This window comes from Pteronotus mesoamericanus, unplaced genomic scaffold (assembly GCF_021234165.1).
Source record: "Pteronotus mesoamericanus isolate MK-2021 breed Mesoamerican mustached bat unplaced genomic scaffold, CSHL_Meso_final contig_116, whole genome shotgun sequence".
In the NCBI taxonomy this organism is placed as follows: domain Eukaryota; kingdom Metazoa; phylum Chordata; class Mammalia; order Chiroptera; family Mormoopidae; genus Pteronotus; species Pteronotus mesoamericanus.
The window spans coordinates 9,352,809-9,493,206 of NW_026555027.1; the positions used below are offsets into that span (position 1 = coordinate 9,352,809).

Below are 140,398 nucleotides of genomic sequence, written 5' to 3' on the forward strand. Positions count from 1 at the left end.
TTTGGCCTTTCTGAATAAACCTGCTGGGAACATTCGCTGGCTCAGTGGAAGGGCCTGAGCAGGGGGACAGCGCAAACCCTGTGGGGCCTCTGTGTAGACCAAGCGTAGGCAACATCCCAATACATAATTGAACAGGCTTTTTGCAGCCTGGACACAATGCAATGGGCTACCAGGAAAGGCCATTTGGGCTCAAGTTCCGGCAACATTTAAAAAACAACGAATGCTGTCTCAGGACAAAAGAATCTGAAAAAGGAATGGACATCGATTAATAATAATACCACCATTTTCACCATGATTAAAAGGAATTGCCGAGGCAGTGCTTGTGCTGAATCCAAGCATTTTCTAAATTTCCATGTGAAAAAAGAATATCTGATAGTTCCACTTGGAGAGCAAACAGCCCAGGAGCCCTCCTACTGCTCACGAGCCTGAGAATCGCCCAAAACCGAGCGGGAGAGCTTTGCCCTGTCTTTTGCTCCCTCCAGAGAATATGCTTCCTCCGCACCGGAGCTGGCCCGTGGGGCCAGGACACGGTGTCTGCCTTGTTACAAAGGAACAGTTGTGAGTGACTGTCTTTTCAGAGGCTCTGGATGGCGTCTCTGTGAAAACAGACCAATGACTGAGTGACGTGAGCTTGGAGCCTACATTTGGTATTGTCAGATTTAAAAAAAATTATCTTAGCTATGTGAGGAGATGGGAAGTGAGATGTTGCTGTCACTTTAATTTGCATTTCTTTGGTATCCACTGGTTGTTGAGCCTCTTTTCACGTGATGACTGGCCATTTCAGTGATCTGCTCCGCTTTTCATTTGTCTGTTGTTCCTTTCCCATCTTCTTTCGGATTAATCAGATGTTTTATATTTTTTTCCATTTTACATCTACTGGCATCTTAGCCAAACCCTTAAAATTTTATTTATTTTTTGTCGTTTTCCTCTAGGAATGGATATCTTTATATTAAATTGTATTTTGAGTCAGTATTGTATTACTTCAGTCTTCTCTGTACACAAGGCTTCTCATTGCTCGCTTCTCACTTTACACCCGAAAGTTCCCACTTCACAAGTACAGCAAACTCCCAAATGTGCGAGTCCTCTGCCCATGCCATCCTCTGTGCCATCGTTGTTATATCTCATACATACATTTTAGACCATCACACAAACTTATTAGGTATGTTTGTCTCTTGAGGAAATCAGGGGGACAAAAACGCCTAACAGCTACATGTACCGCCTTGCCGATGGCTTGCAGGGCCGTCCTCTCCTCCTTATGTGTCCAAGTTTCCATCCAGCACCGTTTCTTTCCACTCTGAAGAACATCCTTTAGCATTTCTTGTAGTACCTGCCTGCTGGCCACAGATTCTCCCAACTTTATCTGAAAATATCTTTATCTGCCCTTATTTTTTAGAGTATTTTTTCTGGACATAGAGTTTGGGTAAGTTTTTAAAATTCAGCACTTCACTGGTCGATACCACTGTTTTCTGGTTTACATTGAGTCTGATGAGAAGACAATGGAAATTCTTATCACCATTGTCTTGAAGGCAACGTGTCTTTCTCGGTAGGTGGCTTTCAAGATTGTCTCTTTACGGTCTTTAACACTTTGACTGTGAGGTGCCTGCGTGTGTTTTTATTTGTATGAATTCTGAGGTTTTGCTCAGTTTCTTGACCTATAAATCAATCTTTTTCATGAATTTGTGAACTTTGGCCATTATTTTTTCAAATAAAATCTCTGCACTATTTTAAATCTCTTCTCCTTCTGAGACTCTTGTGACATGATGCTAGGGCCCTTTATATTGTCCCATAGATCTCTAAGGCTCTGCTCATTTTTCTTCAATCCTCTTTCTCTTTCTCAGATTGAATAACTTGTATCGATCTGTCTCTAAAATCACCACTCCTCCTACTTCCAATGGACTATTAAGCCAATGCAATAACATTTTCATCTCAGTTGTATTTTTCAGCTCTAGAATTTCCATTCTTTTTCATGCTTGCTATCAACTCTGCAGTGAGTCCCTTTCTCTTTACTGATTAAAACCATATTTTAATTTAATTCTTTGGAGATATATATTATATATATATTATATATATATACTGCTTTATAGTTTATCTGTAAATACAACATCTGGGCTATCTGGGAGTTGGTTTCTATTGACTACTTTTTTTTTCTTGACTATGGTTTATACTTCCTGGTTTTTGCATGTCTAGTACATTTTTTCGTGTATATTGGACATTGGTAAATTATAAGTTGTAGAGACTCTGGATCATCTTCTGCCGGAGAGTCCTGACATTTGTAGTATCTGGCAGTTCAATTACTGTCATTATGACCTTGACATTGTATAGGCTTGGTTTTACCCTTTGTTAGGCTGGACCTGAGAAATGTCCTAGGTGTCCCCTACTTGGCAGGATTCAATGTTCAAATCTCTCTTGCTGCACTTGTCAAGGCTTTGCTTCACATTTTGTTAAGGTAGGTCTAGCATAGGCCTTCTTTTAGGGCAGGGGATAGAAATGGTTCACAGGCCACTCTTGGCCATGGCCTGTTTTTGTATGGCCTTTGAGCTAAGATAGTTTATATAAAAATACATATTTAATATTCACCTGAGGATATGTTTTTATTGGTTTTTGGAGAGAGTAAGAGGGGAGAGGGAGACACACACAACACCCCCACCCCCACCATGTGAGAAACATCACCTGGTTGCCTCCTGTACATGCTTAGACTGGGGATCGAACCCATAACCTACGTATGTGCCCTGACCAGGAACTGAACCCACAAACTTTTGGTGTACAGGACAACACTTCAATCAACTGAGCCAGCTGGCTAGGGTAGTTTTTATATTTTTAAATAACTATTTTTAAAAAACACACACAAAAAAAATGTGTGATAGAAACTGTACATAGCCTTACAGCCTAAAATACTTATCTGGGCCTTGAAGGATAAAGTTGGCTGGCCTCTGGGCATGTGGTACTCAGTGGAGTGTCCCTATTGAACTGGGTGTTCATGAGGTATCAGTGAGGTCTTTTCTGCAGCTCTGCATGACCTCTGGTCTTTGTGCCATTATCAGCTGTGTAACAGCCTCTTCCTGGTAAGCCACATGGAGGCTCATCCTATACATGCGGAGCCCAGCAGAAGCCAAGGGCTTACAGGGACCCCCCCACAGACGCTGGCTCTTCACTCCTGCCGAGCCCCTTCTTCCCGAGGCTTGGCCTGCCGCCCGGGTTCCAGCCACCCTACCTCTGATCTTTGCCTCCCCGCCTGGCTACGGTGCACTGTGCTGCACTATCCTCACACACTTAGTGGCTGCATTCACACTCAGACTATTTCACAGGTACATTTACTTTATTTCATTTGCAAAAGTTACCCTAAGCGTACTTTCCTTACAGAAGAAACTTATATGCAGTTAAAAGTAAGGTTCCGCTTTGTGGCATTCCCCGAATATGTACCACTGCCTACGCCATGAAGGCCCTGTGGAACTGGGTTGGCATGGGGGTGGGGTGGGGTGGGGTGGGCTGGAGACACATGTAAAAGGCATAGTCCCCAAAGTCAGAATTTTCAGTGTCAGGGACACAGGAAGGGAGGGCCAACAGGAGTTTCCAATGTGCTGTGGAAACTCAGAGGCGGTTCATTCCAGTGATGGAAGGATTTGTGGCAAGTTGGCCTTGGAGGTGAGCTTGGAGGGATCACTGGGGTGCTGTAGAGTTTGTGGTTGGAACGAGAAGATAGTAATCTTGTTGTACTTTATGGCAGTATTACTTCATAAGACCAGTGTAACAAGAAAACACAAGACAGAGGGTTTTGCAAGGGCTAACTGCCATTCAGCCCAGTGGAGGGAATTAATCCAGTGTCTTAACTGATTCGGCCTGAGGCCTCCAGTATAGGGTGAAAATAACAAGGCTAGTTTACCCGCAAGCCCACACGATGAGAAATTGCCTGTGTCTACAAGTCATTGTCAGTGACCCCCAGGGTCACCCCTGTTCACGTGCCATCAGTGACTCCAGGGTCATGCCTGTGTTCACACGTCATGACCAGTGACATCTTCTCCCAGCCAGGGTCGTCCCCGAGTCCACGGGCCCTTGTCCTTGGCCCCTGAGGTTGTGTCCCTGTCCACATGCTGTCAGTGACCCCCACCTCCCGTAGCTGCCGCCTGTGGAAACTCCGTGGTGGGTCGGGGACAGCACCAGGTACGGGGCGTGGCGGTGGAGAAGGCCCTCGAGGCCACATGCACCCACCCTGGGCGTCGTACACTCCGGGAGGAACGATGTCGTGGGAGCCCCGCGGTGCACCCTCCGCTCCGGGAGGCCAGGTGCCCGGTCTGCCGAAGGGAGACGCCGGTCCGGGGGACGGCTGCCAGCCGTGCACCCAGTACAGCTCCGCACAATTGCCGACAGCCCGCCTTCCCACTCAGCACGCCGAGCCGCCGGGCCACCTTTCGGTCGGAGGACAACGCTCGCTCGGGCGGGAAGCCCTCCCCTTTAAGACGGGCGTCCCGGAAGCGGTACCGCGGCAGTGCCGGTACCGGAAGTGGATGCGGCCGGCAGCTGCAGGCGGCCGGCTGGGGAGCTTCCTCCCGCGGCCGGGCAGGCGTCGCTGTTGCGGCCGGGGGTGCCGCTCAGGCTGGGGCTGGCCGGGTGCGGCCTCGGGGCTGCCCATGGGGCGCGGGGGGCCGGGCCGGTGACGCCGGACGCCCATGGACGCCCCTGAGGAGCCGCTGCCGCCGGTGATCTACACCATGGAGAACAAGCCCATCGTCACCTGTGAGTGCCCGTCGGCGCGGGAGGGGGCGGCGGCCGTTGCTGGCAGCCCGGCCCATGCTCGCCGGCCCCTTGACCCCCGCGCTAAGGCCTGGGCCGCTTCCTGGACGGAGGTGTGGCTGGGGCGGCGGCGGGGTCCCCGCGGACGACCTCCGACCCCGCAGGAGACGTCGTCCCGGACCGTTTCCTTGCACTTTGACAGCGCCCGGGGCAGGGCGTGCTCCGAACGGAGGGCGAGGTTGGGGGCCCTGCCGTGCCCCCGTCCAGTTCCTGGGCTCGGGCGCCGGCCCTCCGACCGGAGGGCACCGTCCCTCCCTGCTGGGGGTCGTGTTGTCCTCCCGGTCACTCCGCTCCCCGACCCCGGGGAGGGCCCTCGTGGCTCGCAGGCTGGGGAGCGTGGATGAAGTTTGCGGGCGTTTATCATGTTAGGAGACGCGAGTTTGTACTTCAGCAAAGTGTTAAATGGTGAACGGCGCGGGTAGTCGGTCAGAGCCGGGGCAGTCTGCGCTTGCACGGGCGGTCCGGCACCGGGCGCGGCAGGCCCGCGCCTGCCCTCCTGCTGTGCAGGGGAGAAACCCATTTCACAGCTGCGACCGCAGAGGTTGGGTGAGCCCGGCTCTTGGACGCGCACTCCAGGCAAGTAGACCGGCGCCTTTACGGCCGTAACTGTAGACTTGAATACTTTAAAAAACGCCGGTAGGTTGAACTGTTGGCTGACGTTTAGGTGATTTGCAGAGTGTCTCGGAAGGCCTTCCATGTGGGGAAAGGGAGCGCTGCCTACAGCAAAATCTGGGCGGTCGGGCCGTGGAAGACTATGGGTGTCTCTCTCTCTCTTTCTCCCTTTTTAATTTTTTTTCTGATTAGTGGACTCCTTGTGTGCCCCTTCTTGTCAGATCCCCGAGAAACTGTGTATTTAAAGTTTGTTGGCTGCTTCATCTTTAGATGGTAAACTTTCTTATGGGAATGGATGGTTTCATCTAAATTTGGAGACCGGCATGGTTCAGCAGTAGCTGTCGTCTGTGTCCTCCCCCGCTGCCCCGCCCCTGCCCAATACCTGTAACTCCAAGTCTAACTCAGGACTGCACCAGGAGTCGGAGAGGACAGGTGTGTGCCCTTGACCTTCAGGCCCTCCCATTCCCAGGTGCTGTCTGAGTCCTCAGGGGCAGGGCGTGCCTTGCTGTCTCCTTGGGGGGAGGTCCCCTAAGACTTCTCTCCAGAGGTATCACGTGTAGGGGCACCCACGCATCTAATGACAGCTCATGTCCCCTAACTTACCTTTTTAGAGCAATGTGCTTCTGTATGTGTTGTGTCAGTCTGGTTTCCCAGATGTTCCTAGAGCTCTGGTGTGTCCCGTGTGACCAGGAGTCTGAGAGCTGCGTTAATGCGTGGATTCGTGCACACGTGCGAGCCAGGGAGCTGCGGGACTGTTCCCTTTCCCACAGATTTGTTGTCTTGGTGGAGGTTTCCCCCTAAGCCCTGTCTGCAGGGACGGGATCTGTGTGCATAGGCTGCAGTGAAGTTTCAGGGGAAGTTGGTGAAAAGTGAGAAAGATCCCTTTAAAAGTTAAAAGATTTTTAAACTTTTTGAAAGGCTGCCTTCATAGTTCAGCCTTGAAAGGACATTTTAGTGTCTCTGGGGCTGAAGCTCTTGGTGGCGCTTGCCCTGCTTTCATTTCATACTTCACCTTGTTCCATTCTTTCCGCCCCACACTCTTGGAGGGAGGAGCTAGTCTAGGCAGTGCAAAGGTAGCAGGAAAACTGCTTTGAAAAATCCATCCAGAGCCTTCACATTTTTTGATATTACATATATTGTTTTCTTAGTATGCAGCATTTTTGCTCTCAAAAGTCCAGTTGTGTCTTCTCCTTGAATACTTGCCTAGCCGTTGGCCTTATGAGGCTGTGTTCATTTTAAAATGAAAGGAGAGTGTATGCTTGTTTTCAATTTTTTTCAAAGAATTTAGAACATTTTACTTAAGTGAAAATGAATATTGCGTAGATCTTTTTGAGAAGAATGTAGAATGTAACTGGTTTAGGGAAATTCAGGAAATGTTTATATGTGACCATGAGAAGAATGGGAAGTCCCCTGAGACTAGGGGTGCATAGAATTCATTATTGCTTGAAAACCTTGCTGGATTACTTTAATATTCTGAGGCTGCCTACAAGTTTTAATGACCTTCGGTCTGTTATTATAAGTTTTGGAAGCTGCTGCCTGCTGGCCTCTGCTGCAGCGACAGCCTCCGCGGGGGGCCTGCTGAGGCCCAAGGACAGGTAAGCTTGAGAATACTGGAGTTGGCATCTGAAAGGTACCTGACAGGGGTGCTGGATGAACAGCAGTGGTACTAACAACCTGAGGGCATGGAGTGATGAATTACCTAATCGTAGCAGTTTGAATACCTATTATATAATTTATTAATCATGAAAAATGCACAGTAAAACTGAAACAAATCCAGCAGATCCATTTGATCCAAATTTAAGTTTTAGCTTAGTTTTTTTTTTTTTTTTTCCAACCACTGGGTCAATTTTCTGCTTTAGAATAAAGACTTAGGTTTCTGGTCCAAGGTTGTGTTAGGAGAGAGGTGTTCCTTTCCCAGCTCTCTCATTTGTAGACAGAGTTATTTTCATCCCACTGATCTGTGCTGTTGCTTTGTTCACTGCTGGTATCATTCCTCGAATGGCACATACTATCAATATGGGATTGTATAGTATCTGAAAAATAACGACACCCTATCCAAAGGATCTGTTTTCACCTGTCACATTTTAATATTGCCTATTTCATTTTTCGGAATCTCTGTTTTTGGGGTTCTAGATCTGATATTACAAATTTTGAAAGGGGGGAAAAAGGCAACAAAAATGAGCAGATCTGTAATGCTTCGTACCTGGTTGGAGTTTGTATTTTTCCCCCTTGTAGGTTAAAGTTTTAAAATTTGCATATTGCAGTTTTCCACCAATCCTGAAAGTATGGTGCTTGTGACTTAACCACTATCTCCGTTTCATTACCAGAAAAATAACTGATAATATCTTTTTAAAAAAATCGATATACGTAAATGCAAATCTTGGTCCATATTGGATTCTTAGGTCAATAGCAGATCAGCCGCTGAGAAGTGGGAGAAGCCATTCCCCTTAGGAAAGCTCAGTTCCAGGGAGCGTGCTTGGGGGGCAGGGGCTGAGGGCACTGCCAAACGTGCTTGCCTTGCTTTATATGTCATTTCTACATGTGTGGTTAGAAACAGTTAGGTCTTAAATGTGTGACCTAGAGAGTTCTGTAATCTCGTCCTCACCTGTGAACTTGGGACAGTGATAGTACCAATCCAATAGGGGGATGTGGATTTAAAAGTATGAATATTGTGAAGCACTCAGAGGAGGGATCAATATGCAAAAACAGCGGCTAAGGAGAGATTCCTAAACTTTCTCCGTTCACGATGGCTTTAGTGTCCCAGTAACTTTTCCCTGGCACCTGTAGGCCAAAAAGAATACCTAATAATTCCATTTATTAAGTAGTTAGGTCCAAATAATTTTATGAAATGTTATGTCCTTACAGTAGCTATTTGAAAAAAAAATACACGTAATTGGAAGAAAGATGTTTGTTTCATTCTTAGGTACCCACATTAACATATTAGTGGGGCGGTTTCCCCTCTCGGGCACTGCACAACTCCCCTCTCCCGCGAGTCAGAGTGGGCACTGCTGCCCTCTTTGAGATATATATTTTTTGTGGTACTTTTATCACAGCAACTACCCTGTTTTGTGATGATCATGACGTCATTGACAGGACTGTGCCGTGATCTAATTTTGAAACTGAATACCTGAAGTAGGGTTTGCTGCATCTCCGTGCAACTCCCCTGCATGAGTGGGGTTTCCTCATGTACGTGGGGCCTCTGGCGGGGCTGGCTGGTGCCCTGCGGCACTGGATACGGAGCCTGGAACCCGTGTTTTGCATGCATTACCCTGACTCTAGGGTGGATCTGAGCTGATAATTTAGAAGTGAAGAGCTTCCTTGTCTATTTGAACTTCAGTTCACACACCTGATTTGCAGGATGTGTTTCTGAAGAGTTTCTAGTAGAGAAAAATCTGGTGTATGCAAATGAAACTCAAAGGTCTGATTTTTTAAAGAGCTCATGGCTCTCTAAAGTAATCCAGCATGGCAGACCCCACACCGAAGCCAGTCGTTGCTAGAAAGGAGCCGATGTGCCGGTGTGGTCTGCTCAGTGAGACAGGAAAGGCTGCGTTGGTCATCTTTCATTGGAGATGCAAGTGACTTGCTAAAGAATTTTTTTGTCTAAAAAATGTTTTTGCCTCTTGACAGAGTGCCTTTTCGTATGAATTGCACAGTTTCGTGTGTGTGGCCTCACGAGGGATCACTTGCAGATTTTCTGTTCCCTCTGCTCTCACCTGGTGACGTCAGATCCAGATGACAGACCAAGGGTGGCGGAAAGACTGCATAGCTTTAAGTACTCTTGGAGAGGAGGAACTTTATCTCTACCCTTATAGGTTCTTCTGGCTGGTCTAAAAATCAGTAGATGTGAGACAGAATAACTAGAGAAAACAGCCAAATTTAATTACAAATGTTTGTATGGGAACCCCACATATATGAGAGCGCCGTAGACCCCACATGCGTGAGAGGGTCAGGGACAGATGTGGGAAACGGGGGCTGTGTGACATTCTCAGCTAAGGATGAGGCAAGGCACCTGCGGCTGCCGAGGGGGAGAGGGCCACGGCAGGACGGCAGGAGAGCAGGTGTCTAGTGATTAGAAGTGCGCCCTGCTCCGTGGGGAGGGCACAGAATGTTATTTCTGGTGATCACTCTTATTGTGGGCAAGGCCCCTAATTTAAATAAAAGGAGGAGTAAAAGTTTCTCTCGAACCCACAGGGTCTCTATTGCCTTCATGTCAGAATAATCCACGCGCCAAAGCAGCATGTCCTGCGGAGGCCTGTTTTGACCCCGTAAGTTACAGACACTCCTCTTTCTGAGCAGCCTCCTGCTGGACTAGCCTCACAGTCTTCGTGGCCTTCTCTCCTCCTTACCTTACCTGTCCTCCTGTCTTTTCTTTCTTCTTTCCTAATAAAATCCTTCTTTTGTAACCACTCTTAATGTAAATTTTCAATGTATTCACAGTATTTCAGGCTTAGAGACTATTTGGTTTTTAAATTAGAAATTGATGAGCTTGGAGTCATTCCTGACTCCTCTTTTTCTCTCACGGCTGACGTTCAGTCTATCAGCAAATACAGTTTTTATCTTTGACATTTGCTTAGAATTCACCACTTCTCCCCCCGCCTTTGCTGCTGCTCCTCCAAACCCAAGCCAGTCTTCATCTCTCCCGGGACCGGTGGCCAACCAGCCAGCCTCCTGGCTTCTATTTTAGCCCCTTGAAGCTAATTCTCTGTGGGGTTAAGGGAGATCCCTCCAAAAAGAGAAGTCACAGCATGTCATTCCTCTGCTCAGACCCCTCCAGTGACTGACCACCTTCCCGGCAGAACATTCACAGGCCTCCCTGTGGGCAGCAAGACCCTCCCTGACGTGCAACCCCTGGCTCCCAGCACAGGCTCCCTGGCCGCAGCCTGCCCCCACAGCTGCCTTTGGGGTCCTGTTCCAGCAGGGCCGCGTGGCTCTGCGGGTCCTCATTGGGTCCCTTCCTTCCTCTTGTGGCTGCCTAGGTGCTACCCCTTTGCCCCACGTACTGTTTCGCCTTGCTGCGACTTTATCCAGTCTTCGTGGCTTGGCGCCTCCTGACAGACTTGTTTTCTTTTGGTTTATTGTTTTTCTACTCCTAACTCAGGTGGCCTACAAACCAGAATGTGAGGTTCAGAATTGCAGGAACTTCATCTGTTTTGTTGATGGCTATATTTCCAGGACCTGGAACAGTGCTTGCATATAGTAGCTGCTCAGTTAATAAAAAAATGCTGTGTGTCATTTGATACTTCTATAAGTTAGAAGCTTGTGACGGCATATAGTTATTTAAATACATACTTTTATTGCAGACAAGATAGCTTTGCAGAAAATGTTTGGAGAGTTTGAATTCTTATCACGCAGACTTGTTTTTAGGCAAATTGCTATATGCTTAGTTTTTTGTTTGTTTGTTTTTGATACTGGAACATTTTCTGATTAGAGTTTTTGACCAAGGAAATATGTGTTAATCCAGTAAAAGAAATAAAGTTAACTAGTGTGCTAGGGACTCTGTTCTCTGAAATGGACCTCTGAGTTGTGTTCAGATACACTTTCTTTACTACAGGTCAATAGCAACTTAACTACGACCAAACCAAAACATCTCAGGCCGCTGACTCAGCCCCTGAGGTGGACATTTTGGTTGGGGGACTGTCACCCCTGGCATTTGGATGAAGCCTTGAAAGAAAATGTCTGTAACTTTTCAAAACTAAACTCTAAACCTTAAAAAATTCATCAGTAAAACAGGAATACAATTTTTACGATAAAGAGTGGGATCCAGGAGTGCCATTGCTGGGTCAGAAGGTGAGAGCAGTTTAAATTTTGAAAACCACATCCAAACCACGCTGTGAAAAAGCACTACTCCAAGTTATATATTTACTGCACCGGAATGGAGTCATTTAAATTTTTTTTTGCCAGTCTGACGGATTGGGAAAAAAACCTCAGATTTTAAAAACAGGTTTATTGAACTTTAAACCTTATACTATAAAATGTATCCATTCTAAGTGTACAATTCTTTGACTATTAGTTTATTTTTAGAGTTGTACTCTAAACAGCTATCACCGTAATTCAGTTTTAGAACATCTCCATCACCCCAAGACGTTCCCTTGTACTTCTTAGCAGTTAATCCCTGCTTTCACCTCCAGGCGTACGTAGCCACCAGTCAGCTTTCTGTCTCTATAAACTTGTGTTTTCTAGACATTTTGTAGAAATAAAATCATGTAATGTACAGTCTTGGTGTTTGGATTCTTTCACAATGCACTGTTTTTGAGGTTCATCCATGTTGCATCATTTAATATTATTTTTTCCTTTTTTATTGCTGAATAGTATTTCATTGCATGGATGAACCACATCTTATTTATTAGCCTTTCACGAGTTGATAGACATTCTAATTGTTTCCAGTTTTTGACTAATGAATATTTGCATGTGTGGACTTGTATTTTCATTTTTCATGGAAAGGTTCTTTGGAGCAGAATTGTTATGTTGTATGATAGGCTAACTTTTTAAGAAACTGTCAGATTATTTTCCAAAGTGGGCCTACTGCTTACCGCTTGCATCAGCAGTGCGTGAGGGTTCGGTTTACCCAGATCCGCGCTGGTGCTTGGCTGTCTTTTTTATTGTAGTCATCATAGTGGACATGACGAGGTCTCTGATACTGGTTTTAATCTGCATTTCCCTAATGATTAATGATGTTGAGCATCTTTGCTTGTTCTTATTAGCCATTTGTATATTCTTCAGTGAAATGTTCATTCAAATTTTTTGTCCATTTTTAAATTAGATTATCATTGTATAAATGATAGTAAAGAGTTCATTCTATTTTCTGGATACATTTTCTTTATTCAGATAGATGATTTGCAAATATTTTTTCTTAATCTTTGGTGGTTCTTTAAACTTAATGTTATCTTTTGACGTGTAAATGTTTTTAATTTTGATGAAGTCTAGTTATCAATTTTCTTCCCTTATGGATTGCGTTTTTGATATCATATCTCAGAACTCTTTCTAGCCGAAGGTTATCGTAATTGTTTTGGTGTGCACACACCTGATGATTAGTGAGATTCTTTTTGTGTTTATTGGTGATAGGACCTCTTCAGAATTACCTCTCCATCTGTGTTTACTTTGACACTTAAGAGATACAGGCAAAAAACATGTCTAGAAGATGAACTGGAATAGCACTAGGAAAAAAAATTGTGCATTCCATTTTTGTATTTTATACCATATGTATTAGTTTTTTCCAGGGCTGCTGTAACAAATGATCTGAAACTGGATGGCTTAAAACAACAGAAATATATTTTCTCACACTTGCCGAGGCCAGAAGTTGAAAATCAAGGTGTCAGCAGGGCCGCACGCCCTCCCAAGGCCCCACGAGAGAACCCTTCCTGCCTCTTCCAGCGCCCAGAAACCCTTGGTGTCCCTGGGCTCTCAGCTGCACCCTGCTGACCTCTGCTGCCTCTTCGCAAGGCCTTCTGTTCTTCTGTGTTTTCTCTTCCGTCTTAGGCATTGAGAGCCCATCCAGATGATCTGGAATGATGTCATTTGAGATCCGGAACTTCATTACATCCACTGAGGCCCTTTTTGCAAAGTCCCATTCACAGGTTCTGGGTGTTAGGTCGTGCACAAATCTTTTGGGGGCCCCCTTATCCCTAAAGCACAGTATCTGCACTGGCAGCCAGGTGACTAGGCCAGCACCCAATGAGTACCTTGGGTTCTTCTTCCACTCCTTCTGTCTCTGGAGGCTTTTCCTCACTCTCCTCCTGACCAAGGGAATTCTTCCTTGGCATCTGGAAATGGGGCTCCAGAAGCTGACACAAGATGGGATGATCTCCTAGAAAGAGATGAGCCTTTTCTGCAACCTCTGTTTTCCCCCTACGGAAATAAATGCCTTCATTGGGCTTCTTGCACATTGTTGTACATGCTGATTCCTTCCTCAGTGTTGTTTTAGGTCTTTGTTTGATACATTTTTAGAAAAGTGAGGAGAGAAATTTCAGAGACACTGACAGCAGGTTTGGAGTTTGGCTCCACAAGGTGTATTTATAGTTGGACATTTTTCTTATTTTTGACAGATCTGTTTAGCATTTAGAAGTGACGGCATCAATTTCAGAGCTGAAATTTTAGGTAGAACCTTGGACCTAATGATTACCCCTTTGGGTAGTAATTTTTACTAAATCTGTAGCTCGCCAGTTATGGCGCATTTTGGCTGGGTCCATTAGAAAATTTCTACGCATCAAGCGGAATAGCAGGAAGGGCTGTCAGAGGTCATTTTGAGGTGAAGACTGGGTCTGACCAGGTCCCTCGGTGTTGGGTAGTGTAGCGCGCAGCTGCATCTGGGCAGCTGATTCCCCTCCATCATGACTCTACCAAGTAGTTTGGGAGTCAGACACCCTTTGCTCACATGGAAGGGGTGCTTTCCCTAAAATTAGCCCTCAGAGAAAGCATTTCCTATGGAGTTAAGAAAAATAAAAATATCACTTCCTTTAGTTTAGCAATCTAAGCACTAAGTTAGCCACATTAGAAATTTTTAGTATGCTCTAAAATTAAGTTTGTATTTTGACGCCCAGTCCCACCACTTCTGCTATAGGATATCCTGTGTTTGGGGGACCCTGGGTTGTCTGGTGTAGAATATGAAGGAGTCAGGCTAGATTTACCAGTCAGCGAATGTGTGCTCAGCATCTGTTACCTGCCAGGCACTGTTGGAGGTGCTTGGGTTACACTTGTGAACAAGGACACCAGCCCTCATAGAGCTTGCATTCTAGCGAGAGGAAATACACAATATTCATAAATAGTAAATTATATAATATGTGATAAGTGCTGTGGAATAAAGAAGGAAAAGGGTGAGAGAAATGGGAGAATTGTATCATTTCAAACTTTTTATCATGGAAACTTGCGACTATGTACAAAAATAGACAATAGTATAAAGAAACCTTACAAACCTATCTCCCAACCTCAGCAATGGGGTAAATTTGCCAATCTTGCTTCTATATATTCCTTGTTCCCTTAATCCTTTATTATTTTAAAGAAAATCTTAGGCAGCATGTAATTCATTCATAAATGTATGTGTTATGGACTGAATGTCTCCAACCCCCACTCACATGTCAAAGCCCTAACCCCCAGTGTGATGACATTTGGAGGTGGAGCCTTTTGGAGGTAACCAGAATCAGATTAGGTCATGAGGGCGGGGCCCTCACAATAGGATCAGTGGCCTTAGGCACCTTGAACACACCTGGGAAAGGCCCTGTGAGCACTGAGTGAGAGGCCAGGTCTGTAAACAAGCCAAGAAGAAAGGCCTCACCAGCAACCGAATGGCTGGGGGAGGAGGTAGATTTGTGTTGTTTAAGCTACTCGTCTGCCATGGCAGCCTGAGCTAAGATGGTATGCATCTCCAAAAGACAGGGACTTCAAAAAAATATAACTACAAAACCTTTGTAACACTTAAAAAATTTCCTAATTTCAAATATTTCAGTGTTTACATTTACAGTGTGTCTTAAATATCTTTTTAATTCTTTGAATTAATTAGTATCCAAATAAAGTTTTTAGGTAAGTGTTTTCAGTTTCTCTTAAAATCTTGGTTTCCCCTCTATTTCTTTTACATTCCTTGCAGATTTTTCAAGAGCCCACGTTATTAATTCTGTGACTCTGTCCACCCCCTCCCTGCTCACCAGACTTTGCCAACTGTGGCTTGTGTTGTCCTTGACCTCTGCCCTCTGCGTTTCCTGTAAAGTGGTGGTTGGGGCAAGAGGCAGGGTCACATTTGGGATGGATCATTTTTGGTAAGACCTGTCCATAGGTGTTGGTGTGTTCTCCCATTAGCTGGTGCGTAATGTCTGGTGGTCTCTCTTTTGTGATCTTAGCTGCTGTTCCCTCTCATATCATTAATTCCTGAAGGGTTGCAAAATGGTGATGTTTTAATTTCACTGTTTCTTTTTCATTAGCTGAAATATTTCTGTACAGGAGTGTATATATGTATGTACGTACATGCACACATACATGCATATGTTTATATTATTGGTTTCCCAGTGGGTAGTGTGTACAGGAAAGTCAGACTAAGTGCTTGATTCATTTCCTTTATGAAACTGTTTTCAAAACAAGCTGGTTCATCAGTTCCTTCAGTGGTGATCAATTAGATTTTTTCTAGATATTATTAAGAACTTAAGGATTTAAACACCCTTAATTTGTTTCTGCCCATTTCAGTTGTCATCCTTATTGATGAACAGGTTGTTCCATCTTTTAACAACTGGCTTCTGGGATGTAGGAATCTTTAGTTTCTTTGCTATCTGAGATGACAAGATGTCCCCCCCCGACTCATTCTGTACATTTCCTGTCCTAGATGTGGAGTCAGCCATTTCTCCAAGGATCCCTGATTCCCTGTGGTGAGAACTGGTATTTTGAGAGCCTAAATTGCGTGTTTGGCCTTCTGGTTGCTGTTGGGCCTTTTCAGGGGATAGAGGTAGGAATATAAAGTTACAGCACATCCTAAGCTCACACTGATCAAATCCGGGGAATTTTAATGAACTGATCAAATCCAGGGGAGTTTTAATGAACTGTCTGCATTCTGTATTTTTTTCCTGTTTTCATGGATACTTGGGGATGACAGAGTTAGAGCAAGGTTCCCAAAAAAGTGACATCGGGCCCTCTGAGGGCTTTTTAGAGCCCCAGACCATCCCCTCGCTTCTGATTCAGCGGGTCTGGGGTGGGCCTGGGACTTTGCCTTTCTGAGAAATCCCTGTGTGACGCCTATTGCAGGTCCACCCTACGGTCTCTGCATAACAGCTTTTACCTGCTATCAACAGTGGGACCAGCGAACACAGATTTCAGACTTTGTTAGTAGTTCTTCGTGGCATTTGGGTATATGCTGCCATGAACAAACAATTGACTCTAGGTTTAAAAATTCAAAGTCCCTGGTCATGGTTTCTCTCTCTCTGGCTATACTACCAACTACATATATACCAACTTCATTTGTTTTATTTTTTCCTGATATTTTTAGGGAAAGCTTTTTAAAAATTTAGTTTTGTTTTATAATGATGTAAAATATTTACAATCTTCCAAAATCAAATCTATCAAACAAGGTATATGTAAAAGCAACCCAGCATATACCCCGTCCTTTCTACCCATTCCATTCCTTACCTAAGTAGTCCCCGTTCATAAAAAACTCACACATACTTGTATTTCTCTGAGATAAGAGACTGCAAGCTGTGCACGCTTTTCCCACCTTGCTTCTCTCCACAGCATTACCTGGAGCACACCGTACCTTAGCATCTGGATCTTTTCCGGGCCTGCTTACAGCTTGGTGGAACTCGGTCAGTCAGGGAGCTGCTCCCTGGTTCCTTCTGCTAGACCCCCACAGTACAATTTGAGCGGTATCCTCTTTCCCTATTTCAGATAGTCCTGCATGGAATAATAGGCTTATTGTGTCTGTCTTACCATTTTGCTTGCTGTATCTATCTATTGGGAATTGCCAGGGAGGGCTGTGGGGAACTCCATGTAATTTTGCCACATGTCGCCCAATTCCCCCCCATGTTGGTGTACCTTTGCACCTTCTGAAAGCTGTAGTTGGCCCCAGTGAGAAAGTGATTTTGAACAATGTCTTTAAGGAGGTGATAGGGAATCTGGAGAAAGTCCCCTTTATCCAAACCCCCAGGCAAGGGGCTGTCTGGAGACACAGGATCTTTTCTTGAATTTGCAAGAGCTATAATTCAAACTGCTTCAATCATCCTTTTTTTTTTTTTTTTTTTAATTTTAAAATACACAAACTGTTGAAGGCCGTTTCTTCAGTATTCTTATGTTTACACGCAGTTATCCAATCTTTCTTTTTCTGTTTAGGCTCTCTGGTTTTCTGTCTGGTCTCTGAGTGCTAGAGGTGACTGTTTCCCCCTGGTTGCGGGGGTTCCCTCAGACCTTGTTAACACGCGTCACGTGTGTGAATTATCTGTCCCATTGAAAAAGAAAAAGACTTTGGGTCTTTATATTTTATGACTGGTCTCCCTTTATCGGTCATAGTTCCTTTTCTACAGATTTCCACAGTATAAAACTCCATTAATGCTAACATACTTTGTACTTTTTTCCCCTTGATTACACCTATCGGGGAAGTAACCATTATATGGACTTCGTACTGGGAAGGCGGGAAAAGCGGAGTGGAAGAGAGTCTGTGTGTGTGTATATGGCAGGAAGGCTCGGGGGAGGGCGGATGGAGTAGGCGTACCATGAAAGGCAGTGATGGCATGGCCGCATTGTGCTGAGCTGTGATTTAAAGTCACCCTCACTTTGCAAGCCAGAATGTAACAAGTGACAACCAAATGAAGGTGATTCCCAGCATGCCACAGGAGGAATTGCTTTTCTTTAAACTTGGCCGCTGGTACAGAGCTGTGGGAAGGTACATTGCTTTCTTCTCAAATATGTGCCTTCCAATATAGGGAAGGTAATTTTTTTTAAATGATATTACTTTAGCTCTGGCTGGTGTGGCTCATTGGTTGGAGTGTCGTCCTGTGACCAAAAGGTTGCTGGTTTGATTCCTGGTACAGGTTTGATCCCCTGTCTGGGCAGGTATGATCCCGGGTCCAGGTATGTACAGGAGGCAACCGATTGATGTTTCTCTCACATCGATATTTCTCCTGAGGTAAGGATGAAAAAAAAATTTTTTTAAAGATATTAATTTAATTTATTTATTTGTGTGTGTGTGTGTGTGTGTGTGTGAGAGAGAGAGAGAGAGAGAGAGAGAGAGATTGAGAGAGATTTGTTGTTCCACTTATTTATGAACTCATTGGTTGATTCTTTTATGTACCCTGACCAGGGATTGAACCTGCAACCTTAGGGTATCAGGACGACACTCTAACTGAACTACCCAGACAGGTCCAGAAGAGCAATGTTTATGTGTAGAAAGGGGATCAGTTGCCTAGTCATTTTAGGGGACAGGCTAGCCTGGCTTTCTACTTACAGAATCTGGATAACATCTGGATCTTTCTAGCTTTTTTTCTCAGGAACCATCGCTCTCCGTTCCCATTCCCAGTGTAAGAGCCTTTCACGTGCAGACGCTCTGGCAGGACCGCTGGGGGGTTTCCATAGTCCATGAATGTGCATGAGGTAATAGTTCCCCATGAGAGAGCTGCCAATTTGAAGCATCAATTAATTTTTATTACTACATTTACGTTACACATAAATTTTAGCAAATTTGCTTCACGCATTATTGAACAGGCCAAAATGACTTCCCAGTTTGTGACCTTGGACATTTTTATCGTCCATTTGAAAGCCTGTTCTGCCAGAAGCTGTTGAGAAATTATGTTTGGTCCGTGGGCAGGCACATGCGTTTTTAGGGTTAGAGACAGTGGCCTCTCCACGTGTTTTCTGATGGCACTGAACTGCTGAATCATGAATTTTTGCCTTCTTTTGTTAGCATGCTTAAGGAATGGCTGTGTCTGTAAAATTTTCTATTAAGCAAATACTAGAAAGATTACGTATTTCCTTTGACTTTTTTTATTCGGAAGTTGAATCATAGAATCTTTTGCTTGCCCGGCCTCTGCAGTGGGTCACCTGGCCCTGGGCAGCCACTCCACTGTCGTTCAGTCTTGAGAGTCCCAATAGGAAGTGCTCTGGTGTTTGATTAATTCTTATCTGCCCTTAACATAAAAAATCTTAATTACATTATTAATACATGAATATATGCTTGCAGAAATCTCGGAGTATGCAGAAATAACTCAGGAAATAGCGAAGGTCTTTATCAGTCATCCGATCGCATATAACAGAAAAATCCAGTCACCACTGGCATAAGTAAGAAAACAGGTTCATATAATCAGAAACTCAGGGCTCCGCCTGCCTTCCTTGGGGGGCTTCCCTCAGCTTGTGGGCCCTTCCTCAGCCTGGGGGCAGGTGCCCAGCAGGTCGGGGCAGCACCCACACAGGGTGCTCACGTCGATCTCTTCAGAGCAAGGTGACTGTGCCCTGACATTTCCCGTCCCAGCTGAGTGTCTCCTGTGCCCACTCCTCAGTCTTCGCCCTGCCCGGGTGCTACCCTGCACCGATGGGCGAGGAGCTGAGGATGGCGTGCTGGTCTGTGCAGGCCCCTGGAGCCGCCCGCGGGTGCAGGGACTGAGCGTGCTCAGATCCACGTGTCCCTGAGGGTTAGTGATGAGAACTGGTAGCAGAGGTGTAGGCACACATGCAGATTTATGTTCATGGTTGTGCTTTGCATAACTTACTAATTATTTTTATGTCTCCGCCCTCACCAAAAAAAAAAAAAAATCTTAGTTGTTGAAATAGTCTGAATTGACTCGTTTAATAGGCCTCTTGAGTCAGAAAAGTGAACACAGCAAGTTTCTGAACAGGGCTCTCTGAATGTGGGAACATCAATCTTAAGCCTCATATTTGCTCTTAGTAGCTGTTTTCTCATAACTGAATCCTAGGTTTTTCTCTGTTGCCCATGGGATTAAAAATGAAAACAGCCTGGAAGTTGTTGCTCTTACAGTTCAGACCTCAAAGCTCTAGTGGCTATCTACTTAGTGGCTGGGCTATTTTGGGAAGCTACAACGTATATATGGTTAATTTAATTACCTGTCATATAAGCTGAGATTTAATTCTTTTGGGGCTTTACACCTAAGCCCTTTCCTATCTTTCTGTTTCCTGCTCTGGTTCTCTGTAGCTCATTTTCAAAGGCATCTCTAATTTTCCTGATAATAAAGATTTAAGAGTATTATAATGAATAATAGCTGTGTATTCAGGGAAAATCATGGTGGCTTTTCTTCCTTTTTGTTCAATGTAGGGCTTTGATGAGCTAGAAGAATTTGACCTTCACATTTGAATCAGGGTACTGTATCAGTTTGCCGGGGCTGCCATAACAGAATGCCACACACTGGGCTGCTTCGACAACAGAAACTCGTTTTGTAGCAGTTCTGCTGGCTGGAAGTCCGGGCTCAAAGTGCCAGCCGGCTAGGCTCCTGCAGCCTCTTCCCTTGGCTTGTGGATGGCGACTTACTTGCTGTGTCCTCACATGGCCATTTCACATCCCATTTGTTCCCATTCACATCCATCTGTATCCACGTTTTCTCTTCTTGTAAGGACCCAGTCAGATTGGATCAGGGCCCACCCTGTGCAACTCCAAATAGTTTCAGTGGATGAATTTGGGTGGGGGCTGGGGTGGGGACACAGTTCAAAACAGGCACTGAGGTCAGATGGTCACATGTTAAGTCCCTAGTTATTGTCAGTGACATCTTTGCTCATGACAGATATGCTAATTAACCTATAATATTATAAAATTAAAATTTGGACACATATTAAATGTCCCATGATAGAACGTAAAAAAAATTGTTACTTTAGTGTCCATTTATACAGATTTTATTGTATAATAGGATTTTCTGTGGGAAATTAGTTTACAGGGGAGTGTAAGAGGCACTTCATTTTTCTTTTTTTACTCTGTGTACATATGTTAATTAGGCACTTACATGAGACTTCATAGAAAACCGAATAAGAGAGGAGAAAGCTTTCCTATAATCGCCCTAACTTCTACATAACAAAGAATAGTGATTTTTTTTTGTGTGTTAGTCTTGGGACCTCTTAAAGAGGCAACAGAAATTGGCAATCGAAGATAAGAGGTCTAAATGAAGATTTTCTTACTTTAATGATTTCTAGGATGACTATCAAATAAATGAAGATGATGAAAAATGAAAGTTAAAACAAGTTGTTTCTATCTTAACAAAAGCTGTACTAATAGTAACCCTTATGAGGTATTTACTGGATGTCAGGTCTTGTTCAAGGTTATTTATTGGTGTCGCCTCGTTTACACCCCACCTCCGCCCTGGTGGGGAGGTGTTCTACTCTCCCGTTTCACAGGTGGGTCCCTTGAGGCACAGGGTGGGTAAATGGTCTCAGCAATGGTCTGCTGTTCAGCTAGTAGAGGTGGAGCTGATGGGGGGGATTCAGGGGTACGGGCCGGCAGCGGCCGTCGTCACCAGGTCCCGCCGCGTTCGGGTGCTTACACCGCAGCCGCCCAGATGTCCTCCCTCTCAGCAGCGACTTCATGTTGTTAATGTGGTTTGGGGGAGGTTTAATTTTTTGTTTCTTTAGGTTTGTGATAGCAAAACAAGCAAAGATATTAATGGCTCCCATCAATTCCCCATGATTTCTTTAAGATCAATATAAAAGCAATTTGGAAAATGGTTTTGCTCAAAGTTAGAGGATCCTCTGAGTATAAGAATTTGAGTAATCTATATTAAAAAGCTCCTTTTCTAGCCTAAGTGTCACAGTGTGGTTATACTCTCATTTTATGAGAGTAAGTGGGCTCTTCCTCTCTGTTAAAGCTGCTGTGGAAGAGCTGAATAAGAAACCGAGTGCATAGGCAGCAGAAAGTCAGATGCGCGGGACGGGGCGGGGCGGGGCGGGGCGGGGCGGGGCTCCTGACCGGTGTCCGCCTGTGCGGGGTGCTCTGACCGCCCTGACTCCCGGGCCGCACTTCCCTTCTCTGCGAGTGGCTGGAGTTTGTCCTTGCCTCCTAGGAGCTCGTGTGGGACTAAGTGAGGGACTGCATGGCAGGCGTTCTGCATAGTACCTGCGCGGGGAGCGTGTCCTGTCTGTTTTTGCTCCTGATGTCATTTTGATGTATATGGAGTTTATTTTGATGGAGTTCATGTGCACCTCTCTGGGTTTCCTGTTTTGCCTGGAATGTTCTGGCTGTTTGTTCTCTTGAAGTTGAAGAAAGCAGTGGCTGCAGGGCAGGCTCAGGAGTGAAACGGGGTGGAGTTGCTGGGGCCCCGTCTTCCCTGAGCTCTGTGGCTGTGGGCAAGTTAGACAACTTTCCTGACCCTCACACTCCTGGTGGGGAAATTCACACCTACCTCATGGAGATGTCATGAGGGTTACGTTAGATCATAAGTGTCAGGTGCTGGGCTTTCTAGAGACTAGTTATTTAACGATAGGGGACAGTCTTGTTTTGTGATGTCATTTTACTGAATATGAAATAGTATAAAGTTACCAATTTAATAAAGTTTAGAGCCCATTTTTCCTATATTTACCTAAAAGTGTCTTAACCAGATTTCTCTTTATTCCTGTTTTAGGTGCTGGAGATCAGAATTTATTTACCTCTATATACCCAACGCTTTCCCAGCAGCTGCCGAGAGAACCGATGGAATGGAGAAGGTATAGTGTGTTTGTTGTTTGGCTGTATGTCCTTCTTCATTTTTTAGACATTTATGTGAGCAAGGGAGGCAGTGGAAGTTGAAGCCCGAGTCCTGAAGTGCACTGGGAGGAACCGGGGGAGTCGCAGTCCCCGGGCCTTCTTCCTTAAGGAAGATGTTGATTTTCTTAACGCGGCACAGGATGGCAGGAACAAGACAATTCTTTTGAGTTATAGGCCCGCTTTTACAAGAATGACTTCTGATCCTTTAAGGGTCATCAGAGTGTCTTAAAGGCACAGGCGTTTTGGAACGGAGACACACTCAGGCCCCGCATTAAGGCAGGAGATGGGCCTTTATCCGCACTCTCATTAACAGGCTGTCCCCCTGGAGCTCCTCCCTACGCCCTTCCTTACGGATACAGAAGGATGCTTTGTAAAGGTTAGGAGAGAAACCATATCAGCCACCCCAGCTGCCCTGTTGTGTGTAGTTGTTTATTTAATGACTTGCTCAGAGGCAATAAGTGACTTTGGATTATCTTGTTGGAAAACTAATTGCTGGTGAGGCATTATTTTTAGAAAGCATTTGGATTTTGTCTGCCCCTGCACGAACCTGGGGCAGGGGTACCTTCCTATGGACAGAGAAGCCCTAGGCCCTGGCTATGAGGCCCTGCAGAAGGCGGGGAGAAGTGCCCTTCTGGAGCTGGCGGGTCTAAATCCGGGCAGGGCACAGCTGAGGCCCAAGGACTGTGCCACAGCTGTGTTCCCCAGGCACGAGAGTTGAGAACTCACCTCAGCAGACTCTGGATGGCCCCGGAGACGGGACCACCCCCTCCCGGTTTTAGGAAACATAGTGGGGAGGCACGTCAGCAAATGTGGGACCTGGACGCAGGCCTGATCAGAGCAGCAGGACTGTGGGCTCCTGGGGCAAGTCACCAGGGAAAAGGAGCTGGTAGGATACCTGATGTCTGACTGTGGGCAGCCCGCAGTCTTCAGTTCTGTTGGAGAGCTTCGGAAGATTTAAAAATGGCGGCGCTGGTAGCTAAGAAAATGAAAATGCAGGGAAGAAGAAAAGTTAGGGTCTAAAGCTACTGTAAGCTCAGGGTGTTACTTGGCCTGTTAGTGAACAGTGCTTCTGCATTTAATAATATAGGCAATAAACACTTGTGGTAGAGCTATTGGAGGGGGAGGGAGAGGGAAAGGCTGGACAGACAGCTGAATCTGCATCTCCCATCACAGACGGTCGACGATCAGGTCTAAAATTAGAGTGCCTGGGGAGATGTAGGGGGTTGAATTGTGGCCCCCAGGAGGCATGTCTCTCTGGAGCCAGTGGATGTGGGCCTTATTTGGAATAGGAGTCTTTGCAGATACAGTCGAGTTAAGGATCATAGTATGAGCTCATCCTGGATTCAGTTGGGCCTTAAAGCCAGTGACAGATATCCTTAGAAGACACAGAAAAGGAAAAGACGTGTGAAGATGGAGGCAGTGATTGGAGTGATGTGTCCACAAGCCAAGAACACCAAGGCTGGTCAGAAGGCAGGAGAGAGGCAAGGAACAAATTTTCCCTCAGAGGTCCCAGAGGATACTAACCCTGCCAACACCTTGATTTCAAATGCCTAGCCTCCTGAACTGTGAGAAAATGAATGTCGTTTTAAACCTCTTGGTTAGTGGTATGTTTTTTATTAGCAGCTCTAGGAAACTAGTACACAGGTGAGGTAGAGAGGATGGGGTAGTGTGTGTGTGTGTGTGTATGAGAAAAGCTAATTCATGCTCTTTGACATGTTAGAGTTTGTACAAATTACTTTGATAAAAAATCAAAATTAACTGATTAGATCTTGTACAGCTGAAGAGCAAATTAGTGAGTTGAAAGATTGAGCTTAGAAGTGCTAGAGTTTAATGCTCAGAGCGGGAGTTGGAAAACATGGAAGAAAAGCTGAGATGTGGAGGATAAATCCCGAGGTTTCAATATCCTTCTACTAGATGTGTCAGAGAAGAGAACAGAGAATGGGGGACAGGCAATATTTGAAGAACTGGAGTGATAGAGATTATAGGAGCCTGCAGAAAGTCAAGCGGAATGAAAGCAAACAGAAAACCATGCCAAGAAAACGGAGAAAAGGGAAACCAAATTTGCATCTCTTCTCAACATGTAAAATATAGCATAAAATAGAACAGTTAAGAACAGTCTTCTCAAAGTATTGAGGGAAAATACCTTTGAACCTAGAACTCGTGCAAGAGGGAAAACTGCATCCGTGCCTTCCACTCTGGGCCCCGGATGAGGCGGGGCTGAGAGACTTCATTCCTCTTAGGCCTCGAGGGGCCGCTGGGGCCCAGGATGGCCAGGGGCCCTGCTCTGTCACATCATGCTGCTCACAGCCACATGTGTTACTCTGGCGTGCCTTTCAAATAGTCTGTTCACTGCTTGCCATGGCATGGGGATAGTTGGGAAACAGTGGAATAAATGACAACATTTTTAGACATGTGTGATCAGAACCCTTACCACCCCATCTGAAATAATTAAAGGGTGTTCCTCAGCAAGAAGAAAAACAAACTCAGAATTCACAAGAAGAAAGAAGCAGCTGCCAGCAAACAAGTCATAAGATATTTTGCTGAACTTTAGGTATCAATCCTTTTAGAAATGAAACTAAAATTCCAGATGTGTGGAAGAAAGCAGAGAGAAGGTGTACCATCTTTCTTGTCTCATTCAAGGAGGATACATGTTTACTTTAGTCTTTGAAAGAAAGTGTAAGGTTATTAAAATAAAAATGCGACCAACAGCAGAATACGGGTAGATGGTTAAGATGGAAAAGAAAAACTTGATTAATCTCACAAAGGACAGAAGAAAAATAGCCTGCAAGTAGGATATAGACAAGTCCGTGTGTGAGCCTGGTCACACTGAACATGGCCAGTGCCAGCTTGTTAAACACGATGCTCCTGAGATTGGAGACACGGCCTCCAGAGGTGGAAAATAAGGCTTGGAAAAGGACACAGGTGACATAATTTATTTTTAGAAATATAACCACATAGCACCCGTATCCTCTGATAGCCTTTGGTTAGTTCGTGGTAGCGGGCGGGGTTTCTGTGTCTGTCCTCTTGGACTAGGAAAAGGAAAGAGGGTGGTTACCATGGTTTTATTTGTGTTCTGCAAACAAAACCTGTTCTCTTCCACCGGACAATTCTCTCTTCTGGATAATGCAGGAGACAAAAGTGCTAGTTTAAGGCTTTCATAGTTTCAAGTTGCACTTTCGACATTTGGGAAACTTTTCTTCTTTTATAGTGACTTAAAGGTGAAGTTAAACCCCCAGTAAGGTCCATGTCCCCAGAAGTCTGTGTTGTTGCACGTAGCCCTGATTAGATAGCATATTCCTCTGCGTGCATGTGTCATTGAGTAACTGAAAGATTTTATGGATGGATAGCTTTGACATGTAGTTGTGAACTGTGTTTAAAATAATTTATAGAATTTTGGGGAAGACTCATATAGGGTTAGTAGTCTATATGTACTTCTGAACTCAGGGAAATGATCAAATTCTTGCTGCGTTTTTCTCTTTCTGCTGAACATTCTTCAGTTGCTTTTCTCATTGACTTTAAAAATCATTTATAGGTCCTATGGCCGGGCTCCCAAGATGATTCACCTAGAATCCAACTTTGTGCAGTTCAAGGAAGAGTTGCTGCCCAAAGAAGGAAACAAAGCTCTACTTACTTTCCCCTTTCTTCACATTTATTGGACAGAATGCTGTGTAAGTGTTCACTTGGGGGGGAAATGTCTTGGAACAGGCTTAAGAATTCACGGGTCTAGGTTTTTCTGAGACAACTGCACTTTTTCATATGTTCTTGCCGTGTGCCCTTTCCTCTGGCGTCCTCTTGTCTCCGTTCCTCAGCTGGATGCATGGCTTAGGTGCATCTTTCTGCTCTGGTCCAGTGCGTTGCCCTTGTGGTAATCACCCCGTGCCGTCTTACTTCCTGTGTTCAAGTTCTGTGAGCCATCTCTCTGTGCCCCAGTGACCACCAGGTATTTTTAATACTTACTTTCAGCTTCGTTTTCTCAAACTCCTGTGCTCACTGTTGTGGCAGATAACCCTTGTTTGTCCCTTGCTGGTGCGTAGACTTTCTGCGGGCCAGGGCACTGTGTCCTTCCGCACCACCCGGGCCTGTTGCAGGAGGCCCTCGGGGCCTGCCCATCCAGGAAGTGATGCGGCTGCTGCAGGTCTTTACTTGCCCTTGGCAGTTGTGTATTCCTAATCCAGGAAGAAACTTTTCATTCTTGACAGAATTCTTCTGTCGTGAATTAATAGGAAATTCTATGGGTCATTTCTTACTGTCATTTTGGACTCTGATAAACCATTTAGCAATATACAAAATACGTAAATCACTGCATGGCATTTTTACCTGCACCTGAGGAGGCAGAGGCAGTTTGTGTAATTTTAATGAGGAAGAACTCAAAGCTCATGCCTGGTTTCCCTGGACTATGCCCCATGCATCTTTTGCTTTTGCTCAGCCACATGTGTGAGATGTTGTCTATCAGGGGCATTCATCATAGACTCAGCACCCCGGGTTCTCATTGGGGTTGGTCACTTGGCAGCTCTGCCTGGCGTGTACGAAAACTCTGGACTCCCCGAGGGAGAGCAGGTGTTAGCGCAGCCATTGTGTCTGCACAGCGGTTTAGCCCAGCGAGGCACTTGCATCACATGTGCCGGGAGCCCTCCTGAAATCCACATTCCCGGGTGTTTGCCAAAGGCAGCCTTGCAAACGGGCCCAGAGCTGGCCACAGGCCTGGTAACTCCTCCCTCTCCAGCCCCTCAATGGTAAGGCTGGATTTGATTCGTCAGCAAGGAACCTCCTGGCTTCTCCATGCTGCGCTTCTGTTTTTCCGTCCAGTGCGTAAGCTGCCTCTGCGAGCCGCTGCAGGGCAGCTGAGCGTCCTTCCTGGTCTCAGCGTTCGTTCGCACTGAGGCTTTGCCCCCGGGAGCCGTTCTTCCTGAGTCAGTTGGTACTCAGGGTTGCAGACACCACTCCCCAGAGCTTACCAGCCAGGGCTCTTCCCTAGGAAAGAGCCTGTGTTGGTTTTTGTTTAATTCGATGCTTTATAGTCAATTAGCTGTACTTATTTGATGTTCAAATTGTCCCAGATTTGGCCAGCGAGGGTCACTTCAAACTGTCTCCTATGTCGCCTTGAGCATTGTCTAACCTTCTGGGACACTGAAGATGTTCTAGGTTCTTAGCAGTTTGCTACCCTTGTCCTGGAATCAGCCATGTCTTCACAGAACACTGTGTCCTTTGCCTCCACAGAGCGCCACTGCTTTCCACCCTTTTTGTAGACAGAGCCAGTGAAGGACATCTCTAGAGGTTAGAGTTGATTCTGATGCCTGGGCATTAGCTGACCCCACAGGGCTCTTTCTGGCCTCACCTACTTGGTGTTTATATTCACCCTGGCTCTCAACACCACCAACACGCGTGCTACGGGCTCAGTCCTATAATAAGCGAAACCTAGTTTCACAATTGCTAACCTGCACTACAGCTAGAAACAGACCTTCTAAGAAGAGTTCAACAGTTCTTTGCCAAATGACAGGGACGCGCGTCATTTCTGTCCGTGTGGGCTAGGCCTCCTTGGCATTCGTCCAGTTAGTGTTTTCCTTGTTGCTCTTCCCTATTTGTTTTAAATGGGGTTTTCTCTCCTGTGATATATTCCAGTGGGCTATTTTTTGTGTGTATATGAAGGCTCTTGATTTTTTCCATGCCAGAATTCTTCTATTGTTTGAGTTAGCGTTGGCATTGACTCTCTAGGCCCCAGTAGGGTTTTCCAGATATTCTGTCATGTCACCTGCAGACAGAGAGAGTTTTACCCATTCTCTTTCAATGCCTCAGATTGTTTTCTTTGTTCTACGATATGGTCAGTACCAGCGGAGGTCACGGGTACCTTGCCTCGGACCTGGCCTGGCGGGATGCGCGCCGTGGCTCCCTGGGCAACAGGGCGTGGGCTGTGGGACCGGGGCGGGGTGGGGGGTGTCATGTGAGCGTGTAAGGGAGCTCCCTCCATTCCTGTTTTTCCAGGGTTTTTATTAGGGATGAATTGTTGAATTTTGTAAAGGAATTTTCAGACTCAGGGGAGATAATCATATGATTTTTCCCCACTTAGATCTGTTAATATGTTGGGTTATATTAATGAGTTTCTTATTATTGAGCCATACTTGCATTCCTGGGACAAATCCCTCTTGGGCAAAGTATTGTTTTCTCAATGTGGCTTAGGTGTTTGTTCGCTTCATATAGGATTTTTGCATCTGTATCCACAAGTGATTGGTCTATACCTTTATCTGTGTTCTCTTTCTCAGGTTTAGGTATTAATGTTATACTTGGTTCATGAAAAGAATTTTGAAGTTGTTTTTCCCTTGTGTTTCTGAAACAATTTATGTAACGGTGGGGCTCTCTGGTCTCTGAGGTTTGGTGAAATGTCCTGTGAAGCCATCTGGGCCTGGTACTCCTGTGGGATAGCCCTTGACCACTTCCAGAATCCCTTCTGTGAAAATTGGTCTGTTTTAGCCATTTGTCCATTTTGATAAACTATTTTATTTTTTAGAAATTATATATTTATTTAAGTTTAAAAATTTACTTTCATTGAGGTATGTGGTCTTTTTGACTTTTCAAATATGCTGTGTCCATAGCTATTTCCTATGACTGCTTCTCATTTTGTGTGTTTGTGTTTTCTCCCACTCTTCCTTGGTTACGTCAGCTAGCGGTTGATTCTTCCTCCCAGAGAACCAGGGTTTTTATTTATTAATCTGCTATTCTAGTCATCTGTTTTCTACTTTAGTAATTTTTTCTTTCATTTTTCTTATTTTCTTTCTTTTGTTATGTTTTACTTTGTTCTTTTAGTTTTTTTTTTTTGAGTTGGGAATGCATTTATTTTTATTATTAAATTTTTATTGCTATGGGTCTTTGAAGATATGAACTTAAATATATTCCAGTGTTCTGTTATTATTTTTTGGATATTCTCTATTTTCTGTTTGTGTTGCCTCTTTCAGCCAGTAGTTTAACAGAAAGTTTTTTAATTTCCAGAAAGAAAGTTTAAAATTCTTTTTAGAATTTCTAATTTTACTGCATTGTGATCAGAGTTTGGCTTTATATCTGCTTTATGGAACTTATTTTTTCTCTGTGACCTAATAAATGATCAGTCTTTGTGGATGGACCATGCTCGTTTTGAGAATTTTCTCTATTTTCAGATATTTATGTTAAATATGTGTTCATAAGGAATTATCTTACTGATTATGATGTTTAGATCATTTATATCTTCATGTTTTGTCCACTTGACCTCTCTTTAACTGATGGTAGTATGTTAAAGCCTTCTCTTTCTGATCCATATGTTTCTGTTTCTCTTGCATCTTCTTCAGTTTCTGTTTTGTGAAGGTGGTTGATGCATTATTTAGTGCATAGGTATTTGTAACTAGTATAATTTTTATGAAGTGAAATGTGTCATTTAAAAAATTGTTTCTGAGTCATATATCTTGTTTAGGAAGGCCTTGTCTATCTGAAGATATCTGATTTTCTCCTATATTTTCTTTTAATTATTTTATAACTTGTGTTATAATTTGGTCTGTGTAGCTTCAGGTGATTTTTCTTTTTCTTTTTTTTTGGAGGGGGGGAGGTATAAGGTTTGGGGCCTAATTTACAGTCTAAATTTGTAGCAAATTGTCCTAGCATTATTTTATAATTGTTTGTCTTTTTCCCACAAGTTGAAAAATATCTCCTTTAAGCCAATGTCCTGTATGCACAATATTCTGGACACTTCAGTTTTATTGATCATTGTGTAACCTTTGTCAGGATTAGACTTCTAATTATTACATTTTTATAATGTATATCAGTATCTGTTCTTTTAAAATAAACCCCTTAGTTACTATACATGTTCTCTCCCACGTAAACTTTAAAATCAGATTGCTCAGTGTGCAAGGCCTCGTTCCTGAAAACGCCTGCGCTGGGGCACCCCATGTTGGCGCGTCCGCCCATGGCAGGGACAGCCCTCCGCCCAGAGACCAGGGCAGTGCTTCCGCTCCTGGAATCTGGGTGCGCCTCGGGCTGGCAGGAGGGACACTGTGACTTTTGAGACTGAGTCATAAAAAGCATCATACCTTCCTCTGGGTCCTCTTAGGGCGCTTGCTCTTAGAGCCCAGCTGCCATTCTGGAGGAAGTCAAGTTCCCCCACGGGAAGGCTGTCAGGAGGTGCAGTCCCAGCAGGTCCTGGTACTGTCCCCCCCCAACCCCGCCCCCTCCTCCCCGCCACTAACACCCACCAGTGGACAGGTGATGCCTTCTTGCTCCAGCCTCAAACCCCGCAGCTGACACCAGGGGGCACAGATGAGCCGTCCACCCAGTCTCTAGGTTGTGGGTTCGGGAGCAGGGTGAATGTTCTGGACCCTTACAAATGGTATGTTTTGTTCCTATGCAGCAGGTAACTGGAACAGCACAGCAGGTAACTGGAACAGCAGTTGAAAAGAAAAAAGGAAAGGCTGGAGGGGTTTTAATTCTGATCACCTTGAATAAGTTATAGGTTAGTTTGAGAGGAATTAGTAATCATGAATTTTCTTGTCTGCGAATGTGCTTTGTTCTTGCCTTCTGTTTATCTTTTTTATGTCCTTTAATAATGTGTCACAATGTTTTTCACAAAAGCCTTGTATTATTATTGTTGGGTATGGTTTTGTGGACATTATGAAAGAGGTAGGGTTTCCCCCGCCCCCCCCCTTAAATTGCATTTTCTAATAGGGAGCCTGTGTTTTTTGTTGTTGTTGTTTTAGGGTTTTTGTTTGTTTGTTTCATTTTGTTACCTATTAAGAAAAAGTTTCCTGGAGCAAGTTGATAATATTTAGGATTTTAAATTTAAAAGTAAAACTCTTTGTTGTGTTATTTCGGTACAGTAAGCCCTTGCTTCACATCATCAATGGGTCCTTGGAACTGCAGCTGAATTACGCATAAGGAAACCAGTTTTACCATAGGCTAACTGATATACACAAGAGTTAAGTTCCTACAGCGTCCTCTCAAACAAATGTTGAACGAAACGACATTATTGGTGGACTTGCTGTAGTTGCTTTAGGGTTCGTACATGTCTGTAACTTCTCACCTCCTTCCTGCTAGTCATACTATGCTATGCGATATGTAGCTAGAGAACCTCACAGCAGTGTGCCCCTACCTCCCCTCCTGGCCTCTTTGTTGCTGGGGTATAGACCCCACAGTACACCGGTCCTATGTTACGCTTTTACAGTCAGTCATATCTTTATACTTGTCTGCAGAGTTACCATTTCCAGGGCTCCCCTTTCTGTCCATCCAGGTTTTCAAGCAGTGTTAATTTCCTCTGCCTGAAGGACGTCTGTCCCTCCCGATACGGCAGGCTCATTGGTGCTGCATCATTTCAGCTTTTGTATATCTGAGAAAGTATTTCGCCTTTATTTTTGGAAAATATTTCACTGGCTATAGAGTTCTAGTTTGAAAGTCTTTTTTTTCTTTTAACACTAAAAGATGTTGTTCTGTTGCCTTTTGGTTTCCATTGTTACCCATGAGAAATTTTTTTTTTTTTTTTTTGGTTTTTGTTTCTTTGAACATAAAGTGTCTTTTTTTTATTTTGGCGGTTTAAGATTTTTTTCTTTATCCATAGTTTTAGGCAGTTTGTGATATGCGTTGGTGTAGTTTTTGTGTTTCTGTGCTTGGATTTTTGGGGGCTTTTGGATTTATAATTTTGATAAAATTTGGAACATTTTTGCTCGTTATTTCTTCAAATATTTTTTTCTGTATCTCCCTTTTTCTCCTCTCCTTTGGGGGCCCTAGTTACTTACATATTAGGCCACTTGATGTCTCATAGCTCATTGATGCTGTGTTGATGCTTTATTAGTGTTTTCCTGTGTTTAATTTGGATAATTTTTGTTTCTATGTCTTCAAGATGTCTAATCTGCTCTTGATACTACCTAGTGTATTTTTCAGTTTAGCATTGTGGTTTTCGTCTTTAGAAATTCTATGTGGGTTTTTCCCTCCTTTTAAAAATATCTTTCATGTCTCTGCTTAACATCTTGAACATATGAAATATGGTTACCAAAAACTTTTCACTTATTAATTAAACCAAAAGTGGGACTGGATACAGAATTTGAAATTTAACTCATTCATGAATCAATCACATTAGTATAGATCTGCAGGGGTGTTATTCAAGAAAGGCTGAAAAAAATCTAGTGGCAATATGAGCAGGATAATAAGGACTCTTCCATTAAAAGAGGGGAAAGCAGCTACTAAGTATAGTTTTTAAATGTCTAATTTTGAAATGAATTAGGTATCTTGGTTTTCAGATTTTCACTCTGAATTTTCTGAGTGCACTTACGGAGCTTTCAGACAACTATAAACAGAGATCCAAATAGCAAGGACAGTTTCTGTGTCCCTGCTTCTGTCTGGAAGCCGAGGCTGGACTCACTGGCTTCGGTACAGGCTGGATGCTCTCTTTGGCAGGCTGACATGTAGAACTCTGAGTCGGAAGCAGCATTGATTTCTAGGACCAGGACAGCTCTCCTGTCCATCTGTGTGAATGAGCAGATGGTCCTCTTTCCTTGAGTTCCGAAGGTTCCCATCTGATGTTGCCTTGCCCCAAGTGTGGCCTGCGAGTGACATCGAGTTTGGAGTGGTTCTGGGGGTTGGCAGAGAGCAGAGGGGATGTGGAGGGAACTGCTGGGGGCCTGGCCTTGGCCCCGCCGTGACACCCAGCCTACAGGGATGACAGGCAGGCTGCAGCGGAGGGTCCGCTCGCCTCCCCATGCAGGCAGGGCACACATCAGTGCTTGGGCACAGGGCCTTTGGCCATGCAGACCTGGCTTTTAAAGTCCCAACTTGCCTAGCTGACTGTGTCACTGTGGGCAACGTCCTGAGCTGTCTGACTCCCAGTCTCTTCCTCGGTGACATTAGAGGACCTTCCCTCAGCATTCCAAGCATTTGGGGATAACATAAAGAGCTTGCCCAGAGGCCCGCAGGGTGGCTCCCTGCTGGGCGTCTCCTGGAGCATTGCAGCCTGGAGCTGTAAAGTGCTGTGGCTGCTGTATTCCCTATTGTTAGACCCATTTTGCTGTATAGATGGAAGGGGTTGATTAACTTGCTTTCACAGTGACTTATTTATTTTTAGGATACTGAAGTGTATAAAGCTACAGTAAAAGACGACCTTACCAAGTGGCAGAATGTTCTGAAAGCTCATAGCTCCGTGGACTGGTTAATAGTGGTGGTTGAAAATGATGCCAAGAAAAAAAACAAAACCAACATCCTTCCTCGCACTTCTATTGTGGACAAAATAAGAAATGATTTTTGTAATAAACAGAGTGACAGGTAAGTGTATCTTTAATTTTACCTCCTTGGGCTGGTACCCGGATGAAACAGGCGACTGGCTTCAGACCCTGGGAAGCGTTTCCCGGAGTGGCTGTGGCGCGCCTGACCCGGGAGCCTGCGATGGGGGGCGCTGAAAAGAGGGCCCGGTGGAGTTCCTGGTCCGGCAGGGGAAACTGTGCCCAGAGTCCCTGGGGACAGGCCGCACGCTGGGCCCCCTTTCTGAAGAGGGATGGTCATGGGTGTCAGCGTAGCAGGGATTCCTACAAGCAGGAGTTAAAAAGTGCTGGCTTCACCTCCTTCAGAAACTGTCAGCGGGGCCGCTGAAGCCTTGGTGGTGACCGTTGGATGGACTGACTCCCCTCTTACTTTCCCCTGCCTGGGCTCTGTTCTCTCTTCTGGGGGTGGCGCACTTCCTGTCTTTTCAGCGATGCTGTTCCTGGCCTGTAAATGTGGTCTGTGTCGCGTAGTTTGGTACTTTAATTCACCCAGGTCCTGTGGGTGCAGTGTGGAACCTGGTCCCCGCTCTTTCACAGTGTGGTGTAATGGTAGGGACGGGCATTGCCTCACGCCCAGGTCCCCACCGCTGCAGTCACCACCATCCCAAGTGCTCTGGGCAAGGGTTCTGGGCACAGCAAGAGCCTGGGCGAGGCGCCCGCCTGCTCTGGGGCTGGGGGTGGGGGGCGCTGCCCTGGGGGCGCGGCGGCACGGGGGCTACGGAGGGAAGGACATGGGCTAAGGGGTGAAGGACAGGAAGGAAGAGCCCCTGAGGGTTGGCTGGGAATCCCTACCAGACTGCCGCGTGGCACACTTACTCCGTGACTGCGTCCTGTGTCAGCGCCACCCAGTGAATTGACAGTTCTTTAGGGGAGGGAGCCATATGAGGGCTTCGTTTTCAGTAATGTTCAAACTTGCTTTACTTATAGCTTGAATAAAATGTTAGATTGTTGAGCTTATGGTTTACCTTTGAGAAATTTCATGCAATCTGGACTTGTGGTAGTTTTCCCTAAGGTCTTTTATTCACAAATTAATTATCCCAAAGGAGTCAGCGTAATATCTAAGCAAGATGCTCCCTAACTGAGTGTCTTCTCCCTCTCTGTGCCTCGGGGACGCTAATGCTTTTTTTCCTAAAGAAGGAAGAGCTGCTGTGGAATGAGGAAAACCCAACCCAGTGGCCTTGGAGTGGTTTAGTAAAACAAAAGAAATATTTGTTTGGGATTTTATTTGTTAAATAAACTGCTGTTAATGGAGTATATTAGTCTATATTTGTGAAAAATTCAAATTTATATAATTTTTTTGAAGCGCCTGTTGATTACTTTTCATATAATTTTTATCTAATTGCCAAGAGTATGTTTCTGCTGAGCCCATGTAAAGCTAACTTGCTTTTAATGACTATTCTTTATACGTAAAATTTAACTTACCGAAATTTTTAACATTTTATCTCCAATATTTAAATATGTCTTCTAACACTTTGATTTTCATTGATTTGCAAAGCTACCTTTGACAAATCTGTAATTTTTAATATAAAAAGCTGGGTTAGATTTTCATAAATTTGAATTTAGTAACATCTTTATTTACAACTATTTTATTAGACAATGTAATTTCTGCCTTTGGAAATATTTGAACCCCTGGTCCTAAAATGGCTTACTATTTTTTAAATTTCTGATTATAAATATTTACAGGTTTATTATAGAATTGTTAGAAAAAGGCAATGAGCAGAAAGAAAATAGATATTAACTCAGTATTTGGTATGTATCTTTGAGATGTTTTCTCTTCATACATATATACATGTATGCATGTGATACTATGGATGCATGGTTTGTACTTGGCTTGTTCACTGAATACCACTGTACATTGTAATACTTTTTTCTTTCACAGTAAATGTTTTTCTGCACCATTATTGTTAGTGAGTTTATGATATTCTGTAGTATCAATGTACTGTAAGTTTTCTGTACAGCTCTCTGCTGGGCTTATAAGTTATTGCTTACTTATTATAAGCAACAATATTATAAGTAATATTCTAGCTTCATTGTTGTGTATATCCTTATTATTTCCTTAGAATAAATCCCTGAAAGGAAAATTGCTAAGTAAGGGTTTTATGCTTTTTTGGGCTCTTGGTGAGTGCTGCTTGTTGACTGTCTGTGCAGCTGGCTGTCCAGCGCCAGGCAGAGGTCCCGGCCTGGAGCTCCTCGGTGCGCCGCGCCTCTGGGCAGCTGCCTAGGACACTGTGCCCCAGGACTCTGTGGGTGCGGCTCCTCCCCAGCTGGGCCCCACCTCCGCTGATTTGAACTGTTTTGGGTTCTCTCTTTCTGAGTTAACCATCTGGGCTTAATGTGAATTTCTTCTGCATAGTGCTTTTTTATTATAAAAAGATCTAGAAACATTGAAAGTTGAAAGGCATAATAAGCGGTAGAGAAAGTAATGAATACATTGTCTGGTAAGCACCAGGACACTGAAAAAAATATTATTCGGTGGTTGACATCTGTTCCGGTTTTCTTTTCCCTCCCCACCATAGGTGTAGGGTCTCTGTCTCGTCCTGTGTCTCATTGGGAATAATGCTGATCATTACAATCCTGGAGAGGCCCTTAAGGGTAAACTGCTGCCCTGGTAGATTCTAGCAGCTCACATGGTGAATAAAGACGTGTTAGTCCTCTGGGGGAGGCTTAGGAGTGAGCTGGCTGGGTCCCTCCGTCTTTGAGGGAAGAAACAGTGTCTAGGACAGGGCGGAGGGTGGGTGGAGTGATGGGAATTAAAGCCAGCTACCGGTTTTTCTACTTTCTTTTTAGTGCTGATTGCTCACCACGGACTTCCTCTCCGCTTTTGTCCAGTGACTGAGCATTCTGTGGAGATAGCCCTCTCTGCAAAGGGTGTGAAGGGTATAGGGAAGTGAAACTTAGGATCTGCTCCTTTTGCTACTCTTTGGTAATTCAGGTAAAATATTTATGGAGGAGAAATGTTGAAATTCATAACATCAATATTTTAAAATTATTTCTGAGTTCAGACTCACTCATCTTTTTCCTAAATTATTATCAAGGAAGGATAAAGAAAGTGCCTTTTCTAACCCTTTGGATGGCTATGTAGCCATTTCCAAATCTACTGGTAACTCTTGTAATGTTATGCCTTTGATGTTTTTAATGAATACAAAGTCTTTTTATAGTGAAACTGTATTGTATATACACGTTAAGCCGCCATTCCTCTAAGCGTTTATTTATTATTTGTTTATTCACCTCGCCCTTGAGGAGCTCACAGTCTGGTGGGAGAGGGACCTGCAGAGAGAGAGTGGCCACAGCGGGGCACTTTAGTGCAGAAGGGGCTGAGGGGGTGGAGCGGGCAGACCGGTTGCAGGGAGCGGTTCAGCGAGGACATGTCAGCCAAGCTGGGTTTTGAAGGGTGAATAGGAGTATCCTTGATAAAAAGAGGGGAGAGCATGAGAAGGTCAGTGGGCTCCAGCTGGAAACAGTAAGAATTAAAGCTAAAGAACTGGGTTGGATCCAATTGTAATGGTCCTCATGCACCCTGTTAAGTAATTTAAATTTTATCTTGTCGATTACAAGGGACCAGAAGAGGTTTTTGAAGGAGGCAGGGGAAATGAAGTTTGGGAGCTGAGTGTGACATGATCACTTTATTTCACAGAGAACCTGGAGGCAGAGTCTAAGACTCAGGATTCTTCCTCAGCCCCTCCCCTCCTTTCCAGTCTGTTCTACAGCGATTCTCCTTGAACAGCACTTCCTGCTTGTGTGGCATGAAACCTTTTCCTAACCTGATTTCTCACCACCTACCTAATGTTTTTCACCACTAAAGAAGGAAGAAAAGAAGCAGAGAGGGAGGGAAGGGAAGGAGGGGAGGAAGGAAATCGTTGGGAGGAAAGGTGGGGCACGATGCTGTGCTTGGAGAGTATTTTCCAGATAGTCCGTTCATGTCTCTGCAGGTGTGTTGTGCTCACCGACCCCCTGAAGGACTCTTCTCGAACTCAGGAATCCTGGAATACCTTCCTGACCAAACTCAGGACATTGCTTCTTATGTCTTTTACCAAAAACCTAGGCAAGTTTGAGGATGACATGAGAACCTTGAGGGAGAAGAGGACTGAGCCAGGCTGGAGCTTTTGTGACTATTTCATGGTTCAGGTACTGGACTGATGATAGAACTGGACAGTTTCCTCCTCCTCTCCCTCTGTCCCTCTTTCTTTCTAAATAAGGCTGCTCTCTTGTGGTAAGTCTTATTGGCATAGTTTTTAAAACCAAGAGATTATATGGTAGCTAACAGACATTTCTGTCCTTTGGCTTATCAAGCAGGAGAGCAGAGATTACCATTCCTGAGTAATTGTATCATCAGCTCCCTGGAGCTTCAGAGCTTGGCATGTAGTCTTTTATGAAATGGCCTTGCACTTAGACTGACATCAGCGTCTCAGACCTGCCGAGGTACCTACCGTGGGAATGCCTGGGAATGCCGTAGCGGAGGAGCCCAGCAGCGGCGATGATCATGGTGGGAAGGTGCCCACTGCCTGCCCGCCACTGCCACTGCCTTATGGCTTCCTGGCAACAGTTCCTCTCTAGTTTTGCTTTATAATCAATCTGGGGTTCCAATGGAAGATAGCCTTAGGCTAGTTTCTTTACAACAGTTTAAAAAAAACTTTAGATTCTAAAAACTGTAGTCTGTAACAGCTCTTTTCTGTTGTAAGAAGAAAAGTCTTGGCGAACAAAGGGATGTTTGTTTGTTCGCTAAGGTGACCAAACTATAATAGTATAGTTTGAGGGAGTGGGGGCCTTTCCTGACACTGCAAAGAGGGGCAAGAATGTTGCTCTTAGGGCTCCTTGTTTGTATTTACCATAGTTTGAAAGCTTATTTTTTATATTTAAATATTACTTGTGAATTAATAACTCAAGAAATAATGAACACTGAACAAATAAGTGACCAATTCTGACTAGAAACTTTGATATTTATCACTTACTCTGATGTTTATGTCATAGTGGCATTTGGATGATATGGTGCACGTACGGGAATTTGAATGTTCATAATTCCCTATATGGGTGGCCTACTTACAGACCTTTCAGATTGCCCTGTCTCTTCACCCTTCAAGCGCGTTAAACTTAATTGCTAAGAGTTACAAACAAGGAAAGGGGGATTCTCAATGAACCCAGTGTGTTGGATTGGAATCTGAGGTATCAGTGTGAACCCACAGTGTGGTGGGTGGGTGGGTGGATGGATGGATGGATGACTTGATTCAGAAATAGAGGTAGGGGTGTGTATGTGTGTGTGTATACATATATGCTCTGTCTTCTGACAGGGTCTAGGAAGAGTGACACCTCAGTAGCAGTGAGCACACGTAGTGCCATATCTTGGTTTCTAAACTCCATTTTCCACTAAAAGGTGCTGGAGCTCCTTGCAGAAGTGGTTGATTCGGGGTTGAGGCAGGGAAAATACAAGATGGACCTGGAATATCTGTAGACTGAGCAAGGAAAGAAGTGCACAGGAAGGTAGAGGTCCTCCAGAAGAACCTAAGCACTGCCTACAGGAGCCTCACCATGGCCAAGGCTGAACCATTTATGCAACAAAATAAATAATGACTGAATTGGAATTTAAACCGTGAATGAAGTTAATACCCATGGAGCCTGCATAGATATAAACAGATAGCTGGTTAAATGAGTAAATGGAGAATAAAGTGCAGCTCTTCCAGGTGGAAGAACCCAGTTAAGAACGTGTATCTGGGTTGGCAGGGGGAATGCTAAGGACAAGAGGTGACTGGCGTCCTGTGCTGCTGCTAAGTCACGGAGGGTCCGAGCTCATCTTGGCCCTCCCCTGTTTCATTCCAGTCCCCTCTCTGTGCCTGCAGAAACGTTGATGTGTCATTAAACTGTTTACGTAGTGTAGTATAAACATTCATTAAGCTGCCTGCTTCTCTGTTACAATCTTTAATAGCTATATAGTCTTTCAAAATACCGATTTATGGTTTTGCTTTTTTAAAATTTTGTTTGGATAAACAGGAGGAACTTGCCTTTGTGTTTGAGATGCTGCAACAGTTTGAAGATGCCCTGGTGCAGTATGATGAGCTGGACGCCCTGTTTTCTCAGTACGTGGTCAACTTCGGGGCTGGCGGTGAGTAGAGACATCTTAGGCGCACACTCTTTTCTCCCCACTCTTAAATAGGCTGGAAGCAGCCATTTATTCACAAAACGATTAAATCATCCTATGTTATTGTTTTAAAATAAATTATATGGTTCCAGTAGGAATGAAATGAGAATTAAGGTTTAGCCCCTTTCACTTTTAGAAGAATCCTAAGTAATAAAAAGCATTTTTCAGATATGAGTTGTCATATTTACAGCTTAGAGCTGGCTAGTGAAGCTTGTGATTCTAGGCCTCCTTGCTAGTGTAGGGGTGGGACTCTTCTGTTGAGAGGTCGTCTCTGTGATATTTGAGAGCTCATTGCAGTGAGTTTTGTAGGACACCATTGTAATGGGCGTTCATCTCTTAAACTTTCAGATAATGTCTTAAATTCTTTTGAAAGTACAAAATTAGCACAGCGAAACTGTATGCAAAGTTTATAATCGTCCTCACTGTTTTTTAGTTGATAATTTATTTTTATAGAAATGGCATTAAATACATAGCTGTTTGTCTGTAGCTTGTTGTTGTTATTAACAGCCTATTGCAGGCATTTCTCCAAGTTAACAGCTGAAATTCTCAGTCATTTTTGTTCATAGCCACGTAGTGCTTCATAGTGTGGATCTGTTAGCTTATTCAGCCATCCCCTGGTGTTAGACATTTGGGTTGTTTCCATTCTTGCCACCACAAGCAGGGCTGTAATGGACATCTTTGTTGGTTTTTTTTGTTTTTGTTTTTGAGAGAACCTTTGTCACAGTGTCCAAAGAAAAGAGTGATTTTAGGGAGCCATAGTGTCTGCTAGAAAGCCCTTGGGAAGAGAGTCCTGGGACAGTCCACTTGGACCATGGCGCCGCCCTTGCTCTGCAAATGATGATGAAACATCACTGGTGATTCCCCCTCCAAGCCCGTTTTTATCAAGTTCAGGTTTGGATCTCTTGCTTTGCCAAGACACAAATTTAAACATACAAACAAAGCAAGTATTTACTAATTAAATTTAAAAAATTTAGAAAAGGCGCAATTTCATTTCTTATATTTACATATACCCTTCATATATATCTTTCAATCTCTTACATATTTCTTACATTATATTTTATATAATTTCTTCATTCTCTCAGTTTTCAAATGAACCTGGGACAATTTAAAGTCCTAAAGTAAGCCTGGTCCAAGTTTTGCAGCTGACTGATAAGATTGTTCACTTTTGTTCCTTCATATCATAGAGACTTGTTGGGCATCCACTATGTCCCAGGCACTGTTCTTAATGCAGTGGGGAGCAGAATGAAATCAGGCACAGAAAGATCAATATTTAACTTAGAGTCAGGTAGTAGTAAGTGCAGGCTGCAGAAAAGAACACAGGGAGGGAGGGGATAGGGTGGCGGTAAGCACTTTTCAGATTCAGACAGGGCAGTCCGGGAAGGCTCTCTGAGCAGGTGGCATTAGCACAGTGGTCTGAAGGGAAGGCAGGCAGGAGCCAGGGGAATCCTGGGAGTGGGGAGACGGGCAGAGGGACCTGCTGATGTCGGGACTTCGAGGACCTGGCTGGGCACTGCACTTCGCGTGCTTGCTGACAGCTCCGAGTGCAGGTTCCGGTCAGTAAGGGATGCAGTGGGTTGTAGCTGGCACTTTGGTGTTCCGTAACATCGGATGCCATCACAAAGTCTCTTCCTGACATGCACAGACAGTGAAATCGTCATAACACCTCTGTTTTGGAGTGAGAAAAATAGGTGAAGAATTTTTTCCATGAAGACTGAATGACTTGTTATTGTAGATTCTTATGTTTATTTTAAGATCCTGTTTGAGTCTTGGGGTTATAAGTTTAAATGGAGAGCATTGTTGGACATTTTTGATAGTCAGGAATTTCCCCTTCTGCTTCCTGCTGCTCCAGCCTTTTTTTGCCTGCTGTCCTTTTCTCTGGGTGCAGGACTCAGGTAGTGGGCATGGTTGAGTTAGAGACAGCAGAGTAAGGAGAAGAGTGGAGACCAAAAGACCTGCGTGAGCAGACTGCCCTCCAGCCCCAGAGCAGCCCAGCCCAGGCCTCGCGGCTTCCCTCGGAGCTGACTGACCGCATCGCCCCGGGCTCTCTGACCCCTCTCCCGCCCACCTCTGACTGCTTCCCCGCCTGTTCTCCACTCCACTTGGTGGCACTAGGTCGTGTTACCCTGTGCTTATTGTCAAGTGACAAGTACCGAGTGAGGTGCTTGTGGTAATGACCCCATTTCCATCTCCCAAGACTGGTTCTATGCCAACTGGAAGGGGGCGGGACAGTGCTTAGGGAGTAAGTGGGTGGAGAGCTGCCCGTTGGTACCTGCGTCCCACAGTCCCTCGAGTCTCAGTGAGGTGAAGGGATCTGTAGTCAGCCTTTCATGATGTGTGTTTGTTTAGATGGTGCCAACTGGCTGACTTTTTTCTGCCAGCCGGTGAAGAGCTGGAATGGATTGATCCTCCGAAAGCCCATAGATATGGAGAAGCGTGAATTGATACAGAGGCAAGAAGCTACCCTGTTAGATCTGCGCAGTTACCTGTTTGCTCGCCAGTGCACCCTGCTCCTCTTCCTGCAGAGGCCGTGGGAGGTGGCTCAGCGCGCCCTAGAGCTGCTGCACAGCTGTGTGCAGGAGCTGAAGCTCTTGGAAGTGAGTCGTCTGTTTTCCCCATTTACCCTTTTCTTGACTATTCCAACAGGAATCCCAGGCATTGAACTGTCTGTGCTCAGGAAAGAGTTCTCTCCTTCTAAATGTCCTTAATTTTTACTATGTGATTTGTATAATTACTCTTTACATTGATTAATTAATTGCCGGAAAATGTAATTTCTGCTCTCAACGTGGTGGAGTTCATGTTGGACTGAAGCAAGCCTCTTAGGTCAGTTTCTTAAGCTGCCTTTAGCTTGACCTGTGGAAGTGGGTCTCTGCTGATAAAGATCACGCCCCTGACGGACCTGGGACATGCAGAGTTAGGGTTTGCGGGTAGATGTTTGTTTTCTTTCAGAACCGTCCTCGTTTTGCATGTGAACATGCAGATAGCAATGTGACACACAGACAGCTGTGCCATATTCATTAGTAGCACAAAGATGAACGGAAGGTATGAATACGTGTGTGCATATGTGTCTGAAAGAAACCACCTAAGGGGGCCAAACATTGTTGATCTGTAGTGAAATACGGCCTTTAAAAATGAATTTACAGGGCCCTTGAACTCTTTTTCTGCCTGTAGAATCATACACATTGTCGTGAGGAAACCTAGTTAGGGGGGTCCTGCCATTTAATTTCAGCAGCCTCTTTACCCAGAAAAATGCACATGCGCATTACAGAATTCGAGACAACATTCCAGAGGATTGCTAGACGCCCTGCCCCCTTCCTCAGTGAAGAACTGAGGGCTCTGGCAGTAGTTGGGTGACTTACGCAGTAACAACACTGGTTGCAGAATGAGATCTTCCGAGCCAGCCTAGCGGCCCTCCTGTCGTGGTGCACACCAGCGCTCCCAGGGGCCTCAGTTAGGGAAGGTCTTGGGGTGTAGTGTCACTATGTTAGCTGAGCCGTTGAGGGGTAGTCTTTCCCAATATAGAAACTTTTATTTTGTGCGCCCAGAACACTAAATACAGGCTCAGCACTTAGTTTGAAATAACCTCAGGAGATTTAAACTTCTCTTTATCCAAATGAAGAGAAATTATTTTAATTTCAAAACAAATGCCTAGCCCAGTTGCCGTAAACTCGAGAATTGAGGAATTTTATCAGATTTCTTTTTTGCCTTAGACATCTAATCAAGCAAATGAGGAAAAATAACACTTTCCACCTTGAAATGATATTCTTTGGCTTTCTGTAACCGAGCCAATTGAGATCATCTGCCCTGGCTGTAGAGACCTGGGGGCACTGTGCGGTAACTGTTCACAAACAGGACAGGCTCTCTGTCCTTGTGTGTGCCTGGAGAGTTTAACTGGTTGAGTGGTTTTTGTCTTACTAGTGTACTGGGGGTATTAGTGTAGTGCGGAGGTGTGTATTAGGGTCTTGGCAGACACACTTGGCATTTCATGTTGGGACAGCCTGAGAGGATTAACGAGGCAGTGCTGTGCGGCTGGGGCTGGCCTGGGAGCCAGGGAGGTGGTGCAGGGTCCGCCTCTGCAGTGCTCGCCCCGCCGGTCCCTAACTCAAGGATTTAAGGCTCTTTCTTAAATTCTTTTTCTGGCCTTAGAAAGCTGACCAGCCAGAGCACGGCTGCCAGCCTGTCGTGAGGAGAGGAGGTGCTGCCAGAGCCAGCTGAGCAGGCGGCCTCGAGCCTGGGCCCTCTGGTGGGGACCGCGCCCTAGGGAGGGAGCCGGCACTCCAGCCACTTGCTTCTCCTCCTGCCTTCCTGTCTCCTTCAGACATTCTGGAGGCTGGAAGGCAAGGGACCCCACTGATGTGTTACACACGACAGCAGGGGAGCACAGTGTGGCCGGGGACAGCCAGCATAGTGTTGTCGCACGCCAGTGTCTTTGTCCCCCCATGGATCCCTTATCATCCCGGGGTGTCCAGACGCGCAGGCCGGCTGCGGGGGACGAGCGGTGTGCCGCTCGCCCACTGTACCGCGGCTCCTGGTCTCCCATCGGCTTTCCCAGCGCACAGCAGGCTCTGCTCCCCTGACTCGTCCTCTGCACCCTGGGAGGCCCCTGCCCGTTGCGGAAGTGAATGGAAACAGCCCAGTTATGACTCTTTGCCTGAAAAAAGAACCACGCGGCTCACAGGTGGAGTGGGCTCCCGAGTCCCTCGGCAGAGCTGCGTCAAGGGCCGCACGTCTGCAGATGTGACTGGGGTCGCCGGGCTCTTCCCCTCTGCTGTGCGGTGCTCTGGGGCCTTTCTCAGTGCCTTGGGTTGTTTTCTGCATGTCACGTTTAGTGTGGTATTTTATTCCTGGCTCTTTGCTTTTCTGGATGAAAAAGTGGTCACTGTCATCTTGATCTTTCTCCGAATGGAGGCTGTCCCCCCTTGTAATCATCTTTATTGCACTCCTTTGCACCTTTCTGGTTCTGCAATGTGCCTGTTACGGACTGGACCAAAGCTGAAAGCCAAGTGCAAGGTGAGGACACCACCTATTGTCAGCCGTCTCAGCCTCTCTCCTTCCTAATGACGCCACTGCCTGTTCCCTGTCCTCACATCACACGCAGCCAGATGCTGCTGACTGTGCCATCACTTGGCGTCCCCCTTACCTCGGTGTGTGTACCAGGTCCCCAGGCCTCTTGAGCACGTTGCGCCTATGAACGTCCCTGGGACTCGGCCCATGCCAGGGGTATCCTGCCCCGTCCGCACTGGGCACCTGCTCTCCTGTGCGCTCACGGACAAGGTGCTGTCCTCCCGCAGAGCTTCACGGGACTGCATCTTCACTTCAGAAGCGCTTTCCTGTCTCGTACCAGCAGTTTGACTCTGGTGTGGCCAGGTGTCCCTTGTGAGGTTTTAGGAAGACAGGAGGGCGGGCGCTGGAGCCAGGCTGTCTGCACTTGGATCCCACCGCTCCCCTTCCCACTGGGACCTCACGCATTTACTTCCCTTTGGAGCTCCGCGTTTCCAGCCACGAGATGGAAGCAGACCAGTAGTTGCCATTTGGGCTGTGAGGACTCACAGGGGACCACCTGTACAGGGAGCGTCGCACGGGGTCTGGCCCATCATCAGCCTTTCATCCAAGTCAGGTCTGGGCGTGACCTTGCTTGTCAGTGTCTTCTCGAGTGTTTTCTTTCAAACGATATGGCCCACGCACACTTCTGTGTTAACGTTCCCGTGAGGCTGCAGAGGTTATGTGACACTTGAAGCACAAAATTATTCTGTCAACTTTCTTATCTAAGATTCTGTCTACAGTCTGGGAGGACTGTTAGAGTTCACATATTTTGCAGTTGGCAGTTAACTTGAAAAGTTTATTCTTAGAGTTCTCTTTTAAAATTTTCTAGAAACATTCAAAAGTCAAAAGACTCAAAATTATTTACTTATTTTATACATTTGCTTCTACTCTCAAGATCAGACTCATTTCCCTCGGTCTGGGCTGGCTTGCTGGTGGATGGTTTTTCATGTTCACGTCAATGGCCAGAGGCCAGGGTGGAGCTCTGGCTCTGACACACGGGGCTGTGGGCGCTCAGAGTGGTGCCGTCCCCGGCCAGGGGCGAAGCTGTGGAGATGGGGGCCAGGGGGGCAGCCAGCTTGCGGGGTTAGGCTTGTGTTTGTTAATTATTTTTAAGCCCAAAGCCGAAGAAGTGCAACCAGTGGGCATTTCTGACTGTGACATCTCTTTAGCAGGAAAAGCTATATGTGTTTGCTTCTGTGGTCTGTAAGACAGTGGGGTAGATTTTAAATAAATGGAAATCAACTTCCAGTCGATTTCTCAGTTGATTCAAAGTATCTTCTTTGCAAGGAAGGGGCAGTGTGGTGGCCATACGCCCTGGGAACAGGCCCCACTTCTGTAGTTGGGTCTGGAGTCCCGCCCAGGGGTGCCAGGTTAGGGGCTTGGGCCAGCTCCCCTGATTGAAAATTTGGAGAAATGGTAATCATACTTCCTCTGTGCAGCTGGTAGGGATCAAGAAGTAACATCCATAAAGTTAAACCACTTTATGTGGATTCACATGATTCCATTACAGAGTACTTTTTTTTTTCTGCAACATTTAAAAAATTTTCCCTCCATTTACCAAAACTTGATTATATTCTCTATATAAGTTTGGCAGGTACAGACAAATACACAGAAGAAATGCCATGCTTATTCTGACAGCAGGAGGTTCCCTTTCTGGCCCTGACCTTTCTGTTGATAGAGGGGCTGCAGTCCATTCAGTGAGTCCTGACCTGAACAGGGCTGTTTGGGATTCTTCGCAGTGTGTGTGTCATCGTGTGCATCACCTTGGTGTCATGTAGTCATGCAAGTAGGAATGCTAGTTCAAGGATACGCTTTCTTAAAGCATTTGGTATAAACCGTCAGACTGCCTTCTGGAAAGATCTCCCTATTTTCAGTTACACTAGCAATGCCTGTTTTTTAATCTTTACTGAACTGGTAAGTGAGAATAATAGAAGGAAGGTGTTTTATAGAAGGCCGTTATGTGTGTGTTACAGTGCCTACCCAAGTGATTTTTTTTTTAAATGTGTTTGCCTCGGCACTGGTTTGGTTTTATCAGCTTAGGATGTGATAATGTTCACAGGCAGGGTACGCCAGGAAGGATCCCTCAGGGTCCCAGAAGAGCCGCCCACCCTAGAGGCTATCACAGCCTGTTGGCCAGATCGTGAGCAGGGGCTGTGTGTGGTACGAGTTCCCAGGTGAAACTGGAGAAAGCAGATAAGGTGGGCCACTCAGGCTGGCCAGCTGGGATCGGTGTCCCCAGGTTGGGCTCCAGCAGAGGGCAGAAGCAGAGGTGTGGCTGAAGACTGGAGCTCAGGGTCACCGAGTATTGCTGCGCTCCAGACACCCTGCTGGGCTCCTCCGTGGGTGCGTGGAGGCCGATGTGGCCTTGAGCCCTGAGGAGTTGAGCTGGAAGAGCAGTGCGGACAGACAGGAGGGGGGGTCAGTGCGAAGGAAGGGTGTTGCTGAGCAGGAACCAGTAGGAGTTGGCGCCTCTAGGAAAAGAGAAGAAGGCTGCCAAGCACCCTTTGAGAAACAGGCGGCTGCCTACCAGACACTGTGGTAAACACGGGGTGGGGGGTGAGGGGCACGTGTGAGGGAGAAACCCACGGCTGAGTGTGCGGAGCAGCCATGAACGCAGGTCATCAGAGCACAGCGTCAGGGTCAGTGGTAAGACAAGAATGTTTAGGTGCAGGAGGGGACAGGGACGGAGGGGCAGCTCTGCATGGGTGCTTCGGTTTCATTTGGTGTTTGTGCAGTGCCTGACGTGTGCTTGGGAAGGGTTCTAGAGGGTCTTTTGTGAGCTGGGTTTTAAAAGGTTCATTCAGACAACATAGATTCATTGAGCACCTATTTTGTAGCAAGCAAGCATTTCTTCTAGGCACTGTGCTTTCAGCAGAGAGCAAGGCAGGCCAGACCCCTACCCTGCGGAGCTGCGTTCAGTGGAATGAGTAGTCTGAGTAAGGATTCAGCAGGTCAACGTGGCTCATGGTGGCAAGTGCAAGAGTGCACTTCTGGTGGAGAAGACCATGTTTTATTTAAGGAACTATAAAGGATCTTAGTCTTGTTAGATGCTAAGGGGTGAGACAGGGCTTGGAGGTGAAGGCTGCAGAGGTGCTGGAAGCAGACTGTGAAGGGAGGTTAGGAAAGTGCCTGCCTGCCACTGTGAGGGGTGGATTGTATTGTAGAGCCGGGCGGGAGCCATTGTTGGGTTTTAGGCGGAGCTGCCACGTCAGGTGTTGGGATCTGGTGGGCTCGGGGGCGGAGAGGGTGAAGAATTAGGTGGAGGCAGGGAGAAGACTTAGAGGCGTCTGCCATAATCTGAGGAAGAAAGGATGAAGTTCTGACCTAAGGCAGAGGGGTGGGTTTTAAATAAACGGACACAAGTAAAATTTATTCCATGAATAAGTGGTTTGGAGTCATCTGAATACATGTAAAAAGAAGTCTTGATCTCACACCACACACAATTAATTCCAGGTGGAGATTTGACCTAAACATGAAATGTAAACAAGAAAACTTCTAGAAAATAATATGGGAGAATGCCTTCTTGACCTTGAGAGTAGCAAATATTTTTAAAATAGGACCAAAGGACGCTAACCACAAAGGAAGAGAGTAATAAACTAGACGACATGGAGATCAGACCTTCTCTCCATCTGCAGGTACCACGGAGTGAGTGGGAGGCCAGCACAGAGTGGAGCAGTGTCTGGGAAATGTGTGGTTAGCACCGACTCTCACCCGGGACACACAGCTCCCACAGATCGCCCATAAAACACTGACAAAAGCACGTGCATCGGTTAATCATCATGCAATTTAAACAAAAGCCACAACGAAGCCCCCTCCTCCGCCCCAGGGTGGCTAAAACGGCCTGACAGGTCGCTGAGAGGGCGGAGACACCGGGCCACACTCCTGGAGGAGGAGCGGGGTCGGTGCCACTGCCTTGGAAAATTGCTTGGCACCATCTGATGCAGCTGAACACAACATACCCTGGTGTAGATAGAAACACATATGTGTGTGTTCCCAAAGGCACATGCAGAGGGCTCGTGGCAGCATTATCCCTAACTGCTGGGAACTGGAAATAACGCCCGTGTTCGTCACTCTGAGGGGCACAGCCGCTGCAGTGTGTCCAGGCCGTGGGAGGCAGCCAGCGGTGCAAACCAACAGACTTGCGGGGGGCGAGTATCGCCAACGCAAAGCAGGGCTCAAGGAGTCAGGCACAAGAATACATACTTAGTTCCTTGTGTGCAAAGTTCAAGGGGCAGCAGAGACCGTCTGTCATGAGGGTTTGGCCAGTGAGGGCCTGTGAAGGGGCGGTGACTGGCCAGGGGCCTGACGGGGGCGCTGCGGCTGATTCCCCGGGCTGGCGGGCAGGCGGCGGTGCGTGCAGGGTGCCGTTCTTCGGTATTTGGGTTACAGAAAAAATGAGTACGGCTTGAACAGAAAAAAGAAAACACTTTTACGCTTTGAAAGCGGTAAAATGGCTCTTGTGGTAGGGGGAGAGGAGGAGGCCTTGAAGCAAACTAAAGAACACATATTAAGAAATCAGTTTAACACGTCTGCTTTTCACAAAAGAGGTCTTCCAAACCTCTCAAAAGTCTGGAAGAGGCTCAGCATCCTTCTTGTTAGGGAATGTGAATTGTCAAGAGTCACTGAGCCCACCTCCTGGTTTCAAACGAGACAGCAGAGCCCAGAGCTCTGCTGGGTGGGCAGCATTGCAGTCGTTTTGTCTGTAGCAGCCAAACCCTGGAAACAACCCAAATGCCTGTCAGCAGGGGGATGGATGGGGAAACCGTGGCATGTCGGAGAAAGGCCGATGCCCCCCATTAAAGTGGAGCGAGCTGCCGATGGACGCTGCAGGGGTGAGCTGTGCTGACGTCCTGTCCCTTGAGAGACGGCACGTGCAGAGGAGCTCGGGCCGAGTAACTCGGGCTGTGTGAAGGTCAGCAGTCAGGCAGAAGGCATTGCTGGTGACAGAGTCAGAGTAGAGGGTGGCTGTTGACTGCGAAGGGGGCTCAAGGGAACCTTCTAGGATAAAGGAGATGGTTTCTTTCTTGGTTTGAGTGGTAGTGACAGATGTATCTCCACTGAGCTCTAAATTTAGGATTTGTGCCCTTTACATACCTCGCTGTATGTATTTTGTAACTTATTTTTTTTTAAAGCAATGGAAAAAGTGTCACTGCCGTCATTTTAAATAAGTTTCACTAAAATTTCCCAAAGTCTTATGTGACCGTGACTAAAGTTCCGGCTGTCCTGGAGCCCATCTTTGCCAGGCCTTTGAAATGTGTGGAGAAGAAACAGGATCGCTGGTCCCTTTGGGGTGTTTAGTTGGAGTCTGGTTGGGACCCCAGATGGACACACACAAGTGAGTGACAATGTAAGAGGCAAATGGCACCAATCACAGGTGTCTTAAGATGCCATGTGACATACCAATTCATGTGCCTTTGTCTTTCAGTGAAAATTTAAACAGCTGTGTGATAGGAAATGTAGGAAGCTGCTAAAGACTCTGACAATAGGGGCAATTACAGCCCTGCAGTTACTGAACAATAGGAGCAGTTAGAGCACTGCAGTTACGGAATAGGCCTGGTGGCAGGAGCGAGTGTGTGCCCTGGATGGGATGCGGGGGACCACAGGGAGTGTGTGACTCCCCCTGGGCAGGACCGCCAGGAGGCGCCAGGTTTCAGTCCATAAAACCAGCACTGTGTCTGGACAGCAGGGCCGGGCACCCCATCAGCGTGCCGGGGTCAGCGTGCCGTCTGCTGGCGTTGGCCTCCTCCGGCTTGCAAGGGGAATTTCCCGTCGTGGACACTAGGTGTGTTTTTGCACCTAGAAAACCTGCTGCTGACTGATGGTATTATTTTCACATGCCATTCTTCATACCTACCAACTGGTGCTTGCTCTTTGCAGAAAACAAAGTGACCCACTGTTCCCATCATGGCGTGTGACTCTTGATTCTTCCCACGCACAGAGATGTGTGCCACGGGCCCATCGCTCTCTCTCTGCTGTTTTCACTCATACAGGCTTTGGAGACTGACCCAGGGCTCAGGGGTAGGGGCAACCTGGTCCCAGGAGCCAGCCAGCCGGCCTCCGCCGCTGGCTGCTGGTGCCTGCTGTGACTAGCGCTCCCCTCTCAGAGTGCCCCGCTGTGACGCCTGTGTTTCCTCGGAGTCCTCTGAGCCACAGGACTCAACCTAAAGCACTGTGTAGAGCCCGTTCGGTCCCTGTCTTTTATCCTCTCTGGTGAATAACTGGTGTATGCCTGAGGACCAGTGGCCTGTGTCACAGATTGGTACCTGTGTGGTGGTGTCTTGTAAGGGGAAAGTACCCAGCTCGCCTGGCACCTTGGAACCAGGAGGCCCGTGAGGCAAGGGCCGCCCGATCAGACCCCGCCCTGGTTTGACCGGGGAGGGAGGGGCGCACCCTGTCCAAGGACCCAGAGCCGGTTCTGCCGCCGCTTGTCTGCGCATCCCTTTGGGCATGGATCGTTGTCTGGGCGAGAAAGTTGTGCCATTTTAGGAAAGTAGCTTCTGATCATGTAATTTTTTTCTATGCTGATTTTTCTTTTAAAAGGCTCTAAGTAATTAATCTCATTTTTCAGAGACCAGACAATTTAGCTTTCCTTGGACCATTTAATGGGGCTCTCCGGTTCCTTCTCGTTGGTTCCAAGCCCTTTTATTTGTGCTCAGGGTTGCTGAGGGAGTCCTTACACAAGAAGGAGTCGTGTCAGCATCGTGCAGCCGGTCGCTCGTCCCCTGACAGAGAATTACCTTGTAGGCTCCCACTTTGAATGGCACCCATGACCATCTCACCTGAAGAGCGTGCCAGTTGTGAGATAGGCCACAATGTTAGTGCCACCAAGAAAGCAGTCAGCACTGCCACCTGTGAGTGCTATGATGCCATTGATTGAGACACATTCTGATTTCAGAGATGCAAAACTGTCAAGAAGAGGACCTTGTGTATAATAATTGATCATGTACAGTAGATGTTTTTGCATAACATCACATTGGTTTTTGTTGTTTTTTAATGTAACACTTCAAATAGATGCAGAAGTAGAGAGGATAATAAAAGGAACTTCTGGGTACCCATCACCAGCTACAGCTGCCCGCAGCCAGCATGTGCCAACCTCCTGTGCCGTCTGCGCCCCTTCGCCTCCCCTGGAATGATTTTTTTAGGCAGACCCTAGATACCATGCCTTGTTTGTCTGTAAATGGTTCAGTGTGTATCTCTAAGCAACAGGAGCTCATCTTTAGAGATGTAATCACACCTAAAAAATTAACAGTGATTTCTAAATGCCATCTACTATCTATGTAATGCTTAGATTTCTGGTACTTGATATGTCTGAAATTTGACTCAGTGGTCATCTGAGGCCTTAGCTTCCTTTCTTTGTAATATGTGTTCTTCAAACTGAGATGTGACCAGGTCGCAAACTTAGAGTAAGCGATGCTAGTTGGCCTTCTTGTAGGCTTCTTTTCTTTATAAGCATACAAAAAAAAATCTGTTATTGAAAGTTATATTCCAGCCAAGTCATTCACATCATCCAAGGCATGTGTTTGGACATAGATCACTCCTACCTTTTGGTACATGAACTGGTGTAATTATTGTTATTGCCCCCTTATTCTTTTCTACAGCTTGGCAGGTGAGAGCACTATTAGACTGGGTATCGGCTTGAAAGGGCAGATGAGAAAGTGTGGGCCTGGGTGCTTTCCCCGAGCGCCCTCTTCACGCTCCCACTCTTGTGCCCCCCAGGTCTCTGTCCCGCCCGGCGCCCTGGACTGCTGGGTGTTTCTGAGCTGCCTGGAGGTGTTGCAGAGGATAGAAGGCTGCTGTGACCGGGCGCAGATAGACTCGAACATTGCCCACACTGTGGGTTTATGGAGCTATGCCACAGAGAAGGTGACTGCCCCGAATGCACACGCAGGCATTGCCTGGGGGCTGTGCCGCTCGGGGGTGGGCTCCATATGCTGCTTGCTAGAGTGCTCTGCACTTAGGCACCCTGCGGGCAGTTCTCGTTGCCTTCGGCCGTGCCTAGTAACAGCCATGGCCTAAGTGGCTCCTACTCATAGCCCCTTGTTCAGCACAGGTGAAACACTGGCTGTGCTGGTGCTGAAGGTGTGGTTCTCCGAACGCTGCTGGGGTGGGGCCGGTCTACAAACAAGGATGCAGTGTGAGAGGGATGGAGATGTGGCGTGGTCCCATGTGGGCAGTGGGTGGCGTGCAGATGGAGTGGGAGACCTCGAAAGCCTGAGAGCAGGTGGGCAGGTGAATGGCATAAGCTGAGAATTACCAACCTCAGAGCCACTCTGAGAATTACTGTGTGGAAGATAGGAATTTGAACTGATCCCAGTAAGATATATTTTTATATCCAGATAAGAATCACTTAGATGGGAAAACTAAATTTCTTCTAAAATTTAGTTGGATTTTAACTTTTATGTTTAAATTTATAAATTCTCTGCTGACCTTTATGGCAAATTAATTGAAATTATGGATTTATCTCAACAGCTAAAGTCCTTGGGCTACCTGTGTGGGCTTGTGTCTGAAAGAGGACCTAACTCAGAAGACCTCAATAGAACAGTTGATCTTTTGGCAGGTTTGGGAGCTGAGCGACCCGAAACAGGTACTTTCTGTGTTGTACCTGTGCAGGTGGTACAGTAGAAAGTCATGAAATGTTGGTTGTATCTTGGCACATGCAATTCAAATTCTAACAATATAATAGCTAACTGTTCGGGACTTGCAGTCACTATTAGCTGGCTAGATTAATATGGAGAATATTTTACCTTTTAGTAACGTAGAGAAATGTTAGAACTCATTTAAGAAATTGCTGCAAGGTTCCTTAAAATGGGGTCTGACTTTCTCATAAGCTTCCATGAGCTGACTATGACTTTTTACAGCTCATGTGACCTTTAAATGCACCAGCCTCTCTGCGAATTAACAGATGATTTAGTGTTCTAACAATATGGCCAGACAAATCCTTTCCCTCAATAGATTACTCCGAGGTAATAAAGCACTTTGAAAGGAGCATTACTAGTTCCTTTGGGTACGAGAGGAGTGATGAGTATGACTTAGCAGAACTGTTGCTACACCAGGAGTACCTAGAGAACTGAGAGGGGTCCTGCTCAACTATGTACGTCTGGGAGGGAGAATGTGTAACGTTGGCATCGCACTGTTTCACCCGGAGATCGCCTCAGGTCATTTTGGCAGGAATTTGATTCATTGGAGGATTTGGAATACATACTTTTAAAAATTCTAATCTCAGTCAGAGATAAGAGTCTTATGTGAAGGGTCTAGACTATTTCATGCATTTATTTATCGGACAAGAATGTAGGTAATGCTGCCGTTTCGGTCTGCGTGGCTGTGTTTGTGGTTTCCCCAAGTGTCAGATGAAGTCACCTCCCTGCGGCAGGTGAGGGGCAGTGTGAACTTGTGTGTCTGGAAATAACAAAGATGAATAAGAACTCTTTTTTTTTTTTTGTTTAAGCCAACACAGCTCAGAGTCCTTATAAGAAACTCAAAGAGGCATTGTCATCAGTAGAAGCTTTTGAGAAACACTACTTAGTAAGTATTTGATGTGTTGTCTCCTGTCTATCCGTAGCAGAAAACCCAACTATAGAAGACTTTTTGGTGCTGTGTGACCTTTTGAATTGGGGATGGGATTTGGGACTGCTGCCTTCTTTTTTTTTTAAGATTTTATTTATTTGTTTTAGAAAGAGGGGAAAGGAGGGAGAAAGAGAGGGAGAGAAACATGTGTGAGAGAAACATAGATTGGTTGCCCCGGCGACCTTTCAGTCCACAGGCCAACACTGGATCCACTGAGCCACACCGGCCAGGGATGGAACCTCCTTCTTGTTGCCCTTTCTGTTTCCTCGGTGCCCTAGGGAGTTGTCGGTAAAACCTGGAAGGGTTGTTGTTCATCAGATGTTTATTAGCACTTGTGGGGCCATACTTAGGCACAGGCTCATCTTCACATATTTATCATTTTGTTCAAATGGCATTGTTCATGCGATAGAATAGAAATTGTAACAGAGGACAGTGAATGGTTTTCCATGGACAAGGAATAATTTGGACTTGAACAGTTATTGTGCTTGATTTTAAAAGATTTAAATTTGGGACTTTAGAAAGCAGTACAGGTAGAAATTCGGTAAGTCAACTGCATACTCGAGTCATGGTTAACTCACGAACTTAGACACAGCCTTTAATAGTTTGTCCTTGTTGTCCAAAGACTGAGGAAAATACTTGAAGTGCTACCCACATACGGAAAGTGCTTTGACAAGTTGAATATTTTATGTCTACTGATAAAAAATTTATAGTTTTTTATTATGCTTCATAATTTTATGTACAAGTTAATGACTTTGTATAAATTATAGTACAAAATAACAACACGAAAGTAAATGCAAAGTAAAAAAAGTTATATTAATAAATCTTCTGCTTCAGTGTTGGGTACATAAATGTCAGATTTGTATAGCATTAAAATTAAAGTACAATTATGTGTTGGTTTTTTTTTTTTTTATCTTTCCACAGGATCTGTCCCACGCTACCATTGAAATGTATACAAGTATTGGGAGGATTCGGTCTGCTAAGTTTGTTGGAAAGGATCTGGCAGAGTTTTACATGTAATTGATTTTGAACTTTTCTTTGAATTTCAATCATTTCACACATGTAGCAAGAGAAGATTTGTTATGTATGGAGTTTATATGAAGTGTACATACATTTATAGAATGAAAAATCTAGAATCTGTTAACCAGTTGTCATCATTTTTTTTTTCAGTTTCTTCTGAAAACCAAACGGAGAAATTTTCAGCTTGTTACTCTTAATAGCTGTTACTGATCTTTGCATTTTATTGAATTAAATTAACATAATGAACTTATATGTAATATATAATATTATAATTAAATTTACTTAAAGGATTATGAGGAAATATTTAAGAACCTACATCTAATGGCAGCTAAGTTGGGTGCAGATTCTTAAGTATTTTGTTCTATAGCATTTCCTCTAGTTTATATCCAGTGCCCCCAGGAGCCTGAAAGCCTGGAGATCAGGGAAGTACAGGAACTGCACGTGCAGTGTTGTAGGAGAAGGTGACCGTGACTGAGAGACTGTGTGTACAAAGGCAGGGACATCCCCAGCCTTGCTCCAGCTTTGGAGTCGGATTTCACAGCAAAGACTCAAGATAGCGTACTTCTCATGCGTTTGATAAAATCGGCCTGCCAAAGAGGAGAAACCCTGGCTGGCAGAGTCATTGCTATTTCAAAGCATTGGAAAGAAATACACAGTATAAAGGAAAAGATATTTAAGATTTTCTAAAAGAAATGTGTGTTTGAAATGATATCGTAAAATCTGTAGTAGTTCTATTAGCCAAAACAAGGAGGAATAATTTAACAGACCGACATGGCTGCAGAAGGGATTCAGAGACCCTCTAGGTGGGCGTCTAGCTCTCCGGCTGTGCCTCCAGCAGCTGCCCAGGCACACCACTGATGAACAGCAAGCACTCAGGGCTGGAATCGGCTCCCTGGAGCCTCCGTCTAGTGTATGTCAGCAGTGAGTTATTTGTGGAGCAGAGGGGTCCTATCTGCAGATGCCGTGAGTGGTGCCCACCCGGCCGGGAGCCACAGTGGCTAATCAATCCACAGTTGGGTCCTTCTTTCAGCTTGGCCACAGGCTAGCTGGGTGCCCACTGGCCTCTGTCTCCAGGGTGATGAAGGGTCTATTGGCTCCCTTCCAGCTGTGGAATGGAAGAATCTTTGGCTAGAGATAGTAACTGAAGAAGTGTTGAAGGTTTGGGCCTCTTTAAAAAGGGTTGGGGTGGAACAGGACCATAAGAGTGTAGGAAAATGGATACATATAATTTGATAGTTTTAAAATTTATTTGATTTGCAAATTTGAGAAATGTCATTGCTTCCAGAGTAGAGTAGTAAAAATGGGGTGTCTTCCAAGGATGCCTATTTAGTGTTAGCCTTTGTCCCTCAGTTCCATGGTCCCAGTCCTTTGGGGAGGGTCAGGGGACCCATGTTGTCATAGAGGCTTTGGCAGGTTCTTGCTAATTGTGCTTTCAACTGTGCTTTGTTTTATTCTGAACATCTTGAAGGTTTAAATTGGGAAGAGCTTCTCTTGGGTGATAAGTGGTGCTATTTAAAGTCTTCGTAGTGCTCTGAAAGTCTTGGAAACCTGCTCAGTGTCGTGTGCATAAGCTTGGTTATATAGACTGCTTCTGAGTTCCCTTATCTGCAGTAGGTAGGTGGCACCAAGCCCTGCTTTTGTAGCCTCCTCCCTAATTAACTGTGTACCTGTGGACAAACCTTCCACCTTCCCTTCCTTGGTGTTCTTATATGTCAGGTTGAAACAGTGAATGGTGCCCTCACTTTCTTCTTGTGAGATTCATCTCACAAGTTCTATGAAAGTTCTTTGACTAGGGCACGATGCTGGGCAAGCAGTGCAGGGGTCCCCACCCTGAGCCCCTCGCTCAGGTCCCGTGATGCACTCCCGACTGGCGCTCTTTCTCAGACTGGGCAGCGCTCAGAGAAGGGCTGTCTGAGATGGTACAGAGGTCACAGTGCAGGGTCTGGAAGCGGGGTGGAGGGCAGCTCATGAAGATTATGACTTGAGTTTATGGATCATCATGAACCGTAACGAAAGCTTCTGGTTGTTGATTTGCCAGGAGGAAAAAGTCTCCACAGAAGGCCGAGAGCTATCTTCAAGGGGCACTGAAGAATTACTTGGCCGAGGGCTGGGCGCTCCCTATCACACACACAAGGAAGCAGCTGGCCGAATGCCAGAAACACCTTGGACAGATTGAGAAGTATCCTTTAAGTGCAGCATTTTCATGAAAGAGGAAAATGTTTTTTTTGTTTAAACAGCAACACTGCCCACAATTGAATGTTAATAAACACCTAATAATTAGAGAAAAAGCCAGCCTGTGCAGAGTTACCATGTTGAATATAAGTTAAATGCTCAGTCCACGTATTTGGTCTCTTTTAAATAAGAGTTTCTAGTAATTACACACACACACAATGGCTATCCGTTGGACTGCACTGTCAAAGCTCTGGGCCTGGAGAAGCTGTTCGCACGCAGCACCCGCTGGTGTAAGGCCCTCTCCGCAGGCCCCTTGACTCTGCACCCCAGCTACCTGCAGACCAGTAGCCTTTTAGCCAGCGACCATCACTTAACTGAAGAGGAACGGAAGTATTTCTGCCAAGAGATACTCAACTTTGCCAGCCGACAGGCAGATAGCCCAGGTAAGACTGTTAAAATTTTATTATGACAATTTTCAAATGTTATCAGAAAGTCAAGAGAATATACAGTGTGCAATGTATACTAACCACCTGGAGTCAACAATCAGTAACATTTTGCTGTAGCAAACATGTATCTATACCTTTCTTTTAAGTCTTTTCTTTTTGCTGAACTTCAGAGTGACAGCCATACCACATGTAACACTTTCCTCTGCAACAGTGTAGCGTGTGTCTTGGAGAACAAGGGCAGTCTCCTAACCAGGCCCAAATTGACAAGGTTCTAACTTTCTGGTACTCTGTACCCAAATTCACATCACCTTATTTTTAGTAGAGCCTAATCAGGGATCATATATTTGATTGTTGTATCTCAGTTTTAACCCAGAATGGCATTTTCCATCTTTTTCTTTCTTTCAAGACACTGACCAAAATTTTGTAACGTAACGGCTGTGTTGAGACAGAATTTCCGAGCCATGTCATTCACCAGTTTGCAGCGCGTGGTGCAGCGGCTTTCAGTGTGTTCACAGGCCGTGCTCCTTCTCTGTGAACGCCTGTTCTGGGTACTCCATATGGATGGAGTCATGCAGTATTTTTTGTGTTTTACTGTGACTGGCTTCTTTCATTCAGCATAATGTTTTCAAGATTCCCCAATGTTGTAGCATGTTAATATTTCATTCTTTCTTTATGGCTGAATAATACCTCGTTGTATGGATGGACCACTTCGTGTGTATCCCTTCATTGGTAGTGTGACATTTTGGTTGTAAGACACTGCCTTTTTACAGACCTCAAGCCAGTTGTTTCATGGACTGTCCCAACTTCTAGAACTTGTTTAGTGTGTCCTCATGGGAGCGTCCAACAGGAAGGTTGATCTAAAAGGCTTAGATTCAAGCTAAACATTTTGGCAAATATATTTTATAGATAATGCTGTGTGGTAAGATAATTGTAACATTTAGCTCCTTGGGTTTAGTTTATGAAGAAGAGTGCTTATTTAAGATACTTCTGGGTCAACTCTGGCAGCCATAACAAAATGCCACAGATGGACGGATGCTTAGATGACAGGCATTTATTGTCTCACAGCTCTGGAGGCCGCATGTCTGAGACCAAGCTGCCAGAAGGCGTGCTTTCTCATGAGGCTTCTCGTCCTGGCTTGTCCTTACATGGCAAGAAGAGAGGGGGTTTTGAGGCTTCAACTTAGGAATTTGGGGGGAACACAGTTCAGTCCACAGCAGTTACTAACTACTCGAAAGGTAGTGTTTCACAGGTTTTGGCTTCAGGACGACATGGTCTTTGACTGCTGGCATGTGTTTCACTCTCATTGAGCCATTTGGATGGATTTCTCAGGAACAACACGGCATTGGTTTGTTGGTTTGTTTAGATCCTTCAGTGTGCTCAACTGGTCGTTTTTGGCGGTGCCGTGTGCGTGTCTGCTGTGCGTGGCGTGTGTGAGACCGCCGGTGCGCTTTTCCTGCCGCCGTTCTTTGGTATCTCTGAGTGAGGCACGCTCTGATTGTCCGCTGTTTTTCTGTGATCATATAGCAGCAATGTCAGCAAGGCTTGTAGTTGATTCGTGTTTAATAAACACTGCTGCTCAGTTAGGCCGCCCTGTGGATTTTCTAGACAAACCAGGTCTCATAGAAAGGAGGTTGAGGGAGCAGTGGGTTCTTCTCATCCAGTGACTGGGGCTCGGGAGGCAGGGCTCCCTGCCCCGTGGGCTGGCGGCACGGGCTGGCAGACACCTGGCTTTGCTTCCAGGTGTTCAGGGCTCACTGAGGGTGGCTGGGCACTTTCATGAGGGAATTTTGTGATGCAGGTCGGATTCCTTGAAACAGCTCTAGGAATTGGACTGTTTTAACATGATGTATTGAAATTGCGGAGTTGACCTGTAGTTACCCTCAGTTTGTCAAAACAAAACTTAGAAACCTTAATTCCTTCAGGTTTTATGATTTCCAGGAGGTATCTAGGCATGTGTTTATGTTCTGCTTTTGACAAAATATCTCTTTGGAGTGTGAAGATGGTATGAGGTTGGGTAGTTTTAAACCGTCTCATTTGGACTTCACTGCTTCTTGCTTCTCACGTTGAGTGCACTCCAGCCTGCCCAATGGTAACCAAGGTCCTGCTGCCTCTGCACCTTCTAGAAGTGTGACTTGGGAAGAAAAACATGGTGATGTGTATTTGCAGGTCACAAAATCGTACTCCCTATGCATTCTTTTGCACACCTGAGAGACCTCCGCTTTGCCCCCTCCAATGCCGTGGTCCACGTGGGCGGCGTTTTGTCTGTGGAGATAACCGTGTGCAGTCTGATGCCCATCCCTGTCCACGTGGAACAGATCACCATCAGTGTCCACTTCAGCATTGAGAAAAACAGCTACCGGAAGACGGCTGAGTGGCTTACCAAGCACAAGACGTCTAATGGGATTATTAACTTTCCGGTGGAGACCTTGCCTTTCCCGGCCTCTCAGAACAGTTTGCCGGCTCTGGAGTTGTATGAGATGTTTGAGAGAAGCCCTTCTGACAACTCCTTGAACACCACAGGGATTATATGCAAAAACGTTCACATGCTCCTGAGAAGGCAGGAAAGCAGCGCTGCTCTGGACTCGCCCTCAGGGGTGGCTCTGGAGGAGGGGGCCCATGTGCTGAAGTGTGGCGGTGTGACTCTGGAACCAGGGGCCAACACGATAACGTTCAGGACGCAGGTATGTGTTGAGACGGCGAGTTGACTTCAAGGGTGCGTAGCAAGGGGCGTCGGCTTGCAAGAATTGTCTGAAGTGCGACCAGAGGCAAGCGGAGGCCTCTGCCCTTTTAACCCTGGTTGTGTTTTCATCCTTAAAGAAAAATTGAGAGTTAAATTCTTTTTTATAATTACACAGTTACAGTTTTAAGGCAGTTGATAAGTTTTGAAGGAAGTTCTTAACATAATCATTTTTGTTCTCACTAGGTTTAGATTTATTTTGCCTCTATACAATATTAAAATACACCCTCACTTGTTAAAGGGACATTTCAAAGACGGTGACAGCCTTTATGGGGAATTGCGTTTTCCTGTGGCAGGGCGCGGATGTCAGAGCAGTCGCTCCCGTGCGCGCCGGCACGAGTCCTTCCCCAGTGCGGTGTGTCCTTCTCCAGCGCGGCAGGTGGCTGGTGGAAGGGACAGCTGTTTGTCACATGTGTTAGTCTAGTCTGAGCACAGATCGTAAGTCTCATGCTGAATGGCTCCATTCAGAAGAGAATGCCACAAATAAAGTTTATTAAATTGAAAATATGTTTTTAGAAGCATAAAGTCAAGTTCAAGCCCCAGTCACTCAGGCATCGATTGAGATGCTTAGGGCCCTTTGAACAGCCCGTGTGCAAGACGTGTGAGCACAGAGCAGCGGGATAAGGAGGGCGAGAAAGACGATCATTTCAGAGATTATGGCACAGCCTGCTCTTAGGGCGCTCACAGGTACGAGAGTAGGTGATGATGACTTTCTGACGTTCAATTCGACCCTAGGCCAAGGAGCCTGGGACGTACACGCTGCGGCAGCTGTGCGCCTCGGCGGGCCCCGTGTGCTTCGTCCTCCCGCACCTCTACCCGCTGGCACAGTATGACGTGTACTCCCAGGAGCCACAGTTGCACGTGGAGCCGCTGGCCGGTGAGTGGGCCGTGCAAAGCTGGGATCGCGGTTGTTCCGGGTTGCATTTCACTCCTTTACAAAGGAGCCACATGAAGAAGGGCTTTCTGCACCATCAGGCTTCCAGTATGTTGTGTACAACACCTTTTGGGTAGCATCATGGAAATCCTGTCTGGGGATCAGCTGACTGATTGTTCTGTTCATCAAATATATGCTTTTCTATTATTGCTGACTTTCATGTTTAATAAAACATGCATATCAGAACATAAGAAAAATTAGCTATCAGTTACTGTCTAATGCAGAGAACTTAATAAGTAAATGTAAGTTCCTGCTAAGAGCTTTATTTGAAAGGCTAAATGCTAGATTTATTTACATTCTATACTCTGATCAAAAGTCTTCTTCTTTGAAAGCATTGATTAAATTTGATCCCCTGGCATGACATTTGAGAAGTTCAAAGCTGCTATTTTGTTAAGTTCTAAAATTAGAAGAAATTAGAACAAATGACTTAAAACCACACATCACTTAATTGAATAGTAATAGTAATAGTGAATGTGTCAGTTGTTTAGGCCAAAATAATATATTTATTGACTTATTTCTTCCATTTGAAAAAAAATCAAGGAAAACATTTTTTCTATGTAACCTCCCCACACTCTCTATTTTTCTGCTTTGAAACTTCTCCCATGGCCCCCAGGAGAGGCCCTCAGATGCTGAACGCAAAACAGTCTCAAATGACTCTATAGTCAGAGAACCTTTTGTGGAAGAGGCTAAGCTTTGTTGCTATCAGGGCCTGGAAAATGCCCCGTGAGACCCACCGGCTGTGCTCACGCCTCCGCCCTGCGGCCCTCCCTCCCTCTCCTGCTCCATGCCCGCCATCCCTCTGTCTTGCCTCTTTATTTCTCCTTTTTGTTTCTTATCTCTTGCCTTTTTCCTTCTGCCTTCCTTGGAGAGTCTCCGAAACCTCGGCTTATGTCCATGTAGGACAAACCAGAAGCTATACCTTTAACTGTGCTGTTTTAAAACCAAAGATCTTGAAGGCCTAACTTGAAACCACCAAAGACAATTCAGAATAGCAATCACACATGCAGTGTCATTGGTCGGTTCGTTAGTGTCATTATCCGATTCTTTCGTACTTACTGGCAGATGAAATTTGAGCCCCGTGTCAGCACCACCGTGGTCCCTGACTCCCTGCCCGAGGTGGTGATAAGGCCCCTCGTGCTCACAGATGCTCTTGGCCCCAGCGAGGGCCCCGCAGCCCTGTAGTCCCTGTCATTGAGATGAAAAGTGAGGGTGGGGGGATAAGAACCAGGGAATTTGAGAAGTAGCTGAAGTGAACAGATCTTTTCTAGCAGAGGAAACGATGCTGTCTAGCCCCGTAATAGGTTCTCCATTGGTATTTTTGGTTGAGAGTGATGCTAATCACAGTCTTTTTCCCTTTAGATAGTCTTTTGGCTGGTATTCCTCAGAAGGTCAAGTTCACTGTCACTACTGGCCATTACACAGTAAAAAACGGGGACAGCCTCCAGCTCAGCAATGTGGAAGCCATGCTCATCCTGTGCCATGCAGACAACAGAGCAGTGATCTATTCTAACACGAGAGGTACGGCGGCGGTCACCTGGCACAGGTGGACCCTCGGCATTGTCATGCACCGTGAGGATGTAAGGAGCTGTCTGTCAGCCGCTTCATCCTCAGTTAGCATCTGAAGCCTGCTTCTACCGATGACCCTTTCATGGCAACTGCCCTCCTGTGGGTGGACAGCGGCCCTGCCCCTGGATGGGGCCTTACATGTGGGGGGATATACTGAGAGCTGTGCATGTGCTCAGTAGCGGGCGGTGCCTTGCTGGGACTTCTGATGCAGTGTGGTTTCATGATTGATAGTGACGCCCTATGGGCCTTCAGCCCTCCCCAATTCCCTCATCAAAAACCAAAAGTAAGCTTTTTTAGGCACTGGTCGGAAGCCCTAAAAACGTCCTGGCTCTTGCCCTGGCCGATGTGGCTCGGTGGTAGGAGCGTTGTCCCGTAACTGAAGGGGCGTGGGTCTGATTCCCCATCAGGGCACGTACACGGGTTGCAGGGGCGCTCCCTGGTCTGGGCGGGCATGGTTCCTGGTCTGGGTGCAACCAGTTGGTGCTCCTCTCTCACGTTAGTATTTCTCTCTTCCTGTCTCCCTTCATCTCTCTCTCTCTCTCCAAAAGTAATGAAAAAATGTCGTTGGGTGAGGATTTTTTAAAAAGCCCCGTGTCCCCTGACCTCCAGCCATGAGGCATGCGGGGTAGGATGCTGCTCCCTTCCTGGGAGGGAGCTGGTCTGGCAGTGTGACAGCGCGGGAGCACGTTGTGCAGGGACACACGCAGTACTTGGGTGGGCCACATGGGGAGGGTCCCCTTTTTCTGTATCCAGACGGAGCACAATGACCGTTCTCGGGCCTGGACCCGCTGGCTTTCATGCAGTGTCACTGTGTCTTCGGGGGTTAGTTCCCGATTTTCCTGCCTCTTCCGTCCTGCCCTAATCCACATGCTTTTATGTGCACAGGAGCAGCAGGAGTAGATACTGGGCCCATCTCCTGCTGGAAGAAAAAGGAGCAAGGAAACAGATGGAATGTGTTAGAAGTGAATTTTTCTATCTTTCCTAGAAAAGGCTTCTGAGGCGTCACTCCGCGTTCAGTCGTCCGACAAAGTCACAAGTATCAGTCTGCCGGCTGCGCCTGCATACCACATGATCGAATTTGAACTGGAAGTCCTGTCCTTACCTTCAGCTCCAGCAGCTGGAGGGGAGAGCAACACGCTGGGGGTGACAGAGGCCCAAAGGAAGCATAAGGACACGCAGAAAGCTGGCTGCTGCATGGCTACCACGGACCACAAAGTAAGGAGGGGCTGGAACTGCTCGGCCTGTGGCGGCGGCCTCCGCGTGTCCTGCTTGCTCTGAAAGACGGTACATAAGCAATGAATCCCGTTGCAGTGGCAGATTTCCAGTTCTGATGCCATGAGCTCTCGTTGGGTTTAGCACTTATATCTGTGAATCACACCTTATATAAGGAGCACATCTTGGAAGGACAAAGACAAACAGGCTCTAGCTTTTCTATTCCAACTAAAGAGGGAAGGACAGTTTATTATGAGAGAGAGAGAGTTTTCTTAGGAGAGGTACCTTTGGGTCTGTAATCCATTTGTCCTGGTAATTAGACTAAAGGGAATTCTTTGTCTTGCTGTACTTCAGTGTCTGAAATGAGAAATGTCACATCAAATGTAGCAAGGAACAAGTTCTACTCTGGTGCTGGTGTTTATTGACAGTTACCTGAGAGACCTACGACTCTGTTCCCTGCTCCGCAGTCCGTCAGCTCACAAAGTGAATCGCTAGCATTGTGCTCATTCCAGTCGTGCTTGTGTCTTGTCACACAGATAGTGGTTCTGAGGGCTTCCAGCCAGCCCAGGTGTAGAAGTGTGTTCTTGTGGTTCCATGGGACTGTATATTTTGCATACTTTTGAAAGACGCTGCCTGAGGGTCTGGCTTCTAGACGACCTGAATCTAGGGAGTGAGATCCTTCTCTTTGGGACACTGACAGTTCTTGGCACACAGTGACTGGGAGCCATCAGGGATAAAGTAGGCTGCTGCACAGGCACAGGTGTCTGAGAGCCAGCCAGCGGCTGAGACAGGGTTGAAAAACAAGCTTCACTTCCTGCACGAGGCCACTCCACGATGGGAGAGGCGGTTGTTTCACCTACTCTATGGAAACCAACACAGAGTCGAGCAAAGTGAAGAAACATGGGGATACTTTCCGAATGAAAGAACAAGAGAAACCTCAGGGGAAAACACTTCAGTGGAAGGAAGTTAAGTAATTTACCTGATAAAGAGTTAAAAGTGATGTTTAGAAAGATGCTCACCAAAATGGAAAGAACAGATGAAATGAACACAGTAAGATCTTCAACAAAGAGATGGGAAATATAAGAAACTACCAAGTGGAAGGCACAGAGAACACAGTAACTGAACTGAAAAATTCCACTAGAGAGGGTTCAACAGCGGACGAGATGAAGCAGGAGAAAGGGCCCTGACAGCTGGAAGACAAGGCAGTGGAAAGTATCCAGTGAGAGCAGCCAAAAGAAAAAAAGAACGAAAGAAAGTGAAGCTAGCTTAAGGGACTTATGGGACAACATCAAACAGACTAACATTTGCATTATAAGGCCCCCAGAAGGAGGAGGGAGAGAAAGGGGTGAAAATCTTGTTTGAAGAAATAGTGGCTGAAAAGTTTCCTAAGCTGGGAAACAGACATTCAGATCCAGGAAGCCCAAAGAGTTCCATCAAGACACATGATAATTAAAATGTTAACAGTTAAAGGCAAGGAGAGAATCTGGAAAGCACCAGGAGAAAATCAACTTGTTATGTACAGGGAACCCTCATAAGACTCAGATTTTTCATCAGAGACTTCGCAGGCAGAAGGGAATATCAATATATTCAATGGGCTGAAAGAAATCAAACTTCCAGTTATGAATACTTTGCCTGACCAAGTTATCTGTCATTCAGGATCGAAAGAGAGATAAAAGAGCTTTACAGACAAGCAAAAGCTAAGGGAGTTTTTCACCACTAAACCTGCCTTGCAAGATATTAAATGGACTTCTTTAAGATGAGAAGAATGGGCGCTAATCACTAACAACACATGAAAGAAGAAATCTTACTGGAAGGGTAGACGTATAGAAAAGGTAGTGGAATAATTGATTATGTAGCTACTATGAAAGTTAAAAAGACAAAAGTAGTAAAGATAACAATGATTACAATAATTAGGGAATACACAAGATAAAAAAATGTAAAATTTGACATAAAAATATAAAGTGTGGTGGGGCAGAAAGTAAAAATATTGAGCTTTAGAATGTAATCAAACTTATCAACTTAAAGTAGATTGTTATATATAAACATAGAGCAAAAACTTACAGTAAATATGCAAAAGGTAAAGAGAAAGGAATCTAAGGATACCAGTAAAAAAAGTCATCAAACCACAAAGGAAGAGAGCAAAAGAAAAAGAAATGAAGGAAGAGAGGAACTAACCCCCTCCCCAAAAAACAGCTAGAAAACCACAAAACAGCAATAAGAACATACCTATCAGTAATTACTTTAAATGTAAATTGACTAAATTTTCTCAGCAAAAGACAGAGTGAATAAAATCAAGACACATCTATATGCCTACAGCAGACTTAGTTTTTTTAAAATTATATTTTATTGATTATGCTATTACAGTTGTCCCAATTTTTCCACCTTTACCCCTCTCCACTCAGCACCTCCCACTCCCTCAGGCAACCCCCACGCCATTGTTCATGTCCATGGGTCGTACATATAAGTTCTTTGGCTGCGTTATTTCCTGTACTGTACTTTACATCCCCGTGGCTATTAACAGACTCGCTTTAGGTGTAAGGACACACACAGACTGAAAGTAAAGGATGGAAAAAGCGTTCCATGCAAATGGAAACGAGAAGAAAGCTGGAGTAGTTCTACTTATTTCAGACAAAATAAGACTTTAAAGCAAAGACTGTACTAAGAATCAAAGATGGGCATTACATAATGATAAAAGGGACAAATACAACAAGAAGATATGACATTTGTAAACATTTATGTATCCAACATAGGAGTAACTAAATATATAAATCCAATATTAACGGACCTAAAGGGTTCGTTATACAGGGTCCACAATTATAGTAGGAAACTTTAATACCCCACTTACATTAATAGATACACCATTCAGATAGAAAATCAATAAGGAAACATTGCTCTTAAACATGTTAGAGCAGATCAACTTAACATACATATCCAGAATATTCCATCCAGAAGTAAAGGAATACATGTTCGTATCACGTGCACATGGAACATTTCCAAGATAGATCACATTAGGCCATGAGTCTTAATACATGGGTTGAGCACTGGCCTGCGAACCAAAGGGTCGCTGGATCGATTCCCAGTGCAGGGCACATGCCTGGGTTGCAGGCCAAGTCCCCAGCAGGGGGTGCACAAAATGAAACCACACATTGATTTTTCTCTCCTTTTTCTCCCTCCCTTCCCCTCTCTTAAATAAAATCTTTTTTTAAAAAAAAGTATTAAAATCATATCAGACATCTTTTTTTAGCCACTGTGGTATGAAACTAGAAATTAATTACATGGAGAAAAATGGAAAATTCACAAATATGTGCAGATTAAACAACACACTACTGAATAACCAGTTGGTAAAAAGAAATCAAGAGAAACCAAAATATACCTTGAGACAAAACAGAAATGTAACATACCAAAACTTAAGGGTTGCAGCACAAGCAGTTCCAAGAGGGAAGTCCATAGTGACAGTTGCCTACCTTAAGAAACAAGGAAAGTCTCAAATAAACAAGCTACCTTTACACCTCAAGGAACCAGAAAGAGAATAAACAAAGCCCAAAGTTAGTAGAAGGAAGGAAATAACAAATACTAGAGCAGAGATAAATGAGAGAGACTAAAAAGACAATAACAAAAATAAATGAAATTAAGAGTAAGTTGGTTCTTTGAAAAGATTAAATTGACAAGCCTTTAGCTAGATTCACCTAGAAAAAAAAGGGAGGACTCAATAAAACCAGAAATGAAAGAGAACATGTTACAACTGATACCACAGAAATACAAAGGATCGTAAGAGACTACTGTGAACAATTAATATGACAACGAGTTGGACAATCTAAAAGAAATGGTTAAATTCCTAGAAATACACAGCTTTCCAAGACTGAATCATATGCAATAGAAAATCTGAACCTATTGGTTACTAGTAAGGAGATTAAATTGGTAATCAAAAACCTTCCAAGAAAAGTTCAGGACCAGGTGGTCCCACTGGTGAATCCTATCAAACAAGCATTCACAGAAGAATTAATGCAATCCTTCCAAAACTTTTTCAGAAAATAGAAGAGGAGGAAGCACTTCCAAACTCATTTTAGGAGGCCAGCAATACCCTGATAGATGCCAAAGCCAGAAAAAGGATGCCATAGGAAAAAAAATTACAGGCTAATGTTCCTGAATATCATAGGTGCAAAACTCCTCAACAGAATGCTAGCAAGCCAGATTCAACAATCATATATCATGATCAAGAGGGACTTATTCCAGGGATGCAAGGTTGGTTCAAATCCACAAATCAGTCAGTGTGATAACACATAATCAAAACGAATGACAAAATTACATGATCATCTCAATAGGTGCAGGAAAATCATGTGACAAAATTTAGTATCCGTGTATGATAAAAACTCTCAACAAAGTGGGTATAGAAGGAGAGTACCTCAGCATAAGAAAGAGCATATATGAAAACCCTACAGCGCACATCACACTCAGCAGTGGAAAGCTGAAGGCTTTTTCTCTAAGCTCAGGAATGAGAAAAGGATGCCCACTCTCACCACTCTTTTTGAACATAGTGTGGGATATCTTAGAGCAATTAGTCAAGAAAAATAAAATGTGTACAAATTCAAAAAGGAGAAAGGAAACTGTAGCTGTGTGCAGATGACATGATCTTATATATAGAAAACCCTAAAGACTTCATCAAAAGACTGTAGAACTAATAAAATAATTCAGTAAAGTTGCAGGATACAAATTCAATACACAAAACTGTTGTATTTCTATGTACTAATGAACTGTGAGAGAGAAGTTAAGAAAACACTTCCATTTACAGTTGCATCCAAAAGAATAAGGAGGTAAAAGACCTGATGTTGAAAACTAGAAGAAATAATAATAGAAAATTTAGAAGACAAATAAATGGGAAGGTAGTCCATGCTCATGGAATAGAAGATTTAATGTTGTGAGAATGTCCCTATCACCCAAAGCAATATACAGATTCACTGCAATCCCTATAAAATTCCAATAGCATTTTTTACAGAAATAGAATAATCCTAAAATTTGTATGGAAGCACAAAAGACCCTGAATAACCAAAGCAAATTTGAGAAAGAACAAAGCTGGAGGCCTCATGCTTGCCTGATTTCCAACAGTGTTACAAATCGATAGTAATTAAAACAGCATAGTATTGGCATAGATGATTGGGAAAAATAGGAAACCCAGAAATAAATCCATACTTACATGATCAATTAATTTATGACAAAGCATCCAAGAATATACAAGGGGAAAAGGCATCTCTTCAATAAATGGTGTTGGGAAAACTTGGACAGTCACATGCAAAGAAATGAAACTGGATCACTGTCTTACCCCTTACACCAAAAAAACCCTGAAAATGTATTAAAGATTTGAATGCAAGACCTGAAACCACAGAACTCCTAAAAGAAAATATAGGCAGTAAGCTCCTTGACATAGATAGGCCTTGGTGTGATTTTTTAAATCTGACACCATAAGCAAAAGCAACGAAACTAAAAATAAAAGTGGGACTGCATCAAACTAAAAAGCTTCTCTGCAGCAAAGGAAACCATCAACTAAATGAAAAGACAATCTATTGGGTGAGAGAAGATATTTACGAATGATATATCTGATAAGAGGCTAAAATCCAAAATATATAATGAACTCATATAACTTAATAGCAAAAGCAAAACAAACAAACCAAAAAACCCCCAAGCAATCCAATTAAAGAATGGCAGAAGATCTGAATAGATATTTTTCCAAAGAAGATGTACAGATAGCCGACTGACCACGAAAAGATGCTCAACATCACTAATCATCAGGGAAATGCAATCCAAACCACAGTGAGGTATCATCTAACACCTGTCAGAATGGCTGTTACTAAACAGTCAAGAAACAGGTGTTGGCAAGGACGTGGAGAACAGGGAACGCTCATGCACCGTTGGTGGGATTGTAGACTGGTGCAGCCACTATGAAAAACAGTATCGAGGTTCCTCAAGGAATTTAAACTAGAACTACTATATGATCTAAGAATCCTATTTCTTTATCTAAAGAAAAGAAAAATACTATTTTAAAGAGATATATGCACCCCCATGTTCATTGCAGCATTATTTGCAATAGCCAAGATGTGGAAGTAACCTAAGTGTCCACCTGTGGATGAATGGATAAAGAAGTGACACACACGCACACACATGCATGCACAGGGGAGTATTATTCAGCCATCAGAATGAATGGAATCCTACTATTTGCAACAACATAGATGGACCTCAGTGGTATTATGCTAAGTGAAATAAGTCAGAGAGAGAAAGGCAAATACTGTATCACTTCTCTTAAGTGTGGAATCAAAAACAAAACAAAACTAACCTCGTAGGTACCGAGAAGATTGGTGGTTGCTGGTGGGATATATGGGTGGACTGTTTTTTGCTTTTTGTTTTAGTTTAAATAACTGATTTTTTAAAAATGCATGTACAGAAGGCTAAGAAATGCAGTCCTTTCAGAGATTATAGCATAGAATATCAGACCAGTCAGTGCCTAAAGAATAATGTTCGTATTTTTCAGTCCTTGAAATTTTTCCCCTTACTGGATATAGAGTTCAGGAGACAAAGGTGATATTTATTTCAATGACTGCATAGAGTCATGCTGAAAGAGTGAGTCTCCCGTACTGAGTGTATTTGTTTGTATAAATTGAAGCTTGAGGCCTGGTTTCTGCTCTTACTAGAATTAATAGCATGGTCCACTGTGTCCCCAAATTGATTTGGTTTCAGTTAGGCATTCAGCATCACGTGGATTGTTTGGATAATTCACTAAATGTTGTTACAGTTAGTGACTCATTAGTGTCACCTGGACATAGTGATTAAAAGCGCTTTGTCATAACCGCCTGCGCTGTATAAAACACATTAGGCATCATGGCCACGTGCATGAGGAGAGGGAGGTAGGGTTTGTGCTGCTTGCCTTGGCCTCTGCTCCGCAGCCTCCGAGGCCATCTGGTGGCTTCTGGACATTCTGCCAGTTCCACATCCATTTTTCTTGACTGTATATGTAGCTTTGTGTCTCTCGTATGTGTGTGCAAAGGTTTAATGGGGTTTCTCTTCTGAATAAGGAATTGTAAAGCCATCAAGCCTGTAGGACCTTGGCAGCCACCACAGACTTGGATGGATGGTGGTAGGGGCTGAGCTGTTAGTGGGTGGTCTGAATGGGTGTCCCTCTGTCTCTCTTCAGGTGTCCATCGAATGCCCGTGGTCCATCTACTCCACCGTCATCGTGCTGACATTCAGCATGCCCTTCAGGACCACACACGCTCTGCTGTCCTCAGGGACACGGTAAGGGAGGCTCTGCTGCTGTCCCAGGCTCTTTGACACAGAGCCCCATGCTGTTCAGAGCTTGGCCTCAGTGACCTTGGGCATGTTTTCTTGGATGACCATGACGCCATTGTCCCCTACAGCACCAAATCTATACTCAGAGCTCCCCAGCTGTCTCAGTAGTGACTCTGTGCAGTTCGTTTGTGGGATGTGGGACCCAACCAAGCTCCATGTGATTATCAGTGCCTTTTATTCTTCCTTCCCTTGTTCTTCAAGCCAGTGACCCATTGACAAACGTGGGTCAGTTGTCCTCTACAAGGTCCGCCATTCTGTATTTGCCTGGCCACACCCTCCTGGGTGTGTTAGACTGGTTCCCCGTGACCTGCCGGTTACCTCTGCAGCCAGGCTCTTCAGCTTCAGCGCTGCCGGCGCTTGGGTCAGATGGCCTTTGCTGTGGGCGCTGCCCTGGGCACTGTAGGTGTTAGCAGCTCGCCCACGTTATGCTGGTGGCACCCCCCCATCCTGATCACCCCCAGTGCAACGAGCAGAAATGTCTCCAGATGTTGCCTGATGTCCCCTGGCGGGGGTGGGGGGGGGCAGTTGCCACCAGTTGAGAACCACTGCCGTAGAGGCTTGATTAGATTCAAGTCAGCTTTTGGAAAGGCTGGAGTCCTCAAGGGGGTGTCCTGTGCCTCACATGTCACTGCATCAAGAGACACAGGATCCATTTGTCCCCGGAAGTGATGATGCTCACATCGACCACTGGGCTTGGGTGAACCTGACCTGTCATTGTAACATCCCCTTCTGCTTCATCCATTCATTATTTGGGTAATTTGGAAACAAAAATGACAGGACCATACTGAGAGTGAAACATTATTCTAGCAGCATTTTGTCCCTTTAAATTTCAGTGAGAGAACTGTAGATATTAATGGTTTAAAAGCATTAATAAGTAATAAACAGACTTGAGTTCCTCTAAGATGAGCTTTTCACAACTCCTCACATGCAACAGACACTAAAGCGAACCCTGTATTTGGTTTCTCAGTGAGTTACCATTACTTGTGGTCGCTACTCGTTCCTCTGTAACCCGCTGTGATCTATTATTGCGTGTTTGGAGAACTCGGTTATAACTGTGTGTCAGAATCCTCTGTCAGAATCAGAATGTTTGATCAGTTTTTCCTCAGAACCGGCTCACTCACAGAGATCTGTATTTTCAGACCCTTTTACACGTGAATCAAGAGTAGGAATATAGGTAACAACTGGGTCTTAGTAATTTTACTGTCACTTTTTTGATGCCCAGCGAAGTTCTTCTTAACAAAGCAAAAATATATTTCATAAAGTTCTTAAATGTCAAAGTCCTTTTTTTTGTTTTTCTGCTTTAGGAAATATATTCAAGTTTGTATCCAGAATCTGTCGGAACTTGACTTCCACCTGTCAGATAGTGATCTTGTAGACATCGGGGACAGCACTGACCTGCAGCTCCTGCCGCTGAACGTGGAATCGCAGCAGGTAACCACCCTCTAGAACTGAGCATAAACTCAACAGAGCGTGGGAGAGCACACATGTGATGCCCAAGCCACCAGAATGCTGATGCTGTGCGTTAGGTCACGGGAGCGGGATAATGCGCGTTAGGCGAGCCTTTCCACATGGAGAACAGCGCGCTGGTGATGCAGGTGATCCGTAAACAGCGTGGACATGCGAGACTGCTTGGAAGCTCAGCTGTGGGCAGTGGCTGCGTGTCCACCCCCCACTCTGAGGGCTGAGTGGTGCAGTGGAGAGATTAGGAAGTGGATTTGGTGTTGTCTCATCAGAAGAATGGATTCTTACACTTGTCCTGTCCTGCATACAGCTTACTGGAACTGCAGGCTTACGCTTAGTCACATGTGGACAGGGGATGGTGGCTGTGAGAGCCGGCCCATCATTAAAGCCTGCCTGTGCCCCAGGAAGCAGCCAGAGGTGTTGGCGTAAAGGGGTCATGTTCACGTTCACACTGCCAGGTGGAATCCTGGCCGTGCTTTTCCTGTTCATATGTGCATGTGGTTTTAGACAGTAAGTGCTGAGTGTTTAGAAGAGCAAGAGTTTTCCTAATGGGTGTCTGATCTTTAGCATTTTCAAAGGATTTTTCCCAGATTATACTTGGCAAGTTTCAAATACCACCCAAGCCTGTGGCTGTGCTGCAGGGGCAAACGCCAGGCACGGGCTGGCTCCAGTTCCTCATGTGACTTCCTGTTAAACACGAAGGAATGGGCATGGGTGTAGATGTCCTTTGAATTGATTGGCGCATTTCTCATTCTGGAAATGTATGGCATGCTATATACTAATAAATGTTCTTTAAGCTTTTTAATCTCCTATGCGGTGGAGCATATGAGATCTTACAAAGTTAAAGTTTGTCTACCAACCTTGTGCAGACTGCCGCGGGGCGGGGGCAGGCAGGAGGAGCGGGGGGGGGGGGGGGCGGCGCAGGGCTTGGGGCAACACTCGCTGGGCTTTCAGGACCGGGGCGCTGTGGGGTCGCTTCTTCATCTCACCCACATTCCCTTCGTGAAGTGCACCTTTGACGGAGTGTGGCTTTGTCCCTGTGTGTGTGCTTTGTTGGCGGAGTGTCGCTTTGTCCCCGTGCAATGACAACCGGCTCTCTTGCAGCACATCTGCAGCCAGCAGTCGGTGTTCTTCGTCTGGGAGCTGGCATGGACACGGGAGCCGCCCCCTTCGCTGCGTGCCCGCTTCTCCGTGGGGTTCCGCCCAGCCTCTGAGGAACGACTGTCCATCTCCCTAAAGCCCTATACTTATGAATTTCAAATGGAAAATTTTTTTGTATGTATTGAATTATTTTTTTGGGGGGGAGTGCAGAGTGGGAACATAAAAGGTTTGCATCATACTCTTTATAACCTAAAAAGTCAGACAAAATCCTTCAGTATAATGAAGCAACAGATAAGGAAAATAGTTAACACTTGGAGTAGGTAAATCACTGACTGGCTGTATTTGAACCCCGGTCCTTCTCAGGTGACATGTTGGTACCCATGCACTATTTCTGGCAGCTCTAAGATGAGTGTTGATAACTATAAAGACCAAAGACTTCTTGCCCTGGCCGGGTGGCTCAGTTGGTTGGAGTGTCATCCTGTATACCAAAGGATTGTGGGTTTGATTCCCAGTCAGGGCATGTGCCTAGGTTGTGGGTTTAATTCCTGGTTGGGGCGTATACAGAGGGTGGCTGATCAATGTTTCTCTCTCACATTGATGTTTCTCTCTTTCTCTTTCTCCCCCTCTCACTTCCCTTCCTCTCTGAAATTGGTGAATGTATCCTTGGGTGAGGATTAAAAACAATTTTTTTTTTTTAAGAAAAGGACCAAAGACCTCTTATTGCATCTCCCTTCTCTTCCTTAGTTGACATAATAATGTTCTGGAACTATTTCTTAGAGTACTTTGATCTTGATCATTAACTACTACACTGGGGGTTTGCATTATAAAGACGTATCTAGTTTTCTAAAGGAAAAACAAAATGTTATAGAAGTTTACTTAATATTGGGAAGATTTTCTTAAGACCTATGCATGGAGCTAAAAGAAGCCTTGAGCTAGGGGCGTAGATTGTTGCTTTTGTTTCTTTAGTGAGATTATTGGATTTTGTGTTAGGTATATGAAAATGAAAATACAGTTGACCTTGAACAATTTGGGAGATTACGGGTACCCACCCCCACACAGTTGAAAATCCATATATAACTTTTGATTCTGCCAAAACTTAACTTCCAATAGCCCACTGTTGACTAGAAGTCTGATAACATAAACAGACGATTAACACATATTTTGTATGTTATGTATTATACAATATATTGTGTTCTTATGATAAAGTAAGCTAGAGAAAAGAAATGTTATTAAGAAAATCATAAAGAAGAAACATTCACAGTATTTATGGGGGAAAAAACCCATGTATAAGTGGACCCGCATAGTCCAAACTTGTATTTTTCAAGGGTCAATTATCCACAATTTTGTGGTGTTTCCTTTTCTCCTCTTTACTGCTGAAATTGTCGAACAACGCTTTGTTGGAAAAGGTATTTGTGTTGAACAATCTTCAATACCTCCTTACAACCGAAAGACTATTTGTTTTGAGTCTTCTGTTTTATTTAACTCTCTGTATGATTAGCTTTAGTGTTAAACATGATCATTGGCATGATTTTCTTTTTGTAGTATTGTACAAACAGGTACCTTTTTGATGTGTTAATAGTAGCTGAATATTAAATTGTTCATATGGGAGAATCTGCAGAAATTTCATCAGCTTTGCTTACTACAGATGATTATTTGATTACTACAGATGAGTTGGCAGTTTTCACTGGTACTTTTATCTTTTTTGCTTCCTCTTCTCATAAAGAATATAGAAAAATTTTCCTTTATAATTGTACAAGCTGAGTAATAGGCCATTGAAAAATGGTGAATTATTTTTTTCAAAACATAATCTGAGGACCAGATATGTGGATACCACTTTTTTAAAAACTTTATTGAGCTATAATCGATATACCATGAAGTTCACCTGTTTAAAGGGTACAGTTTGATTGTCGTATGTTGACAAGCGGCGCAGCCATTACCATAATCTTATTCTAGAACACTTTCATTCTCCCAAAAAGAAACCATGTGCCCCGTTAAAAGTCACTCCCCATTTTGTCCTCTTCTCAACCGCAGGCTGTCCCAGCCTGGAGGCAAATCTGTCTGTGGGTTTGCCTGTTCCGAACAGTTCATGTAAGTAGGACGTACTATGTGTGATCTTTCTGTGCCTGACTTTCTTCACTTGGAATAGTGTTTCCAAGGTTTATTCATTTTGTAGCAGGATCAGAACTTCATTCCTTTTAATGGCTGAATAATATTCCATTGTGTAGGTAGACCACGTTTTGTTTTTCAGTTATTAGTGGCTAGATATCTGGGTTGTTTCCACTTTGGGGATACTGTGAGTAACAATGCCAAGGAAACCCTTGTGCAAGTTTTTCTGTGTATTTATGTGTTCAGTTTTCTTGGGTAAATCCCTAGTTGGAGTTGCTGGGTCATCTGGTAACTCTGTTGTTTTTTGGGGGGGCGCGGGGAATGCAGAGCTGCTAAACTGTCCTTCAAAGAGACATCCCTTTATGGTGCCACCAGCAACGTGTGAGGGTTCCAGTTTCCACCTCCTCACCAGCACTTGTTTTTGTTGTCTTTTTTATTATGACCATCCCAGTGGATGTGAAGAGGTATCTCGTGATTTTGATTTGCATTCCCCTGCTGGCTAATGATGTTGAGCAACTTTCATGTGCTTTTTGGCAGTTTATATATCTTCTTTGGAGAAATGTCTATTCAGGTTCTTTGCCCATTTTTTATAAGGCTGTCTTTTTATTACTGAGTTGTAAGAGCTCTTTACATATTCTAGATATCAGTCCTTTATCAGAGAGATGACTTGCAAATATTTTCTCCCATTCTGTGGGTTGTATTTTCACTTTCCTGATGGTGTCCTGAAACACAAAGTTTTAATTTTGAGGAAGTCCAACGAACCAAACTCTCTTATTTCTCTTGCTTTTGGTGTAGGATCTAAGAAATCATTGCTTATCCCAAGGTCAAAATGATTTCCTTTGAGTTCTCGTCTAAGAGTTGACAGTTTTAGCTCTTACATGGAGGTCTGCGATCTATTTTGAGTTAATTTGTGTGCGTGGTGACAGATGGGGGTCCAAGTTCATTCTTTCCATGCGGTTATTCAGGTGTCTCTATACCATTTGCTGAAAACACTCTTCTCTCCCCATAGGATGGTCTTGGCACCCTTACTGATAATCAGTGGGCCATAAATGTTAGAATTTATTTCTGAGGAGGCTTATTTAGAAGTAAACTCTAGCACTGTCCTAAAGCCTCAGCAGCCGCTGTCAGGTGTGGGAGGCACCTCACTGCTAACCGACGGTCCCGTGCCTCCCCTCGGCCGCTGTCCTCCTCCCACATGCAGCCAGGGAGGGGTGCCCGAGGACGCGCACTCAGGGGCACGCTCACCTCTATCACTCTGTAACTGCGCTTCTGTCCAAGCTCTGAGGAAAATCCGCAGCGCTCAGAAACAGAGCAGACTGTGCGCCCCCCCGCCAGGGGTTCCTGGGAGCAGGGGACGCCTTGGGCCGCTCTGCAGGGTGCTGTCCTTCTCTGTGCAGCCCTCCTTCACCTGTCGGCCGCCGCTGTGTCCCCCCAGACACAGACGCACACATCTCATTGCCTGCCTGAGGGCTTGTGTCCCTTTGCACCCGCCCGTGCAGGCATCTTTTATGTCCAGTTGGAGAGCGTGGCAATCCTGGCGCGGCCCCTCAGATCAGAAGTCGGCCCCGACCCCAGGCCGTCATAACGGGCTGTTTGATGGGCACGTCACCGACTGAGGCCCGTCAGGTTCCTGCTTATTCTCGTCAGCGCCCAGAAAAATGTGTCATCTCGGCAGTAGGCTCTCTAGAATTCTGAAGTCTTTTTCCTTTGAACATTTGTTAACACCAACAGAACAGTTCAAATCAAATTGTAGTGTGATTACTTTAGATATCTGTGAGGCCTTGGGTAAATGAAGAGCTAGTGGTGGAGCACAGGTTGCTGGACGGTGAGCTGCGTTCAACAGCAGGCCGCAGAAGGCAACTGGAGCGGGGCAGTTTATTAGTCACGGGTCCTGGCGGGGGTACTCTGCGCACCTTTATGAGGGTCTGTGGGTGGAGTGCTTTGAGGTTCCTGGGCTAGGGCCGAATCGGTCAGTTCCAGCCAAAAGAGCATAGTTGGTTTATATGCGCCATGAGATGGAAAAGGTTGAAAATCACTGATCTAGGGAAGGGCTTGCATGAGGGACCAGTGTCAATTTAGGGTCCCTGCCAGCTGCTGGGCCAAACAGAAGGAAGGTGAGGCAGCAGTACCAGGGAGCAGCTGAGCCACACTCTCGACAGTATCCTGAAGGAAAGAGGCTGACCCTCACAAGTGGGACTGGCGGCGTGCGGCAGGCGGGCCCCTGTGCAGACTTTAGTTCTTTGGGTGGCAGGTCAGTGCTGGACGAGTGTGTACAGGCATGCATATCAGGTAGACATGTCATGGAGAAGGAAGCACTGAAGAGAAAGTTGATTATGACTTGATATTGGGTGACCCCAAGGAACTAATGCTAATTTTACTAGTCGTGATAATGGCATTGTTTTTAGTAATACATACTGAAGTATACATGGGGGAAATGACAGATTGCCTGGAATTTGCTTAAAAATACCCTACATCAATGTGGATGGGTAGATGAGGAAGCAAATGAACACAATGTCCATAACCTGGAACTTAGGTGACTGACTCGCAGAGAGTGCTGTGCTGCTGTGCGTGCTCAAAACCGCTCAGCATTCGCTGAAGCAGGGCTGCCCCAGAACGGTGCGTCGTGCGCAGGAAGTGCGCAGCTGCCCGGCTGGAGATGGGCACTGCAGCTGCGCAGACACCTCCTCCGTTCTCCGAATCTGTGGGCAACGCCTTGTCTGCCTTATAACCCATGTTTTCAGACTTGTCCTCAGTGTGATACATCTCCTTTGTCCTTTTTTCCCCCTTTCTTGCCCAGACGTTGTATAACGTCAAAGCTGAGATTCTGCCACCTGCGGGGACGGAGCTCTGTAGGACAGGCTCACTGTGCGCCCTGGAGGTGTCCATCACGCGCCTCTCGGACCTCCTGGAGGTGGACAGGGACGAAGCACTGACAGAATCTGACGAGTATTTTTCCACCAAGCTCATGTATGAAGGTAGGTTTAGAGGCTTCTTTTTTCCTCACTGTTGTGCTAATCCAGTGCTCTAAGCGACTTTGCTCTCTCTCACAAAGTGTAGTGTTCTTTGTCCAAAGCAAGAACGTTCCAGAATTAAAAGGTCTCATTGAATGTTTTATTTTGCAATGTGGCCCCAGGCTTGCAGGAAGTTAAACTTGGTTGTTCTGGAGCCATTCTCCTAACAAGTATGATCAAGGAGTTGTTGGGCTCGGAGCTGAGCCCAGGTGACACTTGGAGCTGCCTTTTCCTTTCTACTGGGATTCAGGGTCTTCGCATCGCCCCTGAAGCAAAGTCTCACCTCCGCTTAGCAGCTCAGGTGTCCTCTAATCATGGCTCCTGCCCCTTCCCCGCAGTGTCCCTCCATCCCATTTCCATATTCCCCCACGCCCACCGTGACCCCCGCAGTGACCCATGCCCGCAGGCCTCCCCATCGCTGGTTGCTCAGACGCTCCTTCGCAGCCCGCCTTCTCCGGGGCCTGGGTCCTTCAGTAGCGGGTCTCAGCTTTGGGTGTCCAGACCCTCAATTCTCTAAAAAATGATCAAGAGGGAGAAAGATAAAAGGGCCAAATATTTATTTACTTACTCAAAAATAACAGAACTGTTTTCCAAGACAAATTTTTCCAAAAAAGGTAGTGAAAGAATGACATTGTTTTGCATTCTTTCAAATCTTTAAGGTCGGGCTTCCTGGAGCTGATTTGCGTTTCCCCGCCTGCTGCGTTCAGTCTGCGGTGATATACAAGTATCGGTCAAGTGCACGAAGAAACCCCAGCCTCCCATGCTCACGTAGTTGGAAATGGGAGGAATATTTTAACAGCCTTCATATAACTAGATGTTCTCCTTTGATGCTGCACCAAAATTTGACAAGTGGCAGTTTTTTACAGGCTAGATCCTATGCAAAATCAGAGCTCACAGAATAGCCCTTTTGTACTGGGTTTCATTAAATCTTTCTGTCTTACACTTCGAAAAGCTTTTGCCCATCTGTGCATCAGTCATGTGGGCACCTGAGTTACGCAGATCTTCTCAATGTCGGTACCTTCCATTATGCACTGTCACAAGTTCACGTTGTTTTAAGCTCACATTGAATTCATCGGGATAGTCTGATTATAGGGACACAGTCAAGTTTATAATAGCAAGTGCAAATTTTCCAAAATTCTAATTTTTCATGAGAGTTTCCGATTGTGCCATTGGCCACCTCTTTGCAGTGGCACGCTCATGTCATTAATTTTCAAGAAAATGTCTGCAAAAACTCAAGGCTGAGTCCCCGTGGCGGGCGAAGGCGTGGCGAGCTCAGCAGTCCGGTGTCTGCGCTGGGCAGCACCCGTGTCCTGCGTCCTGGAGACGCGAGGCTGGGCAGGCGGGCGATAGGTGCACGGGCTTCCCTCTGTTGTTTGCAGCTTCTTATGAGTCTATAGTCATTTCCCAAAGTTAGAAAAAGATGAGTACTTTGGGCAGGAGTGTGAAAATAGCTTCAGTCTACCCTGCTGATGCCACTGTGGGAACCGCTGCCCCAGTGTGTCCCTCTCGGATGCTGTGTGTCCTTTGCACGCCTCTGTGTGTCCTGAAAGGCTTCCCCAGTTGCAGGACACCCACCTCTGCAGCCCCTTCTTTATTGCTTGCGGAACTTGTAGTCACATGCTCCTGGGCTCTGGCCTTGCATCCCCATGACCCAGTTGCTGTGACCTCTTCACAAGGTCTTCTGCATCTTGAGGACAAGGATGCTGTCCTATGTACTTTGGAGTGACTAATCAGTCGGGTCGTTTGAATTGCGCTGGATTACACACAGTTGTGTTAATAATAATGCTGTGTATTTAGACTCTGAGTGGCAGTTGGGATTCAGACCCTCTGCTCTGATGCCACCCCTTAGAAGATGCCACCCCTGGCCCCGCCTCCATTCCTCCTGCAGCAGCCAGGCAGCCATGTTCTTGAAGAATCACACACACAGGTTGCAAGGCCACTTAAATCAGAATTGAATTCTTGATAGTTTATTGATGAGAAGAGTGACTTCCCCAGGCATTGCCATGTGTCTTTGTTACTCTGCCATTTGTGTCTTACTGGAAGGTGCAGTCACAAGACGTAGAGACGGAGACCTGTGCCCCAGTGTGGGATTTTATACCGAGAGTGAGACTTTTGATGGTTTTATTTTGAAATGGATATGCTTGGCCTTTTCCAGGGTAACATAGTGTTTCCCTCTTTGCTTCAGTGGTCGACAACAGTAGCAATTGGGCAGTGTGCGGGAAAAGTTCCGGAGTCATCTCCATGCCTGTGGTCGCTCAGGCCACGCACAGAGTCCACATGGAGGTGATGCCCCTGTTTGCGGGCTACCTGCCCCTTCCCGACGTCAGGCTGTTTAAGTACCTCCCGCATCACTCTGCACACTCCTCACAACTGGATGCTGGTAAGGACTCACTGGTGCAGGGAGCAGGCCTGCTGATCCCAGCATGCTCCCCGAGCCAGTGGAGTCGAACACCCAAACCTGGTCAGGGCTGCACGCCTTAGGCACCTGCTCTGGAGCTCAGACCTCTGAGGACCCATGTGCTAGGGTCCCCTGAGGGGTTGCCTCAGGCAGCCTGCTGCTGCACCGAAGGTCGGCTTGGGTGGTCTGCTCCTCCCCGTGGTAGGTCAAGGGTCCGTGGCTGTGCGGCCTGTATCTCACCTCCTGTGTGTTTTGCAGATAGCTGGATAGAAAACGACAGCCTGTCAGTGGACAAGCATGTGGATGACCAGCTGGACAGCAGCAGCATCAAGAGCAGGGGCAGCGTGCACTCGGCCGCCAGCAGCGAGCACAAAGGCTTGCCCATGCCCCGGCTGCAGGCGCTGCCGCCTGGCCAGGTCTTCAACTCCAGCACAGGCGCGCAGATCCTGGTCATCCCCAGCAAAGATGACCATGTTCTTGAAGTCAGTGTCACATGACCACTCCTCGGCTGACGTGCCCAGACCCTGTGTGAATGCACTCGACGGGATCCTGACTCGCTTGTTCTCCATTGTAACATTCTAGCTCTAACCAGGCCTGGGGACTCTGCATGGCCACAGGGGTCTCAGTGCACGGTTGGCCAGCAGAGTCCTACGTTAAGTTTGTGTTGTCAGTGGTGTAAGGTCACTTATTACTTTCTCATCCCCCTGTCCCTGTGCTGGTGTCTTCCAGTGCTGGCCCAGAGCCCGCTTCCTTACCCCTCGCTCCCTGCCCACGCGCGCCCTTTAGAGGGGTCTCCCACCGGGCGGCCTTCAGTCTGCCGGTCCTTCACGGGGGTTGTGTGTCCTCCAGGGAGACACTCAGCAGGCCTTGCGGTCTTATCAGTGACACGTGTGTGCCTTTCCGGTCACACGGCTGCCCAATTTTCTGGACCTGGTGGATTTGTCAGTCTCCTAAGGAGTAACATAGTCCTTTACCTCAGCTCATCTAGTTGTGCTTTTCTAGAAAAACACCCTTTTAGGGCAGGTAGGTGGGGCTAAGGGGCGGGGTGGGGAGGGAAGACCCCTTCTGTGCCTTGGAATGTCAAACTGGGTGGACCTGGAGCAGCCATTAGCTGGAGCCGTTTTGAAGGTACCTTAAGAAGACTAGAGCAGGGCCTAAAGAACAAGCAGCTCAGTACTGAAACAGTTCAGGAATAAGTGTTTCTGGCACCCTTTTTCCCTCATAATGTTGATTGAATATCATATGCACTTGAAATTAAATATATATTTATTTTAATTATATATGTGAGGGTAAATATGTTGTGTTTTCTCTCACCTTTAAACTTAGAGTCTTTACATGTAATTGTAACTGTATAATCAATATTTTTCTTTTGCACCTTAAATCTTAGAAATTAAGAGTTTCCATTTAAGTGCTGATTAGAGGGGTCCTCTCAGTGTATTTCTAGTCTGGTTGTAGGAAGGATGGAAGTCTTGGAGTATTCTCTGCTGGTCCACTAAATTGCAGTCATACCATACCAACATGATTAATTTGCTTTCGGTTGTAAATGTAATTGTACATATGGTTGATTTATTATTTTTAAAAGTACGAACTAACTGATGTAATGTTTATGTATAAGTTGCACCAAAAATCAAGGACAGAATAAATATGTGTTTGTTTTTATTGGTGTGAAAGTCACAGCTTGTAAATAAGTGTTGTATGTATTAAACCTTTTCCAGCTCTCCAAAGCAATGTATTTTTGTACATATGAAAAAGAGAACTCTTAATTCACTGGGAAAGTATGGTTAGCATTGAACTTGACCAGATTTGTGCAAGTAAGGATGGGGCCTCATGTGAATAACCTCAAATGTGTAAGCCTTACCGAAAAAGGAGCCTCCTGCAGCTGCTACTGGCCAGGGCTTGTCCCCTGCTTGAGAGAGGCTGGCGGCGTGAGGGTAAACAAGGTCAGACCAGTACATACATAACAGAGCAGCTGCCATCACTTTTCTGTAGGTTGTCTATGAACCCATTCAACAAACAAAGGTTTCCCCCTCGTGTTTTTTTCATTTATAGAAATTGGAGAAGTGTGTGAAGAAGATAAATATTTGTGTGTTTCATAAAAATTTCCAGAAACTTGTTTTCCTGATGAGCAGTTTAAAACTAATAACCTTGGTCAACTAGTTGGGCAAATTAGAACTTCAGCATCAAATGATGGTTTAGGGTTTCTAAAATAAGTTTATTATAAAAATTGATGATTGCCCTACATATCTACTAAGCCCTGTGAATGAAGAGACCTTTGAGATTTGATTCTGTCAGAAAAGCTCTAATCCCTGTGGTCAGCCTCAGAGCTATGGGGACAAACCCTGCCTCCATGTGTAATGTAGCTTTTCTTCCTTCTGGAAGGGACAGTGTGGTTTAAAGGTAACCTTATTTCTGTTTGATTTTTGTGTCTGAGCTCTAATCCCAGGATGAAATTCTCTAATTATATAGATTTAAAGGGAAAAAATGAAGGGGAAATCCAAAATTTTTATGGTGGTTTCTTACTGTCTGGAAATTTAATGAAATTTATCATGGGTTTGTTTTTTTTACCCTAACTACACAAAAGATCTTTTGCAATATAAGTTCCATGAATGCCTCCTTTTTAAAATTTCTTTTTGTTTCTTACAAAAAGAAGGTCACCTAAACCGCTATTTTCTTTTTAACTAAAAGGGTATAATTGGATTTTTTGTTGTGTTTAAAATAAAATAAGCCTTATGGGTTTGAGACAAGCTGGTTTTGCTCATAAAGATGTAGCAGCTGTCAAATAATTATGAAGCCAGATATAGAATGTGCATCTAAAAAAAATATGCAGCTACTTTGCAAATGTGTGGAAATGTAAATATTAGCAAAAGGAAAAGGAAGTTATAATTTTGGTGAATTTCATGGGGTCTCCTATGATTGGAAAAATTATAACTCTTCTGATTCTAATGTGAAAATTGTTGTATTTAATCTGAAAATGACTTCTACCTACAGTTTCATTGTCAGCACAGGCCGTAATGGGTTGGATTCCTAAATTACTAAGTTGATGAGGATAGATATCCCATAAAGAGCCAGTAGAGAAAATAAACACAGGCTTCTATTAAATTTTTCTTTAATGTTTAAAATAAGATTGTTATAAAATTAAACACTCCAGGTGTGTATATAAAATGAAATGTTAAGTACTTTTTATAAAAGAACAAACTAGGGTAATATAAAAGTTTCACTGTTAACTGTGATCTTTGAATCCTACATGATTTTAAAATTTGATTTTTCATGAAAATGCCCCCTTCTCTAAATTTATTCATCCTATATACTAGGCTATTATAAGACCAGAAAGCATTGTTGGTAGAATTTGCTGAGATTCAGTGACTGGAAAAGGTGACAAGTTGGTGACTTTGACACTGCAGGTATTAATTCCATTTTCATGGTTTACTATGAAAGTCATTTTTCACATTATTCTGTAATATATTGTTAGACTAAAACCATTGTATTAAGACTGTTTAAAATGTAAGCATTATAATTCTGAAAATACACGTTTTAAGAAGAAACTTTGCTGATTGGAACTTCGTTCTTTTGCTGAGTTAAAGAATTTTCTTGTTTTCTCTCCCCGATCCTTGTTTCTGACTCTAATCGTAGATTATTCGCTTTAGGGGGAGCATCGGGGATTTTTTCTTTCTTAATTTATTACCCTGTAGCTCACAAGCACTAAGACATTTGAGTTTCGGGGCGGGGGTGGGGTGGGGTGGTGTGGTTGGGGGGGGTATGGGGGTGTGGGGGGTGTGTGTGTGTGTGACATTTGCAAACCCAACGTTTGACAAGGTAATTGCCTTGTTTGGTAGGTAGCATCGTTAATATAATTTCTTCGGAAAAATGTGGTTTCCAACTTATTCTTCTTTTGGCCCTCCTTTCATAATCCAAAGCTATTAAATAAGCGCGAGGGTTTGATCTTCTCACCGTCCTTAGTTTGCGAACGGCTGGTCCGAGTGGCGGGTGGAGCAGGGTCTTGCAGAAGTGCCCGGCTCGGGGATGGATGGGGGCGCGGCCCGCGGGCTCAAGCTCCACCTCCGGGCGGGGCGTGAGAGGCCGGGGAGAGACTCAGGCTCTCTCCTGAGGCGGGGAGTAGGCGGGGCCGGGGCGCGGGGTCTGCTTCGGGGCGGGGCATAGGCGGGGCCTGGAGGGAACGCCGACTGTCTCCGCCAGGGCTTGGGCGTGCCATGCATCTCAAATTACGGTTTGGGCGGACCTGGAGCCCAGGCTCCGCCTTGGGGTGGGGCGTGGGCGTGCTCGGGGCCGGGACCCCGCTTGTGGCGGTGCCTCACCTCCAGGCCGGTGGGGGCGCTGTGGCGTGGGGTCGCGGCCGGCCCGGAAGTTCTTGCTGCAGGTCAGCGAACGGGGCACCGAGGCTGTGTGGCGGCGCACGTGCGGCGGTCGCGATGAAGTTCGCGTACCGGGTGAGCGTGGACGCGAGTTGGCATACGGGCTCTCTTGGCGGCCGGGGGCCGGGAGGAGAACGGGGTGGGGACGCGGAGGCAAGGGTGTAGGTGCTAGAGACCTGCTTCTTGGGGCCAACGAACTGTGCCAGGGTGGGCTCGGTGTCCGGCAGCACTGTCCTTTTCGCGTAAATTGAGGTAGTCTGGTCCTCGAGGGGTGCAAGCGGCAGCAGCGTCCGGCATCGGGAGGGAAGGTGGGCCGGACCGTAGGCGGTGGCGTGGGACGGGTTGGCCAGCCGGGAGCTGACATCCTGGTCACCAGAGGCTGCGGTGACGGGGGAGGATGCAGGCGTAGAGGCGCGGAGACTTGTCGCCCACCCGACGTCACTCGGTCCTCGTCTTGTTCCGTGACCAGGGATCATTGGCTCAGCGGTGGGCCTGCTGGTCCCATTCCTCCAAGGCAGTTCTTCCGCCAAGTCCGGTCGTTCCCGCTGGTCCGTTCCAGCTCGGCGCAGGCACCCGGCGGCTGCATCCCCGACCTGCGCTGCTCCAAACAAACTCGCGCCCCTCCCCCTCCCCCACCCAGAGTGCTCCTGTAACCCAACGCAGAGGGCTCGTGGCTTGGAGTACCTGCACCTAAGGAACGCAGATCTTGTTGGAAGAAAAAGTTTTTGTTTTTACTTGTGACAAGTAAAGGAGGCAGGGGAGTGGTTTCCAAAGCTGTTGCCTATATGCACTGACTGGTTAATTACAAGCTGATACGTTCTTTGCAGTTAGCTAAACTTACCCTGCTGTGGTTCCAGTAAAGTTCATTTGCAACATGCTTTTGCTGCATTTTAGCATGTAGTAAGAACTGCCCAGACTTTGAGACCCTTGTCGTATCTAACACTCCCTTGTGACCCATACCTGGAGGGGTTTCATCACTGCCCTTGCTCCTCCCATATCCTTCTGCTCTCTCCATTCCTGGCCTCACCTCTCTTGTTGAGACACCCTCAGCTTCCACGTCGGATAGCACAGAAGCCTAAATGGCTTCTCTGCTTCCCTTCTTGCCTCCGTGGTCATTAGAGTGGTTTTCAAAAATTGGGAATTAGATTATGGCAAACCTCTGTTTAAAACCTCAGATGACCAAGCTCTCCCTCCGCCCAGCCACCCAGTCTCCCTGAGGTTCTTGGGGTCCTACTGGCCTACAGCTCCCAATGCTGGCCTGGCTGGCTCCTCATTCAGGTTCCAGCCTGGGCGACCCCTCTGAGGGTTCCTCCCTGACCACCCTCTGAAATGCCACTGCCTCTCCCACAGCTGGGGTTTGGCTGGCAGGCTCCTCTGTTCAGGAAGCCTTGAACCCAAGGTGCAGTTGGGGGTGCCATTTCATTGATGCTGCTTTGCTCTTCTTGAAATGTGGACCTTGTTCTCTCCTCCACCTGGCAAATATCTCCTGTCTGTGGAGGCTTTCCCAATGCTCACAGTACCCATTAGCCACCTTGGGTGGTGCTCGGGGGCCCCAGGGATTGACTGGGTTCACTTCTTCCTCTCTCTTGCTCAGGGCTGGGCCTCATAGGTGACCAGTAAGTGTCCCAGGGGGTGACTGGAGGGACCCCAAGAAATGACCATGGACCCGGCAGAGGCTCTGCACCATGTCGTTGACCAGATGCATCACTTAGCCCATTTCCGGGGTAGACTCTTGTATTTTCTTTGTATTAAAAGAGCTTTGTTTTCTTTCCAGTTTTCAAATTTGCTGGGGACAGTCTATCGGCGTGGAAACTTAAATTTTACGTGTGATGGAAATTCAGTGATTAGTCCTGTGGGGAATAGAGTCACTGTATTTGACCTTAAAAAGTAAGTACGCTGTGTTGATATTAACAGTAGCAGCCATCATAGTTTGCTTGTAAAAGTCAATGGAGTTTTTCTCAATTCCTCTTAATAGCACACCTGTTAATTAACAAGGCAGCCTGAGATGGGGGCCAAGGGTTACATGGAATCGCTGGGCCAGTAGTGGAACTGGCCATAGGAATCCCAGTTTCTCCGTTCTAGTTCTGCAGCTAAACCCTGTGTATCTAGGTCATTGTTACCTTCAAGTCACAATTGTGTGTCACCCAGCTAAACTGTGTGGGAAGTGGGCACGGACTCCTGCCCAGTCTGCACAGCGCTCTGTGCACACCATTTCTGCTTGCTCGGGTGTGTGCTCTTTGTCCTGAACTGGAGCACGGCTGTGTGCTTTCTGGAGGGAAGGACCCCTGTGTGGGCTGTCCCCGCTCCCCAGACTTGTGTGGCCTGAGTGAGATCCTCCTTGGGCAGAGGCTACCCGGGTTTCTGCCTTGCTCTGTGGGCCTCAGTTTCCCTGTCTGTAAAATGGGACACCAGCGTGAGCATTCTCTGAGGGTCCTTTGCTGTAGTGCCCAGGAGCAGTACCTGCGCGAGGTGTGCCCGGGCTGGCTGCTGGCATGGTTGTTACTGTCATTGTGGTGTTTCAGTGACACCTGACAGGGGCTCTCTAGGGTAATTATCACATGTTCACTGAAGAAAAGTTGAAAAATAAGATGAAGAACAAAATCAGCACCTAACCCAGTGGTTAACATTACTTATTTTTCCATTTTTCCACATTTTCTGTAAAAACCATTTTACAGGATGTGCTGCCCCTGTGGGTGATCCCTCCCGTTGGACAGTTAGCTCATTTCCCGTGTTCTGACTTTATACATATGTGAAATCTTGGCCTGCAGTCCTAGAAGCAAAATTGACATGTCCAAAACCCATTGTTAAGGTTTTTAATATGCTGTGCCAAATTTTCTTCAGGGATTTGCCCTACTTTTCCTTCAGCAGGGAGCAAGGATTAGCAATGAGCTCTGGCCCAGGGGACAGGAGGGGCGTATTATGGGGCAGGTGGCCTGCGGTCCCAGCCTCCATGTCTAATGACATGAGTCCAACGGCACGGCTCTATGTTTTGTCTCAGCAACAAGTCCAGCACTCTGCCCCTGGCCACTCGGTACAATGTCAAGTGTGTGGGCCTCTCCCCAGACGGCCGACTCGCCATCATCGTTGATGAAGGTAACCACCAGTGACCACAAGAGATAAGAGGTGGTGGTGGTGCAGGGTGGTGACTGATGGCACCGGTTGGGGTGCGGGTGTGGACATCACGGTGACGCAAAGCCGACTCCGGGTCCTGCTGGGGGCGCAGGCCCGCACGGGCCTCTCCCCAGCTGCTTTCACACCTGGGCCCCAGGGCGAGGGCGTGTGTGCACAGTGCGGGTGTGCCTGGGCACCGTCCCAGGCCGTGTGCCCGGAGCGTGCTTTCCAGCGTCCTGGTGCCGATAGTGGAAACACAGAGCTCACTGCATGCCAGCTGTGTGTGCAGTGCACGCAATGGCCACTCTCTCCCCAGGGGGGAACGCGCTGCTGGTCAGCCTGCTCTGCAGGTCCGTGCTCCACCACTTCCACTTCAAGGGCTCGGTGCACAGCGTCTCCTTCTCCCCCGATGGCAGGTAAGGGTCTGCTCCTGGCTCGGGACCGGGCGTTGTTGGGGGCGGGAGCAGGCCGCTGCTGACCTGGAGGGCTCTTCCCACGCAGGATGTTACCGCGGGGCCTGTGCTGGCGCCTCGTGTTGGCGGCCCAGACGGTTCCTGAACTGGGGGCTCCCGTCAGGTCCTGGCGGCTCTGGCAGGGCTGTCTGGGCGCAGCCCCCTCCTCCCCCTGCTCCAGGGCAGGCGTACACACCATCTCCAGAGCAGGCGTGGCCCTTGGGGGTCTCACAGCCTCCAGGCAGCCAGGCTGTGCAGGAGCCACCAGCTTTGAAGCCCTAGTGAGGAGGAGGAGGATGTGTAGGGACAGGTTCAGGCTCAGAGAGAGAGGGTTTGTTCCCAGGTTGCTCCCACGTGGGCTGACCCGGATGTGTCATGGTGGGGGGGCTTCAGGTTCAGCTGTGAGACCCCACCCCCCGTCCACACACAGAAACCTCTTAGAGTAACATCTGAGGTGGTGGCCACTCCTTGGTACCAGTCACGCAGGGCTGGCGTCTTCCTTTTGGTTGCATGCAGGGCTGTCTGGGCTTGTCCTGGCCTTGGAAACAGGCGGCCTGGAGGGAGCGCCTGAGGGAGCTGTGCTTGGCCAGGGGTGTGGGCGGGGCCCCTGCTGTGTCTGTGTCTTCCCCGACTCTGCCCGCCTATCCTTCTCCAGGGGCTGCAGAGAGGCAGGTTCCCCAGCTTTGCCACCCATAAGGGACTGACTGCATAGCAGGCCGACTGTCCCCGCAGAGGCCCTGAGCTGGCCTCAGGACTCTCACGAATGTTAGATATTGACAGGGACCATTTCTGCCACAGGAAATTTGTTGTCACAAAAGGCAACATTGCTCAGATGTACCACGCCCCTGGGAGGAAGCGGGAGTTCAACGCCTTTGTCCTGGACAAAACCTACTTTGGGCCATACGATGAGACCACGCACATTGACTGGACAGATGACTCCCGGTGAGGCGGGGGAGGGGTGGGAGGGCCTGGAAGGGGCGAGGAGGGGGGCCTGCTATCAGCCTTTTGTTAGAGAGCGAACACCAGGTGCCTAGTGTCACGTCTGCAAGTTTCATTTTGAAATGACCTCCCTTTCCTGAGCCTTGCGTGGGGCTGGAGGCAGGTTGGGCTCCTAGTTGAGTTAGGACCACACTGCCTGGCCTTGGTCACTGAAACCAGAGAGCAGGGTGGAGACTCTGGCGAGGAAAGCTGTTACCCAGTGCCTTGTGGCCGAGTTCATGCCATCGAACATCCGGAGCCACTGTCCGGGCGAGTTGGCAGGCGTGCCCCAGCGTGGGTGCCGCGGGCTGCACGGGCCCGTCCTTGCACCGCTGCCACCCCAACCACCCCAGATGGCACCTGATTGTTGCTGCCTTTTTCTCTGTTGCCCCTCGCTCTGCACGCAGGGAGAGGGGGGCCTGGCAGTGGCTGCCGTGTTACACGTCGGACCGGCTGGTCTCGTTTATCCCGGCCACGATGAGGGGGCATAGCCCCAGGCGGCGTGTCAGTGGGAGACAACCGTCTCGCGTTTCTGGGGGACGGGGCCAGGGCTGGGCGCCCAGAACTGAGCCTTTTCTTATGAGCCGCCTGGGTGTGTCTGTTATGCCATAAGCAGTTTGCTGCCATTGGGGTCTTGGGGGCTGGTCAGGGAGGCTGAAGAGCAGGTTCCCCAAGCAACACTAAATGAGCTCTGCCATCAGTTCTTGGGGCTCCCCTGGGTGCCCCTCCGAGGGACTACTTTTTGAGGAAGGACAGTGAAACGTGTCCATCGAGGCTCCTGGTTTCAGTAGACGCACAGAGGGAGATAGCCAGCGCCCTGACCTGTCCCCACCCACCACCCTGGGGTGTCCCCTTGTGCTTGGGGCAGTGCTCGGCCGGCGGCCCCAAGGACGAGCTCTGTTTCCTGTGACCAGGTGCTTTGCAGTCGGGAGCAAAGACATGTCCACCTGGGTGTTTGGGGCCGAACGCTGGGACAACCTCATCTACTACGCACTGGGGGGACACAAGGACGCCATCGTGGCCTGCTTCTTTGAATCCAACAGCCTAGACGTATGTCCCTACCCCCAGAACCCCTAGCCTCACAGTGTCCCCAGTCAAGCCATGAATGGAGTACTGGGCCCTTCCCTGTATATGTGGGTGTCCTTTCTGCTGAGGTCCTCCTGGGTCAGCCCGGGTCATCGGTGGTTGTTGGCCACCCATGGGGAGTCGTCTCAGTGCATAGGGGAGGCTTTGCCGGAACGCATAAACAGGGTTCTTGTCACGGCTGCCTGTGGGTGGTGTGGGCTTGGGACCCGGGTGACAAGCACCCACCCGTGTGCTTCCAATTGCAGCTCTACACCCTCAGCCAGGACGGAGCCCTGTGTGTGTGGCAGTGTGATACCCCCCCTGAGGGCCTGAGGCTCAAGGCCCCCACGGGCTGGAAGGCGGACCTGCTGCGGAGGAATGAGGAGGAGGAGGAGGAGGGGGAGGGGGAGGAGGAGGGCGAGCAGGAGACCACCATCCGAGGGAAAGCCACGCCCGCCTTGGAGGAGCAGAAGGGCAAAGTGAAATACTCTCGACTGGCCAAGTAGGTTTCCGTCCGCAGAGGGTGGAGGGCCTCGACCCTCGCAGGCTGGCATGTGACATGCTCCTGTGGACCCTTCCCTCGGAAGGGACCCGGATGGGCCATCATTGGGGCAGGGACCCGGAGCACAGAGAGCAGGATGCTTCTCGCCAGGCCCAGCTGGGGAAGTGTGGCTCCAGGGCAGCAGCTGAGAGGCGCCTTGGGTCCCGAGCGTGGGGTCAGGGAGGCTTAGGGGTGGGGAGCCGCGGGCGCGAGGAAATAGGGGGTCGAGGCAGTATAGTCGGGGCTGGCCGCCTGCGTGCCCAGCATGCAGGGAGGGCTCTGACCTCCGGGTGCCGGGTGGGACTGTGAGACCGCCTGGCTCTCTGGTCCTCCTTCCACAACTCTGCCGTCCCCTGTCTATTTAGGTATTTTTTCAATAAAGAAGGAGATTTTAATAACCTGACAGCTGCAGCATATCACAAGAAGATCCACCTCCTGGTCACTGGTTTTGCTTCTGGGATCTTCCACCTCCACGAGCTCCCGGAGTTCAACCTTATCCACTCCCTGAGGTGGGTGCCTCTGCTCTCTCTGGTGGGTGTGGTTTGTGGTAGTCCGAGGGGCCGACGGCAGGGGACCAGGTGGAGGCCATGCTGTGCCTGCCCTGACCTCAGGCCCAGAGTGGCCAGGAGGCCTGAGTGGCTGCACAACGGCTCCCCGGACACCTGCCCTCACCTTTGACCTGGCCAGGTGCGCTGGGGGTTGGAGGGGACTCGGGTGTTGCTGCCCCACCCCCATCTCAAATATTGCAGTCCCATCCTGTGGGCTTTGGTCCCATGTGTGAGTCACGTCATTTTTAGTTTTCATTTTTGTTTTTTCCCTTCCTGTTTGGCGTCGTTGTTACATAGAAAAAATTAAAATACTGGTTTCACAAAATCACGCAGCATTAAGGCTTTGAAGGCAGGGCAGCGGTCTGGGTTTCCAAAGCTTTAAGTAAATTGACTTGTTTACTCTAGTAAGTGGATGGGGACAAAGTGCGTCGGCCACAGGGAAGTCCTGTCCTCGTTCACCTGGCCTTCCTGAGGGTGGGGACCAGAGGCTCTTGTGCTCACTGAGTCCTGCTTTTTGCTCAGCATCTCAGATCAGAGGGTCGAGTCTGTCGCCATCAATAGCTCCGGAGACTGGATCGCCTTGGGCTGCTCAGGTTTGTCCTCCTGCCAGATTGTGTGAGAACAAGAAGGGGCTTCAGCTCTGGAACACCTGCCTGTGGTCCCACTTCAGCTCTGGGACCCTCCAGGGGCCTGTTGTGCGCACAGCAGGTCAGCGGTGGCTCGTGTGATGGGGCAGTCGGTGAAACTTCCAGAACAAAGGCTCCTCCGGGTCGCCGCAGCAAGTGCCTGCATTGAGGGGCCGCTCTGCACGCTGGTGACCCGGGAGGTTGGCGTGTCTGTGCTGGGTCCCCGCACGCAGGAGAAGGCCGATGGTGGTGCTTGCCTCAGGGTGGGGCGGGCAGCATGAGTCCGGGCCGCGCAGCCCATGCCGAATCTTAAGGGCAGTTGGTGCCTTCGTCTGCGGGGTGAGGAGTCACAAGCCGTCCCCAGACCCACCCCCTCGTGTGCCCCTCAGGCCTGGGCCAGCTGCTCGTGTGGGAGTGGCAGAGTGAGTCCTACGTGCTCAAGCAGCAGGGCCACTTCAACAGCATGGTATCCCTGGCGTACTCTCCTGATGGGCAGTACATCGTGACCGGCGGCGACGACGGCAAGGTGGGCTGTGCTGCCCTGGGACTGGCTGGTCAGCGGTGCGGGAGCGTGGCCTGGGAGGGGCTATGGCATCCTGCCCCTGTCCTGTGGGCCGGGGCACCGGGGCCGGGCCTCAACTCCGGGGTTCAGCCTGGAGCTCACGGGCTCAGCCTTGCCTCATCTGGGCCCGTGAAAACGCACCTACAGACTGACTGGATCTGAGCGGAGAGGGTTCAGGTGTCTCCCTGCTTTGGGCCCGTGCCACCATGTGCAGCTGCCTGGCCGCGGGCGCTGGGGTGCTGGCAGCAGCATCTGATGCGGGCGAGTGCTTGCCGCCCCTCCCAGGTGACGCAGGACCCCCACACACAGTCCCCACATGGGGCAACGGGAGGAGGAAAGGGGCACACGGGTGGTCTCCCCAGGCCTTGGTGCCCACACGGGATTCATGTGCATGTGAGAGAGAGGAAGCCTAAGCCGGGGCCCTCCTGTTCCCCACTCCCCACCGCAGGTCAAGGTGTGGAACACCCTCAGTGGCTTCTGCTTCATCACTTTCACGGAGCACTCGAGTGGGGTCACCGGTGTGACCTTCACCACCACTGGCTACGTCATTGTGACCTCTTCCATGGACGGGACTGTGCGCGCCTTTGACCTTCACAGGTGACCTTTCTGCTCAGGCTGTGGCTCAGAGCAGGTTGTCCTCTGCACGGGGCTGTGAGACTGGGGCTGAGGGTTCCGGGCTTGTCGGGAAGGGTGGGTGTGGGCAGAGGCTCGGGGCGAAGCTGCAGCGTTTAGGCCCCAGGAGCAAAGAGGCTTGAGGGACCTTGGCGAGCCATGCCGACTGGGTCTTCCCCCTTCTGGCAGGTACCGGAACTTCCGCACCTTCACGTCCCCGAGGCCCACCCAGTTCTCCTGCGTGGCGGTGGACTCAAGCGGGGAGATCGTTTCAGCTGGGGCCCAGGACTCCTTTGAGATCTTTATCTGGTCCATGCAGACGGGCAGGCTGCTTGAGGTAAGGCCTGCTGGTCCTGGAGGCTGCACTCCAGAAGGGTCGGGGAATGGGGGGCAAGCCAGATGCAGGGAGGCACCTCCTGAGGGAGGGGGTGGGACAGAAGTCACAGCTGACTCCGGTTTTCTGGCCTGGCCTCCCTGCTTCCTGTCTCATCCCGCTGAGAGCAGTGTGTTTCAGCAGCCACAGCCCCCACGTGCTCCTGGGTCCGACACGGGGCCGCCTGCCGAGGCCCCCTTCTCTCAGACCCCCTCTGTGCACTGCTGTAGGTCTTATCTGGCCATGAGGGGCCCATTAGCGGTTTGTGTTTTAACCCGATGAAGTCGGTCCTGGCCAGCTCCTCCTGGGACAGGACAGTGCGTCTGTGGGACATGGTGGACAGCTGGAAGACCACAGAGACGCTGACGCTGACCTCCGACGGTGAGCTGCCTTTGGGCTCCACGGGCGGAAGTCGTGGCCCAGGAGAGGGAGGCCGGTCCCAGTGCTGGTCCTGCCCATCTTGGCTGTGTGTTTAGACGGAAATCCAGGGCAACCCCGCTGTCGGGGTTGCAACCCAGCTGTGTCACTCTGGGTCGGGCCTCCCCCTACGACAGTGAGCTGGGGCCCGGCTGTGGCTTCCTGGCTCTCTCTGCACTGGCTGGTGGGACGCAGCAGGTGCGAGAGGCCCCACGGGCAGGCTGACCGGGTCCTGCCGCCCAGAGTCCCACTGCCCCCTGTGTGTGTGTGTGACGCTGTCCCTGTGCACAACCAATGGAGCGTGGACGTCTCATCTCTTAGTGCTCTCCTCTACGGCAGCAGAGTTGATGGGTCACCGCAAAGACTGGACTGGTTGCTGTCCAGCCCTGCCCAGAACCCATTGGCGGCCATGGGACTCCGGGTCTCTGCGGGGTTCTCTGCCCCCTGCTGCCCACCTGGCTCTGGTTCAGTCTCTTAGCAGACGGTGTCCTGTGCCTTTGGGGGGCCTCCACACTGACCTCCACCTCCAGCTAGTCTGTTTCCAGTCTGTCCTGCAATTTCGTCAGAACCACCCTTGCTTACCTGTGCCCGGCCTTGCCTTGCACCCTGTGCCCGCCCACCTCATGACCCATTTTGTGGCCAAGCCCGGACCCCCCATCCTCAGGCAGTTGGGGTCCTGTCTGCACATGTAGCGGGTGTGGACTTCCTCCTGCAGGGGAGCATTTCCGGGAGAGCGTGTGTGGGCCCCTCACCCCGCCGCTCGGACCCACCCCTCGGGCAGCTGGAGATGAGGACAGCAAGGGTGTGGCTGGTTGGCTGGAGCCGAGGGCCTTCCCTGGGCCCTGATTCTGTGCCCTTCTTTTCAGCCCTGGCTGTGACCTTCCGCCCCGATGGTGCAGAGCTGGCGGTGGCCACGTTGAACTCACAGATCACCTTCTGGGACCCTGAGAACGCTGTGCAGACAGGCTCCATCGAGGGCAGGCACGACCTCAAGCCAGGCAGGAAGGAGCTGGACAAGATCACCGCCAAGCACTCGGCCAAGAGCAAGTGAGTACCTTGGCGAGGGGTGGGGTGCCTGGGGCCGGGGACGGGGACCCCGGGGGGGTCTTTCATGGAGGTGTGGCGCTGGGGCGGGGCGCCCATGCTCCCTGGAGCCCAGGAACCTGCTGTTGGGGGGAGGGGAACACATTCTTCCCTCCCAGAGGGAACACTGAGCCTGTGCTGGGATTTTATGGGGGTCAGTAGACCTCAGTGTCCTCACACTTAGGCCATGTGGGCAGTGTTGCCCTGAGCATTCATTCCAGGACAGGTTTGTGTGGACACCTTTGTTCAGTTCTCTTGTCTGTCCCTAGGCATAGCATTGCTCCGTGACTTAGTGTGGCACTCACTTTTTGAGGAACTGTCAGATGATTTTCCAGAGACGTGGCACTCTTTCCCTTGCCCCTGGCAGTGCAGGAGGGTTCCAGTTTCCCCACATCCTCACCAGCACGTTACTGTCTGTCGTTTTAAATTGCGGCCATCTTGGTGGGTGTGAGGCAGGACCTCGCCGTTAGGATTTGTATTTCTCTGAGAACAGATCGTTGAACACCTTTCACGGGCAGGTTGGCCATTTGATTGTCAGCTTTGGAGAAATGTGTCTCCAGAGCAATTGCCCTTTTTACTTGGGGTGTTTCCCTTCGTTGAGTTGTGAGAGTCCATGTATTTAAGATACAGGACCCTCATCAGATACGTGGTTTGCAAATATTTTCTCCCATTTTGTAGGTTGTCTTCACTTTCTTGATGGTATCCTTTAAAGCACAAAGGTTGTTAAGTTTAAAGACACCCAGTTCAAAGGGCAGCCCCCTTTTTATTTTGACTTCAGCAAGGCCCTTTTGTGCTGAGGTCGTGCCTCCCAGGAGGCTGAAGTCCACGCGCCTGCCTGGGGGCAGTGTTGCTGCAGGAGAAGCAAGACTGGCCTTGTGGACTCTCGGTGTAGAGCCCTGCCAGTGTCTAGGCCATGAGCCGTGGAGGCTCCTGGGGAACCGGGTGGGAGGACCACGCATCGGAGGTCCCTGGGTGGTGACTAAGTCCGAGTCCCCTGTCCTGCAGGGCCTTCACCACTCTGTGCTACTCTGCGGATGGCCAGAGTGTCCTGGCGGGAGGGATGTCCAAGTTCGTGTGCATCTACCACGTCAAGGAGCAGATTCTCAGGAAGAAGTTTGAGATCTCTTGCAACCTGTCTCTGGATGCCATGGAGGTGAGCGAGTGGTGGGCGTTCTGAAGCGCAGCACTGCGGGCTTCTCAGGACCCAGCGTGGGGTGGGGCGGGGCGCGGCTGGGACTTGAGTGCACGAGGTGGGCAGCTCACTCCTTCCTCTGGGGACCGTGTCCTTGGTATTCCCTGAGGACACGCAGCCAGGACAGGCCCGGCGGCCTGGGGGAGCAGCCCCACCACTCCCACAGAGGCTCCTGGGAGCCCTTTGAAGGTTGAGTGAGAGAACCCGGCCCCCATGGAGGCAGCACCAGCTCCTGCCCAGCAGTACCAGGCTCTGAGGAGGTTCTGCCACAGAACTGGCTTGTCGTTGTCTCTTCTCAGGGTCTGTGTGTCCTGTGTGCGTTCCAGCAGGGCTGGGGTCTCTCAGTGTTTACATATATGGGTGAAAATGGGGAGACACCTCTCCCATCTCCCACCCCTGACGGTGACACATCTGAGGTTTTGCTCCTCTAGGAATTTTTGAACCGAAGGAAAATGACAGAGTTTGGCAACCTGGCGCTCATTGATCAAGATGCCGGGGAGGAGAATGGAGTTGCGATACCGCTGCCAGGTGTAAGGAAAGGTGAGCAGAGGGTCCCTCGTGTCCTCCATGGACTTGGCCACAGCAGGCCCCCCTGCTCTTGGTTCTGAGTTGTTGAGTTTCATTCCATGGGGACGGATTATCCACCAGAAAGCAAATTTGAAAATGAAGTATCTGAAAGGATTTGCGTGGCATGTTTCGGGGAGGATGGCCTCCGCCCCAGCGCTGCCTTGTGCAGTCGTGCAGCTTTTGCGCTGCCCTGGGGGCCTGGCTGCATGGGCGGGCAGAGGTGGGGAGGCGGGAACCACCGGCCTCGCAGCCCTGGCTGGGCAGAGGCCGCCTCCCGGAACACGGGAGCCGTCTGCCAGCCATGCTGCGTGCCCATGAGAGTGTCGGCTCTGACGGCTCATTCATGCAGGTCAGAGGCGCTCACGGACGGCATCTGAGATGCTGGCACGGGGCTCCCCTGAAGCGTCTGCCAACAGGGCTGGAGGGCCAGGGGCTGGGCTGCTGCTCTTGATGGGCCCATAGCCGCCCCCAGCCAGCGAAGTGACTCTGGGGGCCCTGTCTTGTCTGGTGAATGGCAGGGGACGTGCTGCCCTGTCACTGAGCGTTTCCTTTGATTTCCAGGTGACATGAGCTCTCGTCACTTCAAACCTGAAATCAGGGTGACTTCACTCCGCTTCTCTCCCACTGGTGAGCCGGAGCGGGGGGCTGTTGGTATCGGGAGGGGTGGGGATCGGGCATGGGGACACACACTGTGCAGGACTGGCTCCAGGGTCCTCGTTGGTCTCAGTTTCTGACTAGCTCTGGGTTGCACTGTCCCCCATGCATAAGACATGGTCATCTTTGTCCTCTCTGGGGGATGGCTATGAAAGACGGGACCTCAGACAGTGTGGGCTTGGAAATGGTGCCGGCTCTGAGCCCTCTTCACGTGTGCCATTGGGACATACTGGGGGTGCGCCTCCTTGCCTGCCATCAGGCACCTTGCTTGCCACCTGGCCCCGCAATCGAGAGTGTCCAGCAGATCGTCTCTGATGGCCATGGCGGAGGGTCAGAGCCTCCAGGGCCTGGGGCCCGCAGACCAGAGCACCACAGGGCTGCAGTGGGCTCGTCTTTACCAGTTGATAGCTGACACTTTGCAGCGTGGAGTGAGTGACAAGAGTGGTAAGGTGCAGAGGGCATGTGGCATCGTACCACCGCTGTGTGAAGCAGGGGTGCAGTCCATGGCTGAGGGACAGGTCTGGTGACCACCTGGTTTTGTAAGTAAAAACTGACAGAGCAGCCACTCCGGTTCCCTTGCGCGTTCTGTCCAGGCACAGTGGTGGAGCCGAGAGGTTGCGGCAGACACCGCAGGGCCTGCAGAGTTGGAAGTGTGTGCCTTTGACAGGAAAGTGCCAGGCCTGCTGGTACCAGTACACAAGGCAGGAGGACCCTGCATGTCTGCTCCCATGTGCACGCTGTGCTCGGGAGGACGGCTTACCCCAGGGACCCGGGTGCTCCTTCCAGAGGACCTGGCGGCTGGGTCAGGAGCGAGAGGACATCCCCGCATTCCTTTCTGTGCTGCTGTGTTGGGGACCACGGGGAATGTGGTCAATCCCTGTTACTTAAAATAAATGAGGGAAAACGAGACTGTTTAGGAGCCATGTGACTGCTTCATTCACAGGGCGCTGCTGGGCGGCCACCACCACCGAGGGGCTGCTCATCTACTCCCTGGACACCCAGATGCTCTTCGACCCATTTGAGCTGGACACCAGCGTCACCCCTGGGCGGATCAGGGCGGCACTGCGCCAGCGGGACTTCACTAGGGCCATCTTGATGGCTGTGCGGCTCAACGAGAGGAAGCTGGTGCAGGAGGCCCTGGAGTCGGTGCCCTGGGACGAGAGTGAGCTCCGGGCCTGGCTGGGGCGGGGAGGGGGCGGCTGCCGGGGCCCTGTGCCCGCACCTGCTGGTTGGGGCTCCTGGGTTCTGTGCAGATGCAGGAAGGGAGTGAGCTGTGACCGGCTTTTCTCCTGACTGGAGTTCTTTGCAGAGTGATCATGACGATGTTCTCTTTTTTTTTTTTTACAGTTGAAGTTATCAGCTCCTCCCTCCCAGAGTTATACGTGGAGAAAGTGCTTGAATTTTTGGCTTCATCCTTTGAAGTGTCCCACCATCTAGAATTCTACCTTATATGGACTCAGAAATTGCTCATGGTCCATGGACAGAAGCTGAAGTCCAGGTACGATGTGTTTATCTGCTCGTCCATCTGTGACTCCTATCGCTTGGTCGGCTAATCTTTGCAGATATAAAGGGAAGCTTTCCATGCAAACATGGCGTGAATTGAGGCCTGTATGTGGATATACAGCATGAAGTAAGGCCTTTATGTGCACATGTGGTGTAGCGTGAGGCCTTTACATGTATACACAGTGTGAAGGGAGGTCTTTATGCGCACGCACAGCACGCGAAGCAGTCCTCAACTGCTGAGCACTAAGGGGAGTCTCCTTTCCAGAGCAGGGAAGCTGCTGCCGACAGTTCAGTTCCTTCAGAAGAGCATCCAGCGGCACTTGGACAACATCTCCAAACTGTACGTTTTGCCAGCATTGTTGGTGGGCCGGGTCGGGGTTGTCCCATCACCAGCTGGCCCATGCCAGGGTCTGCTCCCTGTGTCCTCTCATTTGGGGACAAAAGGTACCAGTGCTGGAGGTGCTTGCTCCCTCACTGCTGGTAAACTAAATCTGGCAGGCCTGGTACTCAAGGCTGGCCAGCTTCAGATGGGGCTGGGAGCTGAAAACGAGGAAATCACTCCGTCAAACGACGAGCCCCTGCTGTGGCGAGACAAGTGGAGGAGGGGATGCTGTGGTGGGGCCAGAAGCCTCCGTGCTTCTGTCCTCACATGGTTTGGGCACTGTCCAGCCCCCGCCCCGAGGCTGAGTGGAGCCACGAAGGCCTCGCAGGGGGTCCTCCCTGGGTCAGGGAGAGCCGTTTTCCCTTTCTGCCATTGACTGGGTGAGCGAAGAGAGGTGGGTTCTGAGGTGCTGTTGTCAGCACCAATGGCCAGGCATCCCAGCTCCGTTCCTGAGTGTCTGTCTGTCTTTGCCCCTGCTTATGTCTGCCCTGTGTCTGGACCCAGGAGACCCAAAGCTCTCCCGTCCCGTGGCTCCTCAGTCTCTCTGAGCCTGGAACAAGCCCTTCCTCCCTGAGGCTTCTCTTCCCAAGTATCCTGGCTGCTCCCAGGAACACCAAGGGGCTGTGTGGGCTCTGCCACCGCCAGGGCGAGCCTTCCTCTTGCGGACGGTGCTGCGACTCCACAGAGCTCTGTCCAAGAGGCCGGGTGCCTCCTGTTAGCCCGACTCCTTGCTGTTCAGGGTGCATGTAAAGGCATCGTTCCATGGACCTCAATATCTAATTGTTGCTGGTGTGGGGGTACAGCCGGCTGTTGTATATTGATTTGGGGGGTACTCCATCTGTGCTTCCAGATTGCGAGTCTTTTTCAGAGTTCACAGAGCTGCTTTTTTTTCCTCTGCCATCCTTTCTCCCTTTCAGTTGTTGTCACTGGTGGCTTCCTGCATTGAAATGATTGTTACTCTCTCTTTTTTTTTTAAGATTTTATTTTATTTATTTTATTTTTTTTTTGGAGGAAGAGAGCGAGAGAAACATCAATGTGTGGTTGCCTCTTGTGCGCCCCCTACTGGGGACCTGGTCTGCAACCCAGGCATGTGCCCTGACTGGGAATCAAACCAGCAACCTTCCAGTTCACAGGCCGGCACTCAGTCCACTGAGCCACACCAGTCAGGGCTGAACTTTATTCTCTTAATGTGGGGACTTAGTGTCCCTGTCTGGACCCTAGGCCAGTACTTCCTCAGATATCCACTGGCACTGACGAAGTTGTGTGGGTTGGGCCCAAGGAAGGGTAGGAGCAGTGAGGACAGACCAGAAGGCCTGGGTCTTGCAGCTGGGTCCTTGAAGGCTGCTGCTCCAGGGCTGAAGGGGGTAGACGGCGGGTTGCCAGGGCAGGGGTGAGAGGAGGAAACATGGGGCAGGTGAGGTTTCGCACAACCCATGGCTGCTTTTTCTCAGCGTCACAGAGAGGGTGGTGGGGTGGTGGGGTGCCAGGTGAGCCAGGGTTGGCGGTGGAATAGAAGTCACCGCTGCTTTCATTAACGTGACCCTGCACTCTCACAGCTGCGACTGGAACCGCTACAACATCCAGTATGCTCTGGCAGTCTCCAAGCAGCGGGGCATGAAACGCCCCTCGGAGCCGCTGGGGAGTGAGGAGGAAGCAGATGCGTCCGACGATGATGACAGCCTGCACCTGCTCGGTGGAGGACATGGGGACGGGGACGACGGGCACAGTCTATTGGTGTAGAGCCGGCTGCGTTGCAGCCTGGCTCATTTCAGTTAAGACCCTGGAAGAGAGAGACCGCGGCCACCTGGGCCCAGGAAGTGAGTGGAGGGCAGTCTGGGGAGCTGGGGAACCATCACCGAGGACCTGCTGTTCTGTAAGGACCAAGCATCTGCGAGTGAGCTGCCCGGCCCCTGGTCAGCACGGGCTCGGCACACAAAGGGCCCTGGGCCCCACAGTGTGAACAAAAACCTGAGTGTTTGCTACTGAGAATGCCTGTTAGAGAGGCCCATGGGTTCATATTTATAGACTCATGAACTTTGTATGAAAGTTATTTATATTTTTTAATAATAAAGTTTTGATGATAAATTTAGGGATGAAAAAAAGTTTCCTAAAATGTAAATATGGATTAAGTCTAAACTCTGAATTACAATGTTTATAATGTGTCCTGAGTGTAACTGTCATAATGCCTAGCCTAGGCCGCCTGCTCCATAATCTCTACATAGGGTCGGAGCAGGGAGCATCTGCTTGACTCTGGCCTTGGAGAGGACCAGATGGGCTTGCTGGGGGCTCACTGAGACCTGCTGTGCAGTGGCCCTTGGCGTGGGGCGGGGGAGGGGGGCCGTTACTGAGAGTGGCTTGGACTCGCTGTGTCACGGCCAGGTGCCTGGTCCTCCGGCTTGGTAGCAACAACAGTGCTTTCCGAAGAGGGTGTGGGAATGGAGTCCGCGTGCCCTATCCTATTGCTTATCAGAAGTGCAGCCCACAAGTCCCTGGACAGCCTGGCTCTCCTGTGCTCCTCGAAGTGGACATATGCTCACCTCCCTAGGGTGATGGGAGGCCCCGGGCCAGGCCGGGGGTTAGTGTGTGTGACGCCTGGTGCACCGGTGCCTGCCGCCGCCACCACCACCACCGTCCCGCAGGAAGGCCCTGTGCTGCCGGCAGGCAGTCTGCTCTTGGGCTCTGCAGCCCGTCTGTTCAACTTCAACTGGAAGTTTGTTTTCCTCAGTCCGCGCCTCTTGCGGGGTTCCACGGTGCGTGTGCTCAGGCTGGCAGAGCTCCGACCCCGGTGCCACTGGGTGTTTGTTCCTGCACATCATCCCCACCTGGGACGTGGGCCAGACAAAGAGGCAGTCCCTCCTCACGGGAGCTTTCTCAGTAAGCTTCACGGGTTTCCGGTGAGGTGCAGCTGAGCAGCCGCCCCTGCAGGTGACAGGAATGCAAGCTGAAGCTCGGCAGGTAGGGTCTGGGAGCAGCAGCCCTGGGTTGTGTCTGCAGTCCAGCTCACTCTCGGCCTCCAACCCTGGCCATTGAAATTATTTAAGAAAAACCTGTGCTAGTTTGAAAGTTGGTAAATCAAGGAAAAGGATAAAGCATCATCTATCCATGTGTGCGTTTGTGAACCGACTCATGGATAATAGGGTGTTTTTTTTTTTTTCTTTTCAACGTTGAAGTTCCAGTTGGTGGTTGAAAGAATGAGAATGTCCCCATTTTGCAACAATTAGTGCAAGGGCTCACACTGAGCATCAAGGGCAGCAGCAGAACAGACCTCGTGGGTTCCTGATGAAAGGACGCGCTCCCCCCGGCCCCACACCCCTTCTGAGTGGAGTGGAGTCGCGGGGTGGGGGGGGGGGGAGGGCCTGCAGTTTACAGGCGACACACACAGGGAAAGACCCACGTGGACTGCATCCGGATCTCGACGCAAACAGCACGAACACCTGGGAACCTCAGACGCCTGGACGTTGGCTCTTCCCTGTTCGGAAATGGCTTTTATGGATGACAAAGGACACTGAGGCTACTTCAGCGCAGTGGCCGGGCCTCTGCGCGGTCCCAGAGACACACTGCGGGCGCGGCCCTGAATACGCTGGAACTGGAAGCATGCGGCCGGACACGGGACAGGGTGTGGGTCTGGGCTGAGGGAGAGCAGCGGGGGCCGAAGTCCCAGCAACCCCGCAAGAGGCGCGGACTGAGGAAAACAAACTTCCAGTTGAAGGCTGAGTAGAGCACCGCCCGGCGACTGCGCAGGCGCGGTCCCTCCCACCTGCGCTCTCGCGGAGTGGACCGGGAGACTGCGCAGGCGCGGTCGGGCTCGTTCCGCTCGAGGCCCCTCCATCCTGTGACCCTGCGACCCTGCGACTCCGCTGTCCCCTAATGCCATGGCAGCTGTCAGGGCCCTGATGGCTCCCCGGCTAGCGGCGGCCTCTGCATTCACGCCGCTCCCCGGCTTCCGGCCGCTGCTGTCCAGCGGACCAGCACCCTCCCCGCGCGCGGCCTTCCACGGCTCCGCGCCGCGGCCCGGGGCCAGGGTCGCCCTGGTGAGTGCACGACCGCGGGGACGTGGGGCAGGGCCGCCGGAGGTCGGGCACCCCATCTCGAAGTCTGCCACCCCCATTCGAGGTTGGCCACCCCCCCCCCCACCACGTGGACTTCTCGTGACCCACGCTCCTCCCGCAGGTGCTGTCCGGGTGCGGAGTGTACGATGGGACGGAGCTCCACGAGGCCTCAGCGTAAGCCCCTTGAGATAGCCGCCCTGGGAACCGGGTTGCTTCCTCCGCCTCCTCAACGTCTGGAGAAACTTTTCTCCTATTAGAAAGGCAGAAGTGACTGACAAGGGACAGGGAGGCACAGAGGGAAAATTTAAAATTACATCTGTAAAATACAGGGGGACACAAATAAGCTTCTTAGGTATCGTCTGTAATGCTGTCACCAGAGTAAGCACTTCTCCGTGCTGCGGTTCTGAACACCCCCACATGTTACAAACTTTGGGATCAGGTGCCTGAGTTTTGGAACTGTTTTCTTTTTTTTCCTCCTCCATCAGCCCAGTTTCCATCCACACAGCGCCCTTGCAGCACCCTTGGCTGTAGACTGTCACTGATGTAACCTGTCAGTTGTTGACAATAGAGTTTGTGGAGCTGGTGGGTGGCAGAGTGTCCTGATTGGGGTGTGGGAACGACAGAGTGGAGAAAGCAAGGAGGACCCACAAACAGCCTGAAACCTCCCAGTACGTCAAGGAGTTGTATGTGGAGTGCCTAGGAGGCTACGGAGGAGCAGGGCCCCCAAGTGAGTACAGGCAGTTCAGGCTCTACTGGATGGTGCATCTCTATTTCCTCCAAAAGGGGGCAGTGACAGCACCAAGTCTGGGACCGACTGGTGAGTTATCAGTGGCATGCCTGCCGCAGAGTAGCCCTCCGTAAATGCTGCTCCCGCCAGCCGCCCTCCAGGAGGTCTGCATGTCTCTGTGCCTCCCAACTCCGTGACAGCAAAGTTGGGGAACACCAGGAATTGAACTTACTATCTTGACCCAAAGCCCTTTAGCCCCCCCCCCATCAATTGGCCTGTGGGAGGGAGACACCCCACAGCAGCCTGGGAATCCAAACATCTAGACTGGGACACCAGTGAAGTTGCCCCGCTCCTGCACCCCAGTTTGTAAAGGGAGCGTGGAGACCAGCTGGTCTCTGCAGGCTAGTTCAGTGACAGTGAATTCAAATTGTGGGCGTTTGGGTCTTTAGCAGTCCAACCACATCTTTTTGCAAAGCAAGTGGGTTATTAGCTATGCAAGGAATTTATACTTGGCGTTCAGCTAAAATCCTGTGTTTTTAAAAAACATGTTAACAGGTGAAGCTGGGTTGGGCCTATCTCTAAGGCTGGTCTGGTTTCCTCCCTTGCAGGGTGCTGGTGCACCTGAGCCGTGGCGGGGCCGAGGTCCAGATCTTTGCTCCTGACGTCCCTCAGATGCACGTGATTGACCACACCAAGGGACAGCCTTCTGAGAACGAGACCAGGTGTGGGTTCTACCCCTCTTGTCCTTGACTGTGAACAGGGGCAGGTTGAAGCTCCCTGAGAACCTGCATGCATAGCTGTTTCATTCCAGCCAGGGCCAAATCTATTCAAACCCATCCTTCAGCGCACTTGTCCCTAGGCGGGCCAGCCTCAGAGTGTTACCGTCCCTTGTGTACCAAAACACATTCCTGCGGAGTCAGCTCCTTACTTCCCTTTGACCAAAGGTATGCACCCCAGTTTGGCTGCCCCCACATGTCTTTGAGTAGCTCTGAGCAGCATTTCTGTTCCTGAGACCCTGCAGATCCACCTGTCCCCTCCTGTCCTGCCGGGACCACAGAGCAGTGGCCCTGGAGGCTGTGGTTGCCATGCCCCCTTCAGCTGGGTTCAGACAGTGAGAGATGGGTAACAGGAAGAGGCCACAGTGCTCTCTGCTGGGGGCTGCAGTCCTCGTCAGGACGCCTGTGGTTTCTTTTCTGCCTGGGACCCTGGCCTTGGGCGGCAGCAGCACCCACTGTGGCTGGTGCACTCACTTGGCACCAGAGCTTCCTGATTCCCAGCACTGTCCTGTCTGTTAGTTCCCCACATAAATGCTGTCTGCTTCAGACACGTGGGGTCTGTCTTCCTGGTGGCCCCTGGAAGCAGAAGGCTCCAGATGATTTGGGTGGGTTCTGAAGTGCTGAGCTGAAGGGTTCTGGCAAACGTCTATTGTGTAGACTTACGCCCCTGTAGCTCTATTACCGTCTTTTCTAGGTATTGATGTGAAATTCATGTGTGAAAGCTACTACCTGGGGCCAAGAAAACACAGCCTCTTTTGGGAGCCATCGTGCCTGATCTCCTGTCTGCACTGAACCTTTTCTTGGCCTTTTTCTGTGGTTTTTTCCCCCAGGAATGTTCTGACTGAGTCAGCAAGGATTGCCCGTGGCAAGATCACCAGCCTGGCCCAGCTAAATGCCGCCAGTCATGATGCGGCCATCTTCCCCGGGGGCTTTGGAGCCGCCAAAAACCTGTGAGTGTTGGAGCTCGGGGCCTTGTGCTCTTCACCTGGAGCCATACGTGGGGACCGGTAGTGACATGAGCCACTGCTGGGGTCTCACAGTCCAAATGATGCAAGTAGCTGCTCTGACAGGGAACCACTGTATAGCGTGGCACTTTGGTCCCATTTTGGCAAGACAGATTTTTCTCACCTGCTCCTTTCCGAGCCCTCTCGGCCCCTGGCTGCCGTCACGGGTGTGCCTCCCGCTGACCTGCCCACGGCATAGGTGGGCCTCCTCACGGCAAAACCGATCTGTGCGTGTGTGTCCCTGTGGGCCGTGCAGCCCGGAACACTGCCTTCCGGGCGCCTGACTGTTCTGACTGGAGGAAGGAGCCCTTCCTGGCTTTGCCCTGTGGGTCATTGCCACAGCAACTGGATGAAGGCCGTCACCATGGCATCCTTTGGGTTTCAGGTCCTCTTTCTCTTCTCTCATTCCTCGTCTCTTGCCCATTTCATGGAAACCCTCTGCACGACCTCACTGCCCCAGGGCCTGTCTCCTGCGGTGGCACAGGGCCACTGCGGTGGGGCGCGGGGTTAGTGGGGCGCACTGCACTACATGTGTTTGACGGAAATGCAGCAGATTAGAAAATCGGGCCCTGGATTAAGCGTTTTCCTGTGATACTTTTCAGAACATTCCTGACCCAGGCCCAGGGATCTGTGGTGACAAAACCCCTGACTGTGACCACAGGCAGCCAGCCCCGGGGGCTTGTCTTCCCACTGAGGAGGCCACTCCTGCAGCTTCCTCCTCCCTGCCCCCCGCCGCATGGTGCCCACCCACCCGGCGCAGCACTCCAGGAACTGCGCTTCCTCCTCTCTCCTCTGTCCCCTTTCCTCTCAGGCTGGGCGGGTGCTGCTCTGCCACCTCCCCCGGGGGCCCACGCCCTCCAGGCCTTCCGTTGTGGCTCACATCTCCCGGCCCGGGTGTCCAGCACCCCCCTCCCCTAGACGCTGCCGCCTCTGCACCACGTACCTGAGCGCTGCCCGGCCTGCCCGCTGGGCCCGGTTCTCCCCAGCTGCTCCTTTGTGGAGTTTCCACCTCCTTCCTACACCCCGCTTCCATTCTCCCCAGGAATTTCATCCGCGTGTTGCCTCAGCTGGCACCACGTCTGGATCACAAATCCCCGCTTCTGACTGCTTTTCCAGCTGCCGGCCCCAGAGTCCTGCGGGAACGTCCTGTTGACTGTTAGAGCCGGGTCCCTCACCTGCACTCACCTGCCATCAGAATTCGCCCCTCCTGTGGGGCGGGGGTAGGTGGGGCAAGTGAGGCTTCAAGCCTCAGCAGGGTCCTCGTGCTCGCAGTGCCCCCTTCACGCTGTTGGGACAGCTGGCCACTTGGTCGTTGCTGTTCCCCCTGCAGCGGCACGTTGAGCCCCCTGGCTGGCTCACTCGGGGCGTCCTGTGCCCAGAAGTAACGGGCAGAGGTGGTTACGTGCCCTAAAATCTCAGTGCTCACAGCCCTTCCGTACCGGGGCCTCGAGGCTCCCCGCCATCTGCTTTCCCCAGATGCGCCTGTTTTTCCCCCAGTCCCTAGAAGGCTTCGTTCCCTGCCGGGACCCCTGGCACCGCTGCGCACCCACTCCATGTCCCAAAACCCAGGCTTTGAAGGGATTTCTCCATGTCACCATCTTTGTGAGCCTCCTGGTAGGGATGGCAGAGGACTGTCTAGATCAGCTGGGCCTTAGCTTTTACAGACCACTGGCCTTACCTCTGACTGTCAGCACCATCCCTGGGTGTGTCCCCAGCGTGGCTAACTCCATACTTGGTTGATTTAGGAGCTCAGATAGGAGGGGCACCAGGTTCTTGGTGCGTCTGTGTCTTGGTGTTAAAGAGCGTGGGGTGCCCTGGGCCACCAGGCATGTCTGTGAGCGCCTCCTGCCCTGTGGGAAGCTGTGGCTCTTGGCCCTGGCCCCACTCGTTACGACCTTCCCAGAAGAAGGGTCAGCTTCCACATCAGTCCCTCCTACGCGGTAGCTGCTGTGGTCATCAGGGTGCAGCGCGCAGCAGTGGGCGAGTTCAGCGGTGACGGAAGTTACTTGGTTCCCCCTGCTTGGGACCTCGGTACCCTCCCTGGCACTGTTGCTAGCTTCTGTATTTCCTGAGTTACTCACATGTGTGGTCGCATTAAAAATTTAGCCAGATGATGGCCTCTTAAGCTCCCTGTTCTGTACCTCATACCTTTTGCTTAACAGTGTGGTTTGTTGGCCCGTTAGTTGTCCTAACAGCTGGGCGAACGGCCCAACTCTGGTGGATGCCCCTGATGTCTAATCCTTTCTTCTCTTCGTAGCTTTTTGGAGGTAGAGTTGACATACGCGTATTTAAAGTGTAAAATGATCACTTGACAGGTTTCCACACTGAGACACCGTGCCACGTGAGGAGAGTGACTGCCCGTCTGTCTTTCGTGCCAGTGCTGTGCAGCTGTCCCAGTGTGGCGGGGTGGGACCCACAGGCACTCCAGGGAAGCCCAGAGTGAGGCTCTCAGAAAAGAGGTGGACTTTGAGACTGGACAGGTCTCACGCAGTTGCCTTCCATGGAGACGGTACAGGTGGGCGCACACCCACCGCCTGGGAGAGGAAGCTGTTCAGACTCCTCAGTTGCTCTTGCTCTGGGGAAAGAGGTGGCGTCTTGTTTAATTTACATTTCTTTTCCTTGTCAGTCAAGTTGGAGCACCTATCACTGGTTTTAGGCCAATGATGTGTCCTGCTGTCTCTTGGTTTCTGAGCGCTAAGGACCACATGGCATGGCTTGCAGTCCGAGCCTGCCGCTTCGGTTTGCTCTGGTGTGTGCTTTCCCGCCTCACTTCTGCTGCCCGAACTCCTTCCTTGTGCTTTCCGTGTCTCTCCTTTAAAAAAAAAACAAAAAACCCAGAAAGATATATAATAACGGGAGAAGCCAATTTGGAACCACATGTCAGATCTCAGGTGTTGCAAATAGACAGGAGCTCTGAGATGTAAGGAAGCCTCTTCTTGTAGGAGCACCTTCGCCGTGGACGGGAAGGACTGCAAAGTCAACAAAGACGTAGAGCGCGTCCTGAAGGACTTCCACAGGGCCGGGAAACCCATCGGGTAGGTGCTGCTGGCCACAGGTGTGGGCCTGGCAGGGAAGCGCGACCTCTGGTGACCAGCAGGGGCAGGGGAGGGCGGTGGGCCTGAGGCCCGTAACTCACATGGGCAGCTGCTTCTCTGAGCTGTGTGGTCTAGAAAACTCTCAGCCCTTCTCTTTTTAAATGAGGGGGTTTCACAGGTGACTTCCAGCTCTGAAAATTCTGTAGTGATGTGGTTACATTAATCTCTCCTGAAGACTTAACAGGAAGGAGAGGAGATGGCTGTCACCTTCTAGAATGTTCCCCAGTCAGTCCTTCCCAAACTCCCATCCTTTCCCAGCACCCCTTCCCGGGGCCTCCGTCAGCCCTCCTGTCCTCGCTCAGCTCGTTGTGCCTCGCCTCCCACTCACTGCTGCTGTGAGCACCATTCCTGCCACGGTCGCTCTTGGCTGCCCTCCCTCGACGGGCAAGAGCAGTCGTGCCTACAACCAGGAGGGTCTCAGAGACGTGTGATGGAGACCCCATGGTCAGACCTGATTTCTTCAGACTTCGTGTCCACGAGTGTCTCAGGGATTGCCTCTCAGTCCTACTCTAACACGCTGCGTGGGTCGTCCATGTCAGTGAGCCGGAGCGCGTGTATCACTCACCCTCAGAGTCGGTCACCGTGGGGAAGAAGGCCTGGCAGGAGCACAGCAGTGCACGCGCACTAGGAACAAATTCACAGGGTGCAGGCTCGAGTGCCCCCTCTCCCTGCCCGGCTCCCGTGGGTGCTGCTCACTGCTGTATCACCGGCAAACAGAAAAAGATCAGTTTACATTAGACCCCTTTGTCCAAGTGGAAGGCGCAGGCTACAGAGGACGGTCCCCACCTGTGCTCAGCATCTCACAGACCTTACCAGTCACTTACCGCAGGCCTGCCCGGTCGCCATCCTGGGAGCCCCTCGGCACCAACGGCACCGGCCTAGCGTCCGAGCCTGGGAGCGGACTGCGCCAGCGCCTCCTCCCTGCAGCCTCCCCACACCCCGGCCTGGTGTCCACCTGTGCAGTCCAGAGCTGACCCCGTCATCCTTCGCCTTTCAGCTTGTGCTGCATTGCTCCTGTCCTCGCAGCCAAAGTGCTCCACGGTGTCGAGGTCACCGTGGGCCACGAGCAGGAAGAAGGTGGCAAGTGGCCGTACGCTGGGACTGCAGAAGCCATCAAAGCTCTGGGGGCCAAGCACTGTGTAAAGGGAGTGACCATATCCTTTCTGGCAGCGGGGGGCAGCGTGTGGCATGGGACCCCCTCTTCTGTGGCTTGGCAGGCAGCAGTCTCCAACCAGGAGCTGCGCAGAGCACCGTAGGCGTACAGGATCCCATGTGGGCCGGAGTCAGAGGAGCAGCATGTCACAATGTCCCTTTGGGTGCCTGTGCTGAAAGTGGCTCTGTCACCCTGGAGTTTCTGCTATGCATTCAGTATCGGGTGTTTGTGTTGCCTCTTCTGGCGCAGAGCAGCCAGCAAACCCCATGGCTGGTCAGTGGGCACAGGGCTGGCCCGGGGTTCTGCATAGGTCCAGGGCAGGTGAGGGTGAGGCCAGTTCTGTCGCCTACCAGGCTCTGGGTGACCTGGGGCAGAGCCAGGGTGGCGAGGTGGGTCCCGGGTGGAATTGGCCTCTGCACTGCAGTCACAGCAGCATGCAGATGAGCTTCCTTAGTTTCCTTCATCTGAAAAGCAGAGGTGCTGTGGCTGCCTCCAGGGTGGTGGTGGGTCCCGGGCCAGCACTGTGCACCCGGCCAGGGCTGCGGGGGCCCTGGGTCCGATGTGGGTCCCATGTGCACGCCACTGTATGGCTTCATGGAGCAGACACTGGTCTCTGAGGTGCAAGCTGCTTTCTTCCTTGGGAATGTGCTGGTCATGTTCTTGCTTAGTTCAGTTGTGTGGATAGTGCAGAAGGTGGGGCCCTGCTAGCAGATTCCACTGGGAAGAGTGTGTTTGTGTGTGAGTGAGTGTCCCCCGCAGTCACACTGGGAAGGACAGTGGCACTTAACTCGGAGGGCAGCTGGGAGCGGTGGCTGGTGCATGATTTATGCCTAAATCTCCTCCTCCTCCTTTCTGGGTGGTGCTTTTCCCTAACTTCTGTGCACGAAGCTCATGTGGACCAGAAAAACAAGGTGGTCACAACCCCGGCTTTCATGTGCGAGACGGCACTCCACCACATTTATGACGGGATCGGGGCCATGGTGACGAAGGTGCTGGAGCTCGCCAAGAAGTGAAGCCGCCAGGGCTCCGGGCTCCGCCTCATCCACCAGGTGGAGCTGCTCGCCTGTTTTCCTGTCCAGCTTGGGATCGGGCAGGAATTCCCGTTTATGACACACTTGAGGTTCGGGGCAAACCGGTGTGAGAGTGTCGTCCTCAGCTCAGTTCACCTTCCTTCCCAGGGAGGAGGGAGGCAGAGCCCATGCACTGGGAGCAGCTGGTCATTCCCTGCCCATAGGATGAAGCAGCACCTTGACTCCTTGTGCATCCCCAAAATTACCATCTGAGTCAGCTTTTTCAGGAAGCAGATCAGGTTAGAGATATTATTCTACGATCTCAGGTTTAGCTTGCTTCAGAATGCTTAGTGTTTGGAAGGGAAAATAATTTTAAGTTTGTAAATCTGATAATCAGAAAACCAAAAACATGGTTATTGACAGTTAAGGATTTTCTAATCCAGACTAAATATGTACTAATTAAAATGTCATGGGGATTTTATAGCAGGCAGCAATATGCCAGGTCTTCTGAAATTGGCAAATGAGGAATGTAAATGAGGTTTCTTAAATTAGTCTCAGTTCTCTTAAATTTCAGGAAGAAAGGGAAGTGGCAGATACTCTGCCTGGGCGGTAGGGCTGCCGGGCCGTGGGTGACGGTCAGGTTGGTCCCAGGCCATGAGCAGCTGCTGGCGTGAGATGTATACAGAAGGCGCAGTAAACTATGTTGTGTTCCTTTCATGAGTGTGGTTCTGTTCCGGGGAGAGGGCTTTTGGGGCGGACGCACGAGTGTGGAGCGCCTTTCCCCTTCCAGTCTGGATGCACGGACACCATAGTGTGTGTGTTTTGTTGAGAAGGCTGTTGGGTGGGAGCTGCTAGACTGTTCGGTTTGGTTCAGTTCACGCCGCCTCATGGTGGTGCTGCCTGGGATCAGGTGCAGAGGCAAGCCCTGCCGCTCCGCCCTTCCCCGGCCTCACTGCTGTGTAGGGGGCAGTGGTGGACACCTCTCCGCTGGCTTTTCAGGGTGTACTCCCTGGCACAGGCCCTCCGGTTCACCTGGCTCAGCCCCTGACATACCAGCCCTTCCTCCATGGGAACCCCACTATTTGGTGGCCAGTTTTTTTCCTGCCGAAGTGGGGCCCCACGGGCAAGAGCCCTCTGGCGGGTGCACTGGCACCAGCCACAAGGGCTGAGGGGTTGGGCCCGTCTTTGCCTGTGTGACTAAAGGGAGCCCCGCAGGGCCCGTTGGAGGGCAGACGGCTGCAGTCAGAGTCTCCTACCTGAGAAGTGTGTTGATTGAGATGCTCCTGTGTGAGTGCGTGTGAGCATGTGAATATGGCAGAGTGCACACATCTCAAGCGTGCACCTCAGTTCTCTCAAAGCGCGTGCCCAGGGGACCCAGAGATGAGAGCCTCCAGACCTGAGCCCGCAGGTGACGGTGCATCTCAGCTCAGGCCCTTTCTGGGAGAATCTCCATATGGGTTTCTCTGTGGGTGTCGCCCTCTGCCTCCACGGGCGCCCCGCAGGGTTTGCTGCACTTCCACAGGCGTGTGTCTGGGTGGGGCTGCTGGGCTGCGGGGACTCAGCTTCGGAGGAGGACGTCAGCAGTGCTCCAGTGTGTTCGCGCTGTGCGCCGCCAGCACGGGGGCCCGCTCGTTCCTGGCGCTCTGGGTGCCGGGCGCCATCGGGCTGGCTCGGTCCCGTCTCCGTCCCGTCTCCAGTGCTCCGTGGGTGGGTGGTGCTCCCCGTGGTTCTCTCTGGCGTCTCCCGGATGTCCACTGGGGACAATTACCTTTTTGTATGTTTTTCGGCCTTTTGGCAACCGTCCTGTGAAGGACCTGTTCAACTCGGTGTTTCCCTGTCTGGTTGTTTGTCTGGAGGTCTGCATGTGTTGCGATGGCAGGTCCTTTGTCAGTTAAGTGGGTCACCTGTGTTTTCTCCCAATGTCTTTTCATTCTCAGGGGTGTCCTGAGGAGCAGATAGTTCTGATTTTTATGTGGCCCATTTATCACCCTTAATAGTGGTGTTTCTTTGATCTTCCTACCCTCCCCCAGCCATGAAGGCATTTTGCTGTGTTATCTGTTGTCTTACCTTCACGGTCAGATCAGTGGATCATCTAGAATCAAAGTTTGTGACTCCCATCTGGTCTGCAGTGTGGTTTGTCTTTCCTGGAAATGCCAGAGGACGCACCCTCGGGACCGAGCCCTGGGCGGGGGAGCGCCAGCGCCCCCACCTCCATCGACCTGGGGCCCACTCTCAGAGCTTGGCGGCTGTGGGTGCTGTGGACAGACCCAGGCATGGAGTCCGTGCTTGGGGAACAGCAGGCTGGCTGGGTTTCACCTCCTCTCACTTCTCCTCTACCTCTGCGGTGACCTGGCCAAAGGGCAGGTGACCAGAGAGGGAAGGGAGGACTAACCAGGAAATCCCAGAAAGCGTTTGTGTGTCAGTCAGTGCTCGGGCACTTCTCGCGTGCACTTGGTTAGTGCCCACCCCGTTGCTTTTCTGCGAGGTGCCCAACGACCCCAGTCAGATGCCACTGCAGTGCCCTTTCTTCCTGAAGCCTCACTGCGCTGGGAAAGTAGGGTCACCGCCAACACATGGCTTCCATGTGACCAAGCCCCGCTCACTTGCCCCTGCCCAGGTAGCCCTTGCAGCAGCCCTGGGAGGCGGGTCCCTGACCGCCGCCTGTCATAGGCCGAGCTGGGACTCAGGTCAGGCAGAAAGACTGAAGCTCAAATCTGAGACGCCGGAGAGCCTGGCGAGGCCCCCGCAGCCTGGACCCGAGCTCAGTCAGTTACTCACTTGGCAGCGATGGAGGACTGCAGCCCAGAGCTGTGGGGAGCAGGCTGACGTGACCCCAGCGCTCATGGGGCCCAGGCTGGGTGGGTGGCCGGGACACGAGTGGGGGAGGCATGGAGCCGGGGAACAGTAGAGGCCGCATGTCGCTGGGAAAGAGGGCCGGTGGGGCTGGCAGTCCAGGAAGGGGCACGGTGGCACCCTTTCATCTGAGCGAGGATAAGGTGGAGTGAACAAGTGGCTGTGTGTGAAGAACATTCTAGACAGAGGAGGGGCCGGTGCGGAGGCCCAGTGGAGAGGCCAGGAAGTTCAAGAGCAGCACGGGCATAGGGCAGCAGGGCCACGAGTGAAGTGCTCTGTGTGGTGTGTCCCTGGAGGCTCCTTGACCAGAGGCCAGGCCCTGCCACTAGGGGCGCCACAGAGCTGTCCTGGCTGGCTGCAGAATCCCAGGTTCACTCAGCCTCCCCTGCTGCCTCTGCTAGGGGCAGGAGCCCTCCTGGACCCCATATCCCCTGCACCCACATCCCTTGCACCATCTCCTGTCTAGTGCCCATCATGGGCACCTCTTCATCACCCCTCCCGTCCCTTCCGCCTGGGAAGCCCAACCCCCATCTCTGTGTCAGCCCGCTCTCAGCCCTTAGTTCCTTGCTTCAGCATCACTTTGCAGCAGACTTCCTGTGCTCCCTGGCTGAGGAAGTAGCCCCTGCGCCTCAGCTGCTCTTGTGACCTCATGGTCTGTAGCTACACACGCGAGGGCGAGCATGTGCCTGTGTATGCACACACGTCACTGGCTTGTTGTCTGTCCCCCCACATGGACTGAGAGCTCCAGGAGAGAAGGCATCAACCTTGTTAGAGAACCTCGGTGTCCCCAGGGCCAGGTAGCAGCCCGAGGGTGGTGGGCTCAGTGTGAACCTGCCCAGCGGGAAGCTCTGAGGCTCGCTGGCAGGGCCTGGGATCCAGGCACCGGCCGTCCCAGGGCCCCCGGCCCATCCCCACCACTGGGCAGAACCTGCCCTTTCTGGGCTTTCTTTTCCTACAGCACTTGACTTCCTTCATAGCACTTTTTTCCTTTTTCTTTTGGTTTTATAGACTTTATTTTTTAGAGCAGTCTTAGGTTCACAGAAAAATTGAAAGGAAAGTGTAGAGTTCCCGTATACTCCCTGCTCCCCTCACCAGCATCCACAGCCTCCCCACTGTCAGCTTCCCCCGCCCCCGAGGGTACATCTGCTAAAGCTGACGAACTTCCATGCCATCATCGCCCAGAGTCCATAGTTCACTCCCAGCGCTGTATGTTCCGTGGGTTCGGACAAACATGAGGGCGTGTAGTCATCATTCCAGTAGACAGAGTCATTCCACTGCCCTCAGCATAGAAATTCGCCCCTCCTCGCTCTGTCCCTGACCCCCGCCCGGCAAGCAAGATCTTTTCGCTGCCTCCATAGCATCGCCTTTTCCCGAGGGTCGCAGAGTTGGAATCGTGCAGTGTGCAGCCTTCTCAGGTGGGCTCCTTTCACCTTACAGTGTGAACTTAAGGCTCCTCCACGGCTTTTCATGGCTTCATAGCTCATTTCTGTTCATCACTGAAGAACATCCCAATGTCTGGATGGGCCACGGTTTCTCTCTTCGCCTGCTGAGGGGCATCTTGGTGTGAGCGCCTTGTGTGTCACAAATATGGTGTTAGCTGTAGGGGTTTTTGTAGATTTTCTTGAGTTGAAGAAGTTGTCCTCCATTTCTAAGTCCCTGAGAGGTTTTGTTTAAATCATAAATTGGTGCTAGAATTTGTCCAATGCTTTTTCTGTGTTTATCAATCAGGAACAAGTGTTTTGATTTTTCTTGTTTAATCTGTTGCTTTTGAAATGTTGAACCAGCCTTGCATACTTGGAATAAATCCCACTTGGTTGTAGTATTTAATTCTTTTTAAACATCATGGACATGATTTGCTAATATTTTATTGAGACTTTTTGCATCTTTGTTCATGAGAGATAATTGGTCTGCAGCTTTCTGTAATGCCCTTGGTTTGGGTATCAAGGTGATGCTGGCCTCATGAAATGAGTTAAGAAGTATTCTCTCTGCTTCTATCCTCTGGCAGAGGTTATAGAGAACGGGTATAATTTCTTCCTAAAATATTTGGTAGAATTCACCACTGAACCCATCTGAGTTTTGATGCCTTCAGTTTTGGAAGATTATTTGACTGTTGCTTCAGTTTCTTTAATAGGTGTAGTCCAGTTCAGATCACCTGTGTCTTGTTGGGTGTTTTAGCAAATGGTGTCTTTCAAGGAATTAATTGGTTCATTTCATCCAGGTTAATCTGTGGGTGTAGAGTTTTGGTCAGAGCATTTGTTTTTAAATCTTTCTAATGTCTGTGGGTCTGTGTGGTGTTTCTTCTTTCATTTCTGATATTAGTCATTCATGTCTTCTCTCTTTTTTTTCTTAGCCTGGCCAGAGGCTTATCAATGTTACTTATCTTTTCAGAGAAGAACCCCCTATTTGTCTCATGGATTTTCTCTGTTTCCTGTTTTCAGTTTCATTGACTTCTGCTATGATTTTTATTTCTTTTCTTCTGCTTGCTTAGGACTTATAATGTGCTCTTCTTCAGGTTTCCTGAAGTGCAAGCTTAGATGAGTGATTTTAGGGTTTTTTTTTTCTTGCCTCATACATGCTTTTAATGCTGTACATTTCTAGGCATTCCTTTTACTGCATATCACAAATTTTGATTGCTCTATTTGCATTTTTATTTAGTTCAAAATATTTTAAAATTTCTCTTGAGATCTTCTTTAACACACATGTTCTTTAGAAGTGTGTTGCTTAGTCTACAAGTGCTTAGGGATTTTCCAGTTAAATTTCTGTTACGATTTCTAGTTTAATTCTACTGTGGTAGAGGGCAGACGCTGTATGATTTCCATTCTTTTAAATATGTTAAGGTGTGTCCTTGACCCAGCGTGTGGCCTCTTGGTGAAAGTCTCATGTGAGCTTGAGAAGAACATGTGTCCTGCTGCTGTTGGATAACGCAGTCAGTAGACGTCAATTAAATCCAGTTGACTGGCAGTGTGGTTGAGCTCAACTATGTTCGCCCTCCCTGCTTTTCCATCTGCATTTCTGAGATGGGGGTCAAAGTCTCCAACTGTAACAGAGGGTTTTCTTCTTGCAGTTCTATCACTTTTTGCCCCATGTAGTTTGACATTGTGGTTTTAGGCCCCTATGTGTTAAGACTTGTTATGTCTTCTTGGAGATGTGGACCAAAAATGGGTCACACACTAAACCTGACAAGCTCAGGGGTGGCCTGGGTGGCAGCCTTACAAACCCTGAGGCCTAAAGTAACTGCACAGGAGGGCCTGAAAGTAAAGCTTCCCAACTAAAATAGAGTCCTAGTGTGTAGTCGTGTGCTAGGCCAGTATCTTCCTGGACAAAGGTCAGTCTTTACCTTAACCAATACTGTCTGATACTGTCTTTTGTCCTTTTGCATCTAAGATAACATACCTTTGGAACGTCAGAGTAATCCCTTTATTCTAGATCTTTCAGGGCTCAATCTCCCACTAGGACACAAAGCCACAGAACTGCTCATTATTATCTTGTTCTCCCATCTCTCCCTGCCGTCTATTAATTGTTAACTATCCTATACCCACCAATGTAAGAGAAGTATGTGTCTGTCCATCTCTTTATTAATTTCCCCTCTTGCTTTCTCCTACCTCCCTAATCTACCACCAGTGGATTTCATGTCACTGTCTTCCCCCTCCCCCGCCCGTCCTGCCTTACATCTTCCCCTTTGATTGTCATGTATAAACTAAGGTGGAAAACTGCCATTCTCTGGGGCATTTTCAAAATCCATTGATATTTTACTTTCCATCAGTTGTCAGTATGGCTCAAATAAACTTGTAAAAAATATCCATGAGTTTGTTTCTTACATTGACAGAATTGACCCCTTTATCATCATGTAAGACCCTTCTTTATCCTTGATAACTTTCTTTGCTGTGTCTGAAATTAACATAGCTGCTTCCACTTTCTTTTGATCAGTGTTAACAAGGTATGTCTTTTTTACCCATTTACTTTAATCGAAGTGCGTCTCTATACGGGGTGGGACAAAAGTAGATTTACAGTTGTGAGTAAATGAAACTATTGCATTATGATTTATGAATTATTGTATTGTTTTCCATATGAGTAACTGTAAACCTGCTTCTGCCTCACCCTGTATTTAAAGTCTGTTTCTTGTAGACAACATGTAGTTGGGCCTGACAATCTCCATCTTGTAATTGGTGCATTTAGACCATTGACATTCAAAGTGATTATTGACATAGTTGAATCAATGTCTACCACATTGTTACTATTTTCTACTCATTGCCCTTTGTCTTTGTTCCTATATGCTGTCTTCCTCTCTTTTTCTGCCTTTTGTGGTTTAAATGAGCATTTTATATGATTCCATTTTCTCTTCTCCCACAGCATATCAATTATACTTTCTTTTTTTTTTTTTTACTTCTTTTAGTCATTTCTTTAGAGTTCACAGTACATTTACAGCTCATCCAAGTCCACTTTCAAACACAGAGTTATAACAGTCTGATTTCAGAGTGGTCCTGATCCCTCCCTCTTTTGTGTCAGTGCTGTCATTTGTTCTATTGTGTTGGCCAAAAAGTTCTTTTGGTTTTTTCTGTACGATGGCTCCAGTAGCACTTAGTCGTCTAACTTCATTAGAAATAGTTTTGTTAGTGTGTATTGTGAAGGCTGTCATATCAGTGTGCATTAAAAAAACTTACCAAAATTGGTGAATTTATGTGTAGACATTTTCATATTGAAGATGGAAGAAAATATGCAACATTTTCAGCATATTATGTTTTATTATTTCCACACAGGTAAAAACACAACTGAAATGCAAAAAAAAAAGATTTGTGCAGTGTATGAAGAAGGTTCTCTGACTGATCAAATGGGTCAAAGTGGTTTGCAAAGTTTCGTGCTGGAGATTTCTTGCTGGATGATGTACCACAGTCAGGCAGACCAGTTGAAGTTGATAGTGATCAAATCGAGACATTAACTGAGAACAATCAACATTATACCTCGAGGGAAACAGCTGACATACTCAAAAATATCCAGATCAATAAAGTTATTGGTGAAGTGAAAAATGTGTCTTTTATTTTACAGAAAAAAACAAACATACCGACTTTTTGGCCAACCCACTGTTTATATGTACACTATCGTCACTGACTACATTGTTGCTACTATTATTTTGAACAAACTTCTATCTCCTAGGTCTATTAGGAATAAGAAAAGTATTTTGTTTTTCCTTCTTCCTTCTCCGATCCTCCCCTTTATGCAGACCTGAGTTTCTTACCTATATCATCCCCCTTCTTTCTGCAGAGCTTCTGTTAACATTTCTTGCAGGACAGTCTGCCAGCAACAAATTCCCTCAGTTTTTGTCTGAGAAGGTCTTTCCCTTTCACTTTTGAAGGGTCACGGTCCAGGAGATAAACTTCTCTGGCGATGGGTTTTTCCCTCTGCACTTTGCATGTTTCACTCCACTCTCTTGGGTTTCTGAGGAGCTCTCAGATGTAGTTCTTCTCTTTGCTCCTCTGTAGATCAGGGGTTTAATTCTGTGGCTCCTTTCAAGATTTTCGTCTTGGTTTTTGCAGTTTGACTATGACAAGCCTAGTTCTAGTTTTTGAATGGACATCACCCTGAGCCTGCCCCACACTGAGGGCAAGATTTGGCCCCGGGCCCTGCACAGATGTTCGGGAACCAGGGCCCTGGCCTTTGCCCAGCGGTGCTGCGTGACTGTCTGTTCCTGCCACGCGTTCACGGGGAGGGCTTTGGAAGCCCTGTCTTCGTGTCAGCTGCTCTCCGGAAGCCAGCGGGCTTCAGGGGAAGAGCGGGTGGGCATCGAGGGGCCACGCTGGCTGCGTCGGCAGGCAGGTTGGGGACGGGAGCCGTCTGAGCCGTGGCTCAGCCCTGAGCCCACAGCCAGGTGCTGCCTTCGAGACAGGAGCAGGAACCCCAGTGGAGCTGCTCTGCATGGCTGGGCAGCTGCGCCCACGCACGTTTCTGACAGGGGGCTGGTGGCCACACGGATGGCTGAATGGCTGCAGGTGTGTGAGGGCGCAGAGAACAGCTTGGTTGCTGATTCAGAGCTGGGAGCAAATAAAATGATGGTGGTTTTAACCCATTCAGTTTTGGGGTGGTGTGTTAGGCAGCAGGAGGTAACTGACAGACCCGCCGCCCCAGGCAGGGCCAGGGGCCTGTCCAGTGGACTGCCCTGGATCAAGGGGACTTGGCATCTGGCCGACCTCCCACAGATGGGGCTCTCGGGGGGCCAGGTAGGGCGCTGCTCTCTCATGTCCAGCCCAAGTCCCCAGCTCGGGGCCTGGTGTGAAGGACGCATTGACTAGTGTTTGGAGTGAGCAAGTGACTTGAACACCCCAGATGAACCTTCCCGCCAATGTGTGTACACAGGGGTCAGGACCACCTTGGCGGGCACTTGTCCTCGCGCCCATGTGCCTGACCTGGCTGGGACCTGCGGCTCCGCAATCAGTGCCAACTGTTTCCTGTGCAGACAGAATCACCATTCCCTCCGGCCACCAGCCCCTCTTTGCTGTTCTGTGTTGCGCTCCAGCACCCTCAGATCCTGCGCGGCCCAAGCGCGGCCTTAGTTCTGGGCTCCAAAAGGAAAGGCTGTTCCTGTGGGGATGGAGAGCGCAGGTCCCAGGAAAGAATTTATGGAATTGTCTTCAAATAGCATAATCCGTCAGTGTTTTAAATGTTCTCGTTAATATTTTGTCTCATTTTCACGCTTCCTTGCACTTCCTGGTTTGGGCTAAGGTCAAATAGCAGAAGTACGGAAATGTTCTCAGTGTCTCATGGTGCTTCTAATCTGGCCCGAAACAGGAAGCCCTGTGAGATGTGTCCCCGGAAGTCTCTGCATCCATCGTGGGCTCCGTGCATGTGACCTGCTTCCTGAGCCCCTGCCCTGGGTCCTGTAGGGACATGGGGACTCTCAGCCTGAGGAGGACCCGTTCTGGCCTGGGGAAGACACTGCTCACTGGAGTTAAAGGACGGTTAGGGGGAAACTAAGAACCCAGGTGTATCAACTTCCTAGGGGCACCTGGCAGTCCCATAGACCCGGCGTCTTCAGCAAGAGATGCATGTTCCCACGGTACTGGAGGCGAAGTTTGAGGCCCAGGTGTGGGCAGGGCTGTCCTGTCCTGAGGTCTCTCCATGGTTTACAAATAGCCGACTTCTCTGTGTCCTCCCATGGCTGCCCCTCTGTGTCCTAATTGCTCCTCAGAAGGACGACAGTCAGGTTGGATCAGGTCCTACCCTAATAACCTCATTTTACCTTAATCACCTCTTTCAAAGCAAATACAGGACCCATGTATTTGGGTCCTGTCTCCAAATACAGTTACCTTTGGAAGTCTTGGGAGTGAGGGTTTCAGCATATGAATTTGGGGAGACACACAGTTCAGCCCGTATAAAACTTTTTTTTTTTTTAAGTCAACACACAGGCTGAAGGTGAAACTGCTAAGCACGCCGGGTTGAAGGGTGGGCGCACCTTTGACAGTGCAGCGCTCGTTCTGGGTAGTCTGGGTGGGATTCTGAATGAGGCAGTGCCCGGGCCCCCCAGGACAGCCTCATGGGGCCCTCACTCAAAGCTGGCCCAGCGCAGCCCAGAAGGTGTGGCAGTGCAGTCGTCTTCCCCGAGTCTAGAGGTTTTCAGGGGCACAGGGGTGGTGGTGAATTGTGGTGAAATACACATAACGTAAGAGTCACCATTTTAGCCGTTTAGAGTGTAACACTCAGTGGCAGCAGGACAGGCGCGGTGCTTTGAAGCCCGCAGCACAGGCCAGTTCCAGGCCGCTTGTCACCCCCGTCGCCACCACGCCACCCAGCAGCCCCTGCCTGCTGCTCCTAAGGCTCATCCATCCTGGGGAGATGCCTGGATCTCGGATCCCAGCTCTGCCCCGAGTGTCGTGGGGCCGGGCCGCGCCCAAAGCGCGTCCTGCTGTGTGCGCGTCTCTCCAAAGCACACAGCAGCCCCGGGGGCTTAGGGGAGTCCTGGGCCTGCCAGTGATGGCCACACTCTACCCAGAGCCCTCCCACGCCTGCCTTCGTGGCCATCCTGTCAGGCCTGGGACATAGCCCCACTGTGCCCTCAAGGGTCTGGCCTCTAAGCCCTGGCTCCCAGCTTGCTGTCCTGGACTGGTTCTCCAGAAGCCACCTGTGATGGGCTAGTGATTTATGGAGCAGGGACACAGGTGAGGGAGCCAGGAGGGGGTGGCGCAGGCAAGCAGGGCATGTTTCTGGATCATGGGGTTTTGAGGGTGACCCAGATGGGATCCCCTGCAGGGCAGGTGAGTAGGGCTTCCTCACCCCTTCCCGTGCTGGGACACAGACAGGTCCTCAGGCGCCTCCAGGCCCAGACTTGACCCACAATGCCCGGGGCGCCCTGCAGCAGGGCGGGGCGCAAAAAGGGCAGGAGGGCTAGAGGGGCGCTGGGAGGGGGTCCAGTGTTGCCCTGCTGCAGCCTTGGGTGGGCCCTGCCCCGCTGGGTCCTCTCCCTGCCCAGCTGTCCCTGCAGGTGACACAGGTGTCACAGCCCTTGTTACCTCTGGCAGAGGAAGTTCTCTGGAGGCCAGTAGGGGATTCTGAGGGGGATTTCCAGCTAGAAACCAGCTTTTATTGATGGGGCTAAATGGCTCTGAAGGTCAGTCATTTACCAAATGAGTCACCGGAGAAAGAGGCTCTGCTGTGGTGTCTTGGATCCCGTGCCCAAGAGGGGGGGCAGGGGGGCAGGGGTGTCAGTCTCCCTACAGTGGCACAAGGCAGGTCCACCTTCATTTCCTCCTGGCACCCCTTCTTCGATAGTTAATTTCATGTCTCAGTGTAGCTGCCGCTTGGAGGGCCCTGAGTAAACATTCTGGGTGTGTCTGTGAGGGTGTTTCCTGATGAGATAAGCACTTGGTTTGGTGATTCTCCGCCATCTTTTCCTGGCAATCCCAGCAAAGCCAGGCGACAGGGAACCGCACGCCAAGCCGTGTAGAGCCCCAGAGCTGCCCCTGTGGATCTGTGAGGAGGTGTGGAACGGGTCCCCCAGACCTGGCTCCGGCGGCCTCCTCACTGGCTGAGTCCAGGACATCAGGACCCGGGCCCCACTTCTCCGTGAGGCTGCCCGCGTCCCCTCGGGTGCGCGCAAGAGGCTGAGCTGGAGGATGGGGGTCTGTGGGCCGCGAGGGTGGGCAGCGCACCCCCTCACCAGGGCGGGAGGCCCAGTGGACATGGAGACAGCCCTTCCCCATGGAAAAGCCCCATCGAGATGGGGAGGAGAGCCCAGCGATGACACCAGTGAGGGAAAGCGGAGGGCGGGAATGCCCGGGGCCACCCTGGTGTCAAGCTGCTTGCAGTTTTGATGTTTATGTTGTTATTGTGGAAGTTGCACAGCAAAAAGGCTGGAAATTGAGAAAAGAAAAAATAAGCCTCACCTTGAATCGTACAGCCTAAAGCTGCCCGGCCTCATGTGTCTCGCATTCCCGTGTGTGTGAGTGACTTAGTGCAGTCCTGTGTGCGTGCGAGCGCGCGCGGCTGAAAGGCCCCTGCGCCCTCACAGCCCTCTCATGGCCTTGCGGGTCGGTCTCCCAAGCAGCCGCCCGGGACTGATTTCCCAGGGCTTTTACACGAACCCACCCCCTCGCTCCCACTCACATTCCCATTGTTGGCAGTTTGTCCCGATTAAAATAATGTTGGGAAGAACATTTTGTCCTCCGAGTCCTTTTCCTTAGGGCTTTTTTCTCAGAAATGAGGCTACAGAATTGGGGTTGGGAACACTTTTTGCAGCTACATTGCCATGCAGAAAGGCTCTCGCCGCGTGAGCTGTTTGTGGGTGTTTCCCCCGTGGAAGCCAGGACCCGGCCTGGGCTGGTGTCCCAAGGGCCTGACTGCAGGACCCTCCCGCTGGCCTAACCCTGTGGGCTGGACCAGGCACCCCCAGGGCAGGAGGTCCCGCGGGTCTTTCCAGGAGACTTGCAGAGAGATACCCTTCTCTCAGGCTTCTGTGGCCATGGCCGGGGGCTTCCAATGGGGGCCCCCGCAGCACGTGTCCTCGTGTTTCCATGGCTGGGTGGGTGGCACACGGTGGGTCCGCTCCTTTGTAGGTGGAGGGCCCCTTTTTCTTAGTAATACTCTAAGAGAAGCCACTTCTGGGCACATCCACTTGACGGTCTCTTGGCAGACAGCCTACCAATAAGTGAGGGCGGCTGTTTCTGGAAAGTGGGGCTCACTCGCCTCTCAGAGGCAGCAGCGGCTCTGGCAGGATCCGCGGGGCGGGCTGGGCTCTGCTCCAGCAGGTGGCACGTGGACAGACAAGGGCGCAGCCGGGCCCTCTGACCCACAGCAGCGGCATTTGTCACAGACACCCTCACTGCTGAGTTCAGAACATTCACAGTCCGCGGGGTTTTTGAGATCTCAGAGCTTTGGGGCTCCCTGTGGCCTCTCTGGGGATCTAGGCAGCTGCCCCAGGGCCTAGCCCTCGATGTCACCTCCTCCTGTGAGACTTTATCCTGGAAGCTTCGGCAAATCGTGGTGCCTGACCACAGAAGGACGTCTCGGCTCCTCCCACCCCACCGTGTCCACTGCTCGCCTTCCTGGGGACGTGCCCTGCCCTTCGCGCGCCCCATGTCACCTCCATATTCCAGCCTCGCTTCTGCCCGCTGTGTCTATCCTTTTAAGCAGAGACAGAATCCATGTGTTCCTTCCTCTTTACATTGTGACTGAGGGACTGAGGCTGGGTCACGGCCGCCTCCATGCCCTCTGCCCCTGGGGCCTCCCCTGGGGCTGTTGGGTCTGGCCCTGTGGGGCCAGGTGAAGCCAAGTCCTGCTGTGTCAGTTTAGAGAGAACCTACCACTATACGTCATCGTCCTCGATGGCCGATCAAACTGCATGTCCCTTGTGACCCTGGAGGTGTCTGGCCACCCCGCCTGCCTTCAGTAAGACTCCTACAGATTGGGGAGTCAGACACCCACTTGTGTAGTCCCCTCGGTCACCTCCCAGTGCCCCCCTCCCCAGCCTGGCTGCACCCCTCACCCCTGGCCCTGCGGTCCTGGGCGCTGGGCTGACCTTTCTACGGTTGCTTTGTCCTGAATAAAGTCTTTCTTGATTCACCACTTAACAAGTTTTAGAATAAATTTTCTAGCTGGTCCCCTCCAGACGGGGCAGGGGTAGCCTTGGCACTAGCCCTGCTGTCCGAGGTGGCCCCCGAGTTCTTTTCTTAGTGCCTGTTCCAAGCCCAGCAGTTGGTGCTCATTCTGAGGTGCTGCCACCAGTCCTGCCCCTGATCTCACCCCCGAGCACTTCCTGGTACCCCTGGGACAAAGACAGGGGGTGAGCTCAGCAGGGCCTGGGGCTCCGAGGGAGCGCGCCTGCTGTCCTGTGGCCAAAGCGTCTGGGGGGCAGGTGCTGTGTCGGTCCGGAAGATCCTACTCTGAGGCTCCACCTCCTTTGAAGGTCTGGCGACCATCCCAGACAGGTGCCCTTCCTGGGCAGGTGTCAGCAGGTGCACTTGGGAACCGCCAGGTTAAACAGAGCAGAGCAGGCGTCTTTAGGGTCGTGGGCCTCCCGACGAGAACCTCCCAGACGCGGCTGCTTCTCCATGGAAGGAATGTGTCCACCCCGGAGACCAGAGCGGGATGAATTCTGGCCCCGGAGTCATGTCCCCCGGGTCCAGGGAACGTGGTCTGCTCTGGGAGTAGGGTTTCTGCAGATGTGATCGAGTTAAGGGCCCGAAGGTGAGGTCCGGCTGGATTACTGGAGTTGGCCCTGAACCCAGTGACACGTGTTCTCTGAGAGATATGGGAGAGAGGACGTGTGATGACGGCAGCAGAGATTGGAGTGACGTGGCCAGCGCCCCCTGCCGAGGATGGGGGTGCCCGCCTGCACCTCACAGGCTGGCTTCAGGGCGCAGTGTCCCTGGAGAAGCAGCACAGACTCGCTAGCATGGAGGGGCACTTCCAGAACATTCTAGAACCAGACAACAGAACGCAAGTCTGAGAGGGAAGGGCAGCCGTTGTCACAGAAAGGCAAGCCATGACTCAGGTCAGATAAGGGAGGTTGATGCCACAGGCTACCAGTCCGATGTGCAACTCCCGGCCTACCTGCTTCTGCGGATCCTGGGGCTGGAGGGGCCTGAGGGTGTACAGCTGGGGCCTGGAGCTCTCAGCGGGTTCGCTGTGGCGAGAGGGTCCACTCTTGGCCAGGCCCCAGGGATGTGGGAGCCCCACATCGCAATCCCAAATGGCTCCTCACCAGTGACGTTAGCGTGAGCCCTCCAGCCTGTTCCTGGGTGTGGAACGTGGACAGCGGCTGTCCTCCTCTGTTGGGAAATAAAGACCTTTACTGCTGCCTGGACATGCACCCAGAAGTCCCCCATGGTCCAGTCCCTGCAGGGAACAGGCTCTAACGGGTGACCTGGAGGGCGGTGCTCCCACCATGACCCCTGACCCTTGGGGTTCAGGAACCTCCGAAATCCAGCCCCGTGTCACCACTGCAGAGGGGACGCATGCTGTCCAGACCAGCTGCATCGGCCTCGCCCTGTCCCCTTCTGTGCTCAGAGCCAGTAGCTCCTGTGGCAGGGACCTCGGCTTCTCCACTTCCCACAGTGATGTGAGGAAACCCAGAGGGAGCCCTTCATGAGAGGGAGGTGCAAAGAGAGTGCCTCCCGCCCTGAGAGACTTGGGGCCCTAGGGGCCACCCCAACGCTGCGGTGTGACTGAGGGCAGCCCATCCACAAAACCGCGTGGTGGCTCTCTAGGAAGCTGGTGGTCAGCTGGCCGTGCCTCACAGGGCTCGGAGCTATCCCTTTCTGGGACCCCGCCTGCCCTGCAGCGGGGTCCTGCGCTGGGGCCACCTGGCTCAGAGCGGAGTCCCCACAAGCCTGGGGAGGCCGAGGGGACGCAGTGTCAGACCTACCAGTTCCCGGAGTTCACCACCGTGTTGGCTCCCTTTCAGCAGCTTGGCTGCCTTGGGTCCCTGTGCCTCTGGCCGCCCTTGATCCCCATCCTCTTGTCTCTAGCCAGCTGCCCCCCCGGCCATACCTGATCCCTCTCCGTCCCACCTCCACCTCCAGGAACAACAAGTTGCTGGTTACCCCTGGTCTGCAGAAGACAGAACGTGCCCCCAGGACAGTAGCCAGCCGGGGGCGAGTGGGTGGATGGTAGGAGCTCTCCCAGCGGCTCCATGAAACCCCTCTTCCCTCGCCTCAGGTGAGACCCCCAAGAGAGACCCCTGTTCCCCAGGGGAGGCGGTGCTGGAGTGAGTGCTGTGGGTGGAGAGGCCGGGAGGGCGGCGCTGGGTCCCCCGGCGCCAGGAGAGCCTGCCGGCCCTGCGGGGCGGGCAGTGCTCCCAGGACAGCCCTGCTGACCACACTTCCCTCGCCAGCCTGGACCCCCCGTGCTGGCTGCAGGCTTAAGTCCGTCTGCTGAGGGCCCGCGTGGCCCCCTGCCGGGCCCCACAAGCCCCTCCAGGTTTGGGAAGAGCCAAGGAACAAAGTCAAGTCTGCAGAACGTGGGCCACGGGGTGGATGGGGAAGGAGGCCGCCCCTGGAGAGGAGTGGAAAGAACCCCGTGGAACAGGGGCAGCTGGCTCTGTGTGGCCCAGGAGAGCATTGGCCCCTCTCAGAGCTGGGAGTCTGAGGCCAAGGTCTCAGGAAATACTCATGGGTGATGGGTTCTGGATTTCAGGATGACTGAGCTGGCAGCTTGCAGCCTCAGGAGAGAGCAGACGTCTGTCCCCGTGCCACCCCCCGCCCCCTGCCCAGACCAGGGACAGGAGCCACCAGGGTGTCGGTTCCCCTTTACCCGACCACCCATCCCACCTCCCATCCACAGGCAGCTTCTGTGGCCACACAGGCAGGGGATGAGGTGACCGGGGTTTTTCTCTAGAAAGGACCCTGGGGTCCAAGAGACAAATCAGCTCGAATGCTAGAAGCTGTGGTTCAGATACTGGCAGTTTTCCCAAAGTTCTGTTGTGAAAATTTTTTGGAAATATTTTATTAGAAATTTAATTCAATGTTGTCAGTTTATAAAAAGTTATTAAGAGTTCTGGTAACAATTGCATCATCAGACCTTTTTAAAAATTAAAAATTGTCAAAAATTATTTGCAATCTGGTATTTGCCAAGACTGACATTATATTCAATTACATCAATTAAAAGTGAAATTGCTAGAAATAAAAATTTTAACTATGTAAGAAACCAATCCACAGGAAAGCAAGCTAGAAAAATCACATGATCAAGCAAGATACCATGTTGATAAAGTATTATTTATAGTGCTACATAAAATCGTAACCTCCCCCAAAAGTGAAAACTTTTTTTGAACCAATATTACCTTTTTAAAAATTGTGGTGAAATACACTCAACATAAAATTTACCATCTTAACCATTTGTAAGTGCACAGTTCAGTGTCATTAGGCACAATCATACTGTTGTACAGCCATAACTACCATCTATCTCTAGAACTTTCCATCTTCCCAAACTGAAACTCTGTTCCCATGAAACACTAATTCTCCATCCCCTTCCCCCAGCCTCTGGTACCCACCTTCCTACTCTCTCTGTCTCTGTGAATCTGATGACCCCAGGGACCTCACAGGAGTGGAATCATACTGTAGTTGTCTTTTTATGTCTGGCTTATTTCGCTCAGCGGGATGTCCTGAGGTTCATCCCTGTCGTAGGTAGCATGAGTCAGAATGATCTTCCTTTTCAAGGCTGAATACTATTCCATTGTGTGGATGGACCACAGTTGCTTCTGTCATTCATGGCTGGGGCCCTTGGGTTGCTCCTGCCTTTGGCTACCGTGAATAATGCTGCAGTGAATATGGATGTGCAAATGTCTGTACAAGACCCTGCTTTCACTTCTTTTACGTGTATAGTCAAAAGTGGAATTGCTGGTTCATGTGATAATTCTATTTTTAATTTTTTGAGGAACCACCATACTGTTTTCCACGACCAGCTATAGCATTTTACATTCCCACCCACAGTGCATGAGGGTTTTAATTTCTCGCCTCACCAACACTTGCTTCTGTTTTGACACATTAACCATCCTGATGGGGGTGAGTTGTGAAAACTGCAAAGGACTAAAAATGTTTAAAGAAAGGAGAGTGAATGCCCACACCGTGCCCCACACTGCCCCAGAAAGCAGCACGTTCTTTTGACCTCTCTCCGTGTTGACAGCGCACACTTTTCGATGTGCCGTTCCGAGGCAGGCCGTAGAGGTCTGCGCTGTGAGCGCTCGCACACGTCCCCTGGGGCGAGGAGAAGGTGGGCACGCGGACTTCGCTCCCCTTGGATCGTTCATAGTAGCATCTGCTCTCCAGTCCCGTTCGTAGGTCCCCACTCGTCCCGACGCCTGCCGGGCGCCGTGCGGGGTCCGCATCCAGCCTCTCCATCTGTCTAGACTCTTCCTGATACCTTTGCTGTGGACGGTGCTGCATGCTCCAGATCTCTCTCACTGCCCCTCCTGGCCTCTGTACCTTGTCTGCTCTCACCTCCCTGGTCCCCTGTAAGCGGGAGGTTGGTCGAGAACAGCCGTCCTTAGCCTTAACTTTGTCTCCCAAGAGATGTTTGCCAACATCTAGAGGCATTCCTGGCTGTCACACGGGCGGGGGTGCTGTCAAACACCCTACAGCATGTGGGGCGGCCCCAGCCCCACAGGGACCCCTGCCCCAAATGTCTTGGCTGGGAGGCTGTGGCGGGAAGGCCCGCTGAGCTCCGGGCAGACGGCTCCGGCGGGGCCGTTGGCGGTGCTCCATGAGCTTGCTGGTGAGCAGCCAGGAGCCGGCATCCAGCCCCCATGTTGGCCTCCTGCGCAAGTGGTGCATGTGACTGTCCGCCGGGCAGATGTATCCCCACCTTGGCAACTACAAAGTCACACGGGGCACCTCGCTTCGGCCCCCAGTGGCTACTCTGGTCCCCAGGACCTCTTGCCTGGCAGCTTCTGCCACCACTGCCGGTCCCGGGATCGTCAGTGATCACACCGGGGCTGCAGGTGACAACGCTCTAACTCATCGTTCAAGTGCCTCTGCATCTATGGGTTGACTTGCTGCTTTAAATAAACGCCCCCCTTACCTCCCCTTTTTCCCAATCTCTTTTGCCTTTTTGTTTTTGTTTTCATTTTAGATTTTTAAGCAATACTTCCCTGGATTTGTGGATTTCACCCATTCAATGAGTTACAGTCAGTATTCTGTTTGGAGTTCACATTGTCCAAAACTTAGCCACAAGAGCTGCTTCTGGCCGTCCAGGGGGCCAGCCTGCCCTGGGCCCCTGAAGCCCGGGCTTCCTGGCTTCTCGTGGCTCCTTTCAGTAGGGAGTGGAGTTTCAGGGCTCAGATCCAGGCCAGAGAGGCTGCTGCCGGTGCCGCGATGTTTAGGCCAATGCATTGGACTAGACGATAGAGTAAATACACACAGAAGTGTAGAATTACATGTCGACATCCGATTTTAAATGAACACTAGGACCTTGAACCTCGTTTGGTGCATATCTACGTCACCCGCCACTTATTCTGAAACTCTCGGTTACCAAGAATCACCTTATTACTCAGCTGCATCCGCAATCTCAGCATGAGCCTTCACCCTTCGAGGCGAAGATTTCCCTCCATCCTTCCAGCTGCCGAGGAGGTGCAGCCAGAAACTACCTCCAGCGATTATTCTCTTCGCAGAGTGGCTGTGCTACCAGTTTCAAGAACATTTGAAATTTAACCATTTCCTCAAAATACCAAACATACATTTTTTACAGACATTTTCTTTCACGTCTTGGAAACATTCTGAAAGTGTGCCACACCTGGCCCCCACCCCAGACGCGGGGAGGGGCACCCACAGGCCCAGCACGCCCGCCCTCCCGGCACCTGCACGCCCGTGACGCTCCGATGCAGGGTCGCGCACTGACAGTGACCATGCCGCCACTAGAGCCTCCACCTGCTGTCCAGGTGCCTGCAGCCATGGGGCTGTTCCGTGGCCGCTCGGTCCTCACAGGGCTAGCCCACGGGTGCGTCAGGCTTGGACAGCACCCTGGGCTTTCTCATGGTCTCCTGCCCGCGTGGGGCTGGCGTGCCCAGCCACGTGTATCCTGGATCCCAGCTGCCCATCCAGCACCAGCTGCCTGTGTCTGGGGAGCCTGATCTTCTGGTTTTGTGTCAGCAGGAATGCACGGTGGCTCGGGCCTTCTCCTCCCAAGCCTCACTTTGGAGACATCCCCACTGGTTAGGTGGTCAGCCCCGGAGGACAGAGTAGGGGCTAAAGTGGGGCAGGGGGCTGGCCAGGGCTGTTCTATGCCCCACACGAGCGCCATCCTCTGTGCTGTGTGGCCTGAAGCAACCTGCCCACCTCTCTGGGCCTCAGCTTCTTCACCTGTGAAACGGGCAGAGTAAAGAAGCTACTTGCTAGATGCGTGGGCCGACGCGGGCGGGTTAGGTGAGTGCTGCCGGGGAAGGCCACAGAGGTGTCGGGCTGTGGACTCTGGCACGTGAGGACATGACAGGCTGCCCGGGAGCGGGCTCTGCGGGATGGGATGGGATGCGCTCATGCCTGGATGGCAAGTGGCCACGGCATGGGCGGGAAGGGACAGGTAAGATGGGCACCGGGGATGGGGCAGCAGCCCAGGAAAGCTGTGGGGCCTTGAATGGGGGTGCTTCGACGCGCAGAGCAGGGGCTAGGAAGCAGCGCTGGGGCTAGGAAGCAGCGCCCCAGGGCTTCCGTGAAGAGGTGCAGCGAAGGTTGTGTCCAATACGTACGTGGCCTGTGGAACTGCTCCTGGTATTGCCCCGAGGACTCCAGGGAGCACAGCTGGTCAGGGTCCCCGTGGGGGCGCAGGCATGGGGACACCCATTCCAGGGCCTCCCTTTTACTTCTCACCGTTGGCTTCTTGTGATTGCGAAATGGGCCTGCCTGGGGTGGAGGCCACGGGCGTGAAGGGAGCTCAGCATCTGAGGAGGGGGAAGGGAAGGCGGGCCACCTGGGGCCCAGGCATCCCAGAGAGGGCACAGGGCACCTGACCTCTTCTTAGAGGACCCAGGGGGCCAGCGAGAGCAGTGAGCTCTGGGGCGAGAGCGCGCTGTCCTGGCGTGGGGCGGGGAGGGCGCGCCTCACTGTCATGCCTGTGAAGGGTGTTGTCAGCGGGGCTTAGTGAGCACCTACACAGGCTACCCTGTCAGCTGGTTCACTGTCACCCAGCCCATCTCTGTCTCCGTGGAAAGCAGGTCACTCTGAGCTCCTCCCTGGCCCAGTCTGCCCACTGGATGGCTCCCAGCTTCCTGTGTGTCTCTTTGCAGACATGGCCTTCCACCGGTCAAGCGAGGTGGAGTCTGCCCTTCCCCTGCCTCCCGGGACAGTGGACCACACCCACCTTCCTTAATGTCACTGCATGATTGAGGGCCAGGCAGTACAGAGGCAGGGACGTGAGCTTGAGGCAGAGGCGGCCCTGCCCTCCCGGCGGGAGAGGGCCTCATGGATGGCTTACAGTCCTGCAGCCCCTCGGTGAGATTACAGAGGGCACTGTGCCTGGCAGTTGGATCTCTGGGGTCTCCAGAGCCTCTGCAGGGCCGGGGGAGGGACGGGGCGGGGGCCTGGCCTTGCTGGGCCTGACCCGGGGCAAACTCCTCCTCGCTGACTGTGATCTGGGACTTTCCTGGCTGGGCTCTTTGCCACAGAGACAGTTCCCGGGGAAACCCCATGTGAAAGTGCAGTCACTCAGGTCGACCAGTGGCAAGGGAGAGCGCAGGCCGGACCAGCTCCCTCAGGACAGATCTGCCTGTGTCGGAGGAGCTGGGAGGGCACCGCCCCAGATTTCATTCTCCCAGCACACACCCTTCAGGTGCCTGCCTGGCCAGGCCACGCTCGCCCCGCCTTGACCCTTGACCTTGCTGAGCTCATCCACCCTGCCCCATCAAGCGCCTCTGCCCCCAGGGCCTCTGCAACTGCGATTCCCCTGCCCCTGCGGCCTGTCCAGAGCAGAGGCCCATTGCAGGCTGCTCAGATGAAGGCCGGTGAACGCTGTCTGTACAGACTTGTTTGTCCAGAGAGAGCTCAGAGGCCAAAGGGAAATGTCCCAGGTGAAGGAGAGATGGACAACCCTGGGCCTGGGAAGGCTGGACTTGGGGGCTGGGACCCGGGGACCTCACAAGGCCCCTTAGGGAAGCTGAGGCCCTGGAGACACCCTGAGGACAGGGTAAGCTCCTCCAGGCCCTCTGGGGCCCCCACACTGGCCGAAGCCCAGGACAGCCTTCTGTCACCTCCTTCTCACCCCATGTGTCACCGCTTCCAGCCCCCTGTCTGCAGCAGCCCCTAGTTCCTGGGAAGGGGGCTCCAGCCTCGCTCAGTGCGGCCTGGCTGCTGTTCCTCCCAAGTCAGGGCAGACTCCAATGTGCAGACACCTCTGCCCCAAGAAAGGCCTAGAAAGGCATGGTGCATGCTGGAGTGTTTTAGCGCCCCGCAGTCCCAGGTACGGTGGGCACTGGCCCCCTCACCCCATCTAGGTGCAAGGAGGATAGCCCTGGAGGGTGTCGGACAAGCTGGTAATGGCCAGCATTAGGGCTGGACTAGGGCATGTGACCGGCAGGTGATTCCTACCAGGCTCTCGGACACGAGAAATCCCCTTTCCCTCTCGGGCTAAAATGAGCCTGCCGAGCTGTCTGGAGGCAGTGGTACTTTGCAGGGGCTTTCCTGGGAAGCAGCCTGGGACTTTCCCTACTTTCATTTCTCCACATGGAAGCCTGACCCTGCAGGGGGCTTGGCTGGGAGGAAGTGAGCTGTTGTTACAGAAGCTTCCGCCTGGCACCCAGCTGGGTGGAGGGAGGTGTCCCTGCCAAGCTAAGTCCTCGACACAGGGAGCAGGCACACCAGAGGGGGCGCTGCCTTGCAGCAGCCTCTCTGTGGGCATCCTCAGCTCCTGGAGTCCAAGAACAGCAGGTGCTGAGTGTGGTGTCCGGGCAAGTGCGGGGGCCACTCCCGGAATTGCTGGTCAGTGAGGTCAGGAGGTGGCTTGTCGCTGGGCTGAAGTGCTCAGAATCTGGGCCTGGCATCCTGAGCTCCTCACTCCTGGCTTGGGGACATGGCTCCTTCACCTGGCCAGGCCTCAGTTTCGCCAGTGGAACCTGCAGCTTCAGGCCGTTTTGACGGGTGTGGGTTCAGGTGAACAGCGGGTCTGTGGTTTTCCATCCACAAGGGCCGCTCTGGCTCGTGCCCCTGGGGTCCCTGGACCTTTCACACTGTGGACTGTGCCTACTGCTGCCCTGCTCACCCCAGCAGCGGGGTGCCCAAGGTGTACATGGTGTCCTGGCACCTGGGACAAGGTGGAGGGTAAATCAGCAGACAAGCTGAGTTTGCTGGTCTTGCGGGTAAGCAGGCATCAAGGTCCTGGAAGAGAGCAGCCGGGCAGCCAGCATGGGCCTCGAGCCTCAGGCGCGGAAGGCACCCGCTGCTCGTGTAGATCCCGAAGCCCATGGGCCAACCGGCCTCGTCGCGGGCAGCCTTCCCTCTGGGCCAGGAAAGGGCCAGGTCCTGACTGGGGTAACATCTGTTGGATTTCTACAAAAGAACCAACGCGGAGAAGAGTCTGGGCAGACGACGTTCCTGTAAACCTGAAATGATTGGGGAGACACCCGTGTGCTCAAGAGGGTGGCGCAGAGGAACCTGCTCAAGGTCAGGTTCTCGCCTTCATCCTCTTGCTCAGCCCCAGTCCCCTGGAGCACCTCAGACTGTTGGCACTCTGTGCTGTGTGCACAGCGTTGTAACATGCAGCCTTACTGAGACAGTAGTCACATACTTTTACTGAGGTCTTCCATGGAAATCATTGGCTCAGGACAGGGGGCATACGGGGTAACTTTGACTTAGCTGTGGACAGAACGCATGAACTTGGTCCTGCAGGTTGTCTTCTCCTAGGAAGCTCTTGCTGTGCGTTCTGCTGTCCCTGGTGAACAAACCAATGCTGGGCGTGACGTTCACAGCCTGGCCTTTCTCCGCATGATGACACCCCCGCCCCTCAACACACACACGCGCACACTTTCTGCAGGAAGCTGTACACCTGAGTCACCGGGAGCCGTCGCCCATTTCACTTAAAGGTGGAACTCAAACATGATCAAACCTGGCAAGGTAATGTCTTTTTTTTTTTTTTTAACTTTTAAATTTTATTTTTTTAAATTCAATTTCTATTTCAATTATGGTTGACATACAACATTACATTAGTTTCAGGATTACAACATAGTGATTAGACATTTACCTAACTTACAAAGGGATCCGTCGGTAAATCTTACTCCTGCCTGGCAGCGCGCCCAGTTACTACCGCATTATCAATTATATTCCCTAGGCCCTACTTTACATTCTCGTGACAATTTTGTAACTACTAATTGGTACTTTTTCACCTTTTTCACCCAGCCTCCCAACCCCCTACCCATCTGGCAACCCTCCATGTAGTCTCTGTGTTTATGAGTCTGTTTCTGTTTTGTTTGTTCATTTATTTTGTTTTCTTAGATTCACATATAAGTGAAATTATCTTTCTTTGACTAATTTCACTTAGCAGAACACCCTCCGGGTCCATCCGTGTTGTCACGAATGGTGAGATTTCACTCTTTCGTGGCCAAGTACTAATCCGTCAGAGGCAGACACCGCCCAGGCTGCTTCCCTAGCTATAGGTAACTTCTTAAGTGTTAATTTAAGAATGGAACCCAGCTCATGAGGACAGGATGTGCTCATGTCTGTGGCTGTCATGTGAAGCTGGACACCCATCTACCTTTTAGTCTAGGTTCGGTTACCAGGTCAAATGCATCATAGTGCATTTAAAAATGTGATTACTTGGCAAAAACACATTTGCTTACATAATAAAAGATGGGTTTCTTTGGTAAGTGGAGATGGACTTTAGTCCTGTTCACAGTTTAGGTTTTAAAAACAGGTTAAAATTCTATCTGCATCCTATATTACAGATTTACATAAATCTGTAATATAGGATGCAGATAGAATTTTAACCTGTTTTTAAAACCTAAACTCCTGCTTGTATCGCGTGCTGTTTAAAAATGGCAGAATGGTGAAGCGGTTTGTAAGCCGGAGGAGCTGGGGGTGTGGTCTGGATGCTGGGGGTCCTGGGGCTGCCGGTGGCGCAGAGGGCGAGAGGGACAGCGGGGGCAGGCTGATGGGGAGACACCCGGTGCCCATGCTGGGGAGGCTGAGGATTCTGACTCGGGGGAGCACTGTCCGTGGATCTCTGCCCTTGCGTGTGTCTGGGGTAGGTGGGGGGCAGGTTCTTCTGCTCTTGTTGCCAGGGCAATAGGGAAGGGACATGCCCTTGGGGACTGGTGAGAGAGCCTTGCTGATGGGACCCATTCGATGGCCTGGAAGGTCCATCCTGGAGTCAGAAGCTGCCCCTGGGCAGCAGGTCCCCGAGCTGAGAAGGGAGAGGGCTGGGCCTTCCTTTGGGAGCTGCTCTGCAAACCAGGCAAAGTAACCCCCAGCCTGACCCCACCCTCCACCAGGGGCACAGCCACAGATGACAGGGCCATGGGAACGTCAGCCACTAACCACATGCCTGTCCCCAGCCATTGGGACCCGCAGCCAGGCCCTGCTCCCTGGTCAGGGATCTCCCAGCTCCACCTGAACTGTCCCCGGCCTGTGCTGTGAAGGGTGGGTCCCCAGGGGCTGATTCCCGGTACTGTATTTCATGGAATTGGCACACGATTAAATGTCATTTTTTATGGTCACTTCTGTTTTAACCCAATCACCTTTTTAAAAACTGGAAAGGAATGCTTACACCCTGACAGTTGCTAGCCACAAACTGGGTGATTTTTAGATTATTCTCTGTGTTCTTCTGTACTTTCCAAATCCCCCACAAAGTGCACAGACTGAGATGTAACCGGGGAGAAAACACACCGTTTCCTGTAGCGTGGAAGCCCCGCACATCTGTGTTTGCACTGTGATCCCACTGTCACAGCCATTTTCTAACAGACACTGGATCCCACGGGAGCGCTCATGTCCTTTCCCCAGCGCCACCCCACCAGGGACGCGCGGGTCCCCTCCAGCAGGGGCGAGGCTGGCCGGTGAGGTGTGCTGCGCCCCTCAGAAGGGCCAGGTGTTGGCTCCTGGGATCCTCTGTAACCTCACAAAGCGAGCGCCGTCTTACCCCATGTTACAAATTAGTGGGACGTTCAGACAGACAGAGGGAGGCACCGGTGCCGCGGTGCCAGCTCGCAAAGCCGGGAGCCAGCACTAAGCCAAGCCGTGGCCCATGTGGGTGACTGAACCTTCACTTGGGCTTTCTGCAAAAACAAAAAGCATTTTAAATAAGAACGCTGAGGCTGGCAGATGTGAGAAGGTGGGGAGAGGTAGGACTTGGTTAATTTCATTTCCATTTGTTTTGATGGGCAGAAAGAAGAATCTAGAACAAGGATCTTGATGTGATCAAAAGAGGACCCAAAATGCCCCCACTACACCCCTGCCCCTTGTCCCATCTGGCTCTGGGAAGGGACAGGATGGTAGCCACTGTGGCGTGGTGGCCCACACTCTACCGTCCTGTGTACTGCTGGGACACGAGTGTGACTATCCATACTCTTGCACTTGGGTGGATAGACGGTTCCTGTCTGAGCAGAGGGAGGCCCTCTATAGGAACTCCTCTCCAGGAGGGAGGCACCTGTTTCAGGACCCTGCCATGGGTCCCAGCAGATCAGAAGTACCCGAGGTGACAGGTGCTGGGGAAGGTCTGGGGACTGCGGCCTTCCTCCAGTTTTCTTGCCATGAGGCAGCAGTGCTTGCCTAGGGGCGATGCCTGGGAACCCTTTAATTCCCCCTCACCCATGCTCCCCGCCACTGGTTCCAAAGACAGGCCAAGCGCTAATCAGCCCCCTGTCTGCTGCCTGGAGCCCAGCCCCTCCCTGGAGAAGTTTCTGGGCACAGGTGGCAGCCAGGATGTCAGAAATGCCCAGGGAAGGTGCCCTACTCACTCTAGATGCCCCAAGTCAAGAGCAGGGCAAAGGCCTTCCTTTTTCCCTGCCAGGTAGCTGGAGCCTGCTTGGGGATCTTGGGGACAGGAGAAAGGTCACGTTCACTTCCTTGCTCTGTCTGAGGTTTTCCCAGGGCAGAATGTTCTGAAAACTAATCTCCCACGCTGGGTGTGGGCTTCCCCAGGCACAGGCGAGGAGAAAGTGAACAAGGCTGGGTTGACTGGAGGAAGCAGACCACCTATGGTGACCTGGCTGTTGGTGCATGTCCCACAGGGACTTCCCGAGGCTTCTGTGGCCTTTGGCAGAGGCCCACAACCACTTTCTCCAGTTGCACCCTCAAAGACCTACATTTGGGGACTCACTCAGTGAGTTTGGGTGGATGGAAGGTTCTGGATTGTGAACATACCTACTGCCACTGAATCGCGTCCTTTAACGTGGTAAATTTTATGTTACATACACTTTATTGCAGTAAAAATAAAGAAGCGAATTGGAAGAGCCCACCCCTGTCCACCAGCTTTGCCGGTGGGTCCGGAGCCCCACGGCATGGCCGGGGCCCTGCCCAAGGCTTGCCAGGCTGAAAACAAGGTGCTGCCGGGCTGCGTCCTCACCGGACCGTGGGCCCACCAGGCTCCCCAGATTGATGTCAGGGCTCAGCTCCTGGGTGAGAGGACTGGGCCCCCTGTTCCTGCCGCTTGTCGGGCAGGGCTGTCTCAGCTCCTGGAGGCTGCCCTGGGTCCTTGCCGAGGGGCCCCTCCATCTCCAAGCCAGCACTGCAGCCCAGCCCTGGCCTCCCTCCTGGACTAGCGAGGAGCTTGTGCGATGGGG

General features: G+C 49.7%; 3 protein-coding genes across 4 annotated transcripts; all 3 read left to right on the forward strand.

Annotated features, from left to right (window-relative positions):
- Window positions 1-4,506: 4,506 nt before the first annotated feature.
- Window positions 4,507-83,028, forward strand: TRAPPC10 (trafficking protein particle complex subunit 10). Of its 2 annotated transcripts, XM_054578871.1 has the most exons (23): window positions 4,507-4,731; window positions 22,413-22,494; window positions 26,067-26,202; window positions 33,600-33,796; window positions 37,722-37,917; window positions 39,775-39,886; window positions 42,269-42,516; window positions 52,679-52,825; window positions 53,432-53,546; window positions 54,408-54,484; window positions 55,448-55,539; window positions 57,582-57,722; window positions 58,046-58,158; window positions 60,328-60,842; window positions 61,634-61,775; window positions 63,192-63,350; window positions 64,384-64,613; window positions 71,791-71,891; window positions 73,250-73,376; window positions 74,511-74,681; window positions 79,411-79,588; window positions 81,810-82,004; window positions 82,281-83,028. In XM_054578871.1, exons 1-23 carry the CDS (start codon window positions 4,665-4,667, stop codon window positions 82,517-82,519), a joined length of 3,780 nt encoding a protein of 1,259 aa, XP_054434846.1. In that variant the 5' UTR covers window positions 4,507-4,664; the 3' UTR covers window positions 82,520-83,028. The 2 variants fall into 2 exon arrangements, with proteins under 2 accessions (XP_054434846.1, XP_054434854.1); XM_054578879.1 differs by lacking the exons at window positions 4,507-4,731; window positions 26,067-26,202 and having other exon boundaries at window positions 22,458-22,494.
- A 3,373-nt stretch (window positions 83,029-86,401) lies between these two features.
- On the forward strand, window positions 86,402-103,160 carry PWP2 (PWP2 small subunit processome component). The gene is made up of 21 exons (XM_054578892.1): window positions 86,402-86,467; window positions 88,167-88,279; window positions 89,391-89,485; window positions 89,820-89,919; window positions 90,754-90,897; window positions 91,848-91,983; window positions 92,265-92,500; window positions 92,905-93,048; window positions 93,610-93,680; window positions 94,103-94,239; window positions 94,724-94,872; window positions 95,077-95,224; window positions 95,491-95,641; window positions 96,544-96,724; window positions 97,766-97,913; window positions 98,384-98,492; window positions 99,081-99,146; window positions 100,117-100,335; window positions 100,521-100,671; window positions 100,942-101,016; window positions 102,615-103,160. The coding sequence occupies exons 1-21, from the start codon at window positions 86,450-86,452 to the stop codon at window positions 102,796-102,798; spliced, it is 2,775 nt and encodes a 924-aa protein (XP_054434867.1). The 5' UTR covers window positions 86,402-86,449; the 3' UTR covers window positions 102,799-103,160.
- A 1,683-nt stretch (window positions 103,161-104,843) lies between these two features.
- Window positions 104,844-112,913, forward strand: GATD3 (glutamine amidotransferase class 1 domain containing 3). The gene is made up of 7 exons (XM_054578907.1): window positions 104,844-105,089; window positions 105,229-105,281; window positions 106,443-106,556; window positions 107,441-107,560; window positions 110,557-110,649; window positions 111,707-111,863; window positions 112,747-112,913. Exons 1-7 carry the CDS (start codon window positions 104,931-104,933, stop codon window positions 112,873-112,875), a joined length of 825 nt encoding a protein of 274 aa, XP_054434882.1. The 5' UTR covers window positions 104,844-104,930; the 3' UTR covers window positions 112,876-112,913.
- Window positions 112,914-140,398: the final 27,485 nt, after the last annotated feature.

What these genes read in the sequence shown, in the direction of transcription:
- TRAPPC10 (XM_054578871.1), top strand. Translation starts at nt 4,665, where the DNA reads ATGGACGCCCCTGAGGAGCCGCTGCCGCCGGTGATCTACACCATGGAG. An exon ending in TTTATTGGACAGAATGCTGT is followed by an intron (nt 26,203 to 33,599) that starts GTAAGTGTTCAC and finishes ATTTATTTTTAG; the next exon opens with GATACTGAAGTGTATAAAGC. An exon ending in CTGCTGTCCTCAGGGACACG is followed by an intron (nt 71,892 to 73,249) that starts GTAAGGGAGGCT and finishes TTTCTGCTTTAG; the next exon opens with GAAATATATTCAAGTTTGTA.
- PWP2 (XM_054578892.1), top strand. An exon ending in TCCTTCTCCCCCGATGGCAG is followed by an intron (nt 89,920 to 90,753) that starts GTAAGGGTCTGC and finishes TTTCTGCCACAG; the next exon opens with GAAATTTGTTGTCACAAAAG. An exon ending in GACTGGACAGATGACTCCCG is followed by an intron (nt 90,898 to 91,847) that starts GTGAGGCGGGGG and finishes TCCTGTGACCAG; the next exon opens with GTGCTTTGCAGTCGGGAGCA.
- GATD3 (XM_054578907.1), top strand. Translation starts at nt 104,931, where the DNA reads ATGGCAGCTGTCAGGGCCCTGATGGCTCCCCGGCTAGCGGCGGCCTCT. An exon ending in GAGCTCCACGAGGCCTCAGC is followed by an intron (nt 105,282 to 106,442) that starts GTAAGCCCCTTG and finishes CCTCCCTTGCAG; the next exon opens with GGTGCTGGTGCACCTGAGCC. An exon ending in ACTGTGTAAAGGGAGTGACC is followed by an intron (nt 111,864 to 112,746) that starts ATATCCTTTCTG and finishes ACTTCTGTGCAC; the next exon opens with GAAGCTCATGTGGACCAGAA.